Source organism: Oncorhynchus kisutch, linkage group LG22 (assembly GCF_002021735.2).
Source record: "Oncorhynchus kisutch isolate 150728-3 linkage group LG22, Okis_V2, whole genome shotgun sequence".
Taxonomy (NCBI): Eukaryota; Metazoa; Chordata; class Actinopteri; order Salmoniformes; family Salmonidae; genus Oncorhynchus; species Oncorhynchus kisutch.
The window spans coordinates 44232277-44376455 of NC_034195.2; the positions used below are offsets into that span (position 1 = coordinate 44232277).

General features: G+C 42.6%; 3 protein-coding genes and 1 non-coding gene across 5 annotated transcripts in view; 1 reads left to right on the forward strand and 3 right to left on the reverse strand.

Moving 5' to 3' along the window:
- Positions 1-9361: 9361 nt before the first annotated feature.
- On the reverse strand, positions 9362-113597 carry LOC109867020 (carbohydrate sulfotransferase 8). Its single transcript, XM_020455935.2, has 5 exons — positions 113090-113597; positions 92607-92833; positions 12329-12369; positions 11747-12168; positions 9362-11471 (listed from the first exon to the last, which is right to left on the reverse strand). Exons 2-5 carry the CDS (start codon positions 92803-92805, stop codon positions 10763-10765), a joined length of 1371 nt encoding a protein of 456 aa, XP_020311524.2. The 5' UTR covers positions 92806-92833; positions 113090-113597; the 3' UTR covers positions 9362-10762.
- Positions 47261-47314, reverse strand: LOC116356420 (U7 small nuclear RNA). Its single transcript, XR_004204916.1, has one exon. It is a non-coding gene; the product is annotated as a U7 small nuclear RNA (small nuclear RNA).
- Positions 113598-130217: 16620 nt separating the features above from the next.
- On the forward strand, positions 130218-143300 carry LOC109867170 (uncharacterized). 2 transcript variants are annotated; one of them, XM_020456160.2, is made up of 6 exons: positions 130218-130465; positions 132690-132990; positions 133431-133559; positions 134306-134364; positions 142120-142425; positions 142564-143300. In XM_020456160.2, exons 2-6 carry the CDS (start codon positions 132738-132740, stop codon positions 142594-142596), a joined length of 780 nt encoding a protein of 259 aa, XP_020311749.1. In that variant the 5' UTR covers positions 130218-130465; positions 132690-132737; the 3' UTR covers positions 142597-143300. The 2 variants fall into 2 exon arrangements, with proteins under 2 accessions (XP_020311749.1, XP_020311751.1); XM_020456162.2 differs by having other exon boundaries at positions 130338-130465; positions 133434-133559.
- Positions 143264-144179, reverse strand: part of tph2 (tryptophan hydroxylase 2 (tryptophan 5-monooxygenase)) — a 7520-nt gene continuing 6604 nt past the window's right edge. The window contains exon 12 of the mRNA XM_031801789.1: positions 143264-144179. This exon is cut by the window's right edge and continues 370 nt beyond it. The gene's annotated coding sequence lies outside the window, so the exon portion shown is untranslated.

Here is a 144179-nt window from a genome sequence, read left to right on the forward strand (position 1 = left end):
TGCCTATATTTTTATACCAGCCTTTTCGTATATCTGAAAGGGGTAGGGGGTAAAAAACAAACACGGAAAAATAAAAGACACCTAAAGACCTAGTCATGATTCCTGCATTTTCACAAACCCTGCAACCAAATGACAGGTATCCGGTTTGTGTGAATGGTTCTCTGCTTTTTTGCCACCTGATCTCAGAGCATTTTGTATTATTCCGTATGTAAATCCTGGACACTCCATTTAGTATGTTAATATGTTACAAATTACAATTTGTGTTATACCGTGCTTCTACACCTGCATTGCTTGCTGTTTGGGGTTTTAGGCTGGGTTTCTGTACAGCACTTTGAGATATCAGCTGATGTACGAAGGGCTATATAAATAAATTTGATTTGATTTGATTTGTTATATGTAACAAATTTCAAAACGTATAATATGTTACACATGTTCAAAACGTACAATATGTTACACATGTTCAAAACGTACAATATGTTACACATGTTCAAAACGTACAATATGTTACACATGTTCAAAACGTACAATATGTTACACATGTTCAAAACGTACAATATGTTACACATGTTCAAAACGTACAATATGTTACACATGTTCAAAACGTACAATATGTTACACATGTTCAAAACGTACAATATGTTACACATGTTCAAAACGTACAATATGTTACACATGTTCAAAACGTACAATATGTTACACATGTTCAAAACGTATAATATGTTACACATGTTCAAAACGTATAATATGTTACACATGTTCAAAACGTATAATATGTTAGAAATTTGCTAAATGTATGATATGTTATGATATGTTAGCTAGCTGGCTAACGTTAGCTAGGCTAGGGGTTAGGATAAAGGTTAAGGTTAAGTTTAGGAGTTAGGTTAAAGGGTTTTAAGGTTGGGGGAAGGGTTTTCTAAAAGGGTTAAGGTTATGGTTAGGGGAAGGGTTTAGGGGAAGGGCTAGGGGAAGAATTAGCTTAACATGCTAATTAGTTGCAAATTAGCTAAGAAAGTAGTAAGTAGTTGCAAAGTTGCTAATTAGCTAAAATGGTCAGTGATGAGATTTGAACTCTCAACGTTTGCGTTGCTAGACGTTACCCATCCACCCTGAGCAACCACACTGCTTTGGATTTTGCCTGTCAATCTGTCTTATGTAACCATACCAAATGTAACATATCGTACTAATTTGTTTCCCGGATTTACATTTACTGTATTACGTCTAGTCTATGAGACCAGGCTGTTTTTGCAGGTAAATTTAAGTTGTGGCAAAAACAACCAGTTTTGATGTTTTCATCTGATTGTCAAACAATCACTTCAAAGGGCTCCTTTTTTATTAGTGCACATTCATCCCCCAAAAAAGGCATTGGGCGTGGATCAGAAAACCAGTCAGCAGTGGTGTAAAGTACTTCAGTAAAAATACTTTAAAGTACTACTTAAGTATTTTTGGGGGGTATCTGTACATATCTAGTGAGTATGCAGACCATGGAAGAACTGGGACATTTTCAGCTTCCAGGAATTGTGAACGGAGCCTTGTGGCATGGGGCCGTGCATTATCATATTAAAACATGAAGCGATGGCGGCGGATGAATGGCACCATAATGGGCCTCAGGATCTCGTCACGGTATCTCTGTGCATTCAAATTGCCATCGATAAAATACATTTATGTTCGTTGTCTGTAGCTTATGCCTGCTTATGCCATAACCCCACCTCCACCATGGGGCACTCTATTCACAACGTCGACATCAGCAAACCGCTCGCCCAAGCAACGCCATACACGTGGTCTGTGGTTGTGAGGCCGGTTGGATGTACTGCCAAATTCTCTAAAACGACATTGGAGGTGGCTTATGGTAGAGAAATTAACATTAAATTATCTGGCAACAGCTCTGGTGGACATTCCTTCAGTCAGCATGCAAATTGCACTCTCCTTCAAAACTTCTGTGCTGTGTGTAATGATCTGTGTATTGATCGTGCTGTTTAATCAGCTTCTTGATATGTCACACCTGTCAGGTGGATGGATTATCTTTGTAAAGGAGAAACTAACAGGGATTGTGCACAAATTTGTAGAGAAATAAACTCTTTGTGGGTGTGGAACATTTCAGGGATCTTTTATTTCAGCTCATGAAACATGGGACCAACACTTTACATGTTGTGTTTATATTTTTGTTCTCTATATAACATTTACAATTCAAAGCTAAGGCATTGAAAGGCAAAGGTGAAAGGTTTCACAATAAACTGAAAGAGCACCCATGTCTTTTGTTTGATCTTATCTTTAATTAAAATTAGTGTCCCAATTAGTTTAATGTTGATGCATACATTGTAACATTTGACTAAATACTGCCTCTATGTAGCTGTTGTAAGATGAAACATAGCCTACCGTGATAGGTGTGAAAAAGGCCTGCTTCCATTTCTCCAACCCCAACACTCAGCTGTTTGCCAAAACACTGGCTGGCTGACCACTTTGTTGTTGTAAGATGAAACATAGCCTACCGTGATAGGTGTGAAAAAGGCCTGCTTCCATTTCTCCAACCCCAACACTCAGCTGTTTGCCAAAACACTGGCTGGCTGACCACTTTGTTGTTGTAAGATGAAACATAGCCTAACGTGATAGGTGTGAAAAAGGCCTGCTTCCATTTCTCCAACCCCAACACTCAGCTGTTTGCCAAAACACTGGCCGGTTGACCACTTTGTTGTTGTAAGATGAAACATAGCCTACCGTGATAGGTGTGAAAAAGGCCTGCTTCCATTTCTCCAACCCCAACACTCAGCTGTTTGCCAAAACACTGGCTGGCTGACCACTTTGTTGTTGTAAGATGAAACATAGCCTACCGTGATAGGTGTGAAAAAGGCCTGCTTCCATTTCTCCAACCCCAACACTCAGCTGTTTGCCAAAACACTGGCTGGCTGACCACTTTGTTGTTGTAAGATGAAACATAGCCTAACGTGATAGGTGTGAAAAAGGCCTGCTTCCATTTCTCCAACCCCAACACTCAGCTGTTTGCCAAAACACTGGCCGGTTGACCACTTTGTTGTTGTAAGATGAAACATAGCCTACCGTGATAGGTGTGAAAAAGGCCTGCTTCCATTTCTCCAACCCCAACACTCAGCTGTTTGCCAAAACACTGGCTGGCTGACCACTTTGTTGTTGTAAGATGAAACATAGCCTAACGTGATAGGTGTGAAAAAGGCCTGCTTCCATTTCTCCAACCCCAACACTCAGCTGTTTGCCAAAACACTGGCTGGCTGACCACTTTGTTGTTGTAAGATGAAACATAGCCTACCGTGATAGGTGTGAAAAAGGCCTGCTTCCATTTCTCCAACCCCAACACTCAGCTGTTTGCCAAAACACTGGCGGACTGACCACTTGTTGTTGTTTTAACGGCGGGTTGCCTCTTAAGCAAGAAAAGCTATTACGTTATCTGTTCAAGATGTACATGTTGCATTACGTTATCTGTTCATGATGTACATGTTGCATTACGTTATCTGTTCAAGATGTACATGTTGCATTACGTTATCTGTTCAAGATGTACATGTTGCATTACGTTATCCGTTCAAGATGTACATGTTGCATTACGTTATCTGTTCAAGATGTACATGTTGCATTACGTTATCTGTTCATGATGTACATGTTGCATTACGTTATCTGTTCATGATGTACATGTTGCATTACGTTATCTGTTCAAGATGTACATGTTGCATTACGTTATCTGTTCATGATGTACATGTTGCATTACGTTATCTGTTCATGATGTACATATTGCATTAAATTATCTGTTCATGATGTACATGTTGCATTACGTTATCTGTTCATGATGTACATGTTGCATTACGTTATCTGTTCAAGATGTACATGTTGCATTACGTTATCTGTTCAAGATGTACATGTTGCATTACGTTATCTGTTCAAGATGTACATGTTGCATTACGTTATCCGGCAAGTTATTAAATGAACTGGTTTTATTACATTAAATATATAAAGTTATTACATTTACAAAAGTTATTAGATTACCCGGTGTTATTACACTAACTGCTGTTACAGGCCTCTTGGTTGAACTTCGGTTAACTTGGTAGCTTGTTGGAGTGCATATTCACACACTCATTTGTTTGGACTTATCCTTCTTAACACTCAGGTTTGAGTGTCTCTTTCAGCCCCACCATTTCTTCCCCAGAACTGTTTACTGTACAATAGAAACAAGACATGATGCGGTCAAACAACCTATATTATCCCTATGGGAAATTGGGTTAGTAAGCAAGAGTAACATTACCATTACAGTGAAAAACAGTCAAATACACTCCATTTACAAATAAGTGTCAGTATTTACAGCCATGACAAGAGGTTTGCATTGCCACTCCACAAGTCAAGTCAAATGGTGTTTTGAAAGTCATGAGAGAGTCTTAGTTAACCACCAGATCCCTTCATTAATATATCAACCTGGACCTTTCTCATGGCTACCCATGTATTTCCATGGAAATATAACGTTTAATTGGAAAGTAATAAATATATAGATATTTTTAAATGTAATATACTAACTATTACTCTTGTTAAAAATATGAAACGGTACTACATTTGGTGAAGAGCACGTTATGACTTGTTTAGGACTCGAAACTCAAAGTTTAGGACTTGAGACTTGACTTGATACTTGTCGGTCTTGACTTGAGACTTGACTCGGACTTGCCTGTCTTGACATGGGACTTGACTTGGGACTTGAGTACTAATAGTTGAGACTTACTTGTAACTTGTAAAACAATGACTTGGTCCCACCTCTGGTATGTATTCATTTGTGGATGTCCATCTTCCATTTTGTATAACGTTACGAATTGCAATTCGTATAATATGTTATGAATTCCATTTCGTATCAGTGGAAGGGGAGGACCATCCCCCACCCAGTGAATTTCATAAAAATAAAAATAGTGAAATAATAAAAAAGGAATCCTTTTTAGATAAAACTATACTAGATATATTCACGTCGCCAAATAATTGATTAAAACCAGTGAAGGCTCCTGAGGAGAGGATGGGTCATAATAATGTCTGGAACGAAGCGAATGGAATGGCATTAAACCATGTGTTTAATGTATTTGATATCATTCCATAAATTCTGTTCCAGCCATTACCACGGGCCCTGTCCTCCCAAATTAAGGTGTCACCAACCTCCTCTGATTAAAACACACTGTTTTATGGTCTATGGTAGCCTCAACAGCACTCTTTGGGGTAGCACCATGATGTAACTGGATGACAGCTTGTTTCCGTCCTGCTCTGGGTACATTGACTTCAATACAAAACCTAGGGGGCTCATGGTTCTCACCCCTTTCCATAGATTTATACAGAAATTATGACAACTTCTGGACATCCTCCAACCCAACAGAGCTCTTGCAGTATGAACTGACATGTTTTTGATCCATCAAAGGATCAGATAATGAACCTAGTGCTGAAAGCATAAGCTACAGCTAGCTAGTGCACATTTGATTTGCCACTTGTGCATCAATTGTGGTGAGTAGATGACTCAAAGAGAGAGAAAGACAATAGTTGAACAGTTTTGTACAAATTCATTTCTTCAAAAAAGAATGAGAAACAAGAGAGAGAGAGAGAGAGAGAGAGAGCTAGCTATATATGTTGTATTTGTTCCCCCACTTTCACATTCACCTAACTAGCTAGCAAATGCAGCTTGCTAGTTTAGCCTACTCAAACACCCGGCTCAAACGGAGAGGGATGCTATGTTAGCTAGCTGGCTATGGCTATCCAACACTGGAACTCTTCTAAGTGAAGGTAGCTTTTGGATTTTTAAATGTACTGCCACCAGGGTGCGCCGGTGTAACTGCTTAACCTCTTGCTGTACACTGTACTGCATGGCTGTAGCGAGTTTATTAACACATTAGTTCTAGTAGCTAGCTATGTTGACTATAACGTTAGGTCACAACGATGTAGGCTGTGTGTAGCGGATCGCAGTTATGTTATGGTTTGGATTGGAAAGTTGTTTTTGCAAGGTCAAAGACAGCTGTTGTATTGTGCACTGAAATCCTCATGCGAAGAGAAAAGATGAGAATAGGAGAGCATGTAGATGCGAGAAGGAATTATACGAAGATCAAATGATCATGCTGTTCATATGTGGCTGCTATGAAAGTGAATTGTGTTTGTGGTGATTAGAGCTGTGTTCATTCCACCGATTCTGTTGGAAAACGTTTCTTAAACGGAAGCAAACAGAATGAAACGGGGATGAACATACCTGAATTTGTTCAATAGAAACTCTAATTTGCAACTTTAGTAGCAAGTAGCTAAAAAGTAGTAGTTACAATGTAGCTAATTAGCTAAAATGCTAAAGTTGCCAGTGATGAGATTTGAAACACACAACCTTTGGGTTGCCAGACATTGGTATTATACGCCCACCCGACCAACCACCCTCCTTTAGTTTTTGCCATAATAATCTTTTGTCTTATGTAACCATACTAAACGTAACATATCATACTAATTTGAATGTCCCGGATTTCCATGTACTGTGTTACGTTTCGTCTATGAGACCAGGCTGAATAGATAGATTTTATTTACACAAATACATGTGCCACAATGGAGCACATTGGCAGTTAAAGAAAACTCAACTGCAGTGCAGCTTACATAACATAAAGAGAGACCTAGTAATACAACATTTCAATTTGAACAACTACCCTATCTAGTGTCAGTTAAAAAGCCTAACTAATGATGGGATTGGGATTTTTTATTTTTGCCTTATCACTTTACACTGCCCCAGTCTCTCTGTAGTCTGTGTTATATAACTCCATTATATGGGCTCTGTATTAAACTAATGTGTAACTCTTAAGTGCAGCCAGTTTCTTCTTTACAGGTATGACAGCAAAAGTAAGATGTAAGTTTAATGTAAAGTTAAAATAAAGTAATAACAAGCACATCTTATTTTTTTATTCGTCTTTTATTAAGTCAGGGTAACTTGGTCATCATGGCTACGTGTAACAGCAGTGAGAACCCCTCTGGGACCCGAACTGACTTCAGTATTACTCAACCAATATTCCCCCAATTATACAGAGACATAGCAATACTATTATGACAACAGTATTGGAACAATATGAAAGTGTATCGTGGAACTATTATTTTCAATGTTCAAATCCAGCAATAAAAAAGGGCTTCAGTCTAAATGAAAATATGATGCAGAAAAATACAGAGAAATACTTCAATGTAAACACCTCTCCCACTCAATGATGAGCTCTGTACATCATCAGTCATGCATTCACAACACAAATCTTGATGAAATGAAATATAATAAATAATCATAAATACTGTAAGTAACACTGCCTGTAATGAAGGGGTAGCTCTAGTGGGCACTGGGACAAGTGGCAAACCTGGTGCAGCTATGGTCAGTCAACACGCAGCTATGGTCAGTCAACACGCAGCTATGGTCAGTCAACACGCAGCTATGGTCAGTCAACACGCAGCTATGGTCAGTCAACACTCAAGGAATTTAAAAGCAAAGTAAAGCGAGCAATCATACACATAAAATACATATATTAAGACTTACACGTTGAATAAAACACATGCAATTACACACATGCAAGACAAGAAAACGAAGAAACGTAATTGTTCAAAGCGCTTCAACACCACTCCATCATAATGAGTCACTTCAAACAACAACTTAAAGTGCAGGATGGCAAAGAAAAAAATAGTATTTTAGTCTACAGGAATCTGTGTATGATCACAGGGAAAGAATATGCATGAAGTTAAAATGCTCCATCTTTCTTGCCAATGCAGTTTAGCCAAACAAGTCCAAGTTTCTAGTGTGGTAGTACTGTAGCTTCTGTAGCCACTACTGTATTTGACAGGAGGATGTTCGAATGGGGCTTGAGAGGAGGAGAGACAGGGTAAGGAGAAGTGACCAGGACCTTTCAGCTCTCCTGTCCAAAGTCCTCTGTGAACTTCCTGATCTTGAACAAGTCCTCAGTGTTGACTGTGGGCCGTGTGGTGGATAGTGAGTGCAGCATGTCAGACTGGAGGGCAGAGAGACACAGAGAAGACCAACAAAAGCATTAGCATGGTTCAGCAATTACACAAATGTGAGAGTCAGTGTGCAATGCCAGGATGTGTATGTTGAAACAACATGTTCCAGCATGTTTGTGAGCTGTGAATGTGAATGTCAATGAACACAGTGAGTATGTCTGTGCTGTGAATGTCAAATCAAATCAAATGTTATTTGTCACATGCACCAAATACAACAGTGAAATACTTCCTTACAAGCCCTTAAACAACAATGTTTTAAGAAGTTAAGAAAAGAAAAAAAAAAGTGTTAAGTAAAAAATATATAAGTAAATATTAAAGTAAAAAATAGAAAATAAAAAGTTAAAAATAATTCAAAAGCATCAGTAAAATAACAATAGCGACGCTATTTACAGGAGGTACCGGTACAGAGTTAATGTGCGGGGGCGAGGTAATTGAGGTAATATGTACATGTAGGTAGAGTTAAAGTGACTATACATAGATAACAAACAGAGAATAGTAGCAGCGTAAAAGGGGGGGCAATGCAAATAGCCATTTGATTAGCTTTTCAGGAGTCTTATGGCTTGGGGGTAGAAGCTGTTGAGAAGCCTTTTGGACCTAGACTTGGCGTTCCGGTACCACTTGCCGTGCGGTAGCAGAGGGAACAGTCTAAGACTAGGGTGGCTGGAGTCTTTGACAATGTGTGTTTCTTACCATGCAGATGATGGGCTCTGGAATTTTGTCGCTAGGCCCATCCATCCAGGTCAATTCTATGGCTCCCAGGTCCCCAGGCGAGCACGGGGTCAGAAGGTCATCTACCATCAATTGACTGTTGGCACTGGATGGACCTTGCACCTATAGTACCATTACAACAACACACTATCTTAAATATCCTTAAAGGTTGAGAAAGAGATGCACCTTTAGTGTTGTATGCAAGAGTCGACTGCCATAGAGTTACTATTGAGTGTATGAATGACCTTTTTGAAGTGTGTGGCTGACTGCAGTTTCAATGACAGGCTGCATGAGGGCATCTCATACGATGACGCTGACATCGGCCCCGGAGTAGCTTTCTGTCTTTTTGGCGAGCTTACACAGGTCTGCGTCACTGATGCTGTGACGCGTGTTGCCGAGGTGCAGCCGGAACATCTGGGACATAGCTGGCTGTTCTAGGAGAGGGATGTAGATATGCTTCTCAAACCTGATGGTGACATGATGCACTGATGAGAATGCTTGATAATTACTTTATTGTGTCTGTTAGGAAATTATTTTTTTAGCTTGAACAACGTAAAACATTTCCCATTTAATAGCTATTGTTCTACACTCTTTGAAAAAAGGGTTCCAAAAGGGTTTTTGTTTATTTTGTCACTTTTCCAAAAACCAGATGTAGAAAAACAACAGAGAAATGTTTTTGTTTAATTAGTAAAGGCTTGATAAAACATTTATTAAATGGTAATGGTGCTTTAAAACCCAAACAAATTAAAACCCAAACAATATTAGCAAAATTGGCAGTGTTAAGGCTAGGGGATTGAAATCGTGTTTGTAGATAGAACACTTCTGCACAGACATGTAAAACAATATATTTACTCTTTACAGTGTAATCATTAGTATACAATGACCCAGAAACCCTATTGTACATTACAGAATCAAAGATCATGAACCCACAGTTGTATCTGAAAGGCAATATTTTACATTTTAGTAATTTAGCAGACACTCTTATCCAGAGTGACTTATATTAGTGAGTGCATACATTCTGATACTTTTTTTGTACTGGTCCTCTGTGGGAATCGAACCCACAACCCTGGCAGCACCATGCTCTACCAACTGAGCTACCAACTGACATTGATATATTTTTCCTGTCCCTTATTTCGTGTGTTTCCTGTCCCTTAGTTTGTTTTCATTTAGCAGGTGCTCTTATCCAGAGCGACTTACAGGAGCGATTAGTGTTACAGGTCCTGCTCAAGGGAACATCGGCAGATTTTTCACCTAATTGGCTCGGGATTTGCACCAGTGACCTTTCAGTTACTGGCCCAACGCTCTTAACCGCTAAGCTACCTTCCGCCTGGAGGTACGTACTGTAACAAGTTGATTGTATGTTCTGTATGTAAAATAGAAAACAAATACCTCAAGAGCAAATGTGGTTTTGAAATCAAATTGAATGATATTAAAATGGTCTAAGACACATGGTACTTCTCATCAGTAGGCAATGCAGGATTTCACTAACTGTCAAATGTGATGCAGTATCTGCAAACACTAGTCTTTGCTTTGGGAGAGTATAGCTAGGCTCTCTTTTCCTTCTTTTTTATAAAGGTCTGCAGAATAACAAGACACGTTTTCCTTTTTAAAAGTCACATGATTGACGATGACCCAAAATGACAAGTATACCTTCATATAACAAGGCTGAAAAAAATAGAAAATGAAGAGATAAAGTCTTCACTCAGAGTATAGGTCACTTCATAGAAGTCATTATGCTGTTGATTGAGAGCAATATCTCGTTGATTGTTGAGAGGATGTTGTATGTAGGCTATGTCTGCCAATCAATAAAAGTGCATTTGACAAAGAAAGCACATCTGTTCGCACACTATACAAAGTGTTATGACCAAAAGCTGTACAACCTATGCTCAAAGTAATCACATCAAATCATAATTGTAACCAGATGTAAATAAGACACGTAGAATACTTTACATCAATGTGTCTGTAGTGCTTATTCAAGTCCCACAGGATAATAATCTCTTCTGTAGTGTTCATATTTATAATCTTAAATGAATCATCTAAACATGTCAATCCAGCCAATACTTCAGTACAGGTCTTTATAGGGTTTGGGGTATTTAAACATCAGATAATCCATGTAATAAAAGTCATAGGCCCTCTGTCTCTCCGTGGTGTTCAACTGTTCAAAATATCTCTGGGTAATGGTGTAGGAAGTCCTTTCTGCTTTGGGGTTCCTGTCTTTAAAGTCAGGGAAAGTGAGGTTGCTAGGTGCCCCGATACTCCGCAGCAGGAAGTTTGCCTCCTCCTTCAGGCTCTCGAATTTCCCGATGAAGTCGTAGTGCAGCAGGCAGGGGCTGCAGAGCTGGCTGACCGGCGTCCAGTGGATGTCCATGCCCACGGGTCGCCTCACATCCAACAGGTACTGGACAAACTCCCTGAAGGTGACGCCGGCGCCGGTCCTCAGGGCGGAGAGCGAGGCGTTGGCCCGGTACCGGGAGATGATGGGCCGGCCAAACACTGGGTGGTAGTACGAGTTGGGGCTCTCGAACTTGTCGCGGAAGGCCGACACCAGCCTCTCGAAGGGCTCCCGTACGAAGAGGACCTTGGTGTAGGAGCGGAGGCGCTCTGCCACGCCCGCCTGGCTGTAGGTGTCCAGTCGGCGGAGCTGGTTGGCATAGTGGGCGTCGTCGTGGGCGATGCCGTGCGTGGAGGTGGCACTGCCTCCCAGGACCATCAGCACCCGCTTCCAGTTGGAGCAGCCAGCTTTGGGCACCTCACAGTACAGCAGCCCTGACCTATTATTAATTAACCAATACAACAGAAATATATGAATAGTTATCTGGGGCTGTATACATCTAACATCTCAGAGTGGGAGTCCTGATTTAAGATCAGTTAGGCCTTTTAGATCACAATGAATAAAATTACATGGACGGGGGACCTCTAGATCAGCCCTGAACATGAATTGCAATGAAATACAATTATACATGTAAATCATGTAATGTATTTGCATGTACTGTAAATAATATCTGAAGATAATGCTCAATGAAATTAACCACTAAAGTTACAACACCTATCCTCCACGTAGACCCGGGACACCTGCCGGCTGGAGATGGGGTGCTCGGTAACGCCCGGATGGTATTTGGTGCAGACCTCCCTCAGCAGGTGGTGGCGGGACATTTGGGTATGAGCCATGCCCTGTAACTTACGGTCCTCCTCACCAGGGGGGGCACCAGGGGGGGCACCACTAGGAATTACAGAACCGCTCTTTAACAGCAGCTTCCTGTGGCGTTTAGTGACCGGCGGCCTGGGGCTTTCGGCCTGTTGGTCTCCGGAGGTTGGGGTGGATGGGTGGGGCAGCCACTGTAAGGAAGGGGGCTGCCTGGGGCTAGGACTAGGGAGGCTGGGGTTAGAGGATATCTCTTCCCCTGGAGCTCCATGGAAACCTCCACCTAGGTTGATGCCCTCAAAGACTGCACTGTCTGAGGGCTGATCCTGTGTCACATGGAACAATTGTTAACAGAAGCTCAACTTTACACAAGATGGAGATAGTGCTTGTTCCTCAATAATCCACAAGATGGCGTCATTACATTATTTTGAGGGAGCTCAGTGAGCTGAATGTAAGCAGGCATCTGATCTGATCAAGTAATCTTACCTTTTGAATTGGCCACCTTGGAGCAACCATGAACTTCGCACCTAGAGAGAGAGGGAGAGAGAGAGATAGAATCCTACATTACGTATTACAAAAAGTATTTTGCTTGTAACAAGTTTCTCCAGCCGAGCTGAAATAGGTATCAAGAAAGAGCCTAGAGGAGAGATGGTGTCTATTACAGATGGGGCAATAGGACAAGACTCCATTTTATCACAAGATTAGGTTTTTGATAGAGAGGCCAGGTGTGTGTGTGTGTGTGTGTGTGTGTGTGTGTGTGTGTGTGTGTGTGTGTGTGTGTGTGTGTGTGTGTGTGTGTGTGTGTGTGTGTGTGTGTGTGTGTGTGTGTGTGTGTGTGATAGAAAGAGAGAAATAAAGAGTGATGCTCATGTTACCTTGGCGACGCTTAGATTACCGGCCACCTATCACGTTTTATCAACACTTTCACCTATTGTATTATTGTTGAGTTACTGAGAACAAATTCTCTCTTCCCAGTGCAGCCTTTCCAAGTGATATTTTTCCAACTGAGAAATGTGACCATGTATAATGGGACAGAAATCATTACAGGATAGGGGAATGGGGATGTCAAAAACGGCTTTGTCATCACAAAACAGATTTGTTAGAGAAGAACTTCAAATCAGCCTCAAACAAAACAGTCAAGGGATGCACAGAACAATTATGTATTTCAGATTGTGATTATAAATCAGTCATAGAATAATACATATTTTTTGGGGAGAGAAGTAGACACCCAAGAGATGGAGGAAAACATCAGAAAACATAATTAGTCACCATAGCAGATGTTCAAGACATCACATGGTCATTAGAGATGTTGCTAGTGAGAACTACAGTAACTATAGTGCTATTTTTGACATACATTCATGTAATGTTGCATCTAGAATTTACAGTATAATGACACAGTGCCAGTTCTCAATATCTTATGTGTTATCGCTCGATAGCACTAGACGTCTACAAGAAAACAAAACTGAATACATGCAGGGCTGTTGGGCCGCTCCATGGGGGGTGACTGATCCTCTACATAACAATGACAACCTTGCTTACTCCTTACTAGAACACACACACACACACAGACACATACACACACGCACACACACACACACACACGCACACTCACACGCACACACACAGAGGAGGCTTGCTAATGTGAATGTGCCAGGGGTAATGGGGGATCCAGATGGCTTCACAGCGGCAGCCCTGGGATCATCTTGACACTGAAGGTTACTGCTTTCCGACTGCTGCCGTGTCAAAAGAGCCATCAAGAGTCTCTCACCGCTCTCAAGAGGTCACCCACTTTTTGCACACTTGCAAGGAACAATATATCTGGGTGAACTTGGCCCAATAAAGGCAAATCACAAAGACGATCCATTGTATGAGGGGATATGATGAAGCAATATAAAAGAGAATGAAGAATGTCTACAAAGGCATACATTACAGTAAGTAATGCTTCTGTCAATGGCCCCTGTGTTGGCTGTCTAAGTAATAGAATGTGTTAAGTTGTCAATGGCCCCTGTGTTGGCTGTCTAAGGAATAGAATGTGTTAAGTTGTCAATGGCCCCTGTGTTGGCTGTCTAAGGAATAGAATGTGTTAAGTTGTTAATGGCCCCTGTGTTGGCTGTCTAAGGAATATAATGTGTTAAGTTGTTAATGGCCCCTGTGTTGGCTGTCTAAGGAATAGAATGTGTTAAGTTTGTCCTGTCCACATACAGTAGCTTCAGTACCTACTTGCAGTTTAAGTTATTACTGTAGTGTTTATATATCTATTTAGGGGCGATTGCAAAGCTTGCACCTGCTGTACCCCCTGTCTCACACACACACACACACACACACACACACACACACACACACACACACACACACACACACACACACACACACACACACACACACACACACACACACACACACACACACACACACACACACACACACACCACCAGCCCCCTTCCTCAATGTCAGTGTTGACTCAGGACTTCCACCACTTCTACACCTGTCATTTAGCTTACCCTCTCTGGCAATCACTAACTAAGCTCAAATCTGGGGCTTAAACTTTACTCTCTGCTCTGAGCAACTTAACGACACCCACAGACAGGCAGACAGACAGGTAGGCAGGCAGACAGGTGAGGAGACACTGCTGCTGTCAACCCTGTAATGACCCTGGCCTGCCTATGACGGAGATGACGAGAGGGGGGCGACCTGACTGACGGCACGTGTCAGCGGGGAGGACAAGAGAGTTGTGTCAAGGCCGTCACACTGATCGTCACAGGATCGATTACATGCCAGAGCTGTGGAGGCTTACTGCTGGTGACGGACTGAGAGAGAGAGGTGTGTGTGTTTGTACTGTGTGTGATGTGAGTGACTGTGTTTGTGCGCGTGTGTGTGACAATTACTTACTTCCTAGCCAAGCACCAGATTTAGGCCCCCTGTCAAAGGCCTCTCCACTGTCAGTCTACAGCTCAGGAGGACTGTGTTTAAGCATTTAATTCCTGATGCTGTCAGAGCCACATGCTTTGTATTTTCTTCAATCGTGTAATTTGGTAGTCAATTGGGTTCTTGTTGTTTTTAAATGTGTGTTCTAGGGAGCTGAATTTTTCTTGAATATTTTGGGGGTTTAAAGTAAGGTCTTCTGATGCTATTATTCAATCAAGACTTTCAAAAGGATATTTTACAATGTTTCCATTTTGAATGACGAGGTCATTCCTCTGTTGTCCATTTAGACCATTTCATTTCTCCCACAACTGGTTTCCATCAATGGAGTCTTCAATCTCTTTCAGAGTGGTGTCATAATGCTTCTGTTTGTATTCTTTCAATGTGACACAATATTCTTACCGAACGTCTCTAACCTGTAGTTAGTGATGCTTTCTATTTGATAAAAATCTCAATTTGTTCCTTATGAGATTACATTCAGCATCAAACCATTTCTCTTTTTGAGGTTTCCAATTAGAACAGTTTTTTATTTTGCATAAATTTTCTTTTGTGGCTGCTTTATGATAGATCTCATTTAATTTATTCACAGCCAAATTTATGTCAGGGAGGTTTGGGCTGAATGCACTTGAAAGGAAATCATTTATACAGGCTGTGATTTCTGGGCAGTGCAATGTTGTGTTGAAGTGTGTTGCGCTGTCAGCAGCCCATCTGTATGTTTCATCTAGATGAAGCAGTGTACAGGGCTCTGTTTGTGTGGTCTTTGGGTGGCGAAGTCTTTTCGAAAAGACAATCTGGCAGCGGTCAGACAATGGTGTCTGTGGTCTGACAGTGAATGCGATAATAAAGGAGGGATCCAAGTCTGAGATTGTAGTCAACAACACTCGTCCCAAGAGTTGAGCAGTAAGTTAGAATCCCATCTAATCATACCATTAAAAAAACACAGGCCTAAGGCTCAACAGAGATGCACTAACCCCTTTACATTTTTGTTCGCTACCTGGTCAGAGCTATTACTAGTGATTGGACTCGGGTATATGTCAAATATATGTCTATTACCCTCAGGGTCTACTACACATTCAAGTTCAGAACCTGTTCTACCATTAAAATCCCCAAAATTACTTTTTTGGGGCTTGCCTGTTTTGCTTGTTCTTTTGGCATTAATACGTGTCACTTCTCAAAAAAAGTCATTGAGATAATAAAGCCGCTTACAAACACGGTCTCTTTTTTTCTTTCTTGAGTAAGGCAGCTACAAAATGCAGGTGTTTCAGCCTAGCTCAGTGCTTTCTTGAGTAAGGCAGCTACAAAATGCAGATGTTTCAGCCTAGCTCAGTGCTTTCTTGAGTAAGGCAGCTACAAAATGCAGATGTTTCAGCCTAGCGCAGTGCTTTCTTGAGTAAGGCAGCTACAACATGCAGGTGTTTCAGCCTAGCTCAGTGCTTTCTTGAGTAAGGCAGCTACAAAATGCAGATGTTTCAGCCTAGCACAGTGCTTTCTTGAGTAAGGCAGCTACAAAATGCAGGTGTTTCAGCCTAGCGCAGTGCTTTCTTGAGTAAGGCGGCTACAAAATGCAGATGTTTCAGCCTAGCTCAGTGCTTTCTTGAGTAAGGCAGCTACAAAATGCAGATGTTTCAGCCTAGCACAGTGCTTTCTTGAGTAAGGCAGCTACAAAATGCAGGTGTTTCAGCCTAGCGCAGTGCTTTCTTGAGTAAGGCAGCTACAAAATGCAGGTGTTTCAGCCTAGCGCAGTGCTTTCTTGAGTAAGGCAGCTACAAAATGCAGGTGTTTCAGCCTAGCTCAGTGCTTTCTTGAGTAAGGCAGCTACAAAATGCAGGTGTTTCAGCCTAGCTCAGTGCTTTCTTGAGTAAGGCAGCTACAAAATGCAGGTGTTTCAGCCTAGCGCAGTGCTTTCTTGAGTAAGGCAGCTACAAAATGCAGGTGTTTCAGCCTAGCGCAGTGCTTTCTTGAGTAAGGCAGCTACAAAATGCAGGTGTTTCAGCCTAGCTCAGTGCTTTCTTGAGTAAGGCAGCTACAAAATGCAGATGTTTCAGCCTAGCTCAGTGCTTTCTTGAGTAAGGCAGCTACAAAATGCAGGTGTTTCAGCCTAGCGTGGAGATGGGGCAAGCCAGCAGAAAATACAGAGCGTTGTGCCTGATTGGCTCAGTTTCCTGTCACTCATGGGACAGTACGTCATCCCCAAATCTAAGCTTACAGCTCGAAAATTTTAGCCCCTTGGGTTGTGCCATAGAGATATATTAGAAGTGCCCATCCGATAAGGCTCAAGGTCATTGGCCACAGATAGAATGACATCAAATCAAGTTATAGCTACAGTTATTCAGCGTGGTGGCTGTGTTTTGTCCCCCGAGTTCCCACCATAAATCCAGAGAATGCCAGACTTTGATGACAACGTTTGATGACAACATTTGCCCACAAAGGACCGCTGTGCCACCTTCACAAGGTGAGTCCAAAAATGTCTTGTATGCTGCTGCATAAATGATGTAATATGCCAGGGAGAAATGTATACTGTAGCTAAGAAAGTAATACTAAGTGTATGTTGTGTAGTAAGCTGTTAGTAGCCCATTTAGTCTATTTTCACCAACACGGTATTGTAAACACATAACGTTAGTAGTTGTGGTGCTTGGTTTGCACGTGCAAATTCAACACACACAACATTCTATAATAGAATTGTGTTATTTGACATGTCAAATAGTGTTATATGACGTGTATATTTTTCGACACACAAAGACCCAAACGGCGTTCAATGTGCCTCACCCTAATAATTTGACATATTTTCACCACTTCATTTCGCCTACTGTTCAAGCTTGGTGGTTCACAAATAGCCTGTTTTTAATAATTGAATATTGTAAGAGCTCTCATTGTCTGTTTGTATGCCCCAAGTCTGCTTTTAAAAGCAGTAAATGAGGCTGAATTCTCTGCCAGACAAGGCTCTGCTGAAAGCCAGGTGTAGCAGTGGTAAGATATTGGGACTGCTGTTTGGACAGCTTTATGAAGGCCCTAACAGTTTGTAGGCACCGTTTGTCGCCGTTATGGTGCAATTAATATATTGTTTAGTGTTGTGTTGTTGCTAACATGCATCCCACGTTTTTTTTGTTTGCCCCACCAAGAGTTACATGCTAAAATCACCACTGCATATGATCGTTCCTCCCGAGTCCCTGCCGTGATTTACATTTTAATGATGGGAGTAGAATGTCCCTATAGCCTGAAGGACATTGAGGATCTATGTTACCACGACACCATGTTTCTAGAAGTATTATTATGTCTTGACTTTTGGTGTTTTTAAGAAAATCTGGGTTTTGGTTTTAAGACGGAAGGTAGAGGAGTACAAGCCCTGGATATACCAAGAACTGAACGTTAATGATCTCATTTCACAAACTCAGCAAAAAAAGAAACCTCCTCTCACTGTCAACTGTGTTGATTTTCAGCAAACTGAACATGTGTAAATATTTGTATGAACATAACAAGATTCAACAACAGAGACATGAACTGAACAAGTTCCACAGACATGACTAACAGAAATGGAATAATGTGTCCCTGAACAAAGGGGGGGGGGGGGGGTCTAGATCAAAAGTAGCAGTCAGTATCTGGTGGGGCCACCAGCTGCATTAAGTACTGCAGTGCATCTCCTCATGGACTGCACCAAGGCCTTGCACAAAGGCACCTCCCGGACATTTCTGGGGGGAAGGGCCCTAGCCCTCACCCTCCGATCCAACAGGTCCCAGACATGTCAGGATGAGCCTGCAGGAAGGGTACCACATGAGGGGGGAGATGTTGCCACACTGTTGCCACAGTGTTGAGATGTTGCCTGCAATGACAACAAGCTCAGTCCGATGATGCTGTGACACATCGCCCCAGACCGTGACGGCCCCTCCACCTCCAAATCATTCCTGCTCCAGAGTACAGGCCTCGGTGTAACGTTTATTCCTTTATTCCGATAAAAGCAAATCTGACCATCACCCCTGGTGAGACAAAACCGTGACTCGTCAGTTTTTGTCAGTCCTTTCTGGTCCAGCGACGGTGGGTTTGTGCCCATAGGCGACGTAGTTGCCAGTGATGTCTGGTGAGGACTTGCCTTACAACAGGCCTACAAGCCCTCAGTCCAGCCTCTCTCAGCCTATTGCGGACAGTCTGAGCACTGATGGAGGGATTGTGCATTCCTGGTGTAACTCGGGCAGTTGTTGTTGTCATCCTGTACCTGTCCCGCAGGTGTGATTTTCAGATGTACCGATCCTGTGCAGGTGTTGTTACACGTGGTCTGCCACTGCGAGGATGATCAGCTGTCCGTCCTGTCTCCCTGTAAGCGCTGTTTTAGGCGTCTCACAGTATGGACATTGTTTTTCTGTTTCCTGTGTTTTTCTGAGTCAGTAGAAAGGCCTCTTTAGTGTCCTAAGTTTTCATAACTATGACCTTAATTGCCTACCGTCTGTAAGCTGTTAGTATCTTAACAACCGTTCCACAGGTGCATGTTCATTAATTGTTTATGGTTCATGGAACAAGCATGAGAAACTGTGTTTATCCCTTTACAATGAAGATCTGTGAAGTTATTTATATTGATACGAATTATCTTTGAAAGACAGGGTCCTGAAAAAGGGACGTTTCTTTTTTTTCTGAGTTTATAAATATATACAGTATATCTATATACTGTATAATTTGGTTATAGTAAAGTACATAGGAAATTAATACACAAACAAATATAGAACAGGAACATCCAAACGTGTGTTTTTTCCAGCAGTTAATGTGACTGAGCAAATAGAGTATGGTATGTGTGTTGTATTATGTGTGAAGTTGATACACCCGCACAATATTTAGACTAAGCGCACCAACCACGCCCAACAGTCCACCAACCACGCTCAACAGTCCACCAACCACACCCAACAGTCCACCAACCATGCACAACAGTCCACCAACCACGCCCAACAGCGCACCAACCACGCCCAACAGTCCACCAACCACACCCAACAACGCACCAACCATGCCCAACAGTCCACCAACCACGCCCAACAGTCCACCAACCACGCCCAACAGTCCACCAACCACGCCCAACAGCGCACCAACCACCCCCAAAAGTCCACCAACCACGCCCAACAGTCCACCAACCACGCCCAACAGCGCACCAACCACACCCAACAGTCCACCAACCACGCCCAACAGTCCACCAACCACGCCCAACAGTCCACCAACCACGCCCAACAGCGCACCAACCACACCCAACAGTCCACCAACCACGCCCAACAGCGCACCAACCATGCCCAACAGCGCACCAACCATGCCCAACAATCCACCAACCACGCCCAACAGTCCACCAACCACGCCCAACAGTCCACCAACCACGCCCAACAGCGCACCAACCACGCCCAACAGCGCACCAACCACGCCCAACAATCCACCAACCACGCCCAACAGTCCACCAACCACGCCCAACAGCGCACCAACCACGCCCAACAATCCACCAACCACGCCCAACAGCGCACCAACCACGCCCAACAATCCACCAACCACGCCCAACAGCGCACCAACCACGCCCAACAATCCACCAACCACGCCCAACAGTCCACCAACCACGCCCAACACAAGAGTGAATCTTGTGCTGTATGTTTCAACTAAGCATTTTTCAGTAGCAGGAAATACATTTTTTATAAATAGACAACAAGAAAATTATATATATGTCTATATCTTGTGTTGACTATATCTTCATATGACTTCAGAATGTGAAACTAATTTGTATTTTATCTTATACACTGAGCATACCAAACATTAGGAACACACTTTTGCCCTCAGAACAGCCTCAATTCATTGGGACATAGACTCTACAAGGTGTCTAAAGCATTCCACAGGGATGCTGGCCCATGTTGACTCCAATGCTTCCCACAGTTGTCTGGATGTCAAGTTGTCTGGATGTCCTTTGGGTGGTGGACCATTCTTGATACACAGGAAACGGTTGAGCATTAAAACCCCATCAGTGTAGCAGTTCTTGACACAAACCGGTGTGCCTGCCACCTACTACCACACCCGTTCAAAGACGCTTAAATGTTTTGTCTTTCCCATTTACCCTCTGAATGGCAGAGACACAATTGTCTCAAGGCTTAAACATCCTTCTTTAACCGGTCTCCTCCCCTTCATCTATTGATTGAAGTGGATTTAGCAAGTGACATCAATAAGGGATCATAGCTTTCACCTGGATTGACCTGGTCAGTCTATGTCATGGAAAGAGCAGGTGTTCTTAATGTTTCGGTTGAATGTTTTCTGATAAGGTCCAATACATTGGTTTATACCTATTCTAGGACTTTGCACATCAGCTTTAGCGGTTGACACCTCTCCGATGACTGAAGGGTCTATATGACTCTTACCGGAGGCTGCCTCTGCATATGTGGGCTGGCAGTGTGGCTGAGCTATGGTCTGGTCTGGGTTACCCTCCTGTTGGCCACTATTTGTCCTACCCATAGAGTACAGTCCAGTGCTTGGCTAAATGCTCTCTCTCTCTCTCTCTCTCTCTCTCTCTCTCTCTCTCTCTCTCTCTCTCTCTCTCTCTCTCTCTCGCTCTCTCTCTCCATTCCTGCTTTTCTTACCTCACCAAAGGGGTATCTTTTATTGATGGAAAGGTTATAAATATTGGAGGGTGTTTCAGCGTGACTTGAAAGGCTTCCACAGTGCTCTGCGCTGTGTGGTGAGAGAGCCATCCCTGTCACAGTGTCTCCTGCTCAGTGCAGAGGTAATGAGTCAAGGCACTGAGTTGGAATGGAGAATCTGATGAGTTTCCATAGAAGTAGGATTACTAGAACAGAGATTCCCATTCAATTATATTCATATGGAAGCTTTGGTGTCGACAGACAAAGAATAGCGGGTTCTGACTAGTCATATGGGCATGTGCACTGAGAGGGTCAGAAACCAACTGTACACATAGCACAGGTGCTCTCATGCATAGAGAATCTCACATACATTAGTTGATGGGGTATACAAAATTACTCTGTCAGAAGATAGTGTAATACAAGCTGTGATGTGTCCGAATCTGAATAAAACTCAAACTCATCCCCTTAGGATGGTTCTTTCTTATCACAATATTGCAGGATTGTTTGTTGTCAACATTTCAGGGTATAGGTCCCCCTTATTTGTTGTTCCTGATGCAAAGGCATTTGAGCGATAAGGCCTGCTTCAGCAGAATTGCACCCAATTTTGTGGTGTAGATTTCAGTCTCAATGTCACGTCCTGACCTTAGTTCCTTTTTTATGTCTCTATTTTGGTTTGGTCAAGGCGTGAGTTGGGGTGGGCATTCTATGTTTTTCATTCTATGTTTTGTTCTGTGTGTTGTATTTCTATGTGTTTGGCCTGGTATGGTTCCCAATCAGAGGCAGCTGTCAATCGTTGTCTCTGATTGAGAACCATACTTAGGTAGCCTGTTCCCACCTGTGTTTGTGGGTAGTTGTTTCCTGTTTTGTGTTTTTTCTCCTTACAGGACTGTTTCGTGTTGTTCACTCTCTTTGTTGTTGTTGTTGTTGTTGTTGTTGTTGTTGTGTTTTTATTTTATTTTTGTCATTCAGTGTTCAGTTTATTTAATAAAATTTACTATGAACACTTACCACGCTGCGTGTTGGTCCGATGATTCCTATTCTTCATCATCAGACGAAGAGGAGAGCCGTTACACTCAATTCTTCTTAGCAAGGGTAAGAGCGTCCTTCAACTGGAGAATTTACAGTGCTTTCAGAAAGTATTCACACCCCTTGACTTTTTCCACAAAATTACACTTATTGAATTGAGTTTTGTCACTGGCCTACACACAATACCTCATAATGCCAAAGTGGAATTATGGTTCAAAATGTGTATAAATTAATTAAAAATGAAAAGCTGAAATGTCTTGAGTCAATAAGTATTTAACCCCTTTGTTATGGCAAGCCTACATAAGTTCACTTGATTAACATGTCACATAAGTTGCATGGACTCACTCTGTGTGGAATAACAGTGTTTAACATGATATTTAAATGACTACTTTATCTCTGTATTCTGCACATACAATTATCTGTAAGGTCCCTCAGTCTAGCAGTGGATTTCTAACATAGATTCAACCACAAAGACCAGAGAGTTTTTCCAATCACTCGCAAAGAAGAGCACCTATTTGTAGATGGGTAAAACATGTTAAAAGCAGACATTGAATATACCTTTGAGCATGGTGAAGTTATAAATTACACTTTGGATGGTGTATCAATATACCCAGTCACTCAAAAAAATACAGACGTCCTTCCTAGTTTTTTTTAAATGATAGAAGAAACGGAGGCTAAGCACAGGCAAAATCCTAGAGGTTCCTGGTTCAGTCTCCTTTTCAACAGACACTAGGAGAAAAATTCACCTTTCAGCAGGACAATAATCAAACACAAGGCCAAATATACACTGGAGTTGCTTACCAAGATGACAGGGAATGTTCCTGTGTGGCCTAGTTACCGTTTTGACTTAATTTGGCTTGAAAATCGATGGCCAGACTTGAAAATGGTTGTCTAGTAATGATCAACAACCATCTTGACAGAGCTTGAAGAATTTTTAAAAGAATAATGTACAAATATGTATTGTACAATCCAGGTATGCAATGCTCTTAGAGACTTACCCAGAAAGACTCACAGCTGCAATCACTCAGGGGGTTGAACACTTATGTTATCAAGATATATTAGTGTTTTATTTTTCAGACATTTTTTACAAATGTTAGAATTGTTCTTGACATAACAGAGTATTTTGTGTAGATCATTGACAAAAAACAACAATTAAATCCATTTGAATCCCACTTTATAATACAACAAAATGTGGAAAAAGTCAAGGGGTGTGAATATTTCGTGAAGATCAGAATAACTTTCTGATTTGGTGTGACTGGCTGAGAACAATACCCAAACCAAATGGAACATGTTTCATTGCGTAAGTGCACTTAAAGCAGGAATCCTTAATTGAAACAATAACAAATCGTTCGCCCCACCTCTGTTTTTCTAAAACGCTAAGGGATGGGTCTGGAGAAATGTAACCACTTTCAAATTAATAGACAGAGCTATGGATGCAAGGACTGGCCATCCATGATATCAAATGTATCGTTTTGAGGCTATACAGTGTTTGTTTAGATATGTGTACATGATTACAAACATTGGAATAAAACAAGCTTATATTTTGGGTTCTGATGGGGTATGACAGTTGAACTAAGCTCATGAGGCATTCATAATTTATATTCTTAAAGAATCAATAGGTATATATCATTAATTTATAAATCCCAAAATGGATGTAGCAACTAAGGATTCTAGCATTAAACATATTGACATACACTATGCATACAGTATGTATACATACACATTCTCAAGTGATTCGCCATTGTAGAGAGAAAATGGGAACACTATGTCACACACTAGAAAGCAACCAACCGTATCGTATAGTAGCCTACATTCTCCAGGCTCTTCACTGATGAATGCGTGACTTACATTTACATGGCTGGTCTTCTGTGCACACAACTATTGACTGTGACCAGGTGAGCTGGAGCTGCAGCTCTACTATACTTTCAATTCAGGTTATGTGGGCCAAAGTGGGATGATAGAAATTATGCAGAGAACTAAGTTCAATCGACCCCTGCCACGACTGATGCATGAATGAAATAAAAGATTGAGCATGAATATATTGTTGGTTCTCTTTCTCCATACTTTCACGCAGAAAGTAGCTATACATCCTTCACACAAGAAACAATGTCCCCAGAATGCATATATTTACATACAGTACAGCAATGAATTTGTGTGCTTCGTCACTTTCTTTGAAAAGCAGCTATCTTCATGGATTTCAACCGATTTTTCCGTGGAACAGAGACTTCTATTTGCAGTTTTATAGCTCCTCTCATGCTATTCTTCATATCAGGCTCAATACAGAAATTGTCCAATGAAGCAGATGCAAATCTACAGGACTGTTTCGCTAGCACAGACCGGAATATGTTTCCCGGGGCTCATCCAATGGTATTGAGGAGTTTATCACATCAGTCACCGGCTTCATAAATAAGTGCACCGACGATGTCGTCCCCACAGTGACCGTACATACATATCCCAACCAGAAGCCATGGATTACAGTGACAATTGTAAAGATTCTACAGAGGTATTATTTTTTTAGTTACAATAGCTTGTCTTTCTCACTTGACTCTTAAACTAGAAATCTTTAACACCAATATTACATGGTAACAGCCAGTAAAGGCTGGAGCTGCCACTTTCAAGGAGCGGGACAGTAACCCAGACAGTAACCCGGACAGCCGCTATGCCCTCCAACAACCATCAAACAGGCAAAACGTCAATGCAGGACTAAGATTGAATCCTACTACACTGGCTCTCGAGCTCATTGGATGTGGCAGGGCTTGCAAAGTATCACAGATTACAAAGGGAATCCCAGCTATGAACATCCAGTGATGCGAGTTTACCAGATGAGCAAAATTCAGGGCCAGAAGGATTACCAGGACGCGTACTTAGAGAATGCACTGACGAGCTGGCAAGTGTCGTCACTGTACTTTTCTACCTCTCCCTGACCCAGTCTGTAATACCTACATCTTTCAAGCAACCCACCATAGTCCCTGTGCACATGAACACCAAGGTATCCTGTCTAAATGACTATTTTCCCATAACACTCACATCTGTAGCCATGAAATGCTTTGAAAGGCTGGTAATGGATCACATCAACACCATCATCCCAGACACCCTGGACCCACTCCAATTCCCATGCCGCCCCAAAAGAGCCACAGATGACACAATCTCTATTGCACTCCACACTGCCCTTTCCCACTTGGACAAAAGGAACACCTACTTGAGGATGCTGTTAATTGACTACAGCTCAGAGTTCAACACCATAATGCTCTCCAAGCTCACCACTAAGCTAAGGACCCTGGGACTTAACACCTCACTCTGAAACTGGATCCTGGACTTCCTGATGCCCCCAGTTGGCGAGGGTAGCCAACAACAGATCTGCCATTCTGATCCTCAACACAGCAGCCTCTCAGGGGTGCATGCTTAGTCCCCACCTGTACTCCCTGTTCACCCACAACTGTGTGGACCGGCACAACTCCAAAACCATCATTAAGTTTACTGATGACAAGACTGTGGTAGGCCTGATCAACGACGACGATGAGAGTGTGGTGCCAGGACATCAACCTCTCCCTCAATGTGAGCAAGACAAAGGAGCTGATCGTGGACTACAGGAAACAGAGGGCCGAGTGCACCCCCATTCACATAGACGGGACTGTAGATGAGCGGGTCGAGAGCTTTCAGTTCCTCTGTGTCCAGGTCACTTAGGATCTATTGTGGCCCAAACACACCAACACAGTCATTGAAGAGGGAACGACAATGCCTCTTTACCCTCAGGAGGCTGAAAAGATTTGGAACGGACAAGAAAAAACAAGCTGCACCATTGAGAGCATCTTGACTGGTTGCATCACTCCTTGGTATGGCAACTGCTCGGCATCTGACTGCAAGGCAGTACAGAGGGTAGTGTGTACGGCCCAGTACATCACTGAGGCCAAGCTTCCTGCCCTCCAGGACCTTTATACCAGGCGATGTCAGAGGAAGGCCCTAAAAATTGTCAGACTCCAGCCACCCAAGTCATAGACTGTTCTCTCTGCTACCGCACAGCAGGTGGTACCGATGCACCAAGTCTGGAACCATAAGGAACCTGAACATATTCTACCACCAAGCCATAAAACTGCTAAATAGTTAGTTAAATAATAACCAAATAGCTAGCAGGACTATCTGCATTGACCCTTTTTGCACTAACTTCACTCATCACATTCGTTGCTGTTACTGTTTACTATCTGTCACTTTATTAATAGTTATATGTACATATCTACCTCAATGACCTCATACCCCTGCACATGGACTATTTACAAGGGGTACCCAAGTTATCATTACTCATTGTGTATCTATTATTACTTTTATTATTACGTTTTTTTAAAACTTATTTTCTATTATTTCTCTATTTTCTTTCTCTCCATTTTTTGTACTGGCCAGTTAGTACGCATTTTACTGTTAGTTCACACCTTTTGTTTACAAAGCACTAATAACATTTGATTTGATTTTGACATGAGACAGAGTAAATTGTACAGTTTTGACATGGTGTGCTTCATATGCTATCTGGGGACCCTCAACCTTAATTTATATATACACTACATCACCAAGAATATGTGGAAACCTGCTCATCGAACATCTCATTCCAAAACATGGGCATTAATATGGAGTTAGTCCCCCATTTGCTGCTATAATAGCCTCCACTCTTCTGGGAAGGCTTACCACTAGATGTTGGAACATTGCTGCATGGACTTGCTTCCATTCAGCCACAAGAGCATTAGTGAGGTCGGGCACTGATGTTGGTCGATTATGCTTGGTTCACATTCAGCGTTCCAATTCATCTTTTATTTATTTTTAACCTTTATTTAACTAGGCAAGTCAGTTAAGAACAAATTATTATTTTCAATGACAGCCTAGGAACAGTGGGTTAACTGCCTAGTTAAGGGGCAGAACAACAGATTTTTACCTTGTCAGCTCAGGGATTTGATCTTGCAACCTTTCGGTTACTAGTCTAACCACTAGGCGACCTGCTGCCCCAACCCCATCTCAAAGGTGTTCGATGGGGTTGAGGTCAGGGATCTGTCCAGACGAGACAAGTTCTTCCACACCGATCTCAACAAACCATTTCTGTATGGACCTCGCTTTGTGAGCGTGGGCATTGTCATGCTGAAACAGGAAAGGCCCAAACTGTTGCCACAAAGTTGGAAGCACAGAATCGTCTAAAATGTCATTGTCTGCTGTAGCGTTAAGATTTCCCTTCACTGAAAGTAAGGGGCGTTGCCCGAACAATGAAAAACAGCCTCCTGCACCAAACTTTACAGTTGGTACTATGCATTGGTGAAGCGGGATTCATCACTCCAGCATTTTCACTGCTCCAGAGTCCAGCCGATGCTTGGCATTGCACATGGGGATCTTAGGCTTGTGTACGGCTGCCTTGGAAACCCATTTCATGAAGCTCCAGACGAACAGTTATTGTGCTGATGTTGCTTCCAGAGGCAGTTTGGAACTTGGTAGTGGGTGCTGCAACCGAAGACAGACAATGTTTAAGCAATACACACTTCAGCACTCGGCGGTCCCGTTCTGTGAGCTTGTGTGGCCTACCATTTCGCGGCTGAGCCATTGTTGCTCCTAGACGTTTCCACTTCACAATAACAGCACTTACAGTTGACCAGGGCAGCTCTAGCAAGGCAGTAATATGGTAAACTGACTTATTGGAAAGGTGGCATCCTATGACGGTGCCACGTTGAGTCACTGAGCTCTTCTGTAAGGCCATTCTACTGCCAGTGTTTGCCTATGGAGATTGATTGGCTGTGTGCTCAATTGTATACACCTGTCAGGAATAGGTACGGCTGAAATAGCCCAATCCTCTCATTTGAAGGCGTGTCCAAATACTTTTGTATATACAGTGGGGCAAAAAAGTATTTAGTCAGCCACCAATTGTGCAAGTTCTCCCACTTAAAAAGATGAGAGAGGCCTGTAATTTTCATCATAGGTACACTTCAACTATGACAGACAAAATGAGAAAAAAAATCCAGAAAATCACATTGTAGGGTTCTTAATGAATTTATTTGCAAATTATGGTGGAAAATAAGTATTTGGTCAATAACAAAAGGATATTTTAATAAGCAACTGGTATCCCTCTAGAATATTACATCCATGATTGCGATGTAAGAGTGGACAGGACTGTGTAATGATTTACGGATCAGTTTACAGTATGTGTTTATTCTATACAAGTCTGTATTTTTGATCGTGTCTGTGTACATGTCCCTTTATACACAATGGTGAGCATGTGGTGTTTATACAAATCAAATTGTATTAGTCACATGCGCTGAATACAACAGGTGTAGACCATACAGTGAAATGCTTATTTACAAGCCCCTAACCAACAAGGCAGTTTAAAAAAATAAGGAAAATAATAAGAAATAAAAGTAACAAGTAATTAAAGAGCAACAGTAAAATAACAATAGCGAGACTATATACAGGGGGTACTGGTACCGAGTCAATGTGCGGTTAGTTGAGGTAATATGTACATGCAGGTAGAGTTATTAAAGTGACTATGCATAGATGATAACAACAGAGAGTAGCAGCGGTGTAAAAGAGAGGGGGCAATGCAAATAGTCTGGGTAGACATTTGATTAGATGTTCAGGAGTCTTATGGTTTAGGGGTAGAAGCTGTTTAGAAGCCTCTTGGACCTAGACTTGGCGCTCTGGTACCGCTTGCCGTGCGGTAGCAGAGAGAACAGTCTATGACTAGGGTGGCTGGAGTCTTTGGCAATTTTTAAGCTCAGTGGGGATGTTGCCTGTAATCCATGGCTTCTGGTTGGGGTACAGTTGAAGTCGGACATACAGTACACTTAGGTTGGAGTAATTAACTTTTTTTTTTTCAACCACTCCACAAATTTCTTGTTAACAAATGATATTTTTGGCAAGTTGCTTAGGACATCTGCTTTGTGCATGACACAAGTTATTTTCCCAAAAGTTTAGTACAGACAGATTATTTCACTTATAATTCACTGTATCACAATTCCAGTGGGTCAGAAGTTTACATACACTAAATTGACTGTGCCTTTAAACAGCTTGGAAAATTCCATAAAATGATGTCATGGCTTTAGAAGCTTCTGATAGGCTAATTGACATCATTTCAGTCAATTGGAGGTGTACCTGTGAATGTATTTCAAGGCCTACCTTCAAACTCAGTGCCTCTTTGCTTGACATCATCGGAAAATCAAAAGAAATCAGCCAAGACCTCAGGAAAAAAATTGTAGACCTCCACAAGTCTGGTTCATCCTTGGGAGCAATTTCCAAATGGCTGAAGGTACCACGTTCATCTGTACAAACAATAGTATGCAAGTATAAACACCATGGGACCACGCAGCCGTCAAATCGCTCAGGAAGGAGATGCATTCTGTCTCCTAGAGATGAACGTACTTTGGTGCGAAAAGTGCAAATCAATCCTCAGAACAACAGCAAAGGACCTTGTGAAGATGCCGGAGGAAACAGGTACAAAAGTATTTTTATCCACTGTAAAACGAGTTCTATATCGGCAAACTGAAAGGCCGCTCCGCAAGGAAGAAGCCACTGCTCCAAAAGCGCCATAAAAAAGCCAGACTAAAAGATCGTACTTTTTGGAGAAATGTCTTCTGGTATGATGAAACAAAAATAGAACTGTTTGGCCATAATGACCATCGTTATGTTTGAAGGAAAAAGGGGGAGGCTTGCAACCTGAAGAACACCATCCCAACCGTGAAGCACGGGGGTGGCAGCATCATGTTGTGGGGGTGATTTGCTGCAGGAGGGACAGGTGCACTTCACAAAATAAATGGCATCATGAGGATGGAAAATTATGTGGAAATATTGAAGCAACATCTTAAGACATCAGTCAGGAAGTCAAAGCTTGGTCGCAAATGGGTCTTCCAAATGGTCAATGACCCCAAGCATACTTCCAAAGTTGTGGCAAAATGGCTTAAGGACCACAAAGTCAAGGTATTGGAGTGGCCATCACAAAGCCCTGACCTCAATCCCATAGAACATTTGTGGGCAGAACTGAAAAAGCGTGTGCGAGCAAGGAGGCCTTCAAACTTGACTCATTTACACCAGCTCTGTCAGGAGAAAAGGGCCAAAATTCCCCCAACGTATTGTGGGAAGCTTGTGGAAGGCTACCTGAAATGTTTGACCCAAATTAAACTATTTAAAGGCAATGCTACCAAATACTAATTGAGTGTATATAAACTTCTGACCCACTGGGACTGTGATGAAAGAAATAAAAGCTGAAATAAATAATTCTATCTACTATTATTCTGACATGTCACATTCTTAAAATAAATTGGTGATCCTAATTGACCCGAGACAGGGAATTTTTACCGGGATTAAATGTCAGGAATGGTGAAAAACTGAGTTTAAATGTATTTGGCTAAGGTGTATGTAAACTTCCGACTTCAACTGTGCGTACGGTCACTGTGGGGACCGTGTGGGGACCGTGGTGTACTCCTCAATGCCATTGGAGTAATACCGGAACATATTCCAGTCTGTGCTAGCAAAACAGTCCTGTAGCGTGGCATCTGCTTCTTCTGACTACCTTTTTATTGATCTGTTGATTCCTGCTTAATTTTTTTTTCTTGTAAGCAGGAATCAAGAGGATGGAATTATGGTCAGATTTTCCAAGGGAGAGCTTTGTATGCATCTCTGTGTGTGGAGTAAATGGGGTACAGAGTTTTTTTTTCTTTTTCTCTCTCTCTCTCTGGTTGCACATTTAACATGTTGATAGAAATTTGGTAAAAAATATTTGTTTCCTTGCATTAAAGTCCCCAGCTACTAGGTGAAACACCTCTGGGTGAGCGTTTTCTTGTTTGCTTATGGCGGAATACAGGTGGTATGTGAACAGCTATGAAAAATACAGATGACAACTCTCTCGGTAGATAGCGTGGTCTACAGCTTATCATGAGAGACTCTACCTCGGCGAGCAATAGCTTGAGACTTCCTTAGATATAGTGCACCAGCTGTTATTTACAAAAATACATAGTCCGCCGTCCCTTGTCTTACCAGACTCTGCTGTTCCGTCCTGCCGATACAGCGTATAAACATCCAGCTGTATGTTGATAGTGTTGTAGTTCAGTCACGACTCCGTGAAGCATAAGATGTTACCGTTTTGAATAGTTGGTAGTTTAATCTTTTGCGTAGGTAATCAATTTTATTCTCCAAAAATTGCACATTTGCTAGCGGAATGGAATGAAGTGGGGGTTTATTTGATCACCTGTGAATTCTCAGAAAGCAACCCGCCCTCTGGCCCCTTTTTCTCCGACCTCTTCACACAAATCACAGGGATCTGGGCCTGTTCCCAAGAAAGCAGTATATTATTTGTCGGGCTCATTAGACACGTTAAAGAAAAAAAAGGATTCTGCCAGTCCGTGGTGATTAATCGCAGTCCTGATGTCTAGAAGTTATGTTCAGTCATAAGAGACGGTAGCGGCAACATTCTGTCCAAAATAAGTAAATAAATACGTTTCAAAACAAACAAAAAACACAATCGGTTGGGGACACGTAAAACGTCAGCCTTCTTCTCCGGCGCCATTGTTACGTATACGTGTGTGAACATATGTTTGTATACAGCATGTGTGTATCAGCAAGAGTGTCTTTGTGCGTCTGTACAAGTGTCTCTGTGTGTCTGTACAAGTGTTTAATCTGTGCGTTTGCATGTGTCAGGGACAGTGAGACCCCACCCCCCACTATCATTAGCACCACTGCATTCCCAGGTCACTGGCCATACCTCAGCTGTAGAACACCACACAGGCTCCACTGGGATTGACTGGGCCGAAGCAGGTGCTGAGCTGAGCAGGAACATGACAGAGTGTAATTAATTAGGTTCCCACGGGAATGAAGGAACACTATCAGCCCAGGTCACATGTCAGAAACGCACCTGTGCTATGATGATGATCAGGAGGAGTTTGAGTTGGCTTTGTTGCTTTGTTTCGCTACATTAATGTTTAGCTACATTTGCACTTCTTTGAGTTAAGAGGGAAAAGTTTTATTCTCTATGGAGTTGTGGTGTCCGTTTTTGTTCAGTGGTGAGAGAGAAAATAAAGACAGAATACGATTAGTCAACTCAACTTGATCTAATGAGATTATACAAAGCTAACATATGGAATTGTATTGGAGTGGCCATCACAAAGCCCTGACCTAAATCCTATAGAACATTTGTTGGCAGAACTGAAAAAGCTTGTGTGAGCAAGGAGGCCTACAAACCTGACTCCGTTACACCAGCTCTGTCAGGAGGAAAGGGCCAACATTCACCCAACTTATTATGGGAAGCTTGTGGAAGGCTACCTGAAACGTTTGACCCAAGTTAAACAATTTAAAGGCTATGCTACCAAATACTAATTGAGTGTATGTAAACTTCTGACCCACTGGGACTGTGATGTAAGAAATAAAAGCTGAAATAAATAATTCTCTCTACTATTATTCTGACATTTCACATTCTTATAATAGAGTGGTGATCCTAACTGACCCAAGACGGGGAATTGTTACTAGGATTAAATGTCAGGAATTGTGAAAAACTGAGTTTAAATGTATTTGGCTCAGGTGTATGTAAACTTCAGACTTCAACTGTATATATATATATATATATATATATATATCCATTGTGAATGATAATAGTTCCTTACTAACCATGTTTCCATACACAGTTTTTATGCGTGTAAAATCATACCGTATCAAATTATACATTTTTTGGACTGCGCTACAGACGGTTATATCAGTCCACTAATACAGGACTAGTAATAATAATAATAATCCAACCTCCAATGTTATATTTTATTTTTATTCTGCTTTTTCAAGGGGTCCTATAGCACTCTCAGCCCCCCTTCGTCCCGCGTCTATGGCTACAGATGAAATAACTTCACAGGGTGGTGAAAGTGCATGGTGATCTTAATGCTCCCTTCCAATAAATATCAAGGCTCTGATTTCGGTTGACATGATGAACAATGATTGACTGCCATTTTACAAATACAAATATGATTTGCATTGTTCTTATTCATAATAATCTTATCCATAATAATATGCATAATAACAATAATTATCCATAATAATCTCATTATGTAGACAGCCTACCTGCACTGTATCTGTGAGCTGTTGGCTAGAGTACACGTGTCAAGACCACAGTAGGCACAGTTTTTGAAAAAAAAACTATTTGTAGAGTTGAAAATGCGATGGAAACACATTGAAGTACATTTCGTGTATGCTACGTCATCACGCATTGATTTTTATCTGCAGAAAGTCCTTTATGCTGATATTGTCTTTATGCAGATATCCGAATATTCGCATGAAAGTCTGTCACCTATTGGATGGAACCCTAGCTACAGTATTTGAAAAATCTTTCCAATGATAATCACTGGGCCTCAGTGTGAAAGTGCAAAATGTCATCATATACAGTATCCAGTGGAAACATCCTATAATACCTGAACACTTTGCCCAAAAACAGCTGTGTCTGTCCCGAGCTCACTGATGTGGGAAACTCTGAGGCCCCAGAATAGGCTAGTTGATATACAATGTTGCAAGTTCGCTAGCGACAGCTTTCGGCCGGACGTTCATATACAGTCATTGGGTCGGACCCAGGTGATTGATTTGATTGGCTACAATGTTGCACTTCACTTGACGCCTAAGAATAGACCATTGTGAACAGAGCACACATTTCTTTTCTTTTCTTTTCTTTTTCCACGTTATGTTACAGCCTTATTTTAAAATGTATTGAATGTTTTTTTCCCACCTCATCAATCTACACACAATACCCCATAATGACAAAACAAAAACAGGTTTCGAGAAATGTTTGTAAATGTATCAACAACAAAATAATCAGAAATATCACATTTACATAAGTATTCAGACTCTTTACACAGTACTTTGTTGAAGCACCTTTGGCAGCGATTACAGACTCGAGTCTTCTTGGGTATGACACTATAAGCTCGGCATACCTGTTTTTGGGGAGTTTCTCCCATTCTTCTCTGCAGATCCTCTGAAGCTCTTTCAGGTTGGATGGGGAGTGTCACTGCAGAGCTATTTTCAGGTCTCTCCAGAGATGTCAATCGGGTTCAAGTCTGGGCTCTGGCTGGGCCACTCAAGGACATTCAGAGACTTCTCCCAAAGCCACTCCCGCGTTGTTTTGGCTGTGTGCTTAGGGTCATTGGCATGTTAGACTGGGGCGAAGTTTCCCCTTCTGAGGTTCTGGCCAGTCTGGAGCAGGTTTTCATCAATGATCTCTCTGACTAGTCTCCCAGTCCCTGCCGCTGAAAAACATCCCCCCACTACCATGATTCACTGTAGAGATGGTGCCAGGTTTCCTCCAGACGTTACACATTCAGGCCAAAGAGTTCAATCTTGGTTTCATCAGACCAGAGAATCGTTTCTCATGGTCTGAGAGTCTTCCAGGTGCCTTTTGGCAAACTCCAAGCGGGCTGTCATGTGCCTTTTACTGAGTAGTGGCTTCCGTCTGGCCACTCTACCATCAAGGCCTGATTCATGGAGTGCTGCAGAGATGCTTGTTCTTCTCCCATCTCTACAGGGGAACTCGGGAACTCTGGAGCTCTGTCAGAGTGACTATCGGGTTCTTGATCACCTCCCTGACCAAGGCCCTTCTCCCCCGATTGCTCAGGACAGCTCTAGGAAGAGTCTTGGTGGTTCCAATCAAGTTGTAGAAACATCTCAATGATGATCAATGGAAACAGGATGCACCTGAGCTCAATTTCGAGTCTCATAGCAAAGAGTCTGAATATTTATGTAAATAAGGAATTTCTGTTTTTCTTCGTCATTGTGGGGTATTGTGTGTATATTGATGAGACCATTTTTTTATTTAATCCATTTTGGAATAAGGCTGTAAAGTAACAAAATGTGGAAACAGTGAAGGGGTCTGAATACTTTCCGAAAGCAATGTAAATACAACAGGTGTGTATGTGAGCGAGAGAGAGAGAGATAACAAGAGGGGTGTTGTGATTAAGATTGTGCCTATTAAAGCTGAACATAAATGTACAGCTAAAGCACTAACCTCGATCCAGCACCAGTGGGTGGAAAGCACCACTCGCTGGGCCATGCCCAGCACTGTGTTGCTTTCTAGGCTAGTGGGCTAGTACACCTACATGTTTGACATGAGCAAGAGCAGGCCTGCAAGCCGAGGGCGAGAGAATACCATGTTCCTTATTTTATATTATTCCCATTCCCTTTTCGTCAAGTTTAGAATTGTAAACTAATAGAAAATAGAAGTGGGAATCTATTGCAATGACTGCTCCAGATCACTTGATATCCACCACAAGGGGGAGAGAAGAGAAGAGGGAGAGTGAGTGAGAGGAGAGGGACAGAGACTGAGAGAGAAAGAGACCCGACTTAACTCAAACTAAACTGTCTATCGTATAACAGAGCCTGTCCGACTCCAAACCCCTACAGCTGCATGGATAAGAGCATACCATGAGCACAACGCTTAAAAAACAGAGTTGAGAGCACTCCATGCAGAATGGGGTCCATATATACTAAACAAAAATATAAACAAAACATGTTTCATGAGCTGAAATAAAAGATCCCAGAAATGTTCCATATGAACAGAAAGCTTTTTTCTCTCAAATGTTGTGCACAAATTTGTTTACATCCATGTTAATGAGCAATTATCCTTTGCCAAGATAATCCATCCAGCTGACAGGTGTGGCATATCAAGAAGCTTATTAAACAACATGATCATTACACAGGTACACCTTGTACTGGGGACAATAAAAGCCCACTCTGAAATGTGCACAACATAATGCCACAGATGTATCAAGTTTTGAGGGAGTGAGCAATTGGCATGCAGGCATGTCCACCAGTTGTTGCTAGAGAATTTTATGTTAATTTCTCTGCCATAACCCGCCTCCAACGTCGTTTTAGAATTTGTCAGTACGTTCAACCAGCCTCACAACCTCAGGCCACGTGTAACTGAACCTGCCCAGGACCTTCACATCCGGCTTCTTCACCTGCGTGATCGCATGACACAAGACACTCGGATAGCTGATGAAACGTAGGAGTATTTCTGTTTGTAATAAAGCCCTTTTGTGGGGAACTCATTCTGATTGGCTGGGCCTGACCCCCCCAGTCATGTGTAAGGGCTATTTTCACAAGAAGGATAGTGATGGAGTGCCGCATCAGATGACCTGGCCTCCACAATCACCCAACCTCAACCCAATCGAGATTGTTTGGGATGAGTTGGACCGCAGAGGGAAGGAAAAGCAGCCAACATGTGCTAAGCATATGTGGTAACTCCTTAAAAACTGTTGGAAAACCATTCCAGGTGAAGCTGGTTGCGAGAATGCCAAGAATGTGCAAAGCTGTCATCAAGGCAAAGGGTGGCAACTTTTAAGAATCTCAAATATAAAATACATTTTGATTTGTTTAACACTTTTTTGGTTACTACATGATTCCATATGTGTTATTTCATAGTTTTGATGTCTTCACTATTATTCTATAATGTAGAAAATAGTAAAAATAAAGAGAAACCCTTGAATGAGTAGGTATGTTCAAACTTTTGACTGGTACTGTGTATAAAAAGGTGACAAATTAGACCCTAATAACTATATGGGAATATGTGTCACCAGTAACATGGGGAAACGTTTCTGCTCTATTCTCAATGACCGAATACAAACATTCCTCACACAACGTTCTCTACAAAACTCATTTGTCTTTCTACCCAAACACAGAACAACAGACCACATACACACAATACACACACTAATAAGCCAGCATGTTCCTCACAACAGCAGAGGAAAATCATTTGCATGTTTTGTTGATTTTAAGAATGGTTTTGATTCCATATGGATGGTTTATATTACAAAACCCTATGCATCAAACAAGTTTGTACATTCACAAGCTTGATGTAACCATTGCGTGCTAGGAATATGGGACCAAATTTTAAACTACTTTAAAACACATATGTGAATTTGTCCCAATACTTTTGGTTCCCTAAAATGGGGGGACTTTGAACAAAAAGTATTGTAATTTCTGAACGGTTCTCCTGATGTGGATGGAAATACCCTCAAATTAAAGCTGACAGTCTTTAACCTCGTAGTGACTGTATCATTTCAAATGCAAAGTGCTGGAGTACAGAGCCAAAACATCATTGCTTTACACAAAAAGGGCTTCACAGGCAAGGATATTGCTGCCAGTAAGATTGCACCTAAATCAACCATTTATCGGATCATCAAGAACTTCAAGGAGAGCGGAAGGCTTGTTGTGACAACGGCTTCAGGGCGCCCAACAAAGTCCAGCAAGCGCCAGGACCGTCGCCTAAAGTTGATTCAGCTGCGGGATCGGGGCACCACCAGTACAGAGCTTGCTGAGGAATCGCAGCAGGCAGGTGTGAGTGCATCTGCACGCACAGTGAGGGGAAGACTTTTGGAGGATGGCCTGGTGTCGAGAAGGGCAGCAAAGATGCCACTTCTCTCTAGGAAAAACATAAGGGACAGACTGATATTCTGCAAAGGGTACAGGGATTGGACTGCTGAGGACCGGGGCAATGTAATTTTCTCTGATGAATCCCCTTTCCGATTGTTTGGGGCATCCGGAAAAAAGCTTGTCCGGAGAAGACCAGGTGAACGCTACCATCAGTCCTGTGTCATGCCAACAGTAAAGCATCCTGCGACCATTCATGTGTGGGGTTGCTTCTCAGCCAAGGGAGAGGGCTCACTCACAATTTTGACTAAGAACACAGCCATGAATAAAGAATGGTACCAACACATCCTCCGAGAGCAACTACTCCCAACCATCCAGGAACAGTTTGGTGAAGAACAATGTCTTTCCAGCATGATGGAGCACCTTGCCATAAGGCAAAAGTGATAACTAAGTGGCTCGGGGAACAAAACATCAATATTTTGGGTCCATGGCCAGGAAACCCCCAGACATTAATCCCATTGAGAACTTGTGGTCAATCCTCAAGAGGCGGGTGGACAAACAAAACCCCACCAATTCTGACAAGCTACAAGCATTGATTATGCAAGAATGGGCTGCCATCAGTCAAGATGTGGCCCAGAAGTTAATTGACAGCATGTTAGGGCGGATTGCAGAGGTCTTGAAAAAGGGTCAACACTGCAAAGATTGACTCTTTGCATCAACTTCATGTCAATAAAATCCTTTGACACTTATGAAATGCTTGTACTTATACTTCAGTATTCCATAGTAACATCTGACAAAAATATCTAAAGACACTGAAGCAGCAAACTTTGTGGAAATGAACATTTGTCATTCTCAAAACTTTTGGCCACGACTGTACACACAACACTCTATAATGACAAAGTGAACACGTGTTTTTAGAAATTGTATCAAATTTACTGAAAATTAAATACACACAAATTTACATAAATATTCCCATCCCTGAGTCAGTGGATGTTATAATCAACTTTGGCAGTGATTACAGGTGGGAGTGTTTCTGGGTAAGTCTCTAAGAGCTATGCATACCTGGATTGTACAATATTTGCACATTATTAAAAAAATTATTCAAGCTCTGTCAAATTGGTTGTTGATCATTGCTAGACAACCATTTTCAAGTCTGGCCATAGATTTTCATGCAGATTTAAGTCAAAGCTGTAAATAGGCCACTTATGAACATGCAATATTTTCTTGGTAAGCAACTCCAGTGTATCTTTGACCTTGTGTTTTAGGTTATTGTTCTGCTGAAAGGTGAATTTGTCTCCCAGTGTCTGTTGGAAAGCAGACTGAACCAGGTTTTCCTGAAGGATTTTGTCTGTGATTAGCTATATTACAATTATTTTTAACCCCCAAAATTCTCCCTAGTCTTTGCCGATGACAAGAATAACCATAACATGATGCAGCCACCACCATACTTGAAAATATGAAGAGCGGTACTCAGTGATATGTTGTGTTGGATTTGCCCCTAACAGAACGTTTTGTATTCAGGACATAAAGTTCCTATCTTTGCCACATTTTTTTCATTTTTACTTTAGTGCCTCATGTTATTCTGTACAGGTCTCCTTCTTGTCACTCTGTCATTTAGGTTAGTATTGTGGAGTAACTACAATGTTGTTGATCAATCCTCAGTTTTCTCCAATCACAACCATTAAACTCTGTAACTGTTTTAAAGTCACCATTGGCCTCATGGTGAAATCCCTGAGCCGTTTCCTTCCACTCTGGCAACTGAGTTAGAAAGGAAGCCTGTATCTTTGTAGTGACTGGGTTTATTGATACACCATCAAGTGTAATGAGTATCTTCACCATGCTCAAATGAATATTCACTGTCTGCTTTTTAAAAAACATTTTTACCCATCTACCAATAGGTGCCCTTCTTTGCAAGGCATTGGGAAAACTCCCTGGTCTTTGTGGATTAATCTGTGTTTGAAATTCACTGCTCGGCTTACAGACAACTGTATGTGTGGGGTACAGAGAGGAGGTAGCCATTCAAAAATCATGTTATTATGGTATGTTTTTTTTAAACATCAAATCCATACCAAAGCATCCAGGGTTGTATAGAGTCTAGACTGTCTTTGTAGTCCTGTTGGGGTTATATCGTGTCTAGACTGTCTTTGTAGTCCTGTTGGGGTTATATAGTGTCTAAACTGTCTTTGTAGTCCTGTTGGTTATGTGGTGTCTAGACCAAGGATGGGCAACTTTGATGGGGGTGGAGGCCACAAAAAAAACAGAACTCATCATAAGGGGTCATAGAGGCTCATGGGTCTGCGTACCCACATCCATACACACCCCACCTTGCGAGCAAAACATTTTAGCGGTCATATCCCTCGTGACAGTGAAGAGAAATGTTTTTAGTTTTAACTTTAAAAAATTGGTTTGCGGGTCTACTAAAAGGGGGGCCAGTTGCCCACCCCTGATCTAGACTGTCTTTGCAGTGCAGCCGTCTGTTCAGACAGTGTCTGTGTCGTGACACAGTGTGGACGCTCTACATTCCATGACTCTGACCAGCCGACAGGTCACAGTGTCTTCGCTGCTGGATGGTGTCTTGTCTATTGTGTCTCTGCCAGTTCTTTTTAGAATTAATCAACACTTTGGACACTCTCCCTCGTCTTCGCCCACATTACAACGCCCTGCCAATACCGTGCCTTACTCAAGCTCCTTCATCTCTTCCCCTTCCTTGCTTCCCTCTCTCTCTCTCTCCCTACCTACATCCCCCACATTGCAACCCCCTACCTTCACACATGAAAAAATAGTACAGTATATTTAAGCAATAAGGCACGAGGGGGTGTGGTATATGGCCAATATACCACGACTAAGGGCTGTTCTTAGCACGACACAACACCGAGTGCCTGGATACAGCCATTATCCGAGGTATATTGGCCATATACCACAAACCCTGAGGTGCCTTATTGCTATTATAAACTGGTTACCAATGTAATTAGAGCAGTAAAAATAAATGTTTTGTCATACCCATGGTATACGGTCTGATATAACACGGCTGTAAGTCAATCCGCATTCAGGGCTTGAACCACCCAGTTTATGATATGGAATAAATTAACAGTTAACTATAGTATAAATACTGTAGTAAAATAAAACTGTAGTATATACTATAGTAACTAAAGGAGTGGTTTTGACGATTGTAGTATACTGTAGAATTTACTCTAGTGTTTTAATAAAATATATAATTTTTTAATTTCACCTTTTATTTAACCAGGTAAGCTATTTGAGAACAAGTTCTCATTTGCAACTGCGACCCGGCCAAGATAGAGCATAGCAGTTCGACACATACAACAACACAGAGTTACACATGGAATGAACAAAAGGTACCGTCAATAATACAGTAGAAAAAAAAGAAAACAGTCTATATACAGTGCCTTGCGAAAGTATTCGGCCCCCTTGAACTTTGCGAGCTTTTGCCACATTTCAGGCTTCAAACATAAAGATATAAAACTGTATTTTTTTTGTGAAGAATCAATCAACAAGTGGGACACAATCATGAAGTCGAACGACATTTATTGGATATTTTTTTCTTTTTTAACAAATCAAAAACTGAAAAATTGGGCGTGCAAAATTATTCAGCCCCCTTAAGTTAATACTTTGTAGCGCCACCTTTTGCTGCGATTACAGCTGTTAGTCGCTTGGGGTATGTCTCTATCAGTTTTGCACATCGAGAGACTGAATTCTTTTCCCATTCCTCCTTGCAAAACAGCTCGAGCTCAGTGAGGTTGGATGGAGAGCATTTGTGAACAGCAGTTTTCAGTTCTTTCAACAGATTCTCGATTGGATTCAGGTCTGGACTTTGACTTGGCCATTCTAACACCTGGATATGTTTATTTTTGAACCATTCCATTGTAGATTTTGCTTTATGTTTTGGATCATTGTCTTGTTGGAAGACAAATCTCCGTCCCAGTCTCAGGTCTTTTGCAGACTCCATCAGGTTTTCTTCCAGAATGGTCCTGTATTTGGCTCCATCCATCTTCCCATCAATTTTAACCACCTTCCCTGTCCCTGCTGAAGAAAAGCAGGCCCAAACCATGATGCTGCCACCACCATGTTTGACAGTGGTGGATGGTGTGTTCAGGGTGATGAGCTGTGTTGCTTTTACGCCAAACATAACGTTTTGCATTGTTGCCAAAAAGTTCAATTTTGGTTTCATCTGACCAGAGCACCTTCTTCCACATGTTTGGTGTGTCTCCCAGGTGGCTTGTGGCAAACTTTAAACGACACTTTTTATGGATATCTTTAAGAAATGGCTTTCTTCTTGCCACTCTTCCATAAAGGCCAGATTTGTGCAATATACAACTGATTGTTGTCCTATGGACAGAGTCTCCCACCTCAGCTGTAGATCTCTGCAGTTCATCCAGAGTGATCATGGGCCTCTTGGCTGCATCTCTGATCAGTCTTCTCCTTGTATGAGCTGAAAGTTTAGAGGGACGGCCAGGTCTTGGTAGATTTACAGTGGTCTGATACTCCTTCCATTTCAATATTATCGCTTGCACAGTGCTCCTTGGGATGTTTAAAGCTTGGGAAATATTTTTGTATCCAAATCCGGCTTTAAACTTCTTCACAACAGTATCTCGGACCTGCCTGGTGTGTTCCTTGTTCTTCATGATGCTCTCTGCGCTTTTAACAGACCTCTGAGACTATCACAGTGCAGGTGCATTTATACGGAGACTTGATTACACACAGGTGGATTGTATTTATCATCATTAGTCATTTAGGTCAACATTGGATCATTCAGAGATCCTCACTGAACTTCTGGAGAGAGTTTGCTGCACTGAAAGTAAAGGGGCTGAAAAATTTTGCGCGCCCAATTTTTCAGTTTTTGATTTGTTAAAAAAGTTTGAAATATCCAATAAATGTCGTTCCACTTCATGATTGTGTCCCACTTGTTGTTGATTCTTCACAAAAAATACAGTTTTATATCTTTATGTTTGAAGCCTGAAATGTGGCAAAAGGTCGCAAAGTTCAAGGGGGCCGAATACTTTTGCAAGGCACTGTACAATGAGTGCAAATAAGGTCAAATAAGGGAGTTAAGGCAATAAATAGGCCATGGTGGTAATTGGATTAGAAGTAATTAGAATATGGTAGTTAAACACTGGAATGGTAGATGTGCAAAATATGGATGTGCAAGTAGAGATACTGTGGTGCAAAATATATGAATACAGTATGGGAATGAGGTAGATAGATGGGCTGTATACAGATGGGCTATGAACAGGTGCAGTGATCTGTGAGCTGCTTTGACAGCTGGTGATTAAAGCTAGTGAGGGAGATGGGAATCTCCAGCTTCAGTGATTTTTGCAGTTCGTTCCAGTCAGTGGCAGCAGAGAACTGGAAGGAAAGGCGACCAAAGAAGGAATTGGCTTTTGGGGTGACCAGTGAGATATACCTGCTGGAGCATGTGCTACGAGTGGGTGCTGCTATGGTGACCAGCGAGCTGAGATAGAGCGGGGCTTTACCTAGCAGAGACTTGTAGATGACCTGTAGCCAGTGGGTTTGGCGACGTATGAAGCGAGGGCCAGCCAACGAGAGCGTACAGGTCGCAGTGGTGGGTAGTATATGGGGCTTTGGTGGCAAAACGGATGTCACTGTGATAGACTACATCCAGTTTGCTGAGTAGAGTGTTGGAGGCTATTTTATAGATGACATCGCCGAAGTAAAGGATCAGTAGGATGGTCAGTTTTACGAGGGTATGTTTGGCAGCATGAGTGAAGGAAGCTTTGTTGTGAAATAGGAAGCCGATTCTAGATTTAATTTTTGATTGGAGAGTTTACAGTCTAGCCAGACACCTAGGTATTTGTAGTTATCCACGTATTCCAAGTCAGAGCCGTCCAGAGTAGTGATGCTGGATGGGCGGGCAGGTGCGGGCAATGTTCGGTTGAGTAGCATCCATTTAGTTTTATTTGCGTTTAAGAGCAGTTTGAGGCCATGGAAGGAGAGTTGTATGGCATTGAAGCTCGTCTGGAGGTTAGTTAGCACAGTGTCCAAAGAAGGGCCAGAAGTATACAGAATGCGTAGAGGTGGATCAGAGAATCACCAGCATCAAGAGCGACATCATTGATGTATACAGAGAAGAGAGTCGGCCCAAGAATTGAACCCTGTGGCACCCCCATAGAAACTGCCAGAGGTCCGGACAACAGGCCCTCCGATTTGACACACTGAGCTCTATCAGAGAAGTAGTTGGTGAACCAGGCGAGGCAATCATTTGAGAAACCAAGGCTGTTGAGTCTGCCAATAAGAATGTGGTGATTGACAAAGTCGAAAGCCTTGGCCAGGGTGATGAATACAGCTTCACAGTAATGTCTCTTATCGATGGCGGTTATGATATCGTTAAGGACCTTGAGCGTGGCTGAGGTGCACCCATGACCAGCCCTGAAACCAGATTGCATAATGGAGAAGGTACGATGTGATTCAAAATGGTCAGTAATCTGTTTTGTTAACTTGTCTTTCGAAAACCTTAGAGATGCAGGGTAGGATAGGTATGTAGCAGTTTGGGTCTAGAGTGTCACCCCCTTTGAAGAGGGGGATGACCGCAGCAGCTTTCCAATCTTTGGGAATCTCAGATGATATGAAAGAGGTTGAACAGGCTAGTAATAGGGGTTGCAACAATTTCGGCAGATAATTTAAGAGAGGGTCCAGATTGTCTACCCTGGCTGATTTGTAGGGGTCCAGATTTTGCATCTCTTTCAGAACATCAGCTATCTGGATATGGGTCAAGGAGAAATGGTGGGGGCTTGGGCGGGTTGCTGTGTAGGGTGCCGGGCAGTTGACCGGGGTAGGGGTAGCCAGGTGGAAAGCATGGCCAGCCGTAGAGAAATGCTTATTGAAATTCTCAATTATAGTGGATTTGTCGGTTGTAACAGTGTTTCCTAGCCTCAGAGCAGTGGGTAGCTGGCATGAGGTGCTCTTATTCTCCATGGACTTTACAGTGTCCCAGAACTTTTTTGAGTTTGTACTGCAGGATGCAAATTTCTGTTTAAAAAAAAGCTTGCCTTAGCTTTCCTAACTGCCTGTGTATATTGGTTCCTAACTTCCCTGAAAAGTTACATATCAAGGGGGCTATTCGATGCTAATGCAGGATGTTTTTGTGCTGGTCAAGGGCGGACAGGTCTGGAGTGAACCAAGGGCTATATCTGTTCCTGGTTCTAAATTTTTTGAATGTGGCATGCCTATTTAAGATGGTGAGAAAGGCACTTTTAAAGAATAACCAGGCATCCTCTACTGTCGGGATGAGGTCAATGTCATTCCAGGATACCCCGGCCAGGTCGATTAGAAAGGCCTGCTCGCAGAAGTGTTTTAGGGAGCGTTTGACAGTGATGAGGGGTGGTCGTTTGCTCCCAGACCCATTACGGATGCAGGCAGTGATCGCTGAGATCTTGGTTGAAAACAGCAGAGGTGTATTTGGAGGGTGAGTTAGTTAGGATGATATCTATGAGGGTGCCCGTGTTTACGGATTTGGGGTTGTATCTGGTAGGTTCATTGATAAATTGTGTGAGATTGAGGGCATCAAGCTTAGATTGTAGGATGGCCGGGGTGTTCAGCATGTCCCAGTTTAGGTCACCTAGCACCTAGCTCAGAAGATAGATGGGGGGGCAATCAAATCACATATGGTGTCGAGGGCACAGCTGGGGGCAGAGGGTGGTCTATAGCCAGCGGCAACAGTGAGAGACTTGTTTCTGGAAAGGTACATTTTTAGAAGTAGAAGCTTAAATTGTTTGGGTACAGACCTGGATAGTAAGACAGAACTCTGCAGGTTATCTTTGCTGTAAATTGCAACACCACCCCCTTTGGCAGTTCTATCTTGTCGGAAATGTTATAGTTAGTAATGGATAACTATGTTATAGTTAGGAATGGAAATTTCTAGATTTTTGGTGATCTTCCTAAGCCAGGATTCAGACACGGCTAGGACATCCGGATTGGTGGAGTGTGCTAGGGCAGTGAATAAAACAAACTTAGGGAGGAGGCTTCTAATGTTAACATGCTGAAACGAATGCTTTTACGGTTGCAGAAGTCAACAAATGAGAGAGCCTGGGGGATGGGAGTGGAGGTAGACACTGCAGGGCCTGGATTAACCTCTACATCACCAGAGAAGGAGTAGGATAAGGGTACGGCTAAAGGATAACAGAACTGGACGCCTAGTACGTACAGAACAGAGTAAAAGGAGCAGATTTCTTGGCACGGTAGAATATATTCAAGGCATAATGTACAGACAAATAATAGTAGGATGTGAATACAGTGGGGGTAGACCTGTGCATATAGTGATAATGAAAGAGATATTGCCTCTAGAAATAGCATTTAAACCAGGTGATGTCACTGCGTGTGTGGGGGGTGGAACTAAATTGTTAGCTGAAGTGGGTTGAGCAGTGCTAGAGGCTCTACAGTGAAATAAAATAATAGTTACAAACCAATCGACACGGCATGGTGACATTAGGGAAAGGCATGCGTAGCCGGGTGATCATACAAGTCCAGTGCGTGGCTTCAGGCAGCTAGCGGCACGGGGTTAGCAGGCTAACAGAAAGGCCTTAGAGGGATGACGCGACGGAGGGAAGTCTGTTATGGCCCCCTCATGCAGTTACATCAGCGGACGGATCAGCAGGGCTCCGTGTGGTAAACCAGGCCAATTGGCAAAATATGTATAGTGGCCGAAGAAATATGTCCCGAAGGTCCTCTTAAGCCAGCAGTCCAAAGTGCTTTAGATAGCTAGCAGGCCACAGATTAGTGGCTGTGCGTTCAGGGGTCGTTAGCTGCTATAATTCCAGGTGGGAAAAAAACACACAAAAATATCATAATAAAAATGTTTAAAAAATAAATAAAAATAGGTCCGGAGCTTGCGGTAGGAATCCGGAGATATTGAGAAGAATAAGTCCGACTAGCTCTGGTTTGAGTCACGCTGTACAGACTGGCGAGAGTTGTCCGGGATAAAGGTAGCTGATGACCGCTAGCAAAGGATAGCTGACTGCTAGCTAGTAGCTTCGGAATGTATTCGATGGGCCTCGTAAGCCAACAGTCCGTTGTGCTCTAGACAGCTAGCATTCAGGGGACGTTAGCTGCGAAGGTCGGAAGGTGAGAAGATTCAGAGCTTGCGATAGGAATCCAGGGATATGGAGAGAAATAGGTCCGGTATGCTCTGGTTGAATCGCGTTGTATAAACTGGCGAGTGCTTTCCAAGCTGGAGGTTAGCTGATGACCGTTAGCTGATGACCGTTAGCTGATGACCATTAGCTGGCTAGTTTATGTTGGAGAGATTCCAGTAATAGAGGCAAAGAAAAATACATTAGAGAAAAAGCAGGTCCACACCACATTGGGTGAGGCGGGTTGCAGGAGAGTATTTTGAAGTAAGGGTTTAGAAAAATATAAAATTATATGCGAAGAAAAATATATACAAATGTTTTTACATGGGACAAGACGAAGGACAAATACGTCTAACTGCTACGCTAGTATTTACTGTAGTGTTTATGCAGGCATTACTGTAGCATTTATTATAGTGTTTTTGGTATATTACATTTGACATAGAAGCAGAGGCTTTCTCCTTGAGGAAACCTACTGGAGAAATACTAAAAGAGCACCTTTTTCATAACCTGTCGATAGGTATGATTGGGCTCTAAACAGATAGTTCAGCACTTCTACAATTTTTTAAAAACCTGTAGGGAACCCAATGTATGGTCTACACTGAGTATACAAAATATTAAATACACTTGCTCTTTTCATGACATACTGTAGACTGACCAACTGAATCCAGGTGAAAGCTATGATCCCTTATTATGTCACTTGTTAAATCCAGTTCAATCAGTGTAGATGGGGGAGAAGAGACAGGTTAAAGAAGGATTTTTAAGACTTGAGACAATTGAGACATGGATTGTGTATTTGTATCATTCAGATGGTGAATGGGGAGAGTCTTTGAATGTAAAAGCCTTTGAATGGGGTATGATAGTAGGTGCCAGGCGTTTGTGTCAATAACTGCAATGAGGCAGGGGTTTTCACACTCAACATTTTCCTGTGTGTATTAAGAATGGTACACCATTCAAAGGACATACAGCCAACTTGACATAATTGTGGGAAGCATTGAAGTCAACATGGGCCAGGATCAGTGCATACTTGTATATTTCTTACTTATGGGTGGCACAATGTAGGATATGTGGGAGGAGAATGAGAAGGGTATGTGCAAATTAAATACTGTAGTATTTACTATAGTTTAAAAAGTATAGTGTTTTTAAGGACAATATTGTAGTATTTACTGCACATTCTAGCACAAGTTTTCATCCAGAGCGGCTTAAAGGAGCAATTAGTGCTAAGTGCCTTGCTCAAGGGCACATATACAGATTTTTCTGTTGGCTAGGGGATTCGAACCAATGAGAATTCAGTGACTGTCCTAACACTCTAACGGCTAGGCTACCTGGTGCCCTAAAGTATTCTACAGTATACTACAACATTCTATAGGAAGTACTACACATGATCGAGCTATACTAGTGGTGTGGGGGCTGTGCTTTGGCAAAGTGGGTGGGGTTATATCCTTCCTGTTTGGCCCTGTCCGGGGGTGTCCTCGGATGGGGCCACAGTGTCTCCTGACCCCTCCTGTCTCAGCCTCCAGTATTTATGCTGCAGTAGTTTATGTGTCGGGGGGCTGGGGTCAGTTTGTTATATCTGGAGTACTTCTCCTGTCCTATTCGGTGTCCTGTGTGAATCTAAGTGTGCGTTCTCTAATTCTCTCCTTCTCTCTTTCTTTCTCTCTCTCGGAGGACCTGAGCCCTAGGACCATGCCCCAGGACTACCTGACATGATGACTCCTTGCTGTCCCCAGTCCACCTGGCCATGCTGCTGTTCCAGTTTCAACTGACCTGAGCCCTAGGACCATGCCCCAGGACTACCTGACATGATGACTCCTTGCTGTCCCCAGTCTACCTGGCCATGCTGCTGCTCCAGTTTCAACTTCCACCTGACTGTGCTGCTGCTCTAGTTTCAACTGTTCTGCCTTATTATTATTCGACCATGCTGGTCATTTATGAACATTGAACATCTTGACCATGTTCTGTTATAATCTCCACCCGGCACAGCCAGAAGAGGACTGGCCACCCCACATAGCCTGGTTCCTCTCTAGGTTTCTTCCTAGGTATTGGCCTTTCTAGGGAGTTTTTCCTAGCCACCGTGCTTCTCCACCTGCATTGCTTGCTGTTTGGGGTTTTAGGCTGGGTTTCTGTACAGCACTTTGAGATATCAGCTGATGTACGAAGGGCTATATAAATAAATTTGATTTGATTTTGATTTACTACAGTGTATAGTATAGTTTTCTACAGTATACTACAGTTTACAACATAATTATATAGAAGTTACTGTAGTATTCTATAGAAAACTGTAGTATTATGGGTGGGTTACCCCCTCCATCTCTACTCTTCCCTTCCTCCCTCACCCACATTCGCAACACCCTGCCATCACGTTACCTTACTGTGTCCCATTCATCTCACCTTCCTTCAACACCTTGCCTATGCCCTCCATACAGTGCCTTGCGAAAGTATTCTGCCCCCTTGAACTTTGCGACCTTTTACCACATTTCAGGCTTCAAACATAAAGATATAAAACTGTATTTTTTTGTGAAGAATCAACAACAAGTGGGACACAATCATGAAGTGGAACGACATTTATTGGATATTTCAAACTTTTTTAACAAATCAAAAACTGAAAAATTGGGAGTGCAAAATTATTCAGCCCCCTTAAGTTAATATTTTGTAGCGACACCTTTTGCTGTGATTACAGCTGTAAGCCGCTTGGGGTATGTCTCTATCAGTTTTGCACATCGAGAGACTGACATTTTTTCCCATTCCTCCTTGCAAAACAGCTCGAGCTCAGTGAGGTTGAATGGAGAGCATTTTTCACAGTTTTCAGTTCTTTCCACAGATTCTCGATTGGATTCAGGTCTGGACTTTGACTTGGCCATTCTAACACCTGGATATGTTTATTTTTGAACCATTCCATTGTAGATTTTGCTTTATGTTTTGGATCATTGTCTTGTTGGAAGACAAATCTCCGTCCCAGTCTCAGGTCTTTTGCAGACTACATCAGGTTTTCTTCCAGAATGGTCCTGTATTTGGCTCCATCCATCTTCCCATCAATTTTAACCATCTTCCCTGTCCCTGCTGAAGAAAAGCAGGCCCAAACCATGATGCTGCCACCACCATGTTTGACAGTGGGGATGGTGTGTTCAGGGTGATGAGCTGTGTTGCTTTTACGCCAAACATAACGTTTTGCATTGTTGCCAAAAAGTTCAATTTTGGTTTCATCTGACCAGAGCACCTTCTTCCACATGTTTGGTGTGTCTCCCAGGTGGCTTGTGGCAAACTTTAAACAACACTTTTTATGGATATCTTTAAGAAATGGCTTTCTTCTTGCCACTCTTCCATAAAGGCCAGATTTGTGCAATATACGACTGATTGTTGTCCTATGGACAGAGTCTCCCACCTCAGCTGTAGATCTCTGCAGTTCATCCAGAGTGATCATGGGCCTCTTGGCTGCATCTCTGATCAGTCTTCTCCTTGTATGAGCTGAAAGTTTAGAGGGACGGCCAGGTCTTGGTAGATTTGCAGTGGTCTGATACTCCTTCCATTTCAATATTATCGCTTGCACAGTGCTCCTTGGGATGTTTAAAGCTTGGGAAATCTTTTTGTATCCAAATCTGTCTTTAAACTTCTTCACAACAGTATCTCGGACCTGCCTGGTGTGTTCCTTGTTCTTCATGATGCTCTCTGCGCTTTTAACGGACCTCTGAGACTATCACAATGCAGGTGCATTTATACGGAGACTTGATTACACACAGGTGGATTGTATTTATCATCATTAGTCATTTAGGTCAACATTGGATCATTCAGAGATCCTCACTGAACTTCTGGAGAGAGTTTGCTGCACTGAAAGTAAAGGGGCTGAATAATTTTGCACGCCCAATTTTTCAGTTTTTGATTTGTTAAAAAAGTTTGAAATATCCAATAAATGTCGTTCCACTTCATGATTGTGTCCCACTTGTTGTTGATTCTTCACAAAAAAATACAGTTTTATATCTTTATGTTTGAATCCTGAAATGTGGCAAAAGGTCGCAAAGTTCAAGGGGGCCGAATACTTTCGCAAGGCACTGTATATCCATTCTTCCTGCCTTTTTTGTTTGACTGTACAGAGCTGTTGGTGTGTTTAAGACTCAGAGGATTTCAAATATTTTGTGTTTTCAGTTCAATGTGTTTACTGTGTCTATTTGGGACATAAACATTTCAAATATTTTGTGTTTTAAGTGTTTCGGGCCCGGCTCCATGAGGGGGCCAAAGGGGGCTTATCCTCCACAGTTGGAAATTGTGCCCCTTCAGTTTTATGTCCTTATATAAAAATACCCCAAAAGTTAAATGATCGAGTGGCAGGTTAGTGCAAAATCTCAACTGCCAGCACAATGGTCAGAGCACACAGCAGTGTGCATAGGAGGGCTATGGAAAGCCCCTGGGGCGGTTAGGTACGACTCCTTTGGGTTTCCATAAAAAGTGGGAAAAAAACGTGAATAACGTGATATGCCTCCACCTGTAATATTTGATTTTGATTTGTAAGAGCAGGTTCAGGTTTACCCTTGATGCTGCTTCACTCACTTTGCCTCACACTCCACCACTACAGAGTTAGCTTCTTTGCTAGCTGTAAAAAGCATTGGTGTTATTAGCCTTAGCCTATTTAGCTAGCTCGAACCAGCTAATCTGCCACTGCCACGATGGATATCAAAACCCCGGCCTTCAGTTTATAGCCACGGCCTTCAGTTTATAGCCACCATGGTGCAAGTCTTCTCAATCCTCCAAACAAATGGCTCCAGGCGTACGCAAACAGATTTTTACACTGCGGTCAAAGTGGTCCGCTGTGTGTTGGAGTGCGTTGTGAAACTGAGGTGCACTGATGCACCAACAACTCCAAGCAAACGACAATGTTATGTACAGTTGAAGTCAGAAGTTTACATACACTTAGGTTGGAGTCATTAAAACTCGTTTTTCAACCACTCAACACATTTCTTGTTAACAAACTATAGTTTGGCAAGTCGGTTAGGACATCTGCTTTGTGAATGACAAAAGTCATTTTTCCAACAATTGTTTACAGACAGATTATTTCACTTATAATTCACTGTACCACAATTCCAGTTGGTCAGAAGTTTACATACACTAAGTTGGCTGTGCCTTTAAACAGCTTGGAAAATTCCAGAAAATGATATCATGGCTTTAGAAGCTTCTGATAAATGATGTGAATTGGAGGTGTACCTGTGGATGCATTTAAAGGCCTACCTTCAAACTCAGTGCCTCTCTGCTTGACATCATGGGAAAATCAAAAGAAATCAGCCAAGACCCCGGAAAAAAATTGGAGAGCTCCAAAAGTCCGGTTCATCCTTGGGAGCAATTTCCAAACGCATGAAGGTACCACGTTCATCTGTACAAACAATAGTACGCAAGTATAAACACCATGGGACCACGCAGCTGTCATACCGCTCAGGAAGGAGACGCGTTCTGTCTCCTAGAGATGAACGTACTTTGGAAAAGTGCAAATCAACAGCAAAGGACCTTGTGAAGATGCTGGAGGAAACAGGTACAAAAGTATCTATATCCACAGTAAAACGAGTCCTATATTGACATAACCTGAAAGGCCGCTTGGCAAGGAAGAAGCCACTGCTCCAAACCCGCCATAAAAAAGCCAGACTACGGTTTGCAACTGCACATGGGGACAAAGATTGTACTTTTTGGAGAAATGTCCTCTGGTCTGATGAAACAAAAATAGAACTGTTTGGCCATAATGACCATCGTTATGTTTGGAGGAAACGGGGGAAGATTGCAAGCCGAAGAACACCATCCCAACCATGAAGCACAGGGGTGGCAGCATCATGTTGTGGGGGTGCTTTGCTGCAGGAGGGACTGGTGCACTTCACAAAATAGATGGCATCATGAGGCTGGAAAATTATGTGGATATATTGAAGCAACATCTCAAGACATCAGTCAGGAAGTTAAAGCTTGGTCGCAAATGGGTCTTCCAAATGGACAATGACCCCAAGCAAACTTCCAAAGTTGTGGCAAAATGGCTTAAGGACCACAATGTCAAGGTATTGGAGTGGCCATCTCAAAGCCCTGACCTAAATCCTATAGAACATTTGTTGACAGAACTGAAAAAGCATGTGCGAGCAAGGAGTCTTACAAACCTGACTCAGTTACACCAGCTCTGTCAGGAGAAAAGGGCCAATATCCACCCAACTTATTATGGGAAGCTTGTGGAAGGCTACCTGAAACGTTTGACCCAAGTTAAACAATTTAAAGGCAATGCTACCAAATACTAATTGAGTGTATGTAAACTTCTGACACAATCGGAATGCAATGAAAGAAATAAAAGCTGAAAAATCATTTTCTCTACTATTATTCTGACATTTCACATTCTTAAAATAAACTGACCTAAAACAAGGAATTTTTACTTGGATTAAATGTCAAGAATTGTGAAACTGAGTTTAAGTGGATTTGGCTGAGGTGTATGTAAACTTCCGACCAACTGTAAGTACAAGTCTCCAGCAGTACGTGGTGGACAGTATAATAGGACAGAGGAGAAGAGACTGAGTGTAAAAGACAATTCTTTAGCATGTTGGATGCTGTCATTGATGAAATGTCAGAATGATTCAGCGAGCGCAACAGCCAACACCCTGTGCCCTTTACCCAGAGAGCCATGACTTTCTAGATGTGAAAAGGTGAAACCACTGCTGGATCTAAGCAAAACAGATTTGGTGGAAGCTCAGTTTAGTGTCGCTCACCAGTTTTTGCAGAGTGAAATCGCACGTTCCGGATACAGTGAGGACAAATGGACCCCACTTGATATCCTGCAACAAATTTCTGGACCTCTCTCCACTTTGCTCCACTCTACTTTGCTTATTGCACTGAAGCATGTATTGTGAGAACTTATTTTCCAGTTGACAAACTCGTTCAGTCAGCACAGAAGAAGCATGCTGCACCCGAGGAAGGCACAACTAATCCAACTGGAATGTGAGGGGCATCTTACAAGAAGATTTTGGGGAGAATGGAATGATCGATTACTCAGGAAGTTCCACAGAACATTAAGGGGGCTGCGACTCTTCTGAAAAGGTAAGAAACAATCTAGCTGGTTGGTCTTTAATCTAAATCTTGGTGGTATAGAATGGCAAGATGACTGACTTAGCCAGATCAACTTTTCAAAGGCCTTGCTTTAGTGTGTAGGGTGTTGTCCATGGTGCTAGTTGAGCGCAGCAGAGATTTCATGCCAACCTGTCACTTCTTAGTCAAAAGCACTCAATGGTCTCGGCATTTATACTTTAATGTTTATTGTGGTATAGCATGATATAAGAAGCATTCAATATAATTCCAATGCAAGAACCCAAATGATGCCTTATGGGTATTATAGCTAGTTATCGGTATGTTTCATCATATTAATACATACATTCTATTAGGGTTTTCAGGGTAGCCTATTGGTTTTCGTGGATGCAAATGGAACTGTACATATTGGAAACACATTTATGGTAGGCTGACATTGCATAATTGTTTACGTTGGTCGATTTTAACTGCCCACTTTAACAGTTTATACTGGAGCCGGGCCTGCTGTGTCTGTTTGGGACTTACTGTAAAGGTTTTAAATGTTTTTTTGTTTAAAATTCACTGTGTTTACTTTGTCTATTTGGGTTAACCTGTATGTGACCAGAAAACACATTCAGTGGGGCAAAAAAGTATTTAGTCAGCCACCAATTGTGCAAGTTCTCCCACTTAAAAAGATGAGAGGCATATGTCATCATATGTACACTTCAACTATGACAGATAAAATTAGAAAAAAAATCCGGAAATTCACATTGTAGGATTTTCTATCATGAGGACTGCCACAGGAAAGGAAGACCCAGAGTTACCTCCGCTGCTGAGGATAAATTAACTTGAGTTACCAGCCTCAGAAATTGCAGCCCAAATAAATGCTTTACATTGTTCAAGTAACAGACACATCTCAACATCAACTGTTCAGAGGAGACTGCGTGAATCAGGCCTTCGTAGTCGAATTCCTGCAAAGAAACCAATACTAAAGAACACCAATAAGAAGAAGACAATTGCTTGGGCCAAACACGAGCAATGGACATTAGACTGGTGGAAATCTGTCCTGTGGTCTGAAGAGTACAAATGTGAGATTTTTGGTTCCAACCACAGTGTTTTTGTGAGATGCAGAGTAGGTGAACAGATGAGCTCCGCATGTGTGGTTCCCACCGTGAAGCATGGAGGAGTAGGAGTTGTGATGGTGTGGGCGTGCTTTGCTGGTGACACTGTCGGTGACCTATTTAGAATTCAAGGCACACTTAACCAGCATGGCTGCCACAGCATTCTGCAACGGTGCGCCATCCCATCTGGTTTGCACTTAATGGGACTATCATTTGTTTTTCATTATGATCATGACCCAACACACTTCCAGGCTGTGTCAGGGCTATTTGAAGAAGGAGAGTGATGGAATGCTGCATCAGATGACCTGGCCTCCACAATCACCCGATCTCAACAAAATTGAGATGGTTTGGGATGAGCTGGACCGCAGAGTGAAGGAAAAGCAGCCAACAAGTGCTCAGCATATGTGGGAACTCCTTCAAGACTGTTGGAAAAGCATTCCTGGTGAGCTAGTTGACAGAATACCAAGAGTGTGCAAAGCTGTCATCAAGGCAAAGGGTGGCTACTTTGAAGACTTTGAAGAATCTGGGGTGTTAGGTAGCCTAGTGGTTAGAGCGTTGGACTAGTAACCGAAAGGTTGCAAGATAGAATCCCAGAGCTGACAAAGGGGAAAATCTGTTGTTCTGCCCCTGAACAAGGCAGTTAACCCACTGTTCCTAGGCCGTCATTGAAAATAAGAATTTGTTGTTAACTGACTTGCCTAGTTAAATAAAGGAAAAATATATATATATTTTAACTTTTTTGGTTATTACTGTCACACCCTGATCTGTTTCACCTGTCTTTGTGATTGTCTCCACCCCCTCCAGGTGTCGCTTATTTCCCTGGTGTATTTATCCCTGTGTTTCCTGTCTCTCTGTGCCAGTTCGTCTTGTATGTTCAAATCAACCAGTTTTTTTCCCCGTGCTCCTGCTTTTCTATTCTATTTTACTAGTCCTCCCGGTTTTGACCTTTGCCTGTTTTTCTGGACTCCATTCCCGCCTGCCTGACCTCGAGCCGCCTGCCATTCTGTACCTCTGGAAATCTGAACTGGTTTTGACCTTCTGCCTGTCCACGACCATTCTGTTGCCTAACCCTTTTGGATTGTTAATAAACATCTTGGAATCTAGCCATCTGCATCTGGTTCTTGCCTTGTGCCCTTATAATTACATGATTCCATGTGTGTTTTTTCATAGGTTTGATGTCTTCACTATTATTCTACAATGTAGAAAATAGTAAAAATAAAGAAAAACCTTTGAATGAGAAGGTGTGTCCAAACTTTTGACTGGTACTGTATATAAGAGAGGGGGGCAGTGTTTTAACCTTTAAAGTGAGCTCATGGTTTGTTTGGCACCATTCCACTCAACCCCACTCTCACCCACACACACAGTCCTCTGTAATGTATTATTCATTGGGCTTTGTGTTATTCATATGACAGTTGTTGAGCTCATGTCTATTCAAGGCAACAGCAAGCGATATATGAAGCAAGGCCTCTGAGAGAATCTTTTGAATAAAACATCAGGAGGAACTAATCTGTTTAGGTAAACGACCAGATGATTACTGTGGGAAATGTACAACTAAATGTTAAAACACTGGAAGCTTTACAGTCTGAATACACAGGCTACAGGCTGCAGACACAGAGAGCAGACCACTAATAAAGTGTTGAAGGAGCGCACTCCAAAATGCATCTGCAATAAATATAAATTCCTGAACCTTCCTTTATGATAACAGTAACGTGACAAGGTATTTATACTGAACAAAAATATATGTTTACATCCCTGTTAGTGAGTATTTCTCCTTTGCCAAGATAATCCATCCACCTGATAAGTGTGGCATGTCAAGAAGCTGATTAAACAGCATGGTCATTACACAGGTTTACCTTGTTCTGTGGACAATAAAAGGGCCACAGTTGGCATGCTGACTGCAGGAATGTCCACCAGAGCTGTTGACAGAGAATGTGATGTTCATTTCTCTACCATAAGCCGCCTCCAACCATACCTGCGGAAGTTTTTTACATGTGCTGCATTTTTGTTCCCTGACTTGGGGGGTGAGAGAACAGCAAAAACAAACAAAAATGTCCCCTGGAAATTATCACTGCAATATATTTGGTTTAAAATCTGTGGAATGGCGTGTACAATGACGTGCACAACCTCATCATACTTGTAGAACAGTGCATACAATGCAAAATGAAGTAGATGAATAATACACGCTATCAAGACTGACTTCAAATACCCACATCAATGTGAAAGTAACCAGAGCGTAAAACAGCTAAATGCAAAAGCAAACTATGCTAGATAAATCCTACACATGCATTGAAATAAAAGGTATGCATCAAAGGAATGACTTAGACCTACAATCGACAGGGACACATAGACAAACAAACTCAACCAAGGAATGAAGAAACATCTACACACTAAGCGCCTCGGTACAGGTAGGCATAGTGGAGCTCCATGGGGTGTGGCTGAATGTACAGCGTCTCTGTCTAGTAGCCATCTAGAATTAGACTATTCAGTTTGTGGGCACAGTTGAGTAGCCTACAATGCTTAAATTAAAATGATAACTGTCACGCAGATCTTTAGAAATTGTAGGATCAATTGTAAATTGTCACTCATATGAAAAAGGTTGCAGACCCCCTGCAATAGGCTATAGGAAATCAGCCTTGTGTAACGGCGCATACAGTGTACTATGACATTGTGATTGTCTCGTGCGCTCCACACCAAAATTGTTGCTCTGCATTCAGAGATGTTCCTTATAATGTGTACGCTCAGCTCATTTTTGTATTTGCCTGTCTGCATTATTCACAATGGAATAAGACTGCTCTGAGAATATTAATATTGCAACATAGTAGCCAACACAAACATTTTTCCCCAGACCAGCTAGTCTCTGTCTGATATTATTGTGTTGCCTACGCAGCATCTGGGAGCTCATTATGTACAAAAACAGCCCTACATCCACACTATAGCTAAATAACTTGGCTATATTGAATGACGTTTTGCCAGCAAGATTGATCTGCTAGAATATCACATTTTAATTGAGGAAGATGGACAAGTAAGACTGAGAGTGAGAGGTGGAAACGCATTATACCAGAGTCAGGTAGGGGTGCAGGCAGAGGATGATGATGTAGGCCTACAGCAAGAAGTTAAAGTTATCCCAACTAGGTTATCATTAAATATTTGCATTATCTCAATTATCATTCTGTCTTTGTTATAGCCTACAATTTGTCTTTGAAGCCAAAAATAAGACATGTATTTTGGGGAAATGCTGTAAATAGCAAATTGTTCAGTTATTTATTTTCATACCAATAGGCCTACATTAAATTAAAATTGCACTAGCCTACTGGGCAAATAAATAAAAATAACAATTAGGCTTACAGCTATCACAATCTATATTTTAATAACAATGAAACAGTTTTTGGTTTCGAATGGTCACCAAAAAGGAGGGCCCCCCACCTTCCGATTCCAAATTAAATTAACCCCTGGCTATCAGATTACAACAAGGCTTACAAGGCCAATTTCAAATACCAACATCAAATTCAAAGCAATTGGCGCACTGCCTAAACAGCTGACCGGCAAAGCAAATAGCACTGAGTCTGCCCTCTGCTTTCTAAAAGTGACAGAAAATGAGCACAGGCAGCTGTTCTCCAAGGAATGCTCTCCATGGTCCTAAAGTCTGCCATTACAGTAAACAGCCATTGCATTTTAATTGCGTTTATTTTAGTTTTTTATTAATATATATTTTTTATTCCCTTATTTTTGAGGGGTGCTCCAGCACCCTCAGCACCCCTCATTCCCATGGCTATGCCTCCAATGTCAAGTTTGAAAATTTGGCAGTATGTCCAACCGGCCTCAGGTTTCTCGAAAGAATTCCCCTGTATTTAGCGCCATCCATCATTCCTTCAATTCTGACTAGTTTCCCATTTTTTAATAATGGATTTAATGATACGTGAGGTCAACGCAGTGCTCACCCCGACCTAACCAAAATAGAGAATAAAGGATCTCTAAGGTCAGGGCGTGACACTGGGGCCTTTCAGAACAGGTGTGTGTGTGTGTGTATATATATACTGAGATCGTGTGACAGAAGGCTCTGGACCGGGAACCCTCGCAGGAGGCTCTGGACCGGGAACCCTCGCAGGAGGCTCTGGACTGGGAACCCTCGCAGGAGGCTCTGGACTGCAGACTCACTGGAGGTCTGGAGCGTAGAGCTGGCACAACGTGTCCTGGACAGATGACAACCTTCGCACGGCAAGTGCGGGGAGCTGGCACAGGACGCACTGGCCTGTGGCGGTGCACTGGAGACACGGTGCACGATACGTGAGGTCAACGCAGTGCTCACCCCGACCTAACCAAAATAGAGAATAAAGGATCTCTAAGGTCAGGGCGTGACACTGGGGCCTTTCAGAACAGGTGTGTGTGTGTGTGTATATATATACTGAGATCGTGTGACAGAAGGCTCTGGACCGGGAACCCTCGCAGGAGGCTCTGGACCGGGAACCCTCGCAGGAGGCTCTGGACTGGGAACCCTCGCAGGAGGCTCTGGACTGCAGACTCACTGGAGGTCTGGAGCGTAGAGCTGGCACAACGTGTCCTGGACAGATGACAACCTTCGCACGGCAAGTGCGGGGAGCTGGCACAGGACGCACTGGCCTGTGGCGGTGCACTGGAGACACGGTGCACGATACGTGAGGTCAACGCAGTGCTCACCCCGACCTAACCAAAATAGAGAATAAAGGATCTCTAAGGTCAGGGCGTGACACTGGGGCCTTTCAGAACAGGTGTGTGTGTGTGTGTATATATACTAAGATCGTGTGACAGATCATGTGACGCTTAGATTGTACACAGGTGTACTTTATTTAACTAATTATGTGATTTCTGAAGGTAATTGCTTGCACGAGATCTTATTTAGGGGCTTCACACACACCACTTTTCTTTTCTATTTTATTTTATTTTAGAATGTTTTGAAACGAGTTACTAAAATCTGTTTTACCTCATTTCTACCAGTATGTGCAACCAGAGGAAAAAAACTGTGGACCACCTTTATCCACACACAGAGATGCATACAAAGCATTCCCTCACCCTCTATTTGGCAAATCTGACCATAACTCTATCCTCCTGATTCCTGCTTACAAGCAAAAACTAAAGCAGGAAGTACCAGTGACTCAATATATACGGAAGTGGTCAGATGATGCAAATGCTAAGCTACAGGACTGTTTTGCTAGCACAGACTTGAATAGGTTCCTACATTCTTCCGATGGCATTGAGGAGTAGACCACATCAGTCACTGGCTTCATCAATAAGTGCTTGATGATGTCGTCCCCACAGTGACCGTACGTTCATACCCCAACCAGAAGCCATGGATTACAGGCAACATCCGCACTGAGCTAAAGGGTAGAGCTGCCTCTTTGAAGGAGCGGGACGCTAATAAGAAATCCTGCTATCCCCTCTGACGAAGCATAAAACAGGCAAAGCGTCAATACAAGACTAAGATTGAATCCTACTACACCGGCTTCGATGCTCTATTAGACTACAAAGATCATCTGATGAAGCACTCCATCACTCTCCTCCTTGGTAAAATAGCCCTTACACAGCCTGGAGGTGTTTGGTCATTGTCCTGTTGAAAAACCAATTATAGTCCCACTAAGCCCAAAACAGATGGGATGACGTATCACTGCAGAAAACTGTGGCAGCCATGCTAGTTAAGAATGCCTAGAATTATAAATAAATCACAGACCGTGTCACCTGCAAAGCACCCCCACACCATAACACCTCCTCCCCGCTTTATACGGTGGGAAATACACATGTGGAGATAATTCATTCACAAGGCATCTCACAAAGACAACGGTTGGAACCAAAAATCTCCAATTTGGACTCATCAGACCAAAGGACAGATTTCCACCGGTCTAATGTCCATTGTTCGTGTTTCTTGGCCCAAGCACGTCTCTTCTTATTATTGGTGTCCTTTAGTAGTGGTTTCTTTGCAGCAATTCAACCATGAAGGCCTGATTCACATAGTCTTCTCTGAACAGTTAATGTTAATGTTGATGTGCATGTTACTTGAAGTCTGTAAAGCATTTATTTGGCCTGCAATTTCTGAGGCTGGTAACTCCAATGAACGTATCTGCAACAGAGGTAACTCTGGGTCTTCCATTCCTGTGGCAGTCCTCATGAGAGCCAGTTTCATCATAGCACTTGATGTTTTTTGCAACTGCACTTGAAGAAACTTTCAACGTTTTTGAAATGTCCTTATTGACTGACCTTCATGTCTTGAAGTAATGATGGACTGTCATTTCTATGCTTGTTTGAGCTGTTCTTGCCATAATATGGACTTTTGCCAAATAAGGCTATCTTCTGTATACCCCCATACCTTGTCATAACACAACTGATTGGCTCAAACGCATTAAGAAGGAAAGAAATTCCACAAACAAACTTAAGGAGGCACACCTGTTAATTGAAATGCATTCCAGATGACTATCTCATGAAGCTGGTTGAGAGAATGTCAAGAGTGTGCAAAGCTGTCATCAAGGCAAAATGTGGCTATTTGAAGAATCTCACATATAAAATATATTTAGATTTGTTTAACACTTTTTTGGGGGTTACTAAATGATTCCATATTTGTTATTTCATAGTTTTGATGTCTTCACTATTATTCTACAATGTAGAAAATAGTCAAAATAAAGAAAAATCCTTGAATGAGTAGGTGTTCTAAAACTTTTGACCGGTAGTGTACATGAGAATGCTATTCACTGACTATAGCTCAGCCTTCAACACCTTAGTGCCCTCAGCTCATCACTAAGGACCCTGGGACTAAACACCTCCCTTTGCAACTGGATCCTGGACTTCCTGATGGGCCACCCCCAGGTGGTAAGGGTAGGTAACAACACATCTGCCACGCTGATCCTCAACACTGATCCTCAACACCCTCAGGGGTGCGTGCTCAGTCCCCTCCTCTACTCCCTGTTCACCCATGACTGCATGGCCAAGCACAACTCCAACACCATCATTAAGTTTGCCGAAGACACAACAGTGGTAGGCCTGATCACCGACAACAATGAGACAGCCTACAGGGAGGAGGTCAGAGACTTGGCAGTGTGGTGCCAAGATAACAACCTCTCCCTCAACATGATCAAGACAAAGGAGATGATTGTGGACTACAGGAAAAGGAGGGCAGAGCACACCCCCATTCTCATCAATGTGGCTGTAGTGGAGCAGGTTGAGAACTTCAAGTTCTATGGTGTCCACATCACCAACAAACTATCATGGTCCAAACACACCAAGACAGTCGTGAAGAGGTCACGACAACGCCTATTCCCCCTCTGGAGTCTGAAAAGATTTAGCATGGGTCCTCAGATCCTCAAGAAATTATACAGCTGCACCATCGAGAGCATCCTGACTGGTTGCATCACTGCCTGGTATGGCAACTGCTCGGCCTCCTACCGCAAGGCACTACAGAGGGCAATGCGTATGGCCCATTACATCACTGGAGCCAAGCTTCCTGCCATCCAGGACCTCTATACCAGGTGGTGTCAGAGGAAGGCCCTAAAAATGGCCAAAGACTCCAGCCACCCTAGTCATAGACTGTTCTCTCTGATACAGCATGGCAAGTGGTACCAGAGCTCCAAGACTAGCCATAAGATTCCCGGACAGCTAAACAAATGGCTACCCGGACCATTTTTACGCTGCTGCTACTCTCTGTTTATTAGCTATGCATAGTCACTTTACCTCCACCTAATGTACATGTACATATTACCTCAATTACCTCGACTAACCTGTGCCCCCGCACGTCGACTCTGTACTGGTAGCCCCTGTATTTAGCCTTGTTACTGATATTCTATCGCTGCTCTTTAATTTTTTATTTATTGTTATATTTTTTTACTTCAGTTTATTTTAGTAAATACTTTCTTAACACTTATTTTTCTTAACTGCATTGTTGGTTAAGGGCTTGTAAGTAAGCATTTCACTGTAAGGTCTACACCTGTTTTATTTGGCACGTGAAAAATAAAATTGGATTTGATTAGAAATGCTCACCTTCGATGGCCACTGGCACGCTGGAGAAGTGTGCTCTAAACAGATTCATCCCAATTTCAACTATACCGGGCAGGTTGCAGACAGCATTTTTGGCGTCATGTGGGCGAGCAGTTTGCTGATCTGTCAACGTTGTGAACATCTGTCAACGTTGTGAACAGAGTACCCCATGGTGGTGGTGGTGGGGTTATGGTATGGGCAGACATAAGCTACAGACATCAAACACAATTGCATTTTATCAATGGCAATTTGAATGCACTGAGACCCCGTGATGACATCCTGAGGCCCATTGTGGTGCCATTCATCAGCTGCCATTACCGCATGTTTCAGCATGATTATGCATGGCCTATTATCGCAAGGACCTGTACACAATTCCTGGAAGCTGAAAATGACCCATTTCTTCCATAGATTACAGCCTAATGAATTTATTTAAATTGACTGATTTCCCTATATGAAGTGTAATTCAGTAAAATCTTTGACATTTTTGCATGTTGCCTTTTATAAGGCAATCTGGACCCTCTATTTCTGAAACTATCCGCCGCCATTGTCGCAACCCCTATTACCAGCCTGTTCAACCTCTCTTTCATATCGTCTGAGATCCCCAAGGATTGGAAAGCTGCCACAGTCATCCCCCTCTTCAAAGGGGGCGACACCTTGGACCCAAACTGTTATAGACCTATATCCATCCTGCCCTGCCTATCTAAGGTCTTCGAAAGCCAAGTCAACAAACAGGTCACTGACCATCTCGAATCCCACCGTACCTTCTCCGCTGTGCAATCTGGTTTCCGAGCCGGTCACGGGTGCACCTCAGCCACACTCAAGGTACTAAACGATATCATAACCGCCATCGATAAAAGACAGTACTGTGCAGCCGTCTTCATCGACCTTGCCAAGGCTTTCGACTCTGTCAATCACCATATTCTTATCGGCAGACTCAGTAGCCTCGGTTTTTCGGACGACTGCCTTGCCTGGTTCACCAATTACTTTGCAGACAGAGTTCAGTGTGTCAAATCGGAGGGCATGCTGTCCGGTCCTCTGGCAGTCTCTATGGGGGTGCCACAGGGTTCAATTCTCGGGCCGACTCTTTTCTCTGTGTATATCAATGATGTTGCTCTTGCTGCGGGCGATTCCCTGATCCACCTCTACGCAGACGACACCATTCTATATACTTTCGGCCCGTCATTGGACACTGTGCTATCTAACCTCCAAACGAGCTTCAATGCCATACAGCACTCCTTCCGTGGCCTCCAACTGCTCTTAAACGCTAGTAAAACCAAATGCATGCTTTTCAACCGATCGCTGCCTGCACCCGCATGCCCGACTAGCATCACCACCCTGGATGGTTCCGACCTTGAATATGTGGACATCTATAAGTACCTAGGTGTCTGGCTAGACTGCAAACTCTCCTTCCAGACTCATATCAAACATCTCCAATCGAAAATCAAATCAAGAGTCGGCTTTCTATTCCGCAACAAAGCCTCCTTCACTCACGCCGCCAAGCTTACCCTAGTAAAACTGACTATCCTACCGATCCTCGACTTCAGCGATGTCATCTACAAAATGGCTTCCAACACTCTACTCAGCAAACTGGATGCAGTTTATCACAGTGCCATCCGTTTTGTCACTAAAGCACCTTATACCACCCACCACTGCGACTTGTATGCTCTAGTCGGCTGGCCCTCGCTACATATTCGTCGCCAGACCCACTGGCTCCAGGTCATCTACAAGTCCATGCTAGGTAAAGCTCCGCCTTATCTCAGTTCACTGGTCACGATGGCAACACCCATCCGTAGCACGCGCTCCAGCAGGTGTATCTCACTGATCATCCCTAAAGCCAACACCTCATTTGGCCGCCTTTCGTTCCAGTACTCTGCTGCCTGTGACTGGAACGAACTGCAAAAATCGCTGAAGTTGGAGACTTTTATCTCCCTCACCAACTTCAAACATCAGCTATCTGAGCAGCTAACCAATCGCTGCAGCTGTACATAGTCTATTGGTAAATAGCCCACCCATTTTCACCTACCTCATCCCCATACTGTTTTTATTTATTTACTTTTCTGCTCTTCTGCACACCAATATCTCTACCTGTACATGACCATCTGATCATTTATCACTCCAGTGTTAATCTGCAAAATTTTAATTATTCGCCTACCTCCTCATGCCTTTTGCACACATTGTATATAGACTGCCCCTTTTTTTCCTACTGTGTTATTGACTTGTTAATTGTTTACTCCATGTGTAACTCTGTGTTGTCTGTTCACACTGCTATGCTTTATCTTGGCCAGGTCACAGTTGCAAATGAGAACTTGTTCTCAACTAGCCTACCTGGTTAAATAAAGGTGAAATAAAAAAATAAAAAAATAAAAATATATATTATTGATCAGTGGAGTTAGTTAGTTCCTGAGATCTACACCAGTAAGACTTTGATCATGAACCACAATGTGAGGAAGAGAGTCAATATTTCTATACAGGCAGACGAGCGGCTTACTTGTTGACAATGCAGTGTGGGTGACTTTCAAGAGGATTCTCTATGGACTATTTGAGAACAAAGGTACTATTTATGGCAGAGGAACGAAACAGGCACTCTCTGTGTACAGTATCAATCCACACGCCTGCATAGTGTAGCACACTGTAGCACTTCTCTTCTGTGTATCAATCCAATAGCCTGCTGCATAGATACCAATTTACATTAACCCTGTTATAAGTAGCGTAATGGTTAGACACATCTTCTCTAGTCATCCTGGCCTCGCAACACAAGCGACTCTTTTTATTCATAAAAGTACAGACTGCAATCTGATTGAGATGCGCAACATGTACTCATTAATGACTAAATCGAATGGTATCCCACTACTAGTCTATCAAAACACAGACCTCTTATGTACCCCTTGACATCTTCGCTCATAAGGAAATGGCCATAAATTGAATTGGAGCCCAGTGTCAGAAAGGTGAAAAAGACAATTAAGACAGCATGGCAGGAAGTCGTTTTATTGAGATCCGCTAACAACATGAGATAATGTGTTGTGGTCCAGACTCCAGCTAAAAGCCAGACTAATGCATTTCACCCAATCAATCACTGTGTAACTGTGTGATGTTATGAAGACTTCAGACTGCGTCAATTTGATTACTAGTGGTGCATCCCAAATAAGGCCGTATTCCCTATTTAGTGCACTACTTTTGACAGGGGCCCATAAGGGTGAAGCCCATGAAACTGGAGTGTCTAGACCAGGGGTCTCCAACCTTTTCTAGTCCAAGCTACTTTTAAATTATGTTTTGAGTTACTAATTTTTCCTAGCTTTCAAATACACTCTGTATTTTCACAAATTATGTTTTCTCTCATTTATTCTTAACTCTCAAAATGACCATTACCATTTATAGAGAAACAATGAAACGTGATGTTCTGAGTCAATGTCAATGCTTAAATTCCATCTGAAGACCATTTTTGAGGGCTGGAAAAAACGGACACATTTTGATTTGAATGTAATACCCCTTAAATTGTGCATTTTGTTTTGCAGGAGAGGAATGTGCTGGTCTAGTGGTGTTTTTACTGCTGCATATGGCATGACAGAGTTTGCAAAACAAAGCCCATCCGGTTGATACAATTAATCACTATATCATTCTGCCAGGTAAGCTAACTTTGCTAACAGTTATTTGAGAAGGTTTTGGGGAACGTCTTTCTATCTACCCAGAAGACAGCTATTATAGCTAACTGGCTACATGAAATGAATGATAGAAAAACACACGCACCACACAGACATAAGGAGGCAATATTGCTGGAAATGATTTGGCAGATATTGTTTTACATTTGGCTTTTTAAGCCAATTGTGGCTAACTAGGTGGTGGTATAATGTCAATGTGGAAAGGATTGGATAGTAGCCTGGAGCTTGAGGTGTCTGATACTTGTGAGATGATGATAGATAATATTCCATGACAGATAATATTCATGTTAATTTGTATTTTGAGGAAACTAAGGAAACCCACTGATGACATTAGTGATGAGCCTGATGACTGACCCAAATCCTTCAGAGCCCTATCCCAGCTAACAATTCTAGGGAGAGAGAGAGTTTTTGTAATATTACCTGCAATGTTCCCCTAATGTTGGAGTGTTCAATTTTCCATTAGTTAGGAGAACATTCTATCTACAGTATGTTAGCAAAACATTCTGATAATCTTTTTACCATGTTTTGGTATTGAAGTTCAGAGAACAATCCCTTAATGTCAAGCAGAACTTATCTAGAACATTGTTATAATCTTCTCAAAATATACAACATTAATGTTCTCGTCATGTTTTATGGGATGTTGCAAGAACATTCATGTGTGCAGTTTTCTGAGGGTTTGGAGAATATTCCATTAATGTCCCACCAAACATACACAGGCCATGCCATGTTCTCAGAATGTAAAATACTGATGTTTGAGACACATTTCATTGAAATGTTGCAATTGTAGCCGATGTGAAATGGCTAGCTAGTTAGCGGTGGTGCGCTCTAGTGGCATTTCAATCGGTGACGCCACTTGCTCTGAGACCTTTTTTGTGGAGTGATGGGTAACAATGCTTCGAGGGTGACTGTTGACGTGTGTAGAGCATCCCTGGTTCGCGCCCAGGTCGGGGCGAGGGGACGGACGTAAAGTCTACTGTTACACAATGACATTTCCCAAATAAATGTTCTCCCTCCCCAAAAAAGTTCTTACACATCGCGTACCTTTGCCAAAGCCATCTAAACCTTGATTGGTGAACCACTCACAGCTCTTTCTGTCTTTTGGCAAGGTCAGGATTACTCACACACAGTATTTTTAACCTACAGTGATTTCAACTTTTCAACATATTTAAAACACAAATACATTGTGCATATTCATTTATACAGTAATTACTATTCAACATGTATTCATCTAGGATTTGAACTCACAACTTCTTGGTTCGAGGCATTTAGATGTTCCTGCTATACCACCATGTCTGTGTCAGTTATCAGTTACTTTGTTTATTCTCTCACCAGTGATTTGATTTACTTATTTCAACAATTTAAGGGCTTTATGTATAGTTGTCTAATGTTGGTGGGTAATATATTAACCTGTTTAATGATACTCCTGAATCACAATGATCAATACAAGTTTTTATTGAGTATACTTTTGACAGAGCTGAGACTTACTTCAAAGTGCATTTACCCTGTTGCTTACACCTATCAAGTTATTTCAGATTTACAGTGCCTAGGGGGGAGGGGTTAGGGTATTTTCTGGACAGGGCCAAACTATACTTTCTGAATAAGTATATGCCATGGAGATATCATTTATTGGGACAGTGTTTAGGATGGTTGTTACTAGTGCTGGTGGCCTGGGTTTGAGATCTGCTATGGGAGTCAACCTATTCTCATATTCATAGTACCAGTCAAACGTTTGGACACACCTACTCATTATTTTACTATTTTCTACATTGTAAAATAATAATGAAGATGTCAAAACTATGAAATACACATATAGAATCATGTACTGTAGTAACCAAAAAAGTGTTAAACAAATATAACATATGTTATATTTTAGATTCTTCAAAGTAGCCACCCTTTTCCTTCATGATAGCGTTGCACACTCTTGGAATTCTCTCAACCAGCTTCACCTGGAATGCTTTTCCAACCATCTTGAAGGAGTTCCCACATATGCTGAGCACTTGTTGGCTGCTTGTCGTTCACTCTGCAGTCCAACTCATTCCAAACCATCTCAATTGGGTTGAGGTCTGGTGATTGTGGAGGCCAGGTCATCTGATGCAGCACTTGTCCCTTACACATCCTAGAGGTGTGTTTGGTCATTGTCCTGTTGAAAAACAAATGATAGTCCCACTAAGCACATACCAGATGGGATGGCGTATCGCTGCAGAATGCTGTGGAAGCCATGCTGGTTAAGTATGCCTTGAATTCCAAATAAATCCCAGACAGTGTCACCAGCAAAGCACCCCCACAACATCACACCTCCTCCTCCATGATTCACAGTGGGAACCACACATGCAGAGATCATCCGTTCACCTACTCTACGTCTCACAAAGACACGGCGGTTAGACTCAAAAATCTCAAATTTGGACTCATCAGACCAAAGGACAGATTTCCACCGGTCTAATGCCCATTGCTCGTGATTCTTGGCCAAAGCAAGTCTCTTCTTATTATTGGTGTTCTGTTAGTAGTGGTTTCTTTGCAGCAATTCGACCATGAAGGCCTTATTGACACAGTCTCCTCTGTACAGTTGATGTCTAGATGTGTCTGTTACTTGATCTCTGTCAAGCATTTATTTGGGCTGCAATTTCTGAGTCTGTTAACTATAATGAACTTATCCTTTGCAGCAGAGGTAACTCTGTTTCATCATAGCGCTTGATGCTTTTTTCAACTGATCTTGAAGAAACGTTCAAAGTTCTTGAAACTTTCCGTATTGACTGACCTTCATATCTTGAAGTAATGATGGACTGTAATTTTTCTTTGCTTATGTGAGCTGTTCTTGCCATAATATGGACTTGGCATTTTACCAAATAGGGCTATATTATTTATACCACCACTACCTTGTCACAACACAACTGATTAGCTCAAACATATTAAGAAGGAAAAGAATTCCGCAAATTAACTTTTAACAAGGCACACCGGTTAATTTAAATACATTCCAGGTGATGAACTCATGAAGCTGGTTGAGAGAATACCAAGAGTGCAAAGATGTCTTCAAGGCAAAAGGTGACTACTTTGAAGAAACTCAAATATAAAATATATTTAGATTTCTTTAACACTTTTTTGGTTACTACACAATTCCATATGTGTTATTTCATAGTTTTGATGTCTTCACTATTATTCTACAATGTAGAAAATAGTACAAATAAAGAAAAACCCTTGAATGACTAGGTGTGTCCAAACTTTTGACTGGTAGTGTAATTTTAAGTTAAACAAAACAAATTGAATTTGAAAAAGCCTAAATGTTAAATTTATAGGCATATTTTTGAAGGGATTTTCTTGGTCGGTTTTTGAAATGCTGAACGCTCCTATCAGCCCGTAGCGTGTCACAAATGCTTCACAATTTATTTTAAAAATATGCCTAGTTTTCTGAATCGAGACACAAATGGCAGGCTATAGCCTTCATAATAATATAGCCTAAATAATACATTTTAGTTTCTTCTGAGGTTACCTGGCTTGCTCCTGACTGATTTTGAGTTAGTATTTTGTTGAATACGTTGTTGAAATGTTGAACGTCAATTGATAGTGACAGAATCACAAATTACTTCCCAAGCAAAGTCAATTTTTTGTCTCCTCGGCTGTAGAAGGTTGTAGCGCAGCCTCAGAAAAACCAAAGGTATTCTATATGCATCGGAGTCATGTCTTTACCCTGTATTTTACAGCTTGTTTCTAGCATAAAGGGTTGCGCACTAAAGCGTCGTTATATCAGGTCCATATATTTAAAAAATCTTAAACTAACAAGGGGTAGTCCTATGCTTTTAGACATTTTCTTTAACAAAAGCCACAATACCCTCATTCCCTCACATACCCCCTCAATTCGAGCCCTGGTTTTAACTTAACATGCCGTCCCTTCACTGATGCTGAGATATTTAAGGAGTGCATGGTGTCTGAAGGAATTTACTGACAAAATCTATGGATAGTAGACTAATGAATTTGGCCTTCTCTAATTAGCCTACTTTCAGCACACATGCGCTGTCCATCTTGGTGGCTACCGCTTCATATGAATTGAATTAAAATGTGCATCTAGATTCTCTCTCTGTGCTTTGGCTCCAACAATAAGTACCTCGGTCTTGCCTTGATTTAGCTGGAGGAAGTTGTGAGCCATCAAAGTATTTAAATCACTAATGCAGTCTAATAATTTTTCCGTGGAGCTAAAATCCTCTGGTAACACAGAAATGTCAAGTTGTATATCGTCCCCGTAGCAGTGAAAATCAATGCTGTACTCTCTGATAACATTGCAAACGGGTAAAATATATTTAAATTGTAGTGGAGCGGGTCGAGAGTTTCAAGTTCCTTGGCATCCACATCACCAACGATCTATCATGGTCCAAACCCACCAAGACAGTCGTGAAGAGGACAAAACCTTTGCCCCTCAGGAGACTGAAAAGATTTGGCATGGGTCCCCAGATCCTCAAAAAGTTCTACAGCTGCACCATTGAGAGCATCCTGACCAGTTGCATCACCGCCTGGTATGGCAACTGCTAAGGCATCTGACCATAAGGAGCTACAGATTGAAATGCGTATGGCCCAATACATCACTGGGGCCAAGCTTCCTGCAATCCAGAACCTATGTAATCGGCGGTGTCAGAGGAAAGCCCATAAAATTGTCAGAGACTCCAGTCACCCAAGTCATAGACTGTTTTCTCCACTATAACACGGCAAGCGGTACCGCAACGCCAAGTCTAGGACCAAAAGTCTCCTTAACAGCTTCTACCCCCAAGCCATAGGACTGCTGAACAATTAATTAAATGGCCACCAGACTATTACATACCCCGGCCAATAGCCCTGCAACCCCCGCAGCAACACCCAAAGCTGATGTTCTGAAAGAGCTGCAAAATCTGGACCACTACAAATTAGCTGGACTAGACAATCGGGACCCTCTCTTTCTAAAATGATCTGCCGTAGTTGTTACAACCCCTATTACTAACCTGTTCAACATCTCTTTCGTATCGTCTGGGATCCCTAAAGATTGGAAAGCTGCCGCGGTCATCCCCCTCTTCAAAGGGGGAGACACTCTAGACCCAAACTGTTATAGACCTATATCTATCCTACCCTGCCTTTCTAAAGTCTTCGAAAGCCAAGTTAACAAAAACATCCCAGACCATTTTGAATCCCACCGTACCTTCTCCACTATGCAATCTGGTTTCCGAGCTGGTCATGGGTGCACCTCAGTCACGTTCAAGGTCCTAAATGATATCATAACCGCCATCGATAAAAGACAGTACTGTGCAGCCGTCTTCATCGACCTGGCCAAGGCTTTCGACTCTGTCAATCACAACATTCTTATCGGTAGACTCAATAGCCTTGGTTTCTCAAATGACTGCCTTGCTTGGTTCACCAACTACTTCTCAAATAGAGTTCAGTGTATCAAATCGGAGGGCCTGTTGCCCGGACCTCTGGCAGTCTCTATGGGGGTGCCATAGGGTTCAATTCTCGGGCCGACTATTTTCTCTGTATATATCAATGATGTCGCTCTTGCTGCTGGTGATTCTCTGATCCACCTCTACGCAGACAACACCATTCTGTATACTTCTGGCCCTTCTTTGGACACTGTGTTAACGAACCTCCAGACAAGCTTCAATGCCATACAACACAACTTCCCTGGCCTCCAACTGCTCTTACATGCTAGTAAAACTAAATGCATGCTTTTCACCCGATCACTGCCTGCACCCGCCCGCCTGACTAGCATCACTCTGGACGGTTCTGACTTAGAACATGTGAACAACTACAAATATCTAGGTGTCTGGTTAGACTGTAAACTCTCTTTCCAGACTCACATTAAGCATCTCCAATCAAAAATCTAGAAGCCTCCTTCACTCATGCTGCTAAACATACCCTCGTAAAACTGACTATCCTACCGATCCTTGACTTTGACGATGTCATTTACAAAATAGCCTCCAACACTCTACTCAGCAAATTGGATGTATTCTTTCACAGTGCCATCCGTTTTGTCACCAAAGCCCCATATACTACCCACCAAACCCACTGGCTCCAGGTCATCTATAAGTCTTTGCTAGGTTAAGCCCTGCCTTATCTCAGCTCACTGGTCACCATAGCAACACCCACCCATCTATTTTACAATAGTTATATTTTGTTTGGGTTTTAGTCCTAGCCTTTCTCTATTTTTGATGTCCATCCAGTTTGATTTATATTTGTAACTGTGCTATTTCACAAAAGTAACAAACCTATATACATTCCACAGATGCTGTATGTTTTACATTTGTTATCTTGTTGTTATTAGTCCCACCCTTCAGCTCCATTAAACTCCTCCCATCTATCTCCTGACACCATCCATTCTGGATTTCTATTTGCCATATATTTTTCAACTGTGTTGTGATGCTTCACAAAAGTACTGAACCTTTCTATTCTCATGATTTTTGCTTAATTAATAATTATATTATTGATCGACTGACTACGACTTTTCAAATAACCCAGTATTGCTATCTGCAGCGTTGGTTCTAGGTGAATGTTGCAATTCTTCCTGGACCTGCGACCAAAAACAAGATACACATGGACAGTACCAAAATAAATGATCTAATGACTCTGCCTCCTCACGGCAAAATCTACAGAGCTGGGAAGACTGTATCCCCCTTATATATAACATTCTATTGGTTTCAAGAATTTTGAATAATAACTTAAATTGAACATTTTTAAGTTTTGAATCCGGCGTCGTTTTGCGTATCAGTTCATAAACCATGTGCCATGGAATCGGTACATCGAAAATCCCTTCCCAACTATTTTGCAATGTATATGGCACAGCTGTCAATTTTTTGGTCCTTAAATGAAACTGGTATATATTTTTACTTATCACAATTTTCTTTATCCATTGTTGGTCTTTAATACAGGGCCGACAGACAAGTTCCTTACTTTTTTCACCTCCACATGCCTCTTCCATTTTTGTGGTAATGCTGCAATTAGTTGGTTGTAATTTTGGGTAGAGCAGAGATTTCCATATGTCTGTGTTAGCTGCATGTGTGACAAAACTCCACCAGTCCTATTTATGATATAATTTACAAAGATTATACCTTTTTATAAATGTATTGAAAAACAATTTTTTTTCAAATCAATTAGTATATTTGAGTTTAACCACAATTTGTTGTATTATTTGTTCTGTCTTTCCAGGTGGATTAAACTGAAATTGCAAGCAACTTTTTAAGGCTTGTTTAAAAAATAACAACATTTTGGAGATTATTTCATTTTCAGATAACCGAAAGTGAGCAGTTGTAATCTGAAAAAGGCCATTCTTGAACATGGGCTGAGACATTCTTACTAATTTACTAGAGAACTAGAATAAGCCTCCCCTTTTTTCCTCCAAAGATAACAATGGTCATTATTGCCAAACAGTTCTATTTTTGTTTCATCAGACCAGAGGACATTTCTACAAAAGGTACGATCTTTGTCCCCATGTGCAGTTGCAAACCGTAGTCTGGTTTTTATATGGCGGTTTTGGAGCAGTGGCTTCTTCCTTGCTAATCGGCCTTTCAGGTTATGTCGACATAGGACTCATTTTACTGTGGATATTGATACTTTCGTACCTGTTTACTACAGCATCTTCACAAGGTCCTTTGCTGTTGTTCTGGGATTCGTTTGCACTTTTTGCAACAACGTACATTAATCTCTAGGAGACCGAACTCCTTCCTGAGCGGTATGACAGCTGCGTGGTCCCATGGTGTTGCATACTATTGTTTCTACAGATGAACGTAGTACTTTCAGGCGTTTGGAAATTTCTACCAAGGATGAACCAGACTTGTGGAGGTCTACAATTGCTTTTCTGAGGTCTTGGCTGATTTCTTTTGATTTTCCCATGATGTCAAGCAGAGGCACTGAGTTTGAAGGTAGGTCTTGAATCACATCCACAGGTACACCTCCAATTGACTCAAATGATGTCAATTAGCCTATCAGAATCTTCTAAAGCCATGACAGAATTTTCCAAGCTGTTTAAAGGCACAGTCAACTTAGTGTATGTAAACTTCTGACCAACTGGAATTGTGATGCATTGAATTATAAGTGAAATAATCTGTAAACAATTGTTGGAAAAAATTACTTGTGTCATGCACAAAGTAGATGTCCTAACCAACTTGTCAAAATTATAGTTTTTCAACAAGACATTTGTGGAGTGGTTGAAAAATTTGTTTTAATGACTCCAACCTGAGTGTAAGTAAACTTCTGACTTTAACTGTAAACTGTGATATGACTAAAGAGTTAATCAGGGTGATTTTTCCACATAGACAGGTATTTTCCTTTCCATGGTAACATTTCATTGGTATCAATCATTGCTAACTTTCTATAAAAATGTATTGGAGTGAGAATTTCTTTATTTCGGGATATGCATACTGAGTATGTCCTCATCCCCCTCAGACCATTTTATTGGTAAACTACACCGTAATGTAAAAGTTCCATTTTTTTTGTGATCCAATACGTAATATAGTAAGTACACTTATCATAATTTAGTAGTGGACAGCCTTGTTTTACTCTTGACAGTTTAAAACTTCCTGAGACAGCCATTATTTACTATTTTACACCTAGGGTTGCTATACATAACTTTAACCCATTTTAAAAGAGATTTTCCAAAATTGAAATATTCCAGGCATTTATATATCATAATTTCTAAAAAGCCTTTTCAAAGTCAGCTATGATGGGAGAACCTATCAGAAGGACAAAAGTCTCTACAGCACTTCACCAATCTGGGCTTTATGGGAGAGTGGCCAGACAGAAGCCACACGTAAGAAAAAGGCACGTGACAGCACGCCTGGAGTTTGCAAAAAGGCACGTGACAGCACGCCTGGAGTTTGCAAAAAGGCACATGAAAGACTGAAAATCTGTGGAAAGATTTTAATATTGCTGATAACCACTGCTCCCTATCTCTAGAAGTGCAAAGCTGATACAAACATACCCAATACTACTGAAAGCTGCAATAGCCGAATAGCTGAATCAGGGGTGTGAATGCTTATGTAAATGAAATATTTCTGTATTTCATTTTAAATATATTTGCAAAAATGTCTAAACATGTTTTGCCTTTGTCATTATGGGGTATTATGTGTACATGGGTGAGAAAGAAAATCAATTTAATCCATTTTGAATTCAGAATATAACACACAAAAAATGGAATAAGTCAAGGGGTATGAATACTTTATATGGTATTGTCAAATATATTGAGATAGGTCTGCTGATTTAATGAAAGTGTTGACAATGGAATAGTCAACTGCTGCTTCCTGTGTAGCAAAGCCCAACACCTGCTTCATTCTTCCATCATACCTGTAATGCAGATAGTTGAGAAAATGCCTCTTAAAGGGAAGCTTGAAGCCTGTGGAAGTCTGCAGATTCTTACAAGATTCTTTCACAAGAAATCTGTGGGTCAGTTGTTAAAAAAATATTGTTTAGGATAAATTAGGTTTAGGACACTGTAATTCCACAAAGAGAGTTGCAAACACTTGTTGAAATTCTTTCACTAATTTAACTGATGTTGTTCTCGCTCTTCTCTTAACAGGTATGGACACAGAAATTAATTGAGCATCTGTTCTGTTTATTTTAGACCCATTTTTCTATTGAAAAAGTGCCCATCACACAATTTGTTTGATTTTAAATGTAACCTTGAATTATTTGTTTCAAGATACTTTGGGCTATTTACTTCATTTTTCTGTTTGAATAAAATACATAATTTGAAGAACAAACATAATTGTGGCAATTCATATCTTTCAGTAAAAAAAAAAAGTTTAATGTTCTCTTATAGTCCTGATCATATGGGCTCCTGAGTGGCACAGCAGTCTAAGGCACTGCATCTCACTGCATCTCAGTGCTAGAGGTGTCACTACAGACACCCTCGTTTTGAATCCAGGCTGTATCACAACCGGCTGTGATTGGGAGTCCCATAGGGTGGCGTGCAATTGGCCCAGCTTTGGCCGTCATCTCCCCCAAACAAGTGTGCACACCACACCAGACACATTTCCCGTACAACCCAAGATTCTCATGACACTCCTGAGAGGAATCCGGTATGTGTCTTTTAGAGAATCCAGTGCTAATGAACCATTGATGTGCAACACGCTTCCTGAGACGCTGACTGTACGATGACTGCACGATGACTGCACGATGACTGTACGATGACTGCACGATGACTGCACGATGACTGTACGATGACTTTACGATGACTGTACGATGACTGCACGATGACTGTACGATGACTGCACGATGACTGTACGATGACTGCACGATGACTGTACGATGACTGTACGATGACTGCACGATGACTGCACGATGACTGTACGATGACTGTACGATGACTGCACGATGACTGCAGTTTCTCTCTCCATATGGTGCAGTGTCTCATCTTTTTCAGAAGTACACAAAAAACATGAAGCAGTGAAAAGTTCAGCAGAAATGGCTCCTTACTGTTGTTGCATGCCATATGTATAGTAGGCTGGCTGTAATTAACAGTCCTGCACAATACACCATGATACTGTATCTGTAAGATAGTGTAGGTAGTCTGCCAAATCTAGATGATTGTTATCATGCCCAAAGTGTGCACATGTGCCCCTTCAGATTTGTCCTGTTCTAAAAAGCAAGCAGTAACTAAATGTACTGTCTGAATAAGACTTACATTCCTTTGAATCTTTTACCCCGATTTTAGCAGAGATGCAGAGAAGTATATTTCATTTCTTTAAAAAAAAGTAGCACTAGACAGGGGGATACCGACAGCTCAAGAGGATATTCTTACATATGCAGAAAAATATACATATTATTTTTTGCATAGATGCACATTTTGTTTTACTGTACTGTGCAGCGCACCACATTAAACAAATTATTATTATGACAATTTGGCAGAGAAATCGTTGCTTTAGTTGACGCACATAGTTTCCTCTCTGTAGTGTAGAGTGAAGAATGGCCTGCCTGACGGTAAAGGGGAAGAGATTCCTTGGATAGCACCTCTGCTGTGGCCCAGTCATGTCTTTCTGACTCAGCAGTCAGACTATGAGGATGGAACCTTTTGTGTGCATCCCAAATGGCACCCTATTATCTATCTATCTATCTATCTATCTATCTATCTATCTATCTATCTATCTATCTATCTATCTATCTATCTATCTATCTATCTCTCTCCAGAGCTCTATGGGCCCTGATCAAAAGAAGTGCTCTACATAGGGAATAGGTTATCATTTAGGACGCAGACGTTATTTGATGTTCAGTAGCGGGGCATGCTTCAGCGGGATGAGCGCCCTGACCGTTACCTCCTGAACTGTGACTGAACCCGTCATTTGGAGCTGAGGACGACTGGCTTTCCTCCATGACCCTGAACCAATCTGAGCCAATCCTCCCCTGTTGACATGGTCCTTTTACACTCTATCCATTCAGCTTGGCTAAGGCTGTCTCCAAGATGATCTATAATGTATTAACTTCCACTGAAGTTGGATTTATGATATAGTCCTCTTGAAAATAACCATTCTCAGTCCTCTTTAAAGTGAACTCTGTGGTTAAAAAAAAAAGAGCAAAAGAACTCGACTTTGAACGAGGACTCAACTCTTTTGCCAGTTCACTTATTCTGTGGACCAAGTCCTCTTTGTATTCACATTGCTATGTTTAGAAAGGAACGAAGGTCTTTTTCTAACATGCGCTCTGGGTTTTTACAAAGCTAAAATATTGTGTTTAGTTAAACCATGACAAATAGTCATTGTAGTCAGAAGATACTATTAACATGTACATTTGATTGGTAACAGAATAAATAGCAATAGAATAACTGCAGAATATATGATGCTGTAATTTAAAATTGTACACCCAAGGTAGGCTACTCCCCCTTTAAGAGCTAGAATCAATTTTGTACCCTATGTTGTGATTCTCACCAAATACAGTGCCTTCGGAAAGTATTCAGACCTCTTGATTTTGTTAGGTTACAGCATTATTCTAAAATTGAGCTCAATTTTGAGTCTCATAACAAAGGTTCTGAATACTTACGTAAATAAGGAATTAGTTTTTTTTATTTTCAATACATTTGTAAAAATGTCTAAAAAACATTTTCCCGCTTTGTCATTAGGGCTATTGTGTGTAGATTGCTGACGATTTAAAAAAAAATGTAATCCAATTTAGAATTAGGCTGTATCATAACAAAATGTGGAAAAAGTCAAGGGGTCTGAACACTTTCTGAAGGCACTGTATATTGTCTTCTCACACTTTTCGAACCCCACAATCAATAAACCGCTCATGACTCTCTCTTAGCATATAGGTCACTTATTGCAAACAAACGGTGTCTCCCGACCCCTCCTGTCTCAGGCTCCAGTATTTATGCTGCAGTAGTTTGTGTCGGGGGGCTAGGTTCAGTCTGTTATATCTGGAGTATTTCTCCTGTCTTATCCGGTGTCCTGTGTGAATTTAAGTATGCTCTCTCTAAATCTTTTTCTATTTTTCTTTCTCTCTTTTTTTCTTTCTCTCAGAGGACCTGAGCCCTAGGACCATGCCTCAGGACTATCTGGCCTGATGACTCCTTGCTGTCCCCAGTCCACCTGTCCGTGCTGCTGCTCCAGTTTCAACTGTTCTGCCTGAGGCTATAGAACCCTGACCTGTTCACTGGACGTGCTATCTTGTCCCAGACTTGCTGTTTTCAACTCTCTAGACACAGCAGGAGCGGTAGAGATACTCTGAATGATTGGCTATGAAAAGCCAACTGACATTTACTCCTGAGGTGCTGACCTGTTGCACCTTCGACAACCACTGTGATTATTATTATTTGACCCTGCTGGTCATCTATGAACCTTTGAATATCAGCTGAAGTAAGAAGGGCTATATAAATACATTTGATTGAAAAATTGATTGAAATAATCTGAACTAAAAACCACACATTATGGAGTTTCTGTGCGTCCTTGAAAATCACCAATCAATATCCAAAAACAGCAAACATTTTTTCCCACGAACCTGCACATCATCGTCTCTCTTTTGTGGCACCAATGTGAGGGTTTATGGCAGGGGAAACAGTGAGGCAGTAGTCTAGTGTGAGGGTTTATGGCAGGGGAAATGGTGTTGCAGTAGTCTAGTCTGTGGTGTGGGAATAATGACAAGCGAACCTGGGGAGCTTTGCGTTCACATTGCCTTAAAGGGAACCGGACCGCGGAATTCAAGCAAACCGAACTCAGACCACCTCTCAAGATGGTCTCAGTTCGGGTCGCTTTGGGGGCTCTATTGAGGGTTTGAGTTCTTTTGGAGTGTTCACACTACACAAAAAATTAAGCGAACCTGAGTTCTAAGGTCACAAAAATTGTCTGAAATGATGTCATTGATGTCAATGGATGACTAAGTAAAAATGTGATTTAAGTAGAAGTTAGGTGTTGCACCTATGTGAGCTGGGAATAGGATTTAGTTCTGTGATCTGTGTCTCTTCTGCAAAACGGATAGGGAGTGTTAATAAAAACATCTCTTTCTCTGTCATTGCTGTTCAGTTTAACTATGTTTGGGACATTTTATTGTCACCTCTCCTTTCTCTTTGTGCAACTGCCACTCTCCCTTGTATTTCATGTAGTTAAAAGGGGGGAGGGGAGTGGTGGAGACTATTTGCCCACTGGCATCCTGATGTTCTATTCTCTCTCTGTGGGTGGCTTGTCCCAGACATTGCTGCTAACGCTGTGTCGCTAATAAGTAGTCTGGATCAGATGTCATGATCAAACTTGTCTGGAATAAAAGCAGCATAAGGGAAGTAGCATGTATATGCATCTTTCCCTAGACTAGAGCAGCATGTCAACAGAGACATCAAACTGACATTTTGATGTAAACTATGCCAACTCTTCCAGTCTGCCTGGAGATTTTCTGAATGTCTAAATGATTGAATTAATGACTGATGTGAAATATGTTGAAGGAATTGTATAATCTCCCACCCAGACTGGGTTGTCAACACACCCCTGACACAGTCTACTTGAAACTAAGTTCATTTTTATTTTTAATTTTTTATAATTTTAAACTAGTTTGTGATATGACATACGGTAACAGTCAAAGCTTTGGACATACCTACTCATTCCAGGGTTTCTTTATTTTTACTATTTTCTACATTTCAGAATAATAGTGAAGACATAAACTATGAAATAACACATATGGAATCATGTAGTAAACAAAAAAGTGTTAAACAAACACATTAAGAAGGAAGGAAACTCCACAAATTAACTTAACAAGCACACCTGTTAATTGAAATGCATTCCAGGTGTCTACCCCATGAAGCTGGTTGAAAGAATGCCAAGAGTGTGCAAAGCTGTCATCAAGGTAAAGGGTGACTACTTTGAAGAATCTAAAATCTATTTGGATTTGTTTAACACTTTTTTGGTTACTACATGATTCCATGTGTCATTTCATAGTGGATGTCTTCACTATTATTCTACAATGTAGAAAATAGTACAAATAAAGAAAAATCCTTGAATTAGTAGGTGTTAGTAGGAATCCCATACATAAGGAAAACCTGCTGGAACATACACTCCACGAATTCCATGCATTAAGTTTGATGAGAAAGAGGAACCAGACACACATTTGAAAAATGGCCTACTATGACAAGGATAGTGGTGTTACCAGAGGATTCAGGAAGGTCTGTGATGAAGTCAACGGCTATGTGGGACCAGGGTCTGTGAGGGTTTGGCAAAGGCTGAAGCTTCCCGAAGGGAGATGACAAGGGCTTTTGGTTTGGGCGCAGACTGGACAGGAGAGTATGTAATCCCTTACGTCAGATGCCAGTGGGGACCACCAGAAGTTCGGTGGTTCGTGTAATGCCCAGATGTCCTGACCCCAAGGACGTGTGACACCATTGTATCAGTTGGGGTCTAACAGCTGCTGGTAAGTAACTCTTCCCAGCTGGTGTCTCAGAAGGAGCCGGGTCTGAGGTTTGGGCTTCTTGTATGGCAGAGTGAACCTCCCACTGTACTGGTCCCATAATGCAAGAGGAAGGATGGGTGTAGGGTCTGAGTTACTGGTCGGAAGGTCAAACTGGCGGGAGAGAGCATCAGCTTTTACAATTCTTTCCAGGGATGTAAGTAACATGAAAATGGAAGCATGTGAAGAGAGCCCAGTGGGCTTGTCTGGAGTTTAACCTCTTGGCCCCTCTGATATAGTCCAGATTACGATGTTCTGTTAGGACAAGAAAGGGATGTTATGTGCCCTTCAACCAGTGGCGCCACTCCTCAAAGGCCAGCTTGATGGCGAGGAGTTCTGTGCCCCACATCGTAAATCCTCTCAGTGGGGGATAACTTCCTGGAGAAGAAGGCACAGGGATGTGATGTGGGAGGGGTTCCCACCTGCTGAGAGAGTATGGCTTCTACTCCTACTTTGGAGGCATTCACCTCCAGGGGTGAAAGGAAGGGTCTGATCAGGTTGGCGAAGGACAGGAGCTGAGGTGAAGAGGCATTTCAAGTTGTGGAACACAGTCAGGACGGTATCAGTCCATTGAAGGGTCCGGGTCTTTTGACTGGTAAGGGCAGTGAGGGGGGCGGCAGTAGAACTAAAGTTCTGAATGAACCGGCGATAGTAGTTGGAGAACCAATTGAAACCTTGGAGTTCCTTAACGGTGGTGGGTTTGGGCCAGTTACTCACGGCAGTGACTTTGTTCTCATCCATGCTGACCTCTCCAGGTGTCCGTACGAAACCGAGGAGGTTTACCGAGGTTACATGGAAGGCGCTCTTTTCAGTCTTCACATAAATGTTATGTCAAGGAGCCGTTGAGGAAGCTTTTGCACATGCTGTATGTGTTCATTCAGGGAGTAGGAGTAAATCAAGATGTCATCAATGTAGACGATGAGAAAGCGGTTGATCATATCCTAGAAAACCTCATTCATAAAGGATTGGAAGACGGCGGGGGGCGCTCGTAAGGCATCACCAGGTATTCGTATTGCCCTCGAGCGGTGATAAAGGCCGTCTTCCATTCGTCGCCTTCACGTATGCAGACAAGGTTATATGCACTCCACAGGTTGAGTTTAGTATAGGATAGATGTTGGCTGGGCCCACTTGTTCAAGGGTCACTGGATCAGAGGGAAATAGTTCTTGACCGTGACGTCATTCAGGGAACGATAATCAATACATGGACGGACACCACTGTTCTTTTTTCCAACGAAGAAGAAGCTGGACGCAGCAGGGGAAGAAGAATGGATGAAACCTTTTGAGTGATTCATCAATGTAGTTCTCCATTGCCTCATTTTCCGGGATAGATAGGGGGTAAACACGGCCCGTCTGTGGGGACATTCCAGGGAGTAAGTCAACAGCACAGTCTCCTGGGCGATGTGGTGGCAGAGTGGAGGCCTTGATTTTGCTGAAGACATTGCTGTTCTGGGGGAATTCAGATGGTATGGTGGGTGGCACTGCAGAGAGTCCTCAATGGTTGTGGCTCTGCAGGGTAGGCTGAGACAACTGGAGAAGCAGGTAGAAGACCAGGACAGTAGTTCACCTTGTTTCCACGAGATGGCAGGGTCGTTTGGGGGATGAGAGTTCCATGAGTTGAATGGTGTTGGTGTGAAAGACTCCAATCTGGAGGATAACACTCAGTGTCAGGTGCGTAATGAAGCCTGTGCCCAATGGCTGCCTGTCCAGGGTGTTAATCCTTAAGGGAGGGATGACAGCTGTCAGATCAATGTCAAACTCTTGTACTAGCTGGTGATCTTATAAAATGACCTGCTGTTCACAAATCTATCAAGCCTTCTACGTACTTGGTAACCCGCTTCAAGGTTATCAATACTGGGATGGAGAATTGCTTCTGGGAGATATTTAGAAATAAGGACACACCTACCTGCATGGCAGCGGAGGGACCCTTCTCATCTCTCCGAGGGGGGCGAACAGGGCAATGGCTGAGTAGATGATCTTTCCCACCACAGTATAGGCAGAGCCTTCCTTGGATCCGCTTGATGTTCGATACACGGGAGAGGAGCTTGGCCCAACTGCATGGGCTCTGGAAGACTCGGACGGGATGACGGAATCATGAAAAGAGAAGGTGTCGGGTTCCTGGGTGGCAGAGTTCTTCAGCGGTCGGCGATGAGGTGGTCAATGGAGATGGACATAAGAATGTATTGATTTAAATCCTGAAGGTCACCTCTACAGGCCAGCTCCACCTGTAGTTCCCTGTTGAGTCCTCTTCAGTAGACGGTAAGTAAAGCAGCCTCACTCCATCTACTCCCTGCAGCCATGGTGCGGACTGCGAGGGCATAGTCGGCAGCCTCATTCCATCCACTCCCTGCAGCCATGGTGCGGACTGCGAGGGCATAGTCGGCAGCCTCACTCCATCCACTCCCTGCAGCCATGGTGCGGAACGCGAGGGCATAGTCGGCAGCCTCATTCCATCCACTCCCTGTAGCCTTGGTGCGGAACGCGAGGGCATAGTCGGCAGCCTCACTCCATCTACTCCCTGCAGCCATGGTGCGGAACGCGAGGGCATAGTCGGCAGCCTCACTCCATCTACTCCCTGTAGCCATGGTGCGGAACGCGAGGGCATAGTCGGCAGCCTCACTCCATCTACTCCCTGCAGCCATGGTGCGGAACGCGAGGGCATAGTCGGCAGCCTCACTCCATCCACTCCCTGTAGCCATGGTGCGGAACGCGAGGGCATAGTCGGCAGCCTCACTCCATCCACTCCCTGTAGTCATGGTGCGGACTGCGAGGGCATAGTCGGCAGCCTCATTCCATCCACTCCCTGCAGCCATGGTGCGGAACGCGAGGGCATAGTCGGCAGCCTCATTCCATCCACTCCCTGCAGCCATGGTGCGGACTGCGAGGGCATAGTCGGCAGCCTCATTCCATCCACTCCCTGTAGCCATGGTGCGGACTGCGAGGGCATAGTCGGCAGCCTCATTCCATCCACTCCCTGTAGCCATGGTGCGGAACGCGAGGGCATAGTCGGCAGCCTCACTCCATCCACTCCCTGCAGCCATGGTGCGGAACGCGAGGGCATAGTCGGCAGCCTCATTCCATCCACTCCCTGCAGCCATGGTGCGGAACGCGAGGGCATAGTCGGCAGCCTCACTCCATCCACTCCCTGCAGCCATGGTGCGGAACGCGAGGGCATAGTCGGCAGCCTCACTCCATCCACTCCCTGCAGCCATGGTGCGGAACGCGAGGGCATAGTCGGCAGCTGAATTGCATCTTTGTTGAAGTTCTATGAGGAGGTCTCCTCTAGGACTACCGAAAGGAGACTGATCGAATACCACTTTGAAGAGGGTGTGGAAATGGGTCTCGGATCTGAGTTCTGTGCTGCTGGCAGTCCATATGGCGGTGACCCAATCCAGGATTTTGCCTGTGAGTAAAGACAACAAAATCCACCCTGTTCTTGTCGGTGGCGAAGTTCGTGGGGTTGTGTTGACTGTATTTTTATTTCTCCGTTATTTTACCAGGTAAGTTGACTGAGAACACGTTCTCATTTACAGCAACAACCTGGGGAATAGTTACAGGGGAGAGGAGGGGGATTAATGAGCCAATTGTAAACTGGGGATTATTAGGTGACCATGATGGTTTGAGGGCCAGATTGGGAATTTAGCCAGGACACCGAGGTTAACACCCCTACTCTTACGATAAGTACCATGGGATCTTTAATGACCTCAGAGAGTTAGGACATCCGTTTAACATCCCATGCGAAAGACGGCACCCTACACAGGGCAGTGTCCCCAATCGCTGGGGCATTGGGATAATTTTTAGACCAGAGGAAAGAGTGCCTCCCACTGGCCTTCCAACACCACTTCCAGCAGCATATTTGCTGCATTGTATCAGAAATCCCAGACATTTCCCAGGCGAAACGTCATATTTTCCAGGCATGGGTATGAACGAAGGGGGGCTATGGGTTATGATTCCTGGCATCGGAGGAGTAGGGATAGGCTGGCGGAGAAGATGGCAGATTTCCTCCATATGCTCCTCTTGCTGGGTTAGGCACCGCTGTAGCTCCGCTGAATCCATTCTGTATTTAGTTGAGGTATTCTGTAATGAATATTCAGGGAGAAAAGTTGTAGGTCCATGCGCAGAGCGCAGCAGATGTCTATTAAGCCTTCACAGACGGCAGGAACCGTGGTCGCAGGCAATGGACAAACACAGGTAGGTAGTCAAAAACAAACAATACCTCACAACCATACAAACAGAAAGAACTGAACTAAATAGGGAGCTGATGAGACCAGGTGAGAAACGAACACAGGTGAAATCAATGAACAAAAATTAAAGACAGGGCTACGTTCCAGAACACAAAGAAACAGGGCTACGGTCAAGAATACAAAGAAAAAGAACACAAGGTTGACTAAGAAAAGAAAAGCAGAACCTTACAGTATGGAGTGCATTTTCCTGACATGGTTTAGGTCCACTTGCAGAATCTATATCAAGGAAGCTGTTCTGGCAGCTTGTGGTGGCAGAGCACCCTTTTAAGACACTTTATGTTGGTGTTTCCTTCATTTTGGCAGATACAGTACTTGTATGTGCTTGTGATAAAACTTACTCCAGTTATTTTTATAATCTATTGATCCTCTGTGGCTTAATTATGCTCTCTGGTGTATTTTGAACATTGAGAGCGGGCTCCCGTGGTTGGATAAAAATTATAATAATACAAAAATTACATTATTTCTAATTTAATTTGTTTTGCATCTTGGGACCCCTACGGGCTTGGGCCCAGCCCCCAACTCACACAATTGACCAGTCACATTTATTTAGTATGCAGTTTATAAAAATAAAAAAAGTTGTTAATCAGTTACCCAAACAAGGAAGGGCCCCCCAGTTCAGGTGAGCAGACGCCTTGGCGGTTGATTTGTGAGTTGCCCGTCTTGCCCGCTCCCATACCTTATAATTCTTTGTGACTAATTTCTATACAGGTAGACCAGAAAAGCAACATCCCTGATTGGCAGATGAGTGGCAACCCTGATTAGAAACACCTGCTGCTCATCTGTTGAACAATTGTTTACAGACAGATTATTTCACTTATAATTCACTGTATCACAATTCCAGTGGGTCAGAAGTTTACATGCACCAAGTTGACTGTGCCTTTAAATAGCTTGGAAAATTCCAGAAAATGATGTCCTGGCTTTAGAAGCTTCTGACAGGCAAATTGACATAATTTGCGTAAATTGGAGGTCTACCTGTGAATGTATTTCAAGGCTTACCTTCAAACTCAGTGCCTCTTTGCTTGACATTATTTTAAGAATGTGAAATGTCGAATAGTAGTAGGGAGAATGATTTGTTTCAGCTTTTATTTATTTCATCACATTCCCAGTGGGTCAGAAGTTTTACAAAAACAGTTCTAATTGGAACCAAAGGGTTCTTCAAAGGGTTCTCCTATGGGGACAGCCAAAGAACCCTTTTAGGTTCTAGATGGCACCTTTTATGCTAAGAGTGTACAGCCACTAGTCACAGTAGCCAGGCAGGCAGTAAGTCACTGCTGTCTGTGTTCCCCGGGGCTGTTGAGTGTCCTCCCTACGGTGCCTCCAGAAAGGCAGCACACCGAGTCATGACCTTGCTAACCTGGTGCAACAGGCCCATTCCATACAACACTCCCTCACTGTCTGTTTGTCCATTTCTTTTAATGAGATCTCCTTGCAAAAACAGGTCATGACACAGTATCGAAAAAACAAAGTGTCCGACTATACACACTTTGTTTTGGCCTAACCTCATGAGGCAAGTGAACCACAATCTTAACATTATCAGTTGCTCTCAGCCAATCATCAGTCATTTGTGTAAGTGCCGGACATGTTGAATGCCCTTCCCTATATGCGTACTGAATATCTGTTAATTTGTTTACTGTGAAATAGCATTGTACTTTGTCAAACACACTTTTTTCCAAAAGTGTAATAAGGGTTGGTGACAGGCCAGCTGTTTGAGCCTGTAAAGGGTCCTTTGCTTTTCTTGGGTAGCGGAATGGTCATCTGAGGGTGGTGGCCAAGCAGGGAGATAAAGTCTGTAGGCAGTCGAAGAACCCTTTTGAATCCCTGTGTGGAATGGTTACTGCCAAGCAACCATTAGCCTCAATCTTGAACTGTGTGGATTGAAAAGACTACCTCCATTGTGTGGGCTCACAAATCCCTGGATCGAGGTGGGTTTAGTTCTAAACAAAACTGAGTTTATTCTCAACGTATTGTTACAGAGACATTTTCTAACAGGCGGACAGGCATAGAAATGCTCACATGTCTTGTCAATGTGAGAGAGTTTGCATTTGCTCAAGACACAGCAGCAGAATTGACAATTGATACCCTGGATGTAAACCCACGGCTTATCCCGAGAACGGCATAACAATGGCAAAAGAAAATAATGGGAATGTCACTAAAGATATTCAAACAGACTAGAATAAATATGCATTTCAATGTTCTTATCTTGAAGAGCAGGGTGGCTGCCAATGAAAATGTATTGGGTAGGCTGCTGTTGGACCACCCCCGATGAACATTCATTAAATCTTGCCTTTCAAATTAGGGTTTAGCTTGCTGTGACATGTTTTTTGTTTTGACTCAAATAGGACACACATCACACGTCTCACACACCCATAGTTAAACTTTCAAATTGCATTAGGTCACTTCAGGGAGAGAATTCAATTTGTTGCACAGGGAGAATAGAGGGAGGGAAAGAGAGAAATGGACATAGTGATGTGCAGGGAGAGAGTGAGATGGGGAGGGAGAGAGTGAGATGGGGAGGGAGATGGGGAGGGAGATGTGGAGGGAGAGAGTGAGATGGGGAGGGAGAGAGTGAGATGGGGAGGGAGAGAGTGAGATGGGGAGGGAGAGAGTGAGATGGGGAGGGAGAGAGTGAGATGGGGAGGGAAATGTGGAGTGAGATGGGGAGGGAGAGAGTGAGATGGGGAGGGAGAGAGTGAGATGGGGAGGGAAATGTGGAGGGAGAGTGAGATGTGGAGGGAGATGTGGAGGGAGATAGTGAGATGGGGAGTGAGATGGGGAGGGAGAGAGTGAGATGGGGAGGGAGAGAGTGAGATGGGGAGGGAGAGAGTGAGATGGGGAGGGAGAGAGTGAGATGGGGAGGGAAATGTGGAGGGAGAGTGAGATGTGGAGGGAGATGTGGAGGGAGATAGTGAGATGGGGAGTGAGATGGGGAGGGAGAGAGTGAGATGGGGAGGGAGAGAGTGAGATGGGGAGGGAGAGAGAGAGTGAGATGGGGAGGGAGAGAGTGAGATGGGGAGGGAAATGTGGAGGGAGAGAGTGAGATGTGGAGAGAGAGAGTGAGATGTGGAGTGAGATTTGGAGGGAGAGAGTGAGATTTGGAGGGAGAGAGTGAGATTTGGAGGGAGAGAGTGAGATTTGGAGGGAGATGTGGAGGGAGAAAGTGAGATGTGGAGTGAGATTTGGAGGGAGATGTGGAGGGAGATGTGGAGGGAGATGTGGAGGGAGATGTGGAGGGAGATTTGGAGGGAGATGTGGAGGGAGATGTGGAGGGAGAGAGTGAGATTTGGAGGGAGATGTGGAGGGAGAGAGTGAGATGGGGAGGGAGAGAGTGAGATGGGGAGGGAGAGAGTGAGATTTGGAGGGAGATGTGGAGGGAGAAAGTGAGATGTGGAGTGAGATTTGGAGGGAGATGTGGAGGGAGATGTGGAGGGAGATTTGGAGGGAGATGTGGAGGGAGATGTGGAGGGAGAGAGTGAGATTTGGAGGGAGATGTGGAGGGAGAGAGTGAGATGGGGAGGAAGAGAGTGAGATGGGGAGGGGGAGAGTGAGATGGGGAGGGAGAGAGTGAGATTTGGAGGGAGATGTGGAGGGAGAAAGTGAGATGTGGAGTGAGATTTGGAGGGAGATGTGGAGGGAGATGTGGAGGGAGATGTGGAGGGAGATTTGGAGGGAGATGTGGAGGGAGATGTGGAGGGAGATGTGGAGGGAGATGTGGAGGGAGATGTGGAGGGAGAGAGTGAGATTTGGAGGGAGATGTGGAGGGAGAGGGAGAAAGAGAAGGAAAAAAAGAAGCCAGGAAAGCTTTGATGTGATTTAATAACGAGCTTTACTGTCTCGGGCTCACCTCAGCTGAATGCAGCCATACCCACTGTTCACACCTTCTGTTTGAAAAACCCCAATTTCTGAACAAGAGCCTGTCACAAATTTTTCAGGGCCATTGATAAGGTAACTACCAGTTAGCTACCCAAGGTAGTCTCTCATTAGACAACCAAAAAATATATAAAGCCTGGCAATGTGTTTCAGAGATGTATAGCAAAATAAATTAATAGCATATGCTCTGGATGAGGGCTATTGAATAAAAAGCTATCAGTGTAAAATGAAGAGATCATTTGAAAGAGATGCACTTCAGTAGCTTAGTAGATTCATTTGAATTAGCAGCAGAATTTTTGTGCTGTGAGTTGCAGTTTTTTTAAATACTATACTGAGTAGGCCTCCTTTGGAGAAAATAGAGGGGAAAGAAAGAGTGAAAGTGAGAAAAGAAAATAGTGGTACTTCAAAATGCCAGTTGGATTATAAATACTGCACAGTGCTGTTTTTACAAGCATCTCTGAAATTGAGATGTGCATTGATTAAATTAAAGAGGAACAATCATCCGAAACGGCATGTGAGTTATTATCACTCTCTGTAGTCTCATTGTGCACTTTCTTCCCTTCCTGAGAGCAGTGCAATCAATGATGTGCTAATCAATTAGAGTTTGGGGCTAGAGGATATCCAAGCTTGTCCTATAACCTATTCAAGTAGCCTAAGCCTAAATATCAGATAAATTCATGTGTAATACCAGAGTAACACTGTAACAATCATTGAGAGGAGACAACTATACTTTTAGCTCCCAACCTTGAAGTCAATATAGATTAATAAAGGATAGTGGTAGATAGACAATGAACTGAATTATTGTTGGTTTGAGTTTGCATTAATAGGGTGGAGTTGCTCTCATACCTGTGTAGAACCACTAGCTGTGGTATTTCAAGAGGGCCAATGTCTGATGAAGGCTGAGGGAGTGGCAGGCTCAGGTATGAGTTAACCTGCTGAATATTGTATTGATCCCTCTCTAGACCGTCTCATCACTGTCATCTCACCTCACCTCTCCTCAACCCCCACTCCTCTTCCTCACCTCCCCTTAGCCCTCCTCCTCTTCCTCACCTCCCCTTAGCCCCCCTCCTCTTCCTCACCTCCCCTTAGTCCCCTCCTCTTCCTCCCCTCATCTCTCCTCAGCCCCCACTCCTCTTCCTCCCCTCACCTCTCCTTAGCCCAGACTCCTCTTCCTCCCCATACCTCTCCTCAGCCCCACTCCTCTTCCTCCCCTCACCTCTCCTTAGCCCAGACTCCTCTTCCTCCCCTTACCTCTCCTCAGCCCCCACTCCTCTTCCTCCCCTCACCTCTCCTTAGCCCAGACTCCTCTTCCTCCCCTTACCTCTCCTCAGCCCCCACTCCTCTTCCTCCCCTCACCTCCCCTTATCCCCCCTCCTCTGCCACCCCTTACCTCCCCTCAACCCTCACCATATGGGCACAGGAGCCAAACAGATGTTTTGGGGATGATATTTTGGGCAGCCCACATTGACAGTTGACTCAGCTGTGAGTGAGAGAGTGAGGCCGTACTGTACTGCCACTGGACTGATTACAGTATGTGTTTAATGAGTAGGACACTCCCTGGCCCCTTTCCTTACTGCACAGGAGTCAGACAGCAGAAGACTGTAAAGGTGAAGGTCTGCCAAGATCATTGAGAAGTGTTCTAAGTAACACTAAAGATGTGGTGATCTGTTAAACTTGACTATGCAACTATGTGTGCTAGAAAGACGCTGAATTTACTCACTGGATTTACAGTCTGAGGGGTACAGGCGGTAATTATTTAACGTTAGGTAAATCAGCTAGTGGCATGCTAATCATTTATTTGCAAACGAGCACATTTAGTCTCCAAGTTTGTTTACGTCTGGGTAATTTGATTTGTTTCTTTAGTATTTCATGAGGCAACAACAGAAGCATAACAACAACGGTACTCCGACAGTGGAACCGCACTGCGCTCTAACTTTGACAATTACATACATTTCCTTACATGGGGTTATATAATTATTGAACATCTACATTTGTTTAATGTATTTTGTCTGTGAAGGATTTCAAAAGCAATTTCCAATAAAGGCATTACAAACCAATTTCAGGGTACTGTGCGTTTCTCACTGATGATTCTCAAACAGAGGCAATTTAAACATGGCCTCTGATGTGTTGCTTATTCTATGCCGCTATATTGATCTGTGAAATGTAATTTACTAACTCGGCCATTTCCAAAACATGTTCTCTCCACTGAACTGCTTTTCAGCTTTTTCTGCCCAGCTCTTTTTTCCTTCTTTCTATTCCACAAACGAGGTGTGTCATTTCAACAGCCTCGATAATGAAAACGCTGAGTGTTGAATACAAAACGTCTAGAACGGGTTTAGCCTAATTGAAAAGAGAACGTATTTTAAAACATATTCTCTTCATTACTCCACATAAATCCCAACAATGAGAGGATAAATGCAAAGTCACAAAGCACAACACTGAGCCAAATTCAATACCAGAGAGTTACAGTATATCCACTCTGTGTCTGTGTTTTATGTCACAGGTTTGTATCAGACCACGAGTAGAATATAACAGCTCTGGAAATCTCTGCTGTCTCCCAGTTCATAGCTGTTATCAGTAGAGACACTGTTGCCACAGAGATCATAGCATCCACTCACACCAGGTTATAGACACAGTACAGCACAGCAGTATAGTACAGCACAGTACAGCTCTAGACAAATACAAAGATCTCCTTACAGATAGGCTTACTGAAGATGACAGTTTTACTGGGTGTCTCAAGGGTTCTCTCAAAACTCATGACATTTTAAATGGCTTTTCAATCATGATTACTACTACTGTATTCTTATTGGCCAGAAGCTTTCATTTATTGGACATTCACAACAACAAAGAACACAAAACAACCCACATTATCTGACATCAGTAAAACTACAATTACCACACCAACACAAAAAGTAGATAGGTAGGGACCAGTATACTGTTGAATGCTTCTGCAGTGTTGTTGTGCAACGCTTCAACTCAAAGGTCTTCATCATGCAAGTTACTGGATGTGTGTACACCTCTTTGAAAAGCGCTGTAGACTAGTACACTGACCTGGGGTCTGTTGCTGGAGCATGTCTGAGAGGCCCTGGAGGTGGACTAGGAGGAGTAAGGACGCGGCCCCCAGGAGCAGGAGGAACCAGAGGGAACAGTAGAAGGAGCAGGGCAGCTTCATGGCCGACACAACCACCCTTCTCTTGCCACACAGAGCCTCCAGCAACCTACTGGTACTACTGCACTCCCCCAAGAGCATCCCTCCTCAGCCCTGCCACGGGAACCTGCTGTAGGGGGGAGTTAGAGTTCATTTACTTGCGGCATACTGTTTTTAAAAAGAAATGACAACAAGAAAACAGCAGAAAAACAAATAGACTAGTCACAATAAATACGTAATAGGTAACAAATGAATAACACCATGTATACAGATTACAAAAAGAGTGTAGTGAATTACACCAGAGATGACCAGAGGCAAAAGACTGTACAAAATGTTTAAAATAAATGGTTTATAACAGTAGAGAGCCTTTAAAAGCAGAGTGTACAGTAAGGTAGTGGTGAAATATGCTAATAAACCAGAGATCCAATTTAAACACAACCTAGATGGTAAAAAATATTTATTTGCGACAAACAGAGTGGCAGTGTGAATACTGTGAGTATTTTCACGGATTGGTGTCGGAAGCAGTGAGGATGGAGTCTGCAGAGAGAAGAGGTGGTTAGAGGAGCTGTTGCGTAAATGTTGTCATTACTGGCACGTGTGTGTGTGTGGGTGTGTGTGTGTTTACTCTCCAGGAGTTCTGAAGAGGAGCGTCCTGCTGACTGCAGGCTTCCTGTTCCCAAGAGGCCATGTAGAGTACATCTGTCTCTCTGGAGCATACTCAAAGAATAGCACTCAGCAGGTGTGTCAAGCTTCACAAATCAGGTGTCCACACACACACAAATACACAGACATACCTATGGAAGCAAGCATGCACTCACACACAAACAAACGTTCAGCTATGGGTGATTTGGATATCTCCTAAAACAAAACAATACTGGGTAAGAAATACACCCACTACACCTACCCCCATGCTTCATCATTTCTTGTTGTTGTATTGGGTGTTGATTGCTTTTCCCTGAAATCCAACTACCCTCTTTCTCTTGTGGTGATTGCTTTTCCCTCTGGTCTAGCCCATAGATTAAAATAGATAAAATAGGCATTCTGATTCATATCAATGTTCCTTTCATGGTGGAGGTACCTGCAGCCATTTGGTGTTGCGTTTGGCAATTACATCTGTTAAGTTCTAAAAAAAAAAAAAAGAGTAAAAATTAACGGACAACTAGGAAAAGCTCAAACCAAGTTTTTTCACGCAATGGGTCAGACAGCTGAACAGACAAAGACATGTTCCCACCAGCACAAGTATTTATACCCCACTTTAGGCAGTCTCCTCATTTTCTCTAAACATTACATCTTTGTTGCTAGGCAGGAAGTTAAGTGATGTGTCACAAAAGAAACGGTTCCTTCTCCCTTCATGTGACCTGAACTGACCTCGGCCCCCATTCCTCACTAATCCACAGCAATCCACCATTGTCAGTGAACGCAACCACGTGATTGCCTTTTCCCTCACTTAGTAACTCTCCAAGCCATGGCTCATATTCACCCTTAATTGACCCCACCATATTTTTTCCTCCTATATATAAACATTCACTTCTGGTGTAGCAAGTATTTCAAATTACAACCCAATACAACCCTATTTGAATAGTAATTCCATACTGTTTAACATCACATAAACTTTGAAATTACTTATAAATGAATAAAAAATAAAACAGGAACAACAAAAAATAAAACATAATTGACATTCACAGTTGATTTGTCAATTTACACCTCCAGGACTTATGGCCTCTGATCTATAAATCACACTATGCAGACTCTTATTTCCATCTCTCGTCGGACAACTGATAATGACAGTTCAGATGGAGCTTTTGACTTTCTCCATTTCCTCCTTCTGGTTCCTAAGAGAGTGACAGCACAAGACCTGAAAAGCAAAAACAAACACATAACATAACATAACAAGTATTAATAATGTCTTAAGCTATGCATAATTATGTATACAATGAAAAACCAAAGTTAACACTGCCCAGGACACAGACTTTTAAATCCCCTTATTGAAGCTACAGTCCAGCTGTTACTATAGCATCCTTCAAGCGTTGTATCTTCTTTGACAAACCCTTCCCTGAAAGTTGACAATAGTGTCTGAAATGACAACACTATTTCTACTACTCCCACCATGATCTGGGTATCTGTGACATTCAATTTCACTTCATGGTAGTCTCTATATTGTGCACAGTTAGCTGTCCTTCCTCTCCTACGAGCTGTCCCCTGATATCATTATACACAGAGGAGTGGTACTCTATAAACAGAGACTCTAATACCCCCTTCCTTCATTTATGAGCCACACAGATCTCGCTCCAGTCACATTCCATTCCGCTTTCCCAATTCTGTCTCAAACACAGGGCCCCGTATGTACCTTGTCTCCGGCCTCAAATACATTTGCACATAAATCATTCCATCTGACCCATAACACATTAGTCACTATTGATAATCCACTTATAAAGTTATAAACATACTAAAACATTATATAATTTCCAACGCTATGGTTCAAGCCACTAAGAACATATGTTGTATGCCTAGAAAATGTATATTCTTAATTAGAATTAGACTATTTGTTCACCAGGTTATGTTGTGGCACACAAATGTTATAATTCCATTTCATCATTTCCTCACAATACATTCAAGCTATTTATCAGTTATTTTGTTCATTCAAATGAAATTTGCATAGTACTTACCCCTCACAGCCTTGTCGTCGAGAGGAAGGCTTTGACGAGGAAAATACACGTACTATCTCCTCCTGCTAATTAAGTAGCACCTGTGAACCGACTCATATTCTTCCCAGCAGTAGGTTGTGTAGTTCATTTTCAATAATCAGACAGCAACCTGACCTGACCTCATAATATATCAATATAAAGAGGGTCTAATAAAATAATATAAATGGAAATGATATTGAAACGTGACTGAGTTGAACTCTGGTGTTATTTTGACTGCATTGTTTAATAATTATGATGATATAAAAAGAATGATGCATGATAATGAACTGTGATTAGAAACATTTGAGCTCAGATGAGGGGGGGGGAGTGATGAATGGCTAACAGTCTAACAAAGTTAGAATAAGAAGGTTCTGACAGACAGAGAAACACAATCCAGCCTGCAGCTCCACACCCACACTCAAATTAAATCAAATTGCAATCGTCACATACACTGTATAAAGCCTGTGTAAATTGTGCAGTGAAATGCTTATGTGTTATCTCCCAGAACAATGCAGTACATTAATCAATAATAACAATAAGAGATGTGGTGTCACGCTTACTCCTGCTCCCTCCCTCCGGCCCTCGAAGTCACCAGTCTACTAACCACTGGTCCTGGCAACCCACATTGCGCACACCTGGCAACCATCATTGCGCACACCTGCTCCCCATCATTATGCACACCTGCTCCCCATCATTATGCACACCTGCTCATCATTTTCTACTTGATTTCTCAGCCTTTATTTAGCCCTTTATTTAACCCCTGTTTATTATCTATGCATAGTCACTTTAACTCTACCAACATGTACATATTACCTCAATTACCTCGACTAACCTGTGCCCCCGCACATTGACTCTGTACCGGTATCCCCTGTATATAGCCTCGTTACTGTTATTTTACTGCTGCTCTTTAATTATTTACTTTTATTTTTTACTTAACACTTATTTTTCTTAAAACTTAATTGTTGTTTAAGGGCTTGTAAATAAGCATTTCACTGTAAGGTCTACCTGTTGTATTCGGCGCATGTGACAAATAAAATGTGATTTGATTTAAGTTGTCATCAGTCATTAGGTGGTATTGTTCTCTATCACGTTCAGTACGCTGCTTATGTTTGTTCTTGTTTATCCTTTCATTATTAAACTGACCTTCTGCACCTGCTTCCTGACTCCTGGCGTATAAGTTACAGGTGGTGTGCATAGTAATAATAGACTGTATTTACAATGTATTTACAAATATACTATAAAGTGGGTAGGGACTTCGTCACGCAGTAGAATAAATATACTGAGCAAAAATATAAAGGCAACATGCAACAATTTCAGTTCATTTAAGGAAATCAGTCAATTGAAATAAATTCATTAGGTCCATTAGGCCTGGGAGGGCATAGGCCCACCCATTTGGGAGCAAGGCCCACCCAGCCATTCAGAATTTGTTTTTCACCACAAAAGGGCTTTATTACAGACAGAAACACTCCTCAGTTTCATCAGCTGTTTGGGTGGCTGGTCTCAGAAGATCCTGCCTATGAAGAAGCCAGATGTGATGGTCCTGGGCTGGTGTGGTTACACGTGGTCCGCGATTGTGAGGCCTGTTGGACGCACTGCCAAATTCTCAAAAATGACATTGGAGGCGGCTTATGGTAGAAAAATTAACATTCAATTATCTGGCAACAGCTCTGGTGGACATTCCTGCAGTCAGTATGCTAATTGCAAGTTCCCTCAAAACTTGAGACATCTGTGGCATTGTGTTGTGTGACAAAACTGGACATTTTAAAGTGGCCTATTATTGTACCCATCACAAGGTGCACCTGTGTAATGATCATGCTGTTTAATCAGCTTCTTGATATGCCACACCTGTCAAGTGGATGGATTATCTTGGCAAAATAGATATGCTCACAAATTTGTGGCCAAAATTGGAGAAAGAATTTCTTTGTGTGTATGGAACATTTATGGGAGAGTTCTGAGTGTGTGTGCTTGTGTGTTTACAGTATGTGTACGTTTGTGTGTAAGGGTTTGATATTTGGGTAGTTAGTGCAAATCATCTCTAAAGTGCAGATAGTCTCTAAGGTGCAGGTCTGTGCAGGGAGACAGCTAGGGTTAACACACACACTCAAAACTTACACAAACTTACACAGATAATGCTGCTGTTCTATTCGTCAAATCAGATCATGACTACGTACTCCTGCTCCATGTTTACAAGCAGAATCTCAAACAGGAAGTACCTGTGACTCACTCCATTGACAAATGGTCACCAGAATCAGTGATTGTGCTACAGGACTGCTTTGCTAGAGCTGATTGGAATATGTTTTGATTGGAATATGCCAAAAACATCGACGAGCTAGCCACCTCCGTCACTGGCTTCATTGGGAAATGAATTTGTGACATTATCCCAACAGTGAAGGCTCGCTGCTTCCCCAATCAAAAGCCCTGGATTAACACTGAGGATGGAGCTAAACTAAAGGACAGGGCTACCACACACAGAGCTATCACAGACAACCCTGAGGCTACGGCGGAGGACAGGAACAAGTACAGAGACAGAGTCAAAGGAGGAAAAGAACAATATAGTAATAAAGTGGAATAATATTACATAGGCTCTGATGCCCACAGCATGTGGCAGAGGCTACAGTCTATTACGGATTACAAATGAAGACCCAGCCGTGATCTGCCCAACGATGCTTCTACCAGACAATCTGGACCCTCTCTTTCTAAAACTATCCGCCGCCATTGTTGCAACCCCTATTACCAACCTGTTCAACCTCTCTTTCATATCGTCCGAGATCCCTAAAGATTGGAAAGCTGCCGCGGTCATCCCCCTCTTCAAAGGGGGTGACACCCTAGACCCAAACTATTACAGACCTATATCCATCCTGCCCTGCCTATCTAAAGTCTTCGAAAGCCAAGTTAATAACCATTTCGAATCCCACCGTACCTTCTCCGCTGTGCAATCCGGCTTCCGAGCCGGTCACGGGTGCACCTCAGTCACGCTCAAGGTACTAAACGATATCATAACCGCCATCGATAAAAGACAGTACTGTGCAGCCGTCTTCATCGACCTGGCCAAGGCTGCATCACTGCTTGGTGAGGGTGGTGCGGACAGTCCGGTGCATCACTGGGGCCGAGCTACCCGGCCATCCAGGAACTTTATACCAGATGGTGTAAAAGGAAGGCCCCGGAAATTGTTAAAGACTTCAGCCACCCAAGCCATAGACTGTTCTCTCTGCTTCCGCAAGCGGCACAGGTGCATCAAGTCTGACACCAACAGGTTCCTGAACAGCTTCCATCCCCAAGCCATAAGACTGCTAAATAGCTAACAAAATGGCTACAAGGACTATCTAAGTTGACCCTTTCACTTTATTTATGTTTTTATTCTCTGTGCACACTCACAGGGCCATACACACTCACGCATACTGACACTCTAACACACACACACACACACACACACACACACACACACACACACACACACACACACACACACACACACACACACACACACACGCACACACACACACACACACACACACACACACACACAAACACTTACTTCATAATTTGCTCATGCACGTAATACACATACATTTATACTGACTCTACACACACGCACACCCACTCACATACAATCATCATATATGCTGCTGCTACGCTGTTTATCATATACAGTGCCTTCAGAAAGTATTCACACCACTTGACTTTTTCCACATTTTGTTGTGTTACAGCCTGAATTTAACATTTATGAAATTGAGATTGTGTCACTGGCCTACACACAATACCCCATAATGTCAAAGTGGAATTAGGTTTCTAGACATTTTTGCAAATTAATAAAACATTAAAAGCTGAAATGTCTTGAGCCAATAAGTATACAACCCCTAAATAAGTTCAGGAGTAAAAATGTGCTTAACAAGTAAGTTATTAGTTGCATGGACTTTGTGTGCAATGGTGTTTAACATGATTTTTGAACGACTTCCTCATCTCTGTACCCCACACATATCTGTAAGGTCAGTCGAGCAGGGAATTTCAAACATAGATTTACCACAAAGACCAGGGAGGTTTTCCAATACCTCGCAAAGGGCACCTATTGGTAGATGGGTAAACAAAAACAAAACAGCAGACATTGAATATCCTTTTGAGCTGCTGATGTTATTAATTACAGTTTGGATGGTGTATAAATACACCCAGTCACTACAAAGATACAGGCGTCCTTCCTAACTCAGTTGCCGTAGAGGAAGGAAACTGCTTAGGTATTTCACCATGAGGCCAATGGTGACTTTAAAACAGTTAGAGAGGTTACTGGCTGTGATAGGAGAAAACTGAGGGTTGATCAACAACGTTGTAGTTACTCTACAATACTAACCTAATTGACAGAGTGAAAAGAAGGAAGCCTGCACAGAATATGCATCCTGTTTGCAACAAAGCACTAAAGTAATATTGCAACAACAAAAAAAGTGTTATGTTTGGGGAAAATCCAATACAACACATTACTGAGTACCACTCTCCATATTTTCAAGCATAGTGGTGTCTGCATCATGTTATGGGTATGCTTGTAATCGTTAAGGACTGGGGAGTTTTTCAGGATACAAAAATAAATAGAATGGAGCTAAGCACAAGCAAAATCTTAGAGGAAAACCTGGTTCAGTCTGCTTTCCAACAGACACTGGGAGATTAATTCACCTTTCAGCAGGACAATTACCAAAAACACATGGCCAAATCTACAATGGAGCTGCTTACCAAGAAGGCGGTGAATGTTCCTGAGTGGCCGAGTTACAGTTTTAACTTAAATCTACTTGAAAATCTATGGCAACACTTGAAAATGGTTGTCTAGCCATGTTCAACAACCAATTTGACAGAACTTGAAGATTTTTGAAAATAATAATGGGCAAATGTTGCACAATCCAGGTGTGGAAAGCTCATAGAGAAATACCCAGAAAGACTCACAGCTGTAATCGCTGCCAAAAGTGCTTCTACAAAGTATTGACTCAGGGGTGTGAATACTTATGTAAATAAAATATATCTGTATTTAAGGTTCATACATTTGCATAAGTTACTAAAAACATGTTTTCACTTTGTCATTATTGAGTATTGTGTGTAGATGGGTGAGAAAAAATTATTATAATATCCATTTGGAATTCAGGCTGTAACACAACAAAATGTGGAATAAGTCAAGGGGTATGAATACCTTCTGAAGGCACCGTATGTCATTGTCTGGGACAATGTCATGTTCCACCATGCAGAGGTGGTTCAGGCATGGTTCGGGCCCATCCCCGATTCGTGACCCTATACCTGCTCCCATACTCTCCTTTCCTCAAACCTATTAAGGATTTCTTTCAGCATGGAGGTGGAAGGTGTACGATCGCCATCCCCATGAGTGTGTCACTCTCCTTCTGGCCATAGATGAGGCATGCGACCACGTCAATTCAGACCAATGTCAAGCTTGGATTCGATGTAAATGACGGTCTAACATAGGATGCAGTCCAAATAGCAACAGCCTTCAATTCTTACTTTCCTGATTCTGTCAAGTTACTGACACAGAACCCATCCACTTGCGTCTTGGGCTCAGCACTAGTGAATGACACTCAACCTGTCTTCATCATAAGGGAGGTTTCTCAGTCAGAGGTGAACAAGGTGATTAACTCACTAAAGAACACTAAAGCCAAAGATGTGTTTGGGCTGGACTTTCTTAAAAACTACAGAGTCACTCATTGCCCCCATTACTAAGGTCACTAACACATCTATTGGTCAGGGGGTGTTTCCAAGGGTATGGAAGTCGGCCATAATAACAGCCATCTTTAAATCAGGTGACCCTGCTGACGTAACTACTGAGTAACTACTGGCCCATTAGTATATTACCTGTGGTGTTGAAGGTTACTGAAAAGTGTGTAGCAGAGCAACTGATTGCCAGCCTCAACAACAGCCCCTTCACATTACACTCCATGCAGTTTGGCTTCAGAGCTAAACACTCCACAGAAACGTCCAACTGCTTTCTTCTGGAAAATGTTAATTCCAAGATGGACAAAGGGGGCGTTGTTGGGGGTGAATTTCTAGACCTAAGGAAAGCTTTTGATACTGTGATGAGGATATCATCACAAAACTGTCAGAGTTCAACTTTTGCCCCGATGTCTTGAGATGGATGAAATCATACCTTGAAGGCAGAACCCAGTGTGTCAGGGTGAGCGATGAGCTATGATGTGGGCGTGCCCCAAGGGACAATACTGGGGCCCCTCCTGTTCAGACTGTATATTAATGGTCTGCCTTCTGTCTGTACTGGGTTGGAAGTTCAAATATATGTAGATGATACAGTGATATACAATACTACTCAAAAGTTTGGACACACCTACTCAGTCAAGGGTTTCTCTTAAATTGACTATTTTATACATTGTAAAATAACAGTGAAGACATAAAAACTATGAGATAACATATGGAATCATGTAGTCACCAAAAAAGTGTTAAACAATAAAATCTTCAAAGTAGCCAACCTTTGACTTGATTACAGCTTTGCACACTCTTGGCAATCTCTCAACCAGCTTCAACTGGAATTTATTTTTTCCTTTATTTAACTAGGCAAGAGTAACAGTGGGTTAACTGCCTGTTCAGGGGCAGAAGAACAGATTTGTACCTTGTCAGCTCAGGGGTTTGAACTTGCAACCTTCTGGTTACTAGTCCAACGCTCTAACCACTAGGATACCCTGCCGCCCCGAATGATTTTCCAACAGTCTTGAAGGAGTTCCCAGCCCTTGTTGGCTGCTTTCCATTCACTCTGCAGGCTAATTCATCCCAAACCATCTCAATTGGGTTGAGGTCGGGTGATTGTGGAGGCCAGGTCATCTGATGCAACACTCCATCACTCTCCTTCTTGGTCAAATAGGCCTTACGCAGCCTGGAGGTGTGTTTTGGGTCATTGTCCTGTTAAAAAAAAAGATTGTCCCATTAAGCGCAAATCAGATGGGATGGTGTATTGCTGCAGAACGCAGTGGTAGTCATGCTTGTTAAGTCTGCATTGAATTCAAAATAAATCACTGACAGTGTCACCAGCAAAGCACCCCCCACACCATCACACCTCCTCCTCCATGCTTCATGGTGGGAACCACACATGCTGAGATCATCCGTTCACTCCCACCGCATCTCATAAAGAGAGGAACCAAAAACCTCAAATTTGGACTCATCAGACCAGATTTCCACCGGTCTAATGTCCATTTCTCGTGTTTCTTGACCCAAGCAAGTCTCTTCTTATTATTGGTGTCCTTTAGTAGTCGTTTCTTTGTAGCAATTCGACCATGGCCTGATTCACAGTCTTCTCTGAACAGTTGACTTTGAGATGTGCCTGTTACTTAAACTCCATGAAGCATTTATTTGGTCTGCAATCTGAGGTGCAGTTAACTCTAATGAACTTATCCTCTGCAGCAGAGGTAACTAGGTCTTCCTTTCCATGTGAGCCAGTTTCATCATAGCACTTTCAAAGTTCATAGCACTTTCAGAAATCTCCGCATTGACTGACCTTCATGGCTTGAAGTAATGATGGTCTGTCGTTTCTATTTGCTTATTTGAGCTGTTCTTGCATATAGTATGGACTTGGTCTTTTACCAAATAGGGCTATCTTCTGTATACCACCCCTACCTTGTCACAACACAACTGACTGGCTCAAACACATTAACAAGGAAAGAAATTCCACAAATGTATTTTTAACAAGGCACACCTGTTAATTGAAATGCATTCCAGGTGACCTCATGAAGCTGGTTGAGAGAATGCCACGAGTGTGCAAAGCTGTTTAACAAATTTTTGGTTACTACATTATTCCGTTTGTGTTATTTCATAGTATTGATGTCTTCACTATTATTCTACAATGTAGAAAATAGTAAAAAATAAAGAAAAAACCTTGAATGAGTAGATGTGTCCAAACTTTTGACGGGTACTGTATGTGCATGCAAAGAGCAAACTAACAAGCTGCACAAGAACTCACTATGGTAATCGTCCAAGTTACAAAGTGGCTCAGTGACTCATGTCTGCATCACGATGTGAAAAAAACTGTCTGCATGTTCTTCACAAAGAGGGCAACTGATGCTACTGAGCCAGATGTCTATGTGTCAGGGGAGAAGCTCCAGGGTGGTATCTGATGCTACTGAGCCAGATGTCTATGTGTCAGGGGAGAAGCTCCAGGGTGGTATCTGATGCTACTGAGCCAGATGTCTATGTGTCAGGGGAGAAGCTCCAGGGTGGTATCTGATGCTACTGAGCCAGATGTCTATGTGTCAGGGGAGAAGCTCCAGGGTGGTATCTGATGCTACTGAGCCAGATGTCTATGTGTCAGGGGAGAAGCTCCAGGGTGGTATCTGATGCTACTGAGCCAGATGTCTATGTGTCAGGGGAGAAGCTCCAGGTGGTATCTGATGCTACTGAGCCAGATGTCTATGTGTCAGGGGAGAAGCTCCAGGGTGGTATCTGATGCTACTGAGCCAGATGTCTATGTGTCAGGGGAGAAGCTCCAGGTGGTATCTGATGCTACTGAGCCAGATGTCTGTGTGTCAGGGGAGAAGCTCCAGGGTGGTATCTGATGCTACTGTGCCAGATGTCTATGTGTCAGGGGAGAAGCTCCAGGGTGGTATCTGATGCTACTGAGCCAGATGTCTATGTGTCAGGGGAGAAGCTCCAGGGTGGTATCTGATGCTACTGAGCCAGATGTCTATGTGTCAGGGGAGAAGCTCCAGGGTAGTATCTGATGCTACAGAGCCAGATGTCTATGTGTCAGGGGAGAAGCTCCAGGTGGTATCTGATGCTACTGAGCCAGATGTCTATGTGTCAGGGGAGAAGCTCCAGGTGGTATCTGATGTTACTGAGTCAGACGTCTATGTGTCAGGGGAGAAGCTCTAGGGTGGTATCCAATTTTAAGTACCTTGGCATCATACTTGATTCCAACCTCTCTTTTAAAAAGCAGATGAAAGGGTAACTCAAATAACCAAATTCAACCTAGATCATTTCCAATTCATACTAAATTGTTTGACTGGAGAGGTAGCAAACCTGTACTTCAAATCTAACATATTGCTTGACTAGTTGGGCCCAAGCTTGCTGTACAACACTAACACAGTCTGTCTACAAAAAGGCTCTCAAAGTGCTTGATAGGAAGCCCAACAGCCATCATCACTGTTACATCCTCAGAGAGCATGAGTTTCACAGACGCATGTCTTGTATTCAAGATCCTAAATGGCCTGGCTCCCCCTCCACTCAGGATTTTTGTTAAACAGAAAACCCAAACATATGGCAGCAGATCCACAAGGTCTGCCATGAGAGGTGACTGTATAGTTCCCTTAAGGAAAAGCACCTTTAGTCAATCTGCTTTCTCTGTGAGAGTTTCCCATGTCTGGAACACACCGCCATCAGACGCATACAACTGCACCACCGACAGTATCACACCTTCACAAAAACATGAAAACATGGCTAAAGGTCAATCAGTTTTGTGAACATAATCCCTAGCTATGTATTGCAGCTTTCCATGTTGTCTGTACCTTGTGAGGTTTGGAAACACTTTGTTGCTTTTATGTATTTTGTTTTGTTGCTTGTCCTATGTTTCTCTGTCTGCATGCTACTTGTTGCGTGTCCTATGTTTCTCTGTCTGCATGCTACTTGTTGCGTGTCCTATGTTTCTATGTCTGCATGCTACTTGTTGCTTGTCCTATGTTTCTCTGTCTGCATGCTACTTGTTGCTTGTCCTATGTTTCTCTGTCTGCATGCTACTTGTTGCTTGTCCTATGTTTCTCTGTCTGCATGCTACTTGTTGCTTGTCCTATGTTTCTATGTCTGCATGCTACTTGTTGCTTGTCCTATGTTTCTCTGTCTGCATGCTACTTGTTGCTTGTCCTATGTTTCTATGTCTGCATGCTACTTGTTGCTTGTCCTATGTTTCTCTGTCTGCATGCTACTTGTTGCTTGTCCTATGTTTCTCTGTCTGCATGCTACTTGTTGCTTGTCCTATGTTACTCTGTCTGCATGCTACTTGTTGCTTGTCCTATGTTTCTCTGTCTGCATGCTATGTGTTGCTTGTCCTATGTTTCTCTGTCTGCATTCTACTTGTTGCTTGTCCTATGTTTCTCTGTCTGCATGCTACTTGTTGCTTGTCCTATGTTTCTCTGTCTGCATGCTACTTGTTGCTTGTCCTATGTTTCTCTGTCTGCATGCTACTTGTTGCTTGTCCTATGTTTTCTCTGTCTGCATGCTACTTGTTGCTTGTCCTATGTTTCTCTGTCTGCATGCTACTTGTTGCTTGTTTTTTGTTTCTCTGTCTGCATGCTATGTGTTGCTTGTCCTATGTTTCTCTGTCTGCATGCTACTTGTTGCGTGTCCTATGTTTCTCTGTCTGCATGCTACTTGTTGCTTGTTTTGTGTTTCTCTGTCTGCATGCTACTTGTTGCTTGTTCTATGTTTCTCTGTCTGCATGCTACTTGTTGCTTGTTCTATGTTTTCTCTGTCTGCATGCTATGTGTTGCTTGTCCTATGTTTCTCTGTCTGCATGCTACTTGTTGCTTGTTCTATGTTGTTCTGTCTGCATGCTATGTGTTGCTTCTATGTTTCTCTGTCTTTTTTAAATTTATTTTTATTTCACCTTTATCACCTTTATCACCTTTATACCTTTATATTTACAACTGCGACCTGGCCAAGATAAAGCATAGCAGTGTGAACAGACAACAACACAGAGTTACACATGGAGGTAACAATAAACAAGTCAATAACACAGTAGAAAAAAAAGAGTATATATACATTGTGTGCAAAAGGCATGAGGAGGTAGGCAAATAATTACAATTTTGCAGATTAACACTGGAGTGATAAATGATCAGATGGTCATGTGCAGGTAGAGATACTGGTGTGCAAAAGAGCAGAAAAGTAAATCAATAAAAACAGTATGGGGATGAGGTAGGTAAATTGGGTGGGCTATTTACCGATGGTCTGCATGCTATGTGTTGCTTCCTATATGTTTCTCTGTCCGCATGCTATGTGTTGCTTGTCCTATGTTGCACTGCGTGTGCTCACTGCTCATTGATTGTCTGTATTATTATTGTAATTGTTTTTAATAACCTGCCTAGGGACTGCGGTTGAAAATGTGCCGGCTGGCTAAAACCAGCACTTTTATTGAAATGTTGACTCCCTGTAAAAATACAAAATTAAACTCAAACTCAAACTTGTGAAAATAGTACCAAAGCAATATAAGAAAACTGTCAATTTACAAAAATGTCTAAAAACATGTTTTCACTTTGTACACACTATTGTGTGTACATGGTTGAGAAAAACATTTAATTTAATACATTTTGAATTCAGGCTGTAACACAACAATGTGGAATAAGTCAACCACTTTCACGCCAGTATCACTGCACATTGTAAATATGGTCTGGAACTGACTGTCCCTGTATAGTTTGCTTACTTACTTTCTTGTGTTCTTATTTCTCCTGTGTTTTTGTTCTACCTTATGTTATTTTTGTTGTATTACGTTGTTATTAATTACTGCATTGTTGGGTTTAGAGCTTGCAAGAAAGGCATTTCTTGTGCACGTGACATTAAAACTTGAAACACAAAAACAAATGCTTGGAGGAGGAGAGAGACTTAACTACAGTAAATTCCCTGCTGACCTATGACCTCTTTGAGTCATAACTCTCAGGCGGAACGGAAGCTACTTTTATCAGATCTGGAGCTGAGAAGACTGTATCCTATAGAGGTCTATAGATCTACCACGGTGCACAGATTAACGTGACAGATGGAGAACTCTCACTCAGATCAATAACTGTCAACAGTACATGGTGATCTCAATCCCACTGTATGAGCGATCCAGACCTGGGTTCAAATACTATTCTAAATCTTTCAAATACTTATAAAGTATGCTTTAGCCTGCCTGACTGGAGTGCCAGATGGGTGGGGTTTGCACATTGTTATATTGGACTGTTATGTTGGTTCCAGTGCGCCAGGCAAGCTTAATCAAGCCCAGATAAAGTATTTTAAATGACTTTCCAATAGTATTTGAACCCAGGTCTGGAGCTGTCTGATGATAACCTACAGACAATAGTTCTATCCGCAGAATGGACAGAGAGACAAAGATTGCAACCATCAATCCATCACACAGCTGATCACCACACAATTTATCCCCGAGGTGGATCATCAGCACTCTGAAATTGGAAACGATTGGTAAAATTGAACCGTTCAGAACGTGTTTGCTGTATCAATATTGTGACTCTCGCTGTTATGATTTGAAGAATGGATGAAGGGTCCTTTGAGAGCAGCCGGTGCTGTCTGCTGCTGCAATACTACCAGTGACTTATTGGTTTAGATCCTGGTACAAAGCTCTACTGGAAAGAATACACAAGGAATAAAAAAAGACAAACCTGTGTGATTCACCATTGACAATTCAGACAAACTGCTCGAAAGTAGTGATTTGAAGTCTGCTTTTCGGGCAAGAACAACCCATCAAACTCAACTCCAGACCTCAAAGCCAGTTCCACTGCTTTTTTTCATTGCTCTCCTCTAATCAGGGACTGAATTAGACCTGGCGGGTGTAATGAATGATCAGGTAGAACAGAAAAGCAGCAAGCTCTGGACCTCGTAGGGTAAGAGTTGAATAGCCCTGGCCTCGACCATATCTCCCAGTCCAGTTTGTGGTTGTAGTTGTCCTTTAAGAGTTAACCGGTCATAAAGGACAAAAAGAAACATGATACAATTGCAGTTTAGATGCTTATCCACAGTTCTGTGTTCTGCTGTTCTTGGCCATAATGTAACCTTTACCTTACCTCAGTTCAGTTAGTGGTCCAAACAAACATATTGTTGGATAAACATACACATAGATGCTACAGAGCACGATTTACTGTACTGTACTGTCGTTTGTAGCTGGCTCCACATCATTAAGTATAAGATTATATGTTTAATCAGAGTATGAAGAGGGATTAATAATCTCCCTAACTGACATGGAAGGCATTTTTATACTGCGGAGGAGGAGGAGGAGGAGGAGGTCTTCACCCATAACATTAGCAGATTATACTGCTGATATCATGATCTACATTTCCTAGTATCTGTGAATTGATCTTTCTATCTGCACTGACTCCGATATTTAAGCAAACCTATTGTTTTTGATGGAATTCTTCTTTCTTATTATTATTCTTCCACACGTTGCAATATCTCAATGCCCAATTGCAATGTTTCCAATATCGAAGTACACTGAGTGTACAAAACATTAGGAACATCATCCTAATACTGAGTTGCACTCCCTTTTACCCTCACAACAGCCTCAATTCGTCTGGGTGTAACAGTATAGACTTTACGTCCGTCCCCTCGCCCCGACCTGGGCGCGAACCAGGGACGCTCTGCACACGTCAACAGTCACCCTCGAAGCATCGTTACCCATCGCTCCACAAAAGCCGCGGCCCTTGCAGAGCAAGGGGACCCCCTACTTCAAGGTCTCAGAGCGAGTGACGTCACCGATTGAAACGCTACCAGCACGCACCACCGCTAACTAGCTAGCCATTTCGCATCGGCTACATGGGCATGGACTCTACAAGGTGTGGAAAGAGTTCCACAGGGATGCTGGCCCATGTTGACTCCAATGCTTCCCACAGTTGTGTCAAGCTGGCTGGATGTCCTTTGGGTGGTGGACCATTCTTGATACACACAGGAAACTGTTGAGCGTGAAAAACCCTGCAGCATGGCAGTTCTTGACACACTCAAACTGGTGACTCAAACCGGTGCGCCCAATCCATGTCTCAATTGTCTCAAGGCTTAAAAATCATTCCTTAGCCTGTACCTTAGCCTGTATCTTCCCCTTCAACTACACCGAATGAAGTGGATTTAACAGGTGAAAGCTTTCGCCTGGATTCACCTGGTCGGTCTATGTCAGGGAAGAGCAGGTGTTCATAATGTTCTGTACACTCAGTGTATATCACTTAGACAGGATAATGAAAGATGTTAGCTCTGCCCTATGGTTTGACGTTAGCATGAGTGTAACACAAAACTTGAAAAGCTGTTGTAAAGGTTGTCGTAGTGTTTTGGGGTCAATTTAAGGGCCAGGTAATACCAGAACGTACACCAGAGTAACGAGGTCAGCCTTGGCAGATTAGCAGATTGTCAGTTTTGCTCATCATAAGGAACACATTTGCATGGCATCTTTGTAAAAAAAAATATATATTTTGCGTCCTCAATTAAACCCTAATAACTCCACTGTTCTTCGCTTTATCAACTTGAAACATGCACCTAAAGTGTTTTCAATTGTTACATGTACACGAGGGAGGATGTATAATGCTGCAGAGCAACTGTCTTTCAGCCCACTCTGAAGCCAGCACCACATTTTACTGCTGCTTGCAGCTCTATTGGTATTCTTTCTGCTCTCATATTATTTCAGTCATTACATGTGATTTTGGAAAACCTTTACCCATGCTAAAAAGGGGTTGGAGTATGAGCAAGGGAATAAATTGGTGTGAATTAACAAAATGTCATGCTCCCAAGGGAGCGCGGAAATTGAAAGCCGCACAGTTATCAAACTGCTTTGGGAAACCCTATTTCAACATCACCTTCTCTTGCACTCAAGTTCCATATTCTAGTATAGAGTCCTGATCTGAACGAAACTGTATTTGCCCCTTTCATTAACTCTGAAGAATGAATCATTCTTTGTAAGTTATATAGTGTATTCCAGCATGAGTACATATGACACATTTTCCCTTTATTGCTTTGTTGCCACCATATGAAAGCCCTTTATGGAGGAGAGGAGGAGAGAAAGACTGGATGCACTTTCTTCTATCACAAAACACCACAGCTCTTCCTGATCATGAGGATGTTGCTGTAAACCTTTTACGGATATTGCAGTACAAGTTTCAGGGATATTTCTGTAAAAGTGTCAGGATCAGACAAAGATCCATGATTAGAAAACTGCAAAAGTCATTTCACAGATTCATCCTTACATCAAACTATAAGCTACTGAATACAGTCACATTATTCTAGCAATAAGGCAATCTTTCCAATAACAATAGTTTTTTTTAAAGTGTCATTTAGCAGACACTCTTATCCAGAGCAATTTACAAGCGCATTTGCTCAAAGGCACATCGACAGATTTTTCACCTAGTCGGCTCGGTGAAACATTTTGGTTACTGACCCAACGCTCTTCACCGCTAGGCTACCTGCTAATGGTCTCAACAGAATAAGGTCACCTCACACTCAGTGGCCCTCATCAGATGGATTATCAGATGAAAAGCAATTGATGCTTTCAACCAATAAAATATTTCCATGACTGAAATGGAACTCAAGTGATTACACAACAATCCAGCCTATGCACATTTACTCTCAGTCACTCATATACTGGTCTAACTGAAATTACACAAAGCATAGAACTACACATACATCAGCTTCCTCCTTCCCCTGAAATATAATTCATTTGGGTTTCCAGAGAGTTCTATTGGAACCCTTCAAAGGAACTCATGGGCACATAGTCAACCAAAAAAACAGACAACTTGAGAGGAGGAGAGTTAAAGTAACTTCACTCCACATAAAAGCACTGACTTGGTGTAAAACATCACAGCTCTGTGAAGATGCTTGGCAGCCATTAGCATAGCGCTATAAGATGCATCAGGGATCCCTGGGGAGTCTTGTTTCCTTTAAATGGAAGGCAGCCACCGAAACCCTCCCATACCTAACCACCATGGTTGCGTCCCAAATGGCATCCTACTCCCTATATAGTGTATCACCTTTGACTAGGGTCCAATGCACAACTTTTGACGAGATGCCCTATGGGCCCTGGTCAAAATTTGTGCACTATGTAGGGAGCATTTGGGACGCACTCTATGAACCCATCCGGATCACCTCTGTCCTGTCCCAAGGGACCAAACAACCACAACCTAGCAGTGGCAGCAAAGGTCATTGTGGGATGACGCTGCTGCTGCTACTCTCTGGGGGATATGTTGACCTGGAGAGGGAACAAAACAAGCAGAGATCTGTCCCCTTTCTATCTGAGACCGAAATAAGGGGATCCTTCAAAAAGTATTATTAATGGCTCTCACCCTTTATATAAATAGTAATTTGGGGGGGGGGGGGGGTATTTGACATCCGGATGAATAATCAAGGCGTGTAGCTTTCCTCATTAGAAGAAGGTGGAAGGATACTATTTTCTCTGTGAGAGGGGATGTAATATGCCAGCCTTTTAAATGTCTTTATGGGAACTGAATCCTAATACAGAAAGTGGGTCTGAAATGAGGCTTGATATTTCCAGCTCATGCTTTGGAGCTTAAGTGAATTTAATGCCATTTAGAAAGCTCTATGCTATCAGTAATCTCTAAGATACTTTCCAGTAGATTTGATTAGGTTATTAAGGAACCATAACGTATATCAGTTCATGACAAACTGTCATGACATATGACATACGTTTTCGATGTTATTTTAAAGAACGGTCATCTCTATACTAGCCGACACAGTTGACTGCTCCTACAGTGAACTGTACTGCAGTGTGTGTGTGTGTGTGTGTGTGTGTGTGTGTGTGTGTGTGTGTGTGTGTGTGTGTGTGTGTGTGTGTGTGTGTGGTGTGCGTGTGCGTGTGCGTGTGCGTGTGCGTGTGCGTGTGCGTGTGTGTGTGTGTGTGTGTGTGCGTGTGCGTGTGTGTGTGTCTATACAGATTCCTAGCCCTGCCTGTAGTGCACAGATTCCCCGGCCAGGGGCTGTGAGGTGCTCAGAGCACAGACAGGATGAGACTATTTATAGCCAGGAGAAGAGAAATAATTCAGTGTGATCAGAGTGCAGGTCATTCAAGTCTTCTTTTCACAGAGGAGACAGAGAGAAGTGAAAAGACGAACATCCCCTCTCCTCTCGTTCCCCTCTCTACCTCTACTCCCCATTAATGAAAGGGGTGATATCTGTTTGAATCCCCTCTGTCTCCTCTATCTACTCTCCATTCAGGTCAAATCTTCTTTTCACAGAGGAGACAGGCAAAAGACATCCCTTCTCCTCTCTCTACCACTCTATCAGTCTTCATTCACGACAGTGGGGATATTTCCTATCTCTCCACCACTATTCTCCATTCATGGCAGTGGGGTTATTTCCTATCTCTCCACCACTATTCTCCATTCATGACAGTAGGGATATGATATCTGTTAGAAGCGTTATGGCTCAATCCCCAATCCTTTCTGTGAGCTGTCAAGGGAGACACTGGAGATATGGATGTCTTCTTCCTTTGAATAGCGCAGCACAGCCAAAGCCTGGCCAATAATCATGATATTTATTCATCTTAACCTACTGCCAATTAATGAAACTTGATTTGACAGTATATGGCTTAGCTTGCAAGGTTTATGTCAACTGGGTGTTTTTCATAACATATGGATTTCAGGGGACTGCAATGGAGTCTGTAAAATGAATTTGAATTAATTTATGTATTTAAAATATCTCCCATACCTCCGGAGAACGTATGCACAATGCCATTCCACGTGATGCGATAACCATTCAGGAATAGATTAATAAAGCAGCCTAAAGATAGAGTTTCATCACATAGAAGCCAGGACACAGCGCAGTGTTTGGTTTGAATGCAAAAACATGTAATTTCCCCTTTTGTGAAATTATGTCGAAATTCAAACAAAATAAAAGCTAATTATTTTCTCATTCAGATAGTACCACATAGTTACCAAAAATATACCCCTACAATTTCAGCATACAAAGGTAAGGTTGTATAACATTGTATATAACATATTAATAACATAGTAATAAGGCGTGATTTGCCTACTCACCTCTGTAGCAATAACCATCAGTCTTTGAAGCTGAGAAGAGTTTGCGCTTGTCCGTCGAAAGTCAATTTCCTCTCGCTCGAGGTTGTTGATTTACAACAATGTCTCTCAGCATCACGACTGAAAACTCAGCTTTCGCATATCTTTGCAAAATGTTTAAAAAACGAACCTTACTGCTTCTTGCCATGCGTTCCATTAACGCAGTCACGTTCTTGGTTGTCTGTTGAATTCACTTATTAGGTCTAGCGAGGATTGGAGAGTAGCTCGAGGGTGAGAGAAGTAGGCTAGCCTACAAGGGCGGTTTGCCAAATGTGTGAGTGGAGCGCAGCGCGGCATCTCCCTGCTTCTATTTCTTGCTCTCTAAGTCTCTGGCAGTCCCATGGGAAAGCGATGCAGCTGATACTGCCGACACTGCCAGGCAACCGCTACAATAATAGTTTGTGCTTCAAAGGTCTGGAAACCGCAAGCAATTCAGGTAGACCTACAGTTGTGCCAACTTGTGTGTGTGTGTGTGTTTGTTTGCATAACACATGTGGCGACTCCCCACGATTCGATCTACCTGCTCTCTGTCCATGACTAATGTATCAAGTGTCAATTTAACAGGAGCATAATCCTTTAAACATGACAAGTTGTTGTCTTTAATTTCAAATGTATTGTGGAAAGTAAAATAATACACTAGAAAAGTATATTGTTGATTTTCCACATTGACCTTTGGAATGGACTGCATGAATGAGTGCTGTGTCCTTTGTTTGAGTTTGATTTTTTATTGTTTGAGTTTGATTTTTTTATAGGCTACCTTGACGAACAAACCCTATTGTCTGTCATCCTTTTGCTTTATACAAGATGCAGAAGGAGATTAACACCTTGTTTAAAGCAATCCAGCATTTGTTGTTGAAACAGAACACCCGGTAAATCGAAACTTTTATTTCCGCCTAACGACCATTGTAGCCTAAATCATTTCGGTAAACTTCTGCCTGCGGGATTAGTATGAAATGTAGCCACGCACTACGCTCTTAAACCTTTGATGGTCGCCAGGCAGCGCGAGTTAACCATCCTGCCAGTTCTTAACTTTGCAAGGCATGTCACTTCTCCCATCTTCGCAGAGCCCACCAGCATGCATGCACTGTTTTCTTATCAACAATTTGATGGGTCCCATAAAGAATTACTGTGGGAATAAATATCACTGATTGACGGACATTTTGGAATAAAGTAGGTTAATACAATTGAAGGCATCTATCAAATTGTTGTTTACTGGAACTCCCAAATCATCCATTCTATGTAATACATATGAAGCAATATCCTACCCGCGTGTGGTCAACTAGATGATAATTTCAGCGCCGTTTTGAGACAAGAATGGGTACTCCTCCTGATAAATCAATCAATGTCAGATTTTCTTTTCACTGAATCTCAGTTTGGATATTGGTTAGGTTACAATTAGGCTAGGGAAATGCTAGCTACATTTAAGTGAGTGCTGCTCATGATCATCTTGGTTAGTTGGATCATTTATCAAAACATTTTGATTGCATGTCATGTAGTTTACCAAGTAGATTACTTTACTCTTCACTCACAGTTGTTGAGCATCTAGGCCTAATCCCGAACAAAAGCCTGTGACTTCACTGATTTGTCTAAATCAATATGATTTTGTATCACTGAATCTCCATCTGTAGCCTATAGACTAGGCCTATTTGGTTAATTGGTTTATGGATGGGCAAATTAGTGACTGTGGTAAAGCTCGTCTCGTTCGCTGATCTATCACTGATCAGAAACGTTTAACATATAATAATGTAGCCCAGTGTAGGCTTATTATTTTGCTAATTATTATGCTAGATTGTGTATAGGCAAGTCCTAAATCCCGCAGAGGTTGTGAAATATGAACACCAGACTCACATGCTTTTGTAAATAGGATTGCTATTATGTTCTATCGGTATCTTGATGAAGATACACTCAATATAAAACCCGACGTCTACTCCCTAACAAAGTGGAGTGAGGGTAGGAAAGAGATGAAACCTGGATACAAAAAAGCATGGTGTTTGCCTCTGTTTCAAAATATTCCCATGACACAAGTTGTGTGGGAAATATAATATTTGTATTATATATATTCTGTTATATTCCATTATATTCTTACTATGTGTTGACTGTGATGGGGTGGGTGTGTCTTGTCTGTTTAATGATTTAAAAAAAGAATGAACTATTGATCTCATTCATTTGGAAGTAACATAATTAAACTATAAATATGCCATTCTATTGGTTTGGAAATATATTTTATTATTCGTATTATGTTTCTTAGGACCTACCTAAACAAATTAACAATGGTTTGTTTGTTATGGATTTATTAAGATAGATTCCCACCCAAATCTGCACACCACTACTACCACGCCCCACCTGCATGCCGGCATGCACATGCGAGGTATAAAAGGCCTATGCAGGCAAGAATGTGGTAAAAATTGGCCTGCGTGTAAGGGGGTCATAAACATTGCCCAATTTATTTTACAGGCAAAATACCGTAAATCCTATGGGAAAGCAATATTTCAGACACAGACAACAACACACTGCATTTGATCACCCTCTGCTGTTTTAGTTGGGTACATTCTGGGCCTACTGTATAAATAAAAAGTCTCAAAACACCATGATTGTGTAATGAAACCGTGAACAGTAGTGCATCTAAACTGAGATCTGGTGTTTGAAGGGTGATTGAATGTAAACCCAAAGTAAGTGTTTTAAAACAGAAATGTAGCACTCTGAAACACCCAAATTGGTTCTTCAACCTGAATATTGGTGTTTTTAAGAGAGTGCAGTAAACACTTCTTGGGGTTTCAGTGCATGTAAAAGGCAGCATCAAAACACAAAAACTGTGTTTCCCATACAATCAATGGTTTAGAAATGCAAATAGTTTATAGCCTAAATATTGATTGGGTCTCTGGAGATTGTTTTATGTGGAATCCACCCCCCCCCCCCCCACCCCCCAAAAAGATATGCTTTATTCTGAAAGTTTATAAAGAAAGGGCAAGGAAGATGTTACATTTAGTTGAAATTTTACCCACTCAACCACACAGCCACACTGTCAGAAATTATTCTGGGGTGAATTGAAATTGAAAAAAAAAAACATATAATGGATAAAAATGAATGCAAGTCGTGCAGAGCCCCTGGCCTAGTGGTAACGCACCCGGCTTAGACACGTCACCTCTCTTCCCGCCGAAGACCCCCGCTCCAACCCCTCAATCTGTTTCTCCCATATCTGTAATTCCTCTGTCATTTCATAACAGTCTCAATAAAGTGTAAAAATACCCCAAAAAAGAAATGTATGTATGCAAGTGTTTTCAATGATTTGTTCATTTAATTTGACCAAGATAATGTAAATCTAACTTAAAGCTGAAATATGTAGAAATGTGTGTTATAGATCTATCCCTCTCATTGAAAGCATGTCTAAGAAGCGCTAGATCTGTACTATGTGCTGTATTTCTATGCTTCCTGTTCTTACATGTAGTTTTTGCTTCTTTTTACATTGCTTGTTTTGTCACATAAACTGAAATGAGGAGAACTATTAGAATTTTAGCAACCAGGAAATGGCAGAGCGATTTCTGCATAGTACACCTTTAATATTTTGCTCTAAATGTAAGTATCTTTCATGAGGATAAACAAAGAGAGAGACGATAGAGTAATTGAACTAATTAGATGTCTTTGGTTTTAATCACCTTGAATTTCCCATCTTGGAACGTGACTCTATTTTTAGGATTGTGGGTAATTCAACATTTTTAGACTTCATGATTCTTTCACACAATGTTGTATGCATGTTTGAAGAAATAAAAGTATATGTCTATATTAGTATTAAGATTGTTGTGGTGTAATGGATCACAATGAACGTATTAATAAACATTCAGGCAACTTGACATTTAGTAAGGACAGCACCAATTCCCACATTCATGATTGTCAATGGAAGAGGAAATTGCAACATTTTCAGTTCTTGCCGTTCAACCTCCAGTTACTGCTCGTAGTTTGAACACTGTGCTTGGCAATGCCTGCCAAAACAGTATACAGTATAATGGCAAATGATCAAATACATCAAATAATGTTAAACATTAAGAAACTTCTGAAAAATGGATCTAATTCTGTAATAGACGGGATTCAAAACATCATACTGGTGTTTACACGCTTTAGAGGGAGGAAACAACTTCAAAAGAGAAGGGATCTTATTCTCCACTAAACAGGACTCGAAACACCAAAATAGCATTTTCACCTTTTTCTGTTAGTGCTCTCAGTCCCTGGCAAGGTGTTGCACAACACACCGTGTCATGTTTCAAAACACCTCAGAATGATGTGTTTCAATACTCCAGCAAAGTTAAGGTTTTGTCTCATTCAAGTTGGTGGCTGCTCAGTTGCCACTAGTTTTGGTGTAACAAAGCACTTCATTTCAACAGTGCACAAGCCTACACTCACTAACAGTGTGTCAATAGCCGTTGTCCATGGAGGGATTTGCTAATGTACTCAATTGTCTTGTGAATTCATTCAATTCAAAACAATGTAGCTTGAATTGTAGCCATCAGGCTGAAATAATAGCTCTATGGTGGCACATATTGATTGAGCTGAAGGGTCTTTGGGCAGTTTTTGCTTTTCACAATCTACTCTGTTTGATTGTGACTTAATGTCCTCCGCTGTAGGGAGGAAAATACACCCACTTTCTGTCTATTTTTCTGTCTGTCTGAATTATGCACTTTTGGTTTTATAGCCCCTTTAATTCCTCATTCTTATGGGATTTCATTGTGAGACGGGGTGCATGTTGTTGACATGGCACTTTTATTATGTGCTCCTACATTCATTGCACAAGACTAGAATTCTATATCAGCCCACAAATTCTAGAACATGCAAGCGTTTGAATGTGTTTTTGTTTGTTTTAAGAAAAAACAGGTCACTGGAAAAATAACAGTGTGAAACAGTTGAAGCTCTCTTCACTGAAATAACTTGAAATGGTTGAGGTAGGGAAAACAAACTGTTCTATTGTACTGGTATTTTACAACGCAATTAGTCTCACAAAGAAGCATAATTTGCTGCTGTGCATTTGAAACATGTTTTATTGTTGTGGTTTATATTGATATATTGAATAAATAATTAGAGCTTGAGTTAGAAAAGGCTACAGTAGCCAGTTAGTAGCTTGTTAATGAAGTCAAATGAATTTCTCATTCTAAATCAAATGCATTTTTCATAATATCTATTGGTATTGGACAGATTTAAATATTGCTTTGGCCGAGCTACAGTTAATAGCCCCAGACAAAATAAAACATTTCAAATGATGGATTATGAAGTCAAATGGATAATCATATGTTTTCTCATTATCTCTTTGGCAGAAGCAGACACTAAGGTTAAGCCAGGGTTCAAACAACAGCCAGGTGAAAAAAGGCAGTGCCACACAGGCCAGGGGTTAGCAGAGCTGGGGGTCAGTGTTGGTACACAGCCATGCCTGGCTCTGAATCCAACCACCGGGAGACCAGAGGAGGCTGTAGACCAGGCTGCCATCCATCCCCAAAGACAGGTAAACTACACCAATTTATAATTCCTAATTCTATGAGCTACACTGACTACACTTTGATGAGCCTGGTCCCAGATCTGTTTATGATGTATTGTGAACTCCTACGGTCAATCATTGTCATACCAAAGTTGACAAGAAAGCTAAAAAAAAATCTGAGACTAGGTTATCAGTGCTAAAAACACCTGACCCAAATGACTCTTTCTATGATGCAAACTACTGTACTAGCTTGGTCCCAACTTTGCACTTGATGCAAATGCTTAATAAATCTGTCCCAGAGGGATTGCAGTTTCTCTTCCTCTGTACTGACAACTTGAATAGTACTCTATCCCATCTGTTCACATTCTGTTCACTCTTTGTCTTGTACAGAAGCTGAAGAAGGAAAGAGGGGGGGGGGTGAATAATGAGAAGGGGAGTATATACAATTCCATTAAAGCAGTGTAAAGTGTCTACCCTCCGTATCCCAAAGGAGATATAGAACTCTACTGCTATTTGAAGTGTGCACTAAGCCAACCAAGCCAACTGACCGTCTCTGCTCATCCATGGTCTGAGTGTCAATGAGTACCAGGCCGTCTACAACACAGTGGTGGAGCCCTTCGCTAGTACTGCTAGTGCATTGTCATCATATAGTCACGCCCAAGGCGTAGACTTAAAGGAGAGACTGCTGGACAGACCAAAGCTTAAGGAGGTGGTCCTCGAAGACGGTTGTGTGGAGGTTATAGAAACGTTTTATCCCAAGGTCAGGCCTCAAGCCTCAAGTCTGAGGGTTGGTAGTAGAGCCACACACACAGTCACTCTGTATTTTCTCATTTTAATATATTCAATTGAATTTCAACATACCCTCATCTGATGTCTGGGCTTTGTAATCATCACAATGCATCAGGTCATGTAGTAACACGGACAAACACTGGCTATCTTTGATGAGCCGACAACTTTTTCCTACAATTAGCAATTGATTTCCTATGGGCATGATGATTCATACAGATTGGCTCATATTACTTTATGACATGAAGTAACCTCTGTAGAATTGTACATGTGGTGTTTTTATCTACTAACTCTATGAAAGCACTATACAGAGAAAAAGCACACTGCTCATTATACAGCAGGCAAATTGGTCTCAGTTTCTGTGAGTTGAGAGTGAAACGGCAGACCCAAATGTTTATCATTCCTTAGATATTTGCATGGTTCAGTTTCACACTGAATGGAAAAAGATGAGGATGAGTCCTTGGTGCGTCACAAGAAAATATTACGCAAACCTTTTCATGGTCTTTTAACTCTGTTGACTGAGCGCCTGGAGGAAGTGGAGAGGGAGGTCGTGAGGCAACAAAACCACAACATCTGTTTTTATCATCATTTATACTAAATTGGATGACAGCGTTAAATAAAACATTCCATATCATATCAAACTTCATATCATTAAACTTGTAAATATATTAGCCTGGTCTCAGATCTGTTTGTGCTATCATGTCAACTCTTCGTCATGTTTTTCATAACAAGGAGTGGCAAGGAGTAGCATGATGACACAAACAGACTGGTGCCCAGGCTAGAAAAATATCAATGTAATTAAAACAACTTTACCTTGGTAACTGTCATAAATATACATTTCATACTGGAGCATAGGAATATTGAACTATTTACTGTGTATCTAAAGACACCTGAAATATTGCCTATTCTGCCTGTGTCTTGGAGTCTGCTAGCGCTTTATTATTTCCCTTCCTGCAGCAGGGGAACAGCAGCCTGATGCGGGCCAGGTAGAACAGGGGTCCAATGAACAGGCCGAAGTTGGGGAAGGCCAGGAGAAGCTGGAGGATGCGGCAGTGTATGCTGTTAGCCTCCTGGTCCTCCTCCTCCAGGTGCCACATGGACATGAAGGGCACCAGGGCCACCAGAGGAGTGTAGGCCACCACGGAGGGCACCAGCACAGCCAAGATGTTCTTCAGAGCTCTCCTCTTCAGGTTCATGCTGCCCCCAGATCCGGAGCCCTCTCCAGGCCTACTCTGGCACAGCACCCACACAATGCCCACCAGACACATCAGCATGATCAGGAACAGGATTGAAGTGGTGAGGGCCAAGTACAAAGCCATGGAGAATACCCCCTGGAAGTAGGCCAGCAGCATCACCACCAGGGTGAGAAGCCAGGCCAGGACACAAACCCCGGCGCGGTACTGCCACTTCCCCAGCCGTATGTAGGTCATGGGGTGGGCTGCCGCCAGGTAGCGCTCCACACACATGCAGGCCAGCAGGAGAGGACATCCGAAGATGTTGAGGGCGTAGAGGGCTTCGGCCGCCGTGAGCATCTGTTGGGACGCATCGTGGTGCATGGCAGTGTAGATGTCCATGGGCAGGCAGAGGCAGTAGAGGATGTCCAGGATGGACAGGTTGAGGCCCAAGACCTTAGAGGCTGACAGGGCCTTCTTGCTGCTCATCAACAGCCACAGCAGGCCCACGTTGGCTGGGAGACCTGTCAGCAGGGTGAAGATCTTGATGCTCAACCACACAATAGAATCTGCAAGTATGTGACACTGTTGCATCACCTCGTCTATGCTGCTATCTACGCCATAGAATGACCAGAAAATTTCAACAAATGATAATGTGGCAAAACTATTGGTGCCATTGGAGTTTTGGTCCCCGCAAAAAAAAGTGTTGCTTATGTTGCAGGGTGGTGGCGTAGGGCTACCCCCATAGGAGGAAGTGCTATTGATGCCCATGGTGTCTCTTCTGAGGAAACGTATCAGAAGACTCTGCAGTAGACAAAAGCAAATCCTTATTTACATAATAATGAATATTTATAAGGAAAAGTACCACCAACCATTCAAAGTGAAACACCTGTGGTAATGGGATATCATTACTATTATTTACAATCAATTAACACTCAAGAAGTCATCAATCTCTTATGTATAGGTTGCATCTCAATCATTTTGACGTAAATCTCAAACACTCCCCTCCACTCTACATACATTGAGATTGAACAAATAAGGCTTATCAATCCTGACATTATATTTCAAAATGTAAAATAATGAAATCCATTTACAGAACATCTTAATTGTTCACAAAAATCTACTTGACTCCACTGGGCCATTGAACAATATAACTTATGATACCAAAGTAATAAACCCTATACATCATAATTACATTATAAGACAGTACTTTATTATAAGGTGTAGGATCTTAATTTGAGCCAGTTTGCTACAGCAGGAAAATAATCCTGCAGCATCAGGATATGTGAATTATTATGTGGGTATGATAAATAGGGAAATATACAAGGGTTGATACATTTTCTGTTCTGGCAAATCAAGTCTGATAAAGTGGAAATTACAAAATGTATAATACTTTTAAAACCTTGAATACACTACAGGTTTGCATTTCCTGCTGTACTGGAAAATTCTTAGAAACAAATTAAGATCCTACATCTGTAATCCCCAAAGGGGAAATTTGTTTGTACCTGTTGATACATACAAATTCCCACCTTTGGGGATTAATGAGTACTATCTTATCTCTTGTAATTGAAAAGTGAAGACTTGCGATTTAGTTTACAAAAGAGGGAACTAACCTGATCAGATAGATGAAGGTGGATAGCTGATGAGGACTCTGTGATGTAACTACGGTGGTTGTCTGTTTTCTAACCCTCCCCCTCATCCTTTGCATTTGTAATTTGTCAGAGAGAGAGAGAGAATATTCCTGGGATGGACTTGTGGAAAAGGAAAAGGTGCTAGACCCAGGAGGGGCCAGGACAGATATAGGGCTTTTCTTCTCCTCGGTTTTGTATTTTGAACCTGACTAAAACTGCACCATGCAAATATCCCCTGAAACACAGAAACAATGTGGGTTGGTAACTTCTTCGCCTTTCCGTTCATCCTTCACCTTACTTTATCTTTGTATGGCTCTCATCATGTTGCAACTCCAGGGGAACCACCATAATACCACAGATACAAAGGGATGTTGATCAATAGGTATATCACTAGGACGTAGATCAATGCATATTGTTGGTCTGATATCACAGAATACAGAAGTGTAGGCCATATACAAACACAAGATAATGTTTGCTAGTTGATGATGGCCCATTGTACTTATGGCCCATTGTATTGAAGGTCGTAGTCTTGGCTCTGCTGTAGGTAAGTTATTTTGCACTACTGTATGTCGGCATTCATTCACACTTACTGAATTCTGACAGGCATGCAGTTTCCATGTGAATAGCCTAACCCTAGGGTCTGTCAGTTTTTAAAGGCCCAGTGGAGTCAAAACGTGATTTCCTGTGTTTTATGTATATTTCCACACTATAACGAAATTGTGATTATTATGATAAGCCCTTTTTAATGTAAGAGTTGTTTGGGAAAACGGCCTGAAATTTCAGCCTGCTGGGTGACATCACCAGATGGAAAATTAGTTAATAGACCAATAAGATCGAGAGTTCCAAACCTCTCTGCCAATAACAGCTTGAGAAATTGCTCTTTGCTAAGAAGCAATTTTTATTTCTTTTTGACCATTTTAATTTAAAACAATCACAGTAAGATACTTAATTGTTACCCAGAAATTATTTGATATTGAGATAAAAATGGCCGCATTTGACCTTTAAAGTGGCAATCAGCAGTTGCTACATCCATTTTTTTACAATTTAATGATATGTACCCATTGATTCTTGAAGAATATAACTTACAAATGCCTAATGAGCTTAGTTCAACTGTTGTTTCCCATCAGACCAAATATAAGCTTGTTTTACACCAATGTTTGTAAACAAAGAAAATGTAAACAAACAGTAGACTATATAGCCTCAAAACGTGGTTAAAACTATAAATGTGGATATTTTGCTCTGTGTATGAATTTGAGAGTGGCTCCATTTCTCCAGCCCCATCCCTCAGATTTTTATTTTAGATTAACGCTTTAAATAGAAGATTGAGTTATTTGTCTTTATGATGTCATATTTGGCTACCATGCACAGAATTCTTTTTTGGAACGTAGGAAACATACCACTTGTCCTCTTGGGACACCTGACTGCTGAACTAAGTCCCCATCCCCATACACTCTATTATTTTTGATTGGGTAATTGCGCTCGGGACGTTTCCAAAGCGGGTAAAGGTGGTGGGGCAGGGTCTTTAGCCAAAAAAATGGATTATTTAACACCCTGTCCAGATAGATATTTGATGACCTTGACCTACACAACAATGCTTGACTCAAAGGATGATTCTGCAGGTATGGTGCAAGAGCACGTAGGGGTCTTGTTGCATGCTGACCTATGAGCTCATGCTGAGCCCTTGATTAAAACACGTACTAAGTTTTTATCACATACAGTAACATCAACCTCTTCTCTTTCCTGCCAGGCAAAGATATAAGCTTCGCCTGGGGCAAGGGAGTGGACGTGCGCGTGACGAACCGCCTGCGGGTCCCGCTGACACCGGACAACTTGCAGTCCCTTTCCTTCAGCATTCCGGGCCTTCACACACGACTCAACACAACACTGGAACATGTAGGCCTGTTTCACTATGGCCATTTACTGGTGTACAACCTGCCATCGGTGCCTGCCGACAAACCAGACAAAGACAGTGGGGTGTCCCTCGCTCCTCCATTGAGCTGCTTTTATTTGGGAGAGGACGGTGGAGAGGTTCAGGGCTCAGCACGAGATGATGCGCCCGCTGGGATTGTCTCAAACTCTGTATCGCCGGAGGGTGACTGCTTCTATTCAGCAGTACAACCTGAAGATTCTCCAGTAATAGACTCTCCAGATTTGAGAGGCAGTGACAAGCAGTCTCTGTGCAGCGGTTCAGAGAATTTCTACACATGTCCGTCTGCAGCCTCTCTGGACTCCGTTCCGTCCCCTTGGAGTGCTCATTGGGCGTCAGCCGCCATGTCCCCGCATTATGGGTCAGGGTCATCACCAAACCTGCCTAGCTCCACACCGACCAGCGAAGATCATAGTGACAGTAATGAGCTGTTTTCGGTGGAGTTCAAAGGGCGGCGCTACGTGCGGGTCCTGTCCCGGATCAAGCCTAGGATGGATGAAGACGTGGAGGCCAGTTGGACGGTGACAGACTTCACGAAGAATGGGGAACCCGTGTTCTCTCTGCGGCTTGACTTCATGCGGCCCCGGCCACCCTTACCCCGGTGGATGGAGGGCATAGCAGAGAGGTACTGGTGATGATGATGGGCTTGACAAGAACTGGACAGTACATGCCAATTTTTTACTGATCTGCCTCCAATGTTGAGGAACATCTGACCAATTCCCACTGTCAAATAAACAAACTCCAATTAAACCTATGGTTGTGTTATTTATCAAACAATTCAATGTAATTGTCAGCATAACGTCAAATAGAATGGAATAATACTTTATTATTCATCAGGCCAAATCATTGAGGCTGTGATCATTAAATGTCAAGTTGAATTGACAGCCTAGGCTACCTGACTCTATCCTGTAGGCCTACTCTCCTCTCACTCAAAACATCCCCAACGTTTCATATTAAGCTATGTTTAATCTATTGTCCAAAACATAGACTTCATAAAGGTTGGCTACTTTTTTATTGGTATATTGTGGGTACATTTTGTGAGGCAACCTGTCTGTCTAGAGAGACTAGCAGAATTCAGTGTTTGAAGCCGGACAACAGAAGTTTTGTGTTTTGAACATCGGAGCAGATCACCCGTCAAAGGAGTCATCTCAGGGGTGACGATGGATGTTCAGGTTGAATACCTGAAGAGAATTCCTGATCTGGTTGGTGCCCTGCGCTTGACCCTCTGGGTGAATGGAGAAAAATAAGAAAGTCTGTCAGTGTCACACCCTGATTTGTTTCACCCGTCTTGTGCTTGTCTCCACCCCCCTTCAGGTGTCGCCCATCTTCCTCATTATCCCCTGTGCATTTATACCTGTGTTTTCTGTTTGTCTGTTGCCAGTTCGTCTTGTCTTGTCAAGCCTACAAGTGTTCCCCCCCCCCCCATACTCCTGTTTCGCGGTAGTTCCAGTTTTCTAGTTCTCCTGGTTTTTGACCATTCTGCATGCCCTGACCCTGTGCCTGCCTGCCATTCTGTACCTCTTGACATTGTCCTGGATTACTGACCCCTGCCTGCCCTGAGCCTGACTGCCGTTCTGTAGCTTACGGACTCAGCCATGGATTACTGACCTCTGCCTGCCCTTGACCTGTCGTTTTGTAAATACCTTTTGTTATTTCTGGGTCTTATCCTGAGGTCTGATAGTCAGTCCTGTTGTTTTTTTATAAAGAGCACCTACCTACACATGTGAAGCTTGGTTATGTAAAACACACTGTAAGTGTAGAAGGATGGCCCTTGTGTGCAGGGATGGCCCTTTACTCCCTACAAACAAAAATCTGTACGGGCCAAGTAATAAGATATTACCAGTGGTAGGGCAGTTGGTGAGTAAAGACAAAAGTACTATCCAGCCTGTCTTTGTCATTGACTCTCTAGCCAGACCGTTGCTGGGGCTGCCAGCAATTGAAGCATTGCAACTCATTGAGAGAGTGAGCAAACTGTAAGACCCAGGGGAGGTTTTCAAAAAGACATTCCCAAAAGTTTTTTCTGGCCTAGGAAGGCTAGAAGGTGACCACAAAATCTGCCTGAAAGAGGATGCTGTCCCCTATGCCCTTACTACCCCCGCCGTGTGCCTATCGCTTTATTGGACAAAGTAAAGGAAGAGTTGGGAGGATGGAAGAAATTGGGTCTGTGTCTAAACAGAGAGTCCCACTGACTGGTGTGCAGGGATGGTGGTGGTCCCAAAAGCCAATGGGGACATGAGGATCTGTGTGGACATAACTAACTTTATTGAGGCACTCTGCAGAGAGAGACACATCTTACCATCAGCAGAGCAGTCGCTGGCTCAGTTGGATGGCTCACAAGTCTTCACAAAGCTGGATGCCAGCTCAGGCTTCTGGCAGATACTCCTGTCACCAGAGAGTAGGGCGCTCATGTTTATAACACCGTTTGGCCAGTAAAGTTTTAACGTTTTGCCATTTGGAATCGCTTTCGGTCCTGAGCATTTCCAAAGACGCACGTCCCAGATGATGGATGGGCTGAGTGGCAACATAGTCCACATGTCCCAGCTGATGGATGGGCTGAGTGGCAACATAGTCCACATGTCCCAGCTGATGGATGGGCTGAGTGGCAACATAGTCCACATGTCCCAGCTGATGGATGGGCTGAGTGGCGTTATAGTCCACACGTCCCAGCTGATGGATGGGCTGAGTGGCAACATAGTCCACACGTCCCAGCTGATGGATGGGCTGAGTGGCGTCATAGTCCACACGTCCCAGCTGATGGATGGGCTGAGTGGCGTCATAGTCCACACGTCCCAGCTGATGGATGGGCTGAGTGGCGTCATAGTCCACACGTCCCAGCTGATGGATGGGCTGAGTGGCGTCATAGTCCACACGTCCCAGCTGATGGATGGGCTGAGGCGTCATAGTCCATACGTCCCAGCTGATGGATGGGCTGAGTGGCGTCATAGTCCACATGTCCCAGCTGATGGATGGGCTGAGTGGCGTCATAGTCCACACGTCCCAGCTGATGGATGGGCTGAGTGGCAACATAGTCCACACGTCCCAGCTGATGGATGGGCTGAGTGGCGTCATAGTCCACACGTCCCAGCTGATGGATGGGCTGAGTGGCAACATAGTCCACACGTCCCAGCTGATGGATGGGCTGAGTGGCGAAATAGTCCACACGTCCCAGCTGATGGATGGGCTGAGTGGCAACATAGTCCACGCGGACGACGTGCTAGAGGATAGAGGATAGACGGGATAGAGCAGAACATGATGAAATGCTCACAGCAGTTCAGACCAGACTCCAGGAAACTGGCCTGACACTTAATGAAAAATGCAGCTATGCACAGTCAAAGGTATTGTTCTTGGGACATAAAATCAGTGCAGCTGGAATAGAGCCGTACCCGGGAGGAGATCAGCGCCATCACAGATATGCCCATCCCCCAGAACGTGGCTGAATATTGGCCACATATTTGGGTTCCTCCCACAGTTTTCAGATACAACCAAACCTCTGAGAGACTTAATAGCCAAAGAAAATGACTGGTCATGGGGTCACATGCAACAGTTGTAATTTGACAAAATCAAAGGAGACCTGGCCTCACAGAGAGTGCTGGCCCAGTACCGTCCCCATGCTAAGACAAAGGTGTCAGCAGATGCATCATCCTTTGGGCTAGGGGCGGTACTCATACAGATGCAGGACAACATAGAGTGGTGTCCAATAGCACTATATATCTCACAAAGCTTATCCAACACGGAGCAAAGGTATGCACAAGTGGCGAAGGAGGCATTGGCTATTACATGGCAATGTGAAAGGCTATGCCAATATCTTATTGGCCTGCAGATTACAGCAGAGACTTACCACAAACCACTGTTGGCTCTGTTAGTGACTAAAGCACTGTATGACTTGCCTCCCAGAGTTCTGTGCTTCTGCCTCAGATTGCTGAGGTTCACCTAAAATATGGTGTATGTCCCAAGGAAGGTACTGATCACAGCAGACACACTCTCTATGCCCCAATTAAATGTCCATTAACAGAGGAGGAGCAATGTCTGGAGGGTGAGGTACAGGTGTCCATTAATGCAGTAAGAGACAGTCTACCTGCATCTCAGACCAAACTGCAGCAGATTGCAGAGGAGCAACAACGAGACCCCATCTGCCAACAGTGCAGCAGTGCAAAAAGGGATGGCCCAGGCAGGAGGAACTGCCTCAGCTGCTGAAGCCCTATTGGGTGCATCAAAGTGACTTCCACTGTAATGGAGACCTTCTCATGAAAGGAAAACATGAGGGACACATGGGGATAACCAAATGCAGACTGAGGGCTCAACAGTCTGGCTTGGTGGCTTGGTCTGAGTACTCAGATTGCCAAGCTGGTGGTCCAGTGTGAGGTGTGTGCAAAATGTCAATATTGTCGTCCTGAACCAATGATGTCAATGAAGTTGCCAAAACGGCCATGGCAAAAGGTAGGGGCAGATATGTTCTATTGGAAAAATGACACTTATCTGCTAGTGGTAGATTACTTTTCAAGATACATTGAAATAGCAAAGACACCCATAACCACATCAGCTGGTGTTGGATTAAAGTCAATGGATTAAAGTCAATTTTTTCCAGGCAAGGGGTCGCTGAGGCTCTGGTTACAGATAACGCTCCCCAGTTTTCCAATAGCTTATTTTCTGCTTCACACATCTGACCAGTAGCCCCTACCATGCACAGAGTAATGGTGAGGCAGAGGGAACTGTGAAAACAGTCAAGGGACTGCTGAAAAAGAACAAGGATCCTTACAGGGCTCTGTTAGCTTACAGAGTTAGACCACTGCATCATGGGCTGTTGCCTGCCGAGCTCCTGATGGGCAGGAGGCTGCGCTCTCCATTACCTGTCTCGCTGGCTCAGTTGAAACCAAAATGGCCTAACAGGAAGGTCTTCGCTGAGAGGGACAAATGACTGAAACAAACACAAACTGGAGACTTTAATCAGAGAAACCGTGCTAATCCACATTGTGTGGAGGAGCAACACCGTGTGTGGATTACAAACTCAAAGACACCAGCAATAGTGCTGAGGAAAGCAGATGCCCCACACTCCTATGTGGTGGACACAGGCTCAGAGGAGGTACGAAGGAACAAAACACACCTCAGATCTACCAGCCACACAGGCTGAGGAGGCCACAGACAATGCACAAAAATAGGGGGAAGGAGAGAGCATTCTCACAGAGCCACAAGCTCACCCAAAAGGGGATGTGAAGCCACCAGAGTGGCTGAAATACTGTTGGGGACCATACCCAGCAAAAAGAGACTGTACCCAAGTTAATGCATAGGAGTTCAGACTGTGTAATTGAATGCTTTCATACTATTTCAGGATGTGGTGTTAAAGAGAATAACACTGGCTTCCAATTCAGTTATGCTCCTGTGGTTATGAATGTTGAATTCTTGTTAATTTGAGAGGGAGGACGTAATAGGATGGCCCTTGTGAGTATCCGTACCTATGTATGACATGCGCAGACTAGGCTAGTAAACATGCTGAAGCTAGAACCTTGTTGTCGTGCCTCCTTATTTTAGATGATACTACAGTAAGAGCTTTTGTCCCCAAACCAAAGCAGTGTAAAAATTGTAAAGAATTTGGCCATGTTTCAAGTGTGTGCAGATGGATGGAGTATACTGAAGAACGGTGTGTAGAAGGACTACAGTGTTGCAAGTGTGGTGGGGATCATGATCACGAGATCCTGGAGTGCCCTGTAAAAGCCTATTTATGCTTGATCTGAAAATGTGGTCGGAGGCTCCGTATGGAGGGTGTGATGCAATTGTAGAGCCTCTGGAGGCATGCAGAGGCCAAGTAGAGCTCAGTACCGCATCGCTGTGTGCCTCTCAAATGTTGTAACCATCCAGAGGGTAAACGTTTTTGGGAGTTAACGATTTCACATCTAAAGACTTGCAAGGGGTACAAGCGCAGGAATACGGCCCACCCTCCCAGGCTCCCCTTGAGCCTGTGGAGGGATCTGATATAACCTATTTTTAACAGAAAGGTTGTTTGATTTAGTATATTTTTATTTTATTTGTTTTTGGTAGTTTGTTCCGTTTTTGGGGGAGAATCCTGTTTCCACCCCGCACAGTAGGTGCACATGAAATTCTGTGAACGCCAATATAACATAGAAGAAGAAAAACATCGAAGAGCCATACCAGACTCTAAAGTCTAGAGGACATGAGAGTTCGGTGTTAGCCAGACTAGAGGAACGCGCCCAAAAAATATAGTTCATCACATCCAGGGGGTGGTAGTACAGAGTAGTTTTCACCAGAAAAGTGTAGGAGGAAGTAGAATGTCCCGTTATGAATCTCAAATCTAGTTATGGTTCCTTATTCAAGGTGAAAGCATCATCATATATTTGCTGAAAGAATTTATAGGTAAGTGTTTACGGTTTAGCCTACTATTTGTATGCTTTTGGTTTTCTGTCGATGTTATTTGTGTAGACTGTCCTACAGCCACATCGATTTTTCAGTCAAAGAACTTTGAAAACGAGAAAGTGATTACTCCATTATTACAGTGAAAGTAACCTTATTTACACAAGTAGGTAACCCACGTTCGCTGTCTGTAACCGAGCAGCAAATTATTTAGTCTACGTGGCATACTGTATGGCTACAGTAAGTATATTTTTGCATAAGCAATCACATGTAAAGTTTATGCGCTATTTGACTTTCACCATGAAAGTGAAACTAACTTGATGTGAAACAATACCGAAACCTTTCATAACTTCCTGAAGCTGGTAGTATGGTGAACCAAAATGAGAAAACGAAGGCCATACAAATAAAATAACATAAAATAAAGTTTGTCCACCACCAGTGGCGTTTATTCTTGCATAACAGGCTTCCCCAAATATTTGACCTATAAAATTATCTATCTTTGGTCTCTGTGTTTTCACAATTTTCACCGGAAAAATCACCCGAGCGAGGGAAACAGCGCCCCTCTGTCTCAGTATGGGTAGCCCACGTATCTGATGCTGTCTGGACCAAAAGAGTATGACATGTTGCCGGTGAAGCACTTGATTTGGCCTCCCTTGATAAATAAAATATAAAATAATTAGACAATCAGCGTTGAGGTGAGCTCAACTGTGGGTTGTCCTGGCGCAGAAAAACTCCCCGTAAGGGAGGCCAGTTTGAATTTGGCTTCACACCAATCAAATCACATCCGTTTATCTAACCATAAATTAATATATTGTGCCACTGGCCTGCGACGATTGAAGTTCAATATGTAGCCTAGTAGACTCACGTTAACTAGCTAGGCTAGCAAGCAATTTAGCTTGGAAATAGAAACTAAAAGTGTACTGTATGACAGCGCCATAGACCGTTTGGCCACCATGACAGAGAGGAGGATGGTATTGGTGTTCAACTAGTCTACAACTAGCATGAGTAAACAATTATTTATTAATAACATTTATTTTTTTAACTAGGCAAGTCAGTTAAGAACAAATTCTTATTTTCAATGACGGCTGAGGAACAGTGGGTTAACTGCCTGTTCAGGAGCAGAACGACAGATTTGTACCTTGTCAGCTTGGTGGTTTGAACTTGCAACCTTCCGGTTACTAGTCCAACACTCTAACCACTAGGCTACCCTGCGCACACACCAGTGGAGGCTGCTCAGGGAAGGACGGCTTATAGTAATGGCTGGGATGGAGTCAATGTAACATTATCAAACACATGGAAACCACGTTTGATACTCATTACTATGAGCTGTCCTCCCCTCAGCAGCCTCCACTGACACACACACACACAGCCCGAAATCAGTAGGCCTACCATGGACAGCAACGTGATATTTAAGAACATCGATTTGACTCAATTGTTTTTGGTATCTTTAAGTTTGTTTTCAGTGTATTAAACTAAGCATATGTAGCCTAGTTGATTTGATGATGTTTAAGTTGAAAAGTTGCTGGATAGTGGAGGCAGTGCTCCTGTTGTCTTTGTTCTGAATTGCGGTAACTCCCTGATCAGTAGTAGTTTAGTAAACTGTCGAAAACATTAACTTTCTTGACCATGCTGCAGGTCATGTAACTGTTTAATGCAATATTTGCTTTGTGGATAGATGTTGTTCTCCAGTTTTGTGATGAAACAAACATAGTTGTAGTTATTCTGCCACTGTGTGTTGTCTTTTTGTTGTCTCGACCTTATTGTACTGTACATCACGGCGGCGTATGAATGAATGGGTTATAGGGAGAACAAAGCAATTATCACCACATAGGTTGTAATATGGATTTTTTTTTTGCTGGCTCGGCTTGGCTTCCCTAGTTATTTTGCCTACGCGCTGCCACTGTCCACCACAGGCTTCAGGGAGGCTAATTTTGCACTGTAGGCCTAAGTGTTTGGTCTTGTTCGGTCCTGGGGACCCACATGCTGTGTAACATTTTGTTCCAGCCCAGTAATATGTCACACCTGATTCCACTTTATTATTTGAACCAGATGTTAATAGCCTACCCTGCTGTGCTGGAACAAAACCGTGCACTGTCTGTGGGTCCCCCAGAAAGATTATTGAAGAGGGAAACGGCGCCTGTTTTATACTAGAGATTATTGTTTTAAAATGGTTAGCAACCAACGTAAGTCAACATTACATTTCTTAATGTTTTATTTAATTCTGCAGATCCTGCAGTGTTCCAGGCTGTCAGGTTGTGTGTGGCGTGGCAGTGAGATGGAGAACCATGCAACAGCAGGGGCCGCCGTGGATGCATGCGGAGTGGACCAACGTAGCGATGAGTATCGACTGCTCATGGCTTACTGTGGCAAAAGGAAGAGGCAGCGGTCTGGCCCAATGCCTCAATTTCAAGGCTTCATTCAAAAAGAAGGTCCTCCTCCATCCAGACATAATGCTAGATTTTATGGCACCAGTCCCATACACTGCAAATTTCAAGGTTGTGCTCTGTCCAGACATGGCCTAGTGGCAGGTAAGAGGTAGTTGAAAACAGTGGTGGTATGTTTCTGTGCACTGGAACATTATGTGGAGATATAGGAGGACACACTCATTATAATGGCTGGAATGGAATAGAACCTGTGATTTCCTTATGTTTGATACCGTTCTGTTGATTCCAGTCCAACCGTTACAATTATCCCGGCCTCCTATAGATATTCTCACCAGCCTCATCAGAATATTATATGTCAAATATATGGATTGATCACAGAATATTGTGCTACTTAGAACATACAAATTTATGTAACCCCTGCAACTAAAAACACTGTGTGTGGGTGGTGTGTGTGTGGGTGGTGTGTGTGCGTGGCGTGCGTGTGGGTGGGTGGTGTGTGTGTGGGTGGTGTGCGTGCGTGCGTGTGGGTGGGTGGTGTGTGCATGCGTGTGGGTGGTGTGTGGGTGGGTGGTGTGTGTGTAAAGCAGCTACTGGAGCTGCAGGAGGAGAGGGCAATACCTTGAATGGAGTAGCAGACAGGTTGACTCAGATTGCAGACTCTGTGCAGATCACAACAGACGACATAGAGTCAGACGGGACAGAGGATCAACATGGTGGGTCTCTTTCACACTTACAACAATAACGTTTATGATGATAAATGGATTCGATCTATTAAAGGTGCTATTAAAGATGCATTGTCATTTCAGAAAATGACCGTAATATATGTGCAGTAATAGTGGAATTATAGTGTTTCACAGTATTACTTACCGGCCAGTGTTGTGATTGGCTGTGATATTCGACTATTGATTTCTCCCGCCGGAGCGGCATCTGTTGGGATGGCTGTGTGGCTGTGTTATCTAGTGGAAAATGGTTCAAGCGGCCAATGTAGAAGTCACTCTGTCATTTCCTGGTTGCAAAAATTGTACACTGTTCAATTTCAATTTATGTGGGAAATCAAGCACTGAGTCGTGTAGGGAATCATTGTACCATCTAAATCGCTGAGAAATATCTTTTTCAATAACAAAAAATTATATTTTTATAGCTGTTTGAAGCTGGTGGACCAAAACCGAAAGTAAAAGGCTCAAGCATGAGTTTCCACCATGTTACGGGGAAATAGGATGTGGGTAGGGGGAGATGTGTTTTGAATACAGCCAAGTGCTGTTGCAATTTACCTAGCTTCCACATAGGGGAGCCATTCTGAGAAATGATATGTGTAGCACCTTTAAGTGATTTTCCTTACAGTTGTAGCTTTCAAAGTACTGCAATGCAATGATTTGCATAAAGTTGAACTTGAACTTAGTGCCTTTCTGATGCCGCAGATGTGAATGGACAGTTACTGATTGGTTTTGTCTCCCTGCAGATGTCATCCGAAGACTAGTGGAGTTGCTGAAGGTGTCTGGAGACAAGCTGAATGAGGAGGTGTGTGTGTCTTTTCATGGGGAGAAAGGGGAAGGGTTTCAAATGCAATTGGACTACCCATTACAAATAAAATCTTATTTGTCACATGCGCGGAATACAACTGGTGTCGACCTTACAGTGAAATCCTGAATACAACTGGTGTCGACCTTACAGTGAAATGCTGAATACAACTGGTGTCGACCTTACAGTGAAATGCTGAATACAACTGGTGTAGACCTTACAGTGAAATGCTGAATACAACTGGTGTCGACCTTACAGTGAAATGCTGAATACAACTGGTGTAGACCTTACAGTGAAATGCTGAATACAACTGGTGTAGACCTTACAGTGAAATGCTGAATACAACTGGTGTAGACCTTACAGTGAAATGCTGAATACAACTGGTGTAGACCTTACAGTGAAATGCTGAATACAACTGGTGTAGACCTTACAGTGAAATCCTGAATACAACTGGTGTCGACCTTACAGTGAAATCCTGAATACAACTGGTGTCGACCTTACAGTGAAATGCTGAATACAACTGGTGTAGACCTTACAGTGAAATGCTGAATACAACTGGTGTAGACCTTACAGTGAAATGCTGAATACAACTGGTGTAGACCTTACAGTGAAATGCTGAATACAACTGGTGTAGACCTTACAGTGAAATGCTTACTTACAAACCCTTTACCAACAATGCTGTTCAAGAAATAGAGCTAAGAAACTATTTACTAAATAAACTAAAGTTTTTTGTTAAATCAAAAAGTAACACAAGATATTTACAAAACAATACTAAGGCTATATACAGGTCAGTGTGCGGGGGTACAGGTTAGTCGAGGTAATTTGTAAAGTCACTGGGCATAGATAATGAACATCGAGTAGCAGCAGTGTAAAAACAAAGGGATTCAATGTAAATAGTCCAGTGGCCATTTGATTAGTTGTTCAGCAGTCTTATGGCTTTGGGGTTCTAGCTGTTATAAGGAGCCTTTTGGTCCTAGACTTGGCGCTCCAGTACTGCTTGCCGTGCGGTAGAAGAGACAACAGTCTATGACTTTGATTACTGGAGTCTTTGACAATTTTTTGGGGCCTTCCTCTGACACTGCCTAGTATATAGGTCCAGGATGTCAGGAAGCTTTGCCTCTTCCGTCGCGACGTCCCCCGAAGGCCCTTCTGCTATCCTGCTAGCCTCGGCCCACTAGCTGTCTGAATCGCCGTGTCTCCAGCTCGCCAAGCTACTCACTGGATCCTATGATCACTAGTCTATGCATGCCTCTCCCTAATGTCAATATGCCTTGTCCATTGCTGTTTTGGTTTGTGATTATTGTCTTATTTCACTGTAGCGCCTCCAGCCCTGCTCAATATACACTGCTCAAAAAAATAAAGGGAACACTAAAATAACACATCCTAGATCTGAATGAAATATTCTTATTAAATACTTTTTTCTTTACATAGTTGAATATGCTGACAACAAAATCACACAAAAATTATCAATGGAAATCAAATTTATCAACCCATGGAGGTCTGGATTTGGAGTCACACTCAAAATTAAAGTGGAAAACCACACTACAGGCTGATCCAACTTTGATGTAATGTCCTTAAAACAAGTCCAAATGAGGCTCAGTAGTGTGTGTGGCCTTCCTCTTGCAGGAACTGCTGACACACTCCAGCCACATGAGGTCTAGCATTGTCTTGTATTAGGAGGAACCCAGGGCCAACCTCACCAGCATATGATCTCACAAGGGGTCTGAGGATCTCATCTCGGTACCTAATGGCAGTCAGGCTACCTCTGGCGAGCACATGGAGGGCTGTGTGGCCCCCCAAAGAAATGCCACCCCACACCATGACTGACCCACCGCCAAACCGGTCATGCTGGATGATGTTGCAGGCAGCAGAACGTTCTCCACAGCGTCTCCAGACTGTCACGTCTGTCACATGTGCTCAGTGTGAACCTGCTTTCATCTGTGAAGAGCACAGGGCGCCAGTGGCGAATTTGCCAATCTTGGTGTTCTCTGGCAAATGCCAAACGTGCTGCACGGTGTTGGGCTGTAAGCACAACCCCCACCTGTGGACGTCGGGCCCTCATACCACCCTCATGGAGTCTGTTTCTGACCGTTTGAGCAGACACATGCACATTTGTGGCCTGCTGGAGGTCATTTTGCAGGGCTCTGGCAGTGCTCCTCCTGCTCCTCCTTGCACAAAGGCGGAGGTAGCGGTCCTGCTGCTGGGTTGTTGCCCTCCTATGGCCTCCTCCACATCTCCTGATGTACTGGCCTGTCTCCCGGTAGAGCCTCCATGCTCTGTGCACTACGCTGACAGACACAGCAAACCTTCTTGCCACAGCTCGCATTGATGTTCCATCCTGGATGAGCTGCACTACCTGAGCCACTTGTGTGGGTTGTAGACTCCGTCTCATGCTACCACTAGAGTGAAAGCACCAGCATTCAAAAGTGACCAAAACATCAGCCAGGAAGCATAGGAACAGAGATGTGGTCTGGTCACCACCTGCAGAACCACTCCTTTATTGGGGGTGTCTTGCTAATTGCCTATAATTTCCACCTGTTGTCTATTCCATTTGCACAACAGCATGTGAAATTTATTGTCAATAAGTGTTGCTTCCTAAGTGGACAGTTTGATTTCACAGAACTGTGATTGACTTGGAGTTACATTGTGTTGTTTAAGTGTTCCCTTTATTTTTTTGAGCAGTATATATATATATATATATATATAAAAAATAAAAAAAAATTCACCTTTATTTAACCAGGTAAGCTAGTCGAGAACACGTTCTCATTTGCAACTGCGACCTGGCCAAGATAAAGCATAGCAGTTCGATACATACAACAACACAGAGTTACACATGGAATGAACAAAACATACCGTCAATAATACAGTAGAAAGAAAAGAAAAAAAAGTCTATATACAATGAGTGCAAATAAGGTCAAATAAGGGAGTTAAGGCAATAAATAGGCCATGGTGGCGAAGTAATTACAATATGGCAATTAAACACTGGAATGGTATATGTGCAAAATATGGATGTGCAAGTAGAGATACTGTGGTGCAAAAGGAGCAAAATAAATAAATACAGTATGGGAATGAGGTAGATAGATGGGCTGTATACAGATGGACTATGAACGGGTGCAGTGATCTGTGAGCTGCTCTGACAGCTGGTTAAAGCCTGTGAGGGAGATGGGAATCTCCAGCTTCAGTGATTTTTTGCAGTTCATTCCAGTCAGTGGCAGCAGAGAACTGGAAGGAAAGGCGACCAAAGGAGGAATTGGCTTTGGGGGTGGCCAGTGAGATACACCCGCTGGAGCGTGTGCTACGAGTGGGTGCTGCTATGGTGACCAGCGAGCTGAAATAAGACGGGGCTTTGCCTTAGCTAGCCCTTTTGTTCCACCCCCCACACATGTGGCGACCTCACCTGGTTTAAATGGTGCCTCTAGAGACAAAACCTCTCATCGTCACTCAATGCCTAGGTTTACCTCCACTGTATTCACATCCTACCATACCCTTGTATGTACATTATGCCTTGAATCTATTCTTCCACGCCCAGAAATCTTCTCCTTTTACTCTTTTTTCCTGAAAGCACTAGACGAACAGTTCTTATAGCCTTTAGCCATACCCTTATCCTCCTCCTCCTCTGTCCCTCTGGTGATGTAGAGGTTAACCCAGGCCCTGCAGCACCTAGCTCCACTCCCATTCCACAGGCGCTCTCATTTGTTGACTTCTGTAACCGTAAAAGCCTTGGTTTCATGCATGTTAACATTAGAAGTCTCCTCCCTAACTGTATTTTATTAGCACACTTTAGCACACTCCGTCAACCCGGATGTCCTAGGCTTGTCTGAATCCTGGTTTAGGAAGGCCACCAAAATTCTGACATTTCCATCCCTAACTATAACATTTTCCGACAAGATAGAACTGCCAAGGGGGGTGAAGTTGCAATCTACTGCAGAGATAGCCTGCAGAGTTCTGTCATACTATCCAGGTCTGTGCCCAAACAATTGGAGCTTCTACTTTTAAAAATCCACCTTTCCAGAAACAAGTCTCTCACCATTGCCACTTGTTATAGACCCCCTTCAGCCCCCAGCTGTGACCTGGACACCATATGTGAATTGATTGCCCCCATCTATCTTCAGAGTTCGTACTGTTATGTGACCTAAACCGGGACATGCTTAACACCCCGGGCGTCCTACAATCTAAGCTAGATGCCCTCAATCTCACACAAATTATCAGTGAACCTACTAGGTACAACCTAAATCTGTAACCATGGGCACCATCTTAGATATCATTCTGACCAACTTTCCCTCTAAATACACCTCTGCTGTCTTCAACCAGGATCTCAACGATCATTGCCTCATTGCCTGCATGTGTATTTGGTCTGCTGTCAAACGCTCCCTAAAACACTTCAGCGAGCAGGCCTTTCTAATCGACCTGGCCTGGGTAAGATATTGACCTCATCCCATCAGTAGAGGATGCCTGGTTGCTCTTTAAAAGTGCTTTCCTCTCCATCTTAAATAAGCATGCCCAGATCAAAAAAAATTTAGAACTAAGAACAGATATAGCTCTTGGTTCACTCCAGACCTGACTGCCCTTGACCGGCATAAAAACATCCTGTGGCGTTCTGCATTTAGCATCGAATAGCCCCGCTATTCAGGGAAGTCAGGAACCAATATACTCAGTCAGTTAGGAAAGCGAAGGCTAGCTTTTTCAAACAGAAATTTGCATCCTGTAGCGCGAATTCCCAAAAGTTTTGGGACACATGGAGAATAAGAGCACCTCCTCCCAGCTGCCCACTGCACTGAGGATAGGAAACTTGGTCACCAGCAATAAATCTACGATAATCGAGAATTTCAATAAGCATTTTTCTACGGCTGGCCATGCTTTCCACCTGGCTACCCCTACCCCGGCCAACATCTCAGCACCTTCTGCAGCAACTTGCCCAAGCCCCACCCCGCTTCTCCTTCACCCAAATCCACACAGCTGATGTTCTGAAAGAGCTGCAAAATCTGGATCCCTACAAATCAGCTGGGCTAGACAATCTGGACCCTGTCTTTCTAAAATTATCCGTCGAAATTGTTGCAACCCCTATTACTAGCCTGCTCAACCTCTCTTTTGTATTGTCTGAGATCCCCAATGATTGGAAAGCTGCCGCGGTCATCCCGTGGTCATCCCCCTCTTCAAAGGGGGAGACACTCTAGACCCAAACTGTTATAGACCTAAAATCTTCGAAAGCCAAGTTAACAAACAGATCACCGACCATTTCGAATCCCACCGTACCTACTCCACTATGCAATATGGTTTCCGAGTTGGCCATGGGTGCACCTCAGCCACGCTCAAGGTCCTAAACGATATCATAACCGCCATCGATAAAAGACAGTACTGTGCAGCTGTCTTCATCGACCTGGCCAAGGCTTTCGACTCTGTCAATCACTGCATTCTTATTGGCAGACTCAATAGCCTTCGCTTCTCAAATGACTGCCTCGCCTGGTTCACCAACTACTTCTCTGATAGAGTTCAGTGTGTCAAATTGGTGGACCTCTGGCAGTCTCTATGGGGGTGTGGGGTGCCACAGGGTTCGATTCTCGGGCCGACTCTTTTTGTATATATCAGTGATGTCGCTCTTGCTGCTGGTGATTCTCTGATCCACCTCTACGCAGATGACACCATTCTGTATACATCTGACCCTTATTTGGACACTGTGCTAACAAACCTCCAAACGAGCTTCAATGCCATACAACACTCCTTCCATGGCCTCCAACTGCTTTAGTAAAACTATATGCATGCTCTTCAACCGCTCTGCCCGCACCCTCCCACCCGACTAGCATCACTACTCTGGACAGTTCTGACTTAGAATATGTGGAAAACTACAAATACCTAGGTGTCTGGTTAGACTGTAAACTCACCTTCCAGACTCACATTAAGCATCTCCAATCCAAAATTAAATCTAGAATCGGCTTCCTATTTCGCAACAAAGCCTCCTTCACTCATGCTGCCAAACATACCCTTGTAAAACTGACCATCCTACCAATCCTCGACTTTGGCGATGTCATTTACAAAATAGCCTCCAATACCCTACTCAACAAATTGGATGCAGTCTATCACAGTGCAATCCGTTTTATCACCAAAGCCCCATATACTACCCACCATTGCGACCTGTACGCTCTCGTTGGCTGGCCCTCGCTTCATACTCGTCGCCAAACCCACTGGCTCCATGTCATCTACAAGACCCTGCTAGGTAAAGTCCCCCCTTATCTCAGCTCGCTGGTCACCATAGCATCTCCCACCTGTAGCACACGCTCCAGCAGGTATATCTCTCTAGTCACCCCCAAGACCAATTCTTTCTTTGGCCGCCTCTCCTTCCAGTTCTCTGCTGCCAATGACTGGAACGAACTACAAAAATCTCTGAAACTGGAAACACTTATCTCCCTCACTAGCTTTAAGCACCAACTGTCAGAGCAGCTCACAGATTACTGCACCTGTACATAGCCCACCTAAAATTTAGCCCAAACAACTACCTCTTTCCCAACTGTATTTAATTTTTATTTATTTATTTATTTTGCTCCTTTGCACCCCATTATTTTTTTATTTCTACTTTGCACATTCTTCCATTGCAAAACTACCATTCCAGTATTTTACTTGCTATATTGTATTTACTTTGCCATCATGGCCTTTTTTTGCCTTTACCTCCCTTCTCACCTCATTTGCTCACATTGTATATAGACTTGTTTATACTGCATTATTGACTGTATGTTTGTTTTTACTCCATGTGTAACTCTGTGTCGTTTTATCTGTCGAACTGCTTTGCTTTATCTTGGCCAGGTCGCAATTGTAAATGAGAACTTGTTCTCAACTTGCCTACCTGGTTAAATAAAGGTAAAATAAAATAAAAAATAAATAAATAAATCTATCACTCCAGTGTTAATGCTAGATTGTAATTATTTCGCTTCCATGGCCTATTTATTGCCTTACCTCCCTACTCTTCAACATTTGCGAACACTGTACATAGATTTTTCTATTGTGTTATTGACTGTACGTTTGTTTATGTGTTACTCTGTGTTGTTGTTTTTGTCACGCTGCTTTGCTTTATTTTGACCAGGTCGCAGTTGTAATTGAGAACTTGTTCTCAACTGGCCTACCTGGTTAAATAAAGGTGAAATAAATAAAAAATGCAAAAGTGATGTACTGGGCCGTACGCACTACCCTATGTAGCGCCTTACGGTTAGATGCCATACCAGGTGGTGATGCAACCGGTCAGGATGCTCTCAATGGTGCAGCTGTATAACTTTTTGAGGATCTGGGGACCCATGCCAAATCTTTTCAGTCTCCTGAGGGGAAAAGGTGTTGTCATGCCTGCTTCACAACTGTCTTGATGTGTTTGGACCATGATAGTTCGTTGGTGATGTGGACACCAAGGAACTTGAAACTCTCGACCTGCTCCACTACAGCCCTGTTGATGTTAATGCGGGCCTGTTTGACCCTCCTTTTCCTGTAGTCCACGATCAGCTCCATTTATCACCACAAGATGTCCTTGTTCCATAGTCAAACATCCCTTGACTCTCATTAACAGTATATAGTACTCTCTATGTTACGAATGCAAAAATACCAAATACGGTATAAGGCTCTGTCCAAGACCAGGTACAGTACACTCTTCTTTCACAATTATGTGTTCAAATGTCTCCCTTCCTCTCAACTCCCTCTACCCAAACTCTTGCTGACCTCACCCTCCCGGCACCCTCCTTCCCCGTCCTTTCACCCTCCCTCCACCCTCCCCCATCTCAGATCATGAGTAACCACATCTTGCAGAGGCACCTCCAGACTTCCTTCACTTACAGTCTGTTTGAGACGGTGACCTCCACCCTGCTCCAGGGAGTGACGGGGGTAGAGAGTGATGGTCCTGTAGCCCGGACAGGCTGCCCTGCCCCTGAGAAGGAGGAGAGGGTCCAGAGGGAGAAGATTGCCCTGGCCTGCGAGGTGACTAGCAAGCTATCTGCCCTGGACCTCCACCCCATGAGCCGGGCCATGGGCTTTGGGACACGCTACCTCCAGGAGCACCACACGGCCTGGGTGAAGAAACACGGGGGCTGGGTGAGTACTGCAGAACCAGAGCAGGGTCGTCTGTCAGGAGAGTGTAAGGGGAATAGCAGCTTAAAGTGGATGATATTCCTAAATGAGAGAAATGTATTGTTTTCTACATTCTGTAATTCTGTCTTTTCTTCCTTCCAGAATAACGTGTTTGACAGTGAAGACACTGATTAGACCTGCCAGGCATTTCAGCTGCTTCAACCAGCCATGGGAACCCATTTACATTTCGCTGAATATTACATGTTTAATTTGCTCCTAAAACTATGGATTCACTTACTGTACTTACATGAATAAGGCTGTTTCTTAGTGAAACTGACTACATTTTGTTCATGTTAAAGAGATCCTTCAAAAGTGATGTACTGTTAGATACTGAACATTGGTGCCAATTTAGACTTGAAATAAACAGACTTAACATGGACTAAAGTCGTTAAAACATGGACTAAAGTATTTTTTTATTGACTTAAGTCCATGTTAAGTCACCTTATCTGAAGTTTTTAAATATTAGGGCCTATACTGAATGTATAGCTTTCAAGATGTTTGGGTTTATCTTAACCTCTAAAATGACATTGAACCTGTGATTTATGAATGAACTGCTCAGTGTGGATTATCAATGAATTGCCTTGAAATGGTTGTATGTGGGGATAAATCTAATGGTTAATACATTTCTGCAGCCAGTATGTGATGAAAGTAACAATAATCATCTTTAGATTGTTAGTTTTGGAAATTGTGTATGAATCTCTATCCCACAAACAGTTTTTTTTTCTATTACAACATAAAATCGTGTTAGTGGGATATGTTGCTATTTCAGTGGTGTTACTGTGATAAAGTACACATGATTTGATACCATAAAGGAATTAAAGATTTATTTTGTCATTTAATAGTCATTCATTTGTATTCTTTTGAATATAATTGTCTTCCTCTTTGTAAAGCTGTGAATGAAGACTATACATTTGCAATGTGCAGTGAAAACAGTATAGTAGAACGATACATGAAAGCTAAAGCACAGAGATTCCAAATGGAACATTACATCAGTTACCTCATCAGAGAGAATAAACCATTCCAGTCCTAGCATAACATGTATACATATACTTACAACATTAATGCCAAAGAAGCCTGACATTAAAAATATTAGAATAGTGATTCTCTTTTCCTAATGTTTGTATTGTATTTGAATTACATTTGGGACATTTCTTTATTTCAAAGCAAATGGCAGCCGAGTTACATTTGGGACATTTCTTTATTTCAAAGCAAATGGCAGCCGAGTTACATTTGGGACATTTCTTTATTTCAAAGCAAATGGCAGCCGAGTTACATTTGGGACATTTCTTTATTTCAAAGCAAATGGCAGCCGAGTTACATTTGGGACATTTCTTTATTTCAAAGCAAATGGCAGCCGAGTTACATTTGACATGTTTGCGACACATTTCGACTGCATAACAATGCAATACTTATGAATATCCTGTTGTATTCTTCACATTTGATGCACTGTACAGAATAAGTCAAAAAATATCTCTGAATTTCCCCCAACAATTTCAAATACTATATATTTCAAGTATAACATATCCATATATTATTTTCTGTATGATACTCTGAACGTGAAGCCAGTTCCACTGCATTTTTTTATTTGTTCCCCTCTAATCAGGGACTGATTTAGAAGGGTGTAATTATCAGGTAGAACAGAAAAACAGCAGCCTCCGGACCTCGTAGGGTCAGAGTTGAATACCCCTGCTCTATACAATAAACTCTGAGTGGAAAAT

Coding starts and splice junctions, on each gene's coding strand:
- LOC109867020 (XM_020455935.2), bottom strand. CDS start 92,805: ATGCTCTTGGGGGAGTGCAGTAGTACCAGTAGGTTGCTGGAGGCTCTG. Junction 12,370..92,606: donor GCTCCAGCAACAGACCCCAG/GTCAGTGTACTA, acceptor CTCTCTCTCTAG/GTGCGAAGTTCATGGTTGCT. Junction 11,472..11,746: donor CGGGTCTACGTGGAGGATAG/GTGTTGTAACTT, acceptor AATTAATAATAG/GTCAGGGCTGCTGTACTGTG.
- LOC109867170 (XM_020456160.2), top strand. CDS start 132,738: ATGGAGAACCATGCAACAGCAGGGGCCGCCGTGGATGCATGCGGAGTG. Junction 132,991..133,430: donor CAGACATGGCCTAGTGGCAG/GTAAGAGGTAGT, acceptor GTGTGTGTAAAG/CAGCTACTGGAGCTGCAGGA. Junction 133,560..134,305: donor CGGGACAGAGGATCAACATG/GTGGGTCTCTTT, acceptor GTCTCCCTGCAG/ATGTCATCCGAAGACTAGTG.